The sequence below is a fragment of the Lissotriton vulgaris genome, chromosome 4_1 (assembly GCF_964263255.1).
Source record: "Lissotriton vulgaris chromosome 4_1, aLisVul1.2, whole genome shotgun sequence".
Taxonomy (NCBI): Eukaryota; Metazoa; Chordata; class Amphibia; order Caudata; family Salamandridae; genus Lissotriton; species Lissotriton vulgaris.
Window position 1 is genome coordinate 43,372,299 of NC_141691.1, and position 144,179 is coordinate 43,516,477.

At 42.8% G+C, this 144,179-nt stretch overlaps 1 pseudogene across 1 annotated transcript; it reads right to left on the reverse strand.

The window, feature by feature from the left end:
• Positions 1-50,580: 50,580 nt before the first annotated feature.
• On the reverse strand, positions 50,581-114,682 carry LOC147718318 (nicotinamide N-methyltransferase-like; annotated as a pseudogene). The gene is made up of 3 exons (XR_015309968.1): positions 114,522-114,682; positions 103,886-104,093; positions 50,581-51,293 (listed from the first exon to the last, which is right to left on the reverse strand). The product of XR_015309968.1 is annotated as a nicotinamide N-methyltransferase-like (transcript).
• Positions 114,683-144,179: the final 29,497 nt, after the last annotated feature.

Consider the following 144,179-nt stretch of genomic DNA (forward strand, 5'->3'; position numbering starts at 1 on the left):
CAGTGACACAAGCACACTCTCACCCATGCATATACTCTCACATTCACTCACTCACCCATATATTCACTCATATACCCAGTCACTCACCTATACTGCCTTTCACATTCCCAGTCATTAACTAATATACCACTGACACTTCCACTCTTACTCAAACTGACATACAGTCACCCATGCAGTCCCTCAAAAACACACTGACTAACCCATACAGCCAGTGACTCAGCCACTCACACATCCACAGAGCCAATCACCCACCCCTTTACACATCCACTGAGACACTCAAAGGACCAATCACTCAACAACACAGTAACTCATGTTCCACTCACACACTTTATACAGAAATTCACACAACCAGTCACTTACCCATGCATTCACTGAGATATCCAATCACTCACTTATATAGTCACATACGCTCACTAAATCATACATGCAGGCACTCATACAACCACTGATTCACAAATACACCTTGGTATATATGTTTAACATTCATAAACTTATTTTAAAAAGCTCAAAGCCACTGGATGATGTCATCAGTTATGTCATTGAGGTTGTCATCAATGGTGTCATCAGTGATGTCACTGACTATGTCATAAGTAATGTAATATGTGAGGTCATAAGCAGTGATTTTCAGGGGTCTTGCGTTTTAGTTCACTCAGCTAACAATAAGTGCTGAATTTCACTGTTTTTTAACAAGTGTAATCTGAGCCTAACAATAACATAACGTCCCTGTAACTGTTGTCTTTTTCAGTAAATTACCTACTGGCGGTCGCCAGTAGGTAGTTATAGTTAGAACCTATTTTCCATAGGAAAAGCATTTTTTGATTTGCTAATAACTTTGGTTATCTTTGATTAATCTTTGCGAAATTCTCCAAAGCAAAATGTTATCCAGGTCAGCTCCTATCCTGAAATATTGGGGGAGATTCCTCAAGCGGGGGCTGAGAAAAAATGGGTGTCCCAAAAGGCGTTTTCCCCATGTTAATTTCCATAGGAAATTTTGCGACGAGCTACAGCCTGAACTGTTGAACGGAATTACCCCAAATTTGGCAGAAAGGTAGAGTTTGGTTCAGAAAGCAACCTTTTTTTTTAAATGGTGTAAATCTTGTTCAGTAGTTTTGACAAATTCAAAAAGCAAGAGTCAAAAAATCAATTTCCCATTGAAACTTTGGGCAAGGCTACAGCCGAAACTACTGAATGGAATTACCCCAAATTTGGCAAAAAGGTAGTGATTGGATCAGAAAGTAACCTTTTTTTAAATGGTGTAAATCCATTCATAGTTGCTGAGAAATTAGAAAATAAACTTCGATATCTGGGTGGAGCCTAACTCCCGAGCACGAGCTACACTCTATTTGGCTGCCAACACTCCAAACCAGGAAGTGTTGGCAGCCATCTTGTGACTCGGTAGAAGCAATTCACCAGAAAACAGAGAAACAAAGATATAAAACAAGAGAAGGGGAAAGGTAGAAACACCCTGATCCCCTAGGCCTGCTCAGGGGGTCCCAGAAGGACCACAAGGGCCAAAAAAAGAGTTTAAAAAAATTAGCGTAATTTACACTGGGGTTGCAGGTTCTCACATTTATTTTAATGAGGCCTCCGGGTGGGCTATGTTCCGGGGGCATTTCTTAAAAAATAATAGTGGGGGCTTGCTGGGGTTTGGGGCCTACTGGGGCCTCCGCAGCTCCGGGGCATCACTCATGTTGGAACGGGGGTTGTGCGGCCCCCCTCCTGGAGCTCTCCATGTGCTTATAACTTTGGCGTCATTTGACGAATCTTTACATAATTTACCAAAAAGTTTCTCTTTTTTGATCAGCTCTAAGCTTGAAAGTTTGGGGGTGATTGGTCAAGGGGGGGCTGAGTAAAAAAGGGAGGTCCCAAAACGTGTTTTCTCAATGCATTTTCCATAGGAAACTTTAGACAAGGCAACAGGTCAAACTGCTGAACAGAATTATGCCAAATTTGGCAGGGAGAAAGGTCTTGGTTCAGAAAGCACACTTTTATTTAAATGGTGTAAACCCATTCAGTAGTTTTTGAGAAATATCAAATTTGACACATATCGATATTTGGGAATTCTGGCATCTGATTGGCTGAGGGGTTACTAGCATGAGCTTGCAGCGTATTGGCTGTGAACGGTTGAAGCTAGAAAGTGTTGCAAGCCCTTTTGTGATTCAGTCCGTCAGCTCGCATCTCTCCCTTCTCAAGCCATCGGGTCCGTAGTTCTACCTCTGCGAGGCAACACTGAAAATATACGTCAGCTCTGTCTGTGCGAGATACCCCTTTCACGGTCCCTCTCCCCACATCACCGGATCGCAGCTCGTTCCCCACGTCTCAGGAAACCAGGGCCTCAGTATTTTGTGGTGTACCAAAAACACGCCTCAGTACACAGAAACCCTATCCGGCTAGCTATAGTATATCATTTGTTCTCCATACTATAGCAGAGCTACCAATGATTAGATATCCTAGAACAACGCGACTCAGGTTGTCTCAGAATTTGTGTAAACAAGACACTCTTTCGCTTAGACACTCATACCGGTTCACAATGTGAGCAACCAGAGACTTGGTATAGTTTAAAATGTTTATTTCAACTAACGAGCTCAGTAATGTTGTACACGTGCTAAGGTGAGCAAAGAAATGCATGTAAACAATACAATCAGCATAGTTAGGATCACATAAAGTATGAATAGGGAAAGGATATTATAATGTCAGTGGATTAAGCCAAATGGTGCTTAATACCCTCCCCATGCTATGAGCTATATTTATTATAGCAGTGGAAGACCTCTGGCTCATTCGTTCTCCATTCTACACCGGAGCTACCAATGATTAGATATCCTAGAACAATGAACTCAGGTTCTCTCAGAATTCGATTTGTGGGAACGAGACACTCTTTCCCTTAGACACTCATACCTGTTCACAATGTCAGTAACCAGAGACTTTGTATAGTGTAAGATGTTTAATTCAACTAACAAGCTCTGTAATGTAGTATGTGTGCTAAGGTGAGGAAAGAAATACATGTAAGCAATACAATTAGCATAGTTACAATTGCAGAATGTACTAATTGGGATAGTATATTATAATGTTAGTGGATTAAGCCATGTAGAGGTTACCACCCTCCCGATGCTATGAGCTGTGTTTATTACATTAGTGAAAGACATCTGGGCTTGGACAGCGGAACCCCCTACCTCATGTCTTATATGATAGGATTTACATCTAACACAGGACTTCGTTGGTAAAGATTCTTCTCAAAGTGTGTATAATTTGCATCCTGTGCAATATAAAAAGCACTCGAAATTTCAGAAGCCAAGATCTGTTCCATGTTATGTCTATATGTGCTTGGGAGGGGCCAATGCTGAATAATCAGCAATGTTGTTTTCTGCTCTTGAACATGGCATACAGATGAGTACTCAGCGCACAGCAGAAATAGTGAAAGGCAGACAGATCCCATGTGAAGCACCAAAAAAGGAAGTGTTTATGAGAACCAGTGCATTTCGAAAAGTGTGGAAAAAGCGGCTAAAATGGCTGTGATGAAAGGTATGAACTCAAGCTAACTCAGCAATGTTCATTGACATCTCATACCCCCACAACACCCTCCCCTTTGGGCGGTCCAACGCACAGTGAGCAAAGTAGAACACAGAGTCCAAAAAGTCTGAGCCAAGAAGAAAAGATGTCCAATATAGGAAAAAGAAGTAGGCAAAGAATGTCAACACTGTTGAAAACAGAAATATTTACTAATACCATGGTGAGTGAGAAAAAAAAAACATGTGGTTCAGCCAAATTAATCCGTCAGTGTGTAAGAGCAGTAAGTTGCAACAGCTTCCAATAGGAAATCATTATTTTCTCTGAAAAAGTAGACGCCATCCGATTGAGCAATTCGAAGGAGCAAACGTGCTCATTGATTATCATACCAGGTCAACTTGCGTGGTACTGGATGTAACCCCGTTGCGGGAAATCATGTGCAGTCGTACATACATCCCAATGAGCTAGAACATCAAGTGCAGCAGCATATACCATGAAACCAATACTGGAACATTCATGCTCATGATTCACCAAAGGGTTCATCAGTAAAGTAAAAACTGGGTCAGGGGACACTGTGTTTGTAAGGCATAGATCCAACGCCCATTGGAAGGGACAGGACATGCATGAGAACACTGGCTGGATGTAAGTATACCAGGGATAGCGGAAAGACAAATTGTAAGCCACGCTGAGAGTGACCAGCGGCAAGGTGCCATAACAGTCGGGCATGCAGTTGCAAAGTAGCAGTAGTAGGGTTGGGTTGTGAGCAAGCACAAGTGGAGCAGCCATTTCTGACCATGTAGATCAAGAAGAAAAGTCCGGCAGCCAAAGCTAGTCGAAGTGGCAACCCGCCGAAAACAGAATGAATGAAAGTAGGGATCACACCAAAAGATTTTCTAAAGCACGTTACAAGGCCGGAACTCTTAAGCTAAAAAAAATGCACCAGCCCTGATGCAAAGCATTGAAAATAGAATGAATTAGTTCACCAAAATGTTGTGGGAGATCAGGGTTTAAAATAGTATGATATTATGTTGTTGTGTTAGCCACCTGCAGAACATAAGTCTCAAGGGCAGAATTAAAAAAGAAACTTCTTTCTGGGACAATAAGGCTCTTGTTCAGTTCAGCTTGTCAAACTGTGCCTTGAAGGTCAATAATTGGAAGGCCAAACCCAGGTATCGAAACTCCCCTGTGAGGGAGGAAACAGCAAATTTTTATAGCAAACTATACCTTGTGATACAGTCACAATGTATGGAATACCTTTTAAGATGCTACAGTATTTTTCATTATTCAAGAGTAAATAACTGTCATTACACAACATTGTTTCGTCTGTTGTTGATATTGTACAGGATGATGTATCTGTGTTATATCATGGTCAGAACCAATTGCGGCTCAGGCCTATGCCTTTAGAAACCAGTGCATTGGCTCACAGCTGTGCACCAACAAGCCTTCGGGCCTGCAGCTCTACCTCTGTGAGCCAGCCGGTTAGCTTGTAGGTGTGTCTCTGCTAGAAGGCTCGTCAGCCCGTTGCTCTTCCTTGTGCGAGTCAGCCCGTCGGCTCGCAGCTCAGGCCCGCAGTTCTACCTCTGCGAGTTAGGCCGTCAGCTCGTAGCTGTGTCTCTGCTAGCCGGCCCGTTGGTCCGTTGCTATGACTCTGTGAGTCAGACCACAGCTGTCCCTCTGCGAGCCAGTATGCTGTTGTGGTTTTGTGAGCCGACGGCCCGTAGCTCTCCCTCTGCAAGCCGATATATATATTCACTGAAAAAAACATAGGTTTTACAGAAGTTATAGGTAGAAATTAGCATTCAAAAACCTTTGAAATTCACTGAAAAAAACATATGTTTTCCAGATGTTATAGTTAGAAATTTGCATTTAAAAACCATTGAAATTCACTGAAAAATCATAGGTTTCAGGGGCGTTATAGTTAGCTGGATATTTCACATGTACAACACTATAGAAGTGATTATGCCATGAATGATGCAATATGTGACGTCATGAGCAATGCATTGTGGGGGCACAGGTTATAGTTAGCTGAATTAACTACAGCAGTGGAATTTCTATGGTTTTGTACGTGTGAAATATCCAGCTAACTATAACGCCCCTGAAACCTATGGTTTTTTCAGTGAATAAATGACTATTTTATGCCAGAACCCCTTTGGCTCCTAAGGGACTCCGTTGACCTATGACAATGCCATGCAAGCTTGTTTTAGAATGTTGAGTTCACAGTTACACACATCAGAATATAAACGTCTAATCCGTGTATGATGTGGTCATTGGCAGGTACCCGAATAGGATGACATTACACCGGAGACCTTTGCATAGTGGAGAGCTGGCCATTGCTGGCTCGTGAAAAAGTCACTCCTGAGTGCCAGAAGCGCCAAAAGTTAGGTAAGCAATGCAAATTCCCTGCCTGATAAGAGACCTGAAAGGAACCTAAAAACACAGCCTGATCCATGTGTGTGGGAGAGTGAAGCCACAGATGAGGAGAGGTCTGTCCGCAATGTGCTAGATTGACTTAGGAGCATTTATTGGAACTGGTGTGGGGTTCCTGTTGGAATTAATGTGAATTAAGATTTGAAGGATGGCACTCCTACCAGCCACTTAGGAGTCCCAGCAGGAAGTCTAGAGTGACTGATTGTCTGGTTTTCGGCCCAAGACTCTGTTGAGAGCCTGCGGATTAAACCAGATCAGTGATTAACTAATTCTGGACATCCCCAGGGCAGGGCGCAATGTATTTAAAAAGTTGACATCTACTTCTAAGTTTCACAAGTTCTGGTAGTGAAAAACTCTTGCATTTGTTTTTCAATAATGCAAGACCTATCTCTCCCATAGGTTAACATTGGGATTACTGTACCACACTTTATATGTGTAATTCCCAATTAAGAAAATATGGATTTTTTTAGTTTGGTGTCGCGCTCATTTTGGCTCCAGGCTTGTGGTGGAGGAACCTACCTGTTGTTTCCTGCTTCCGCTGCTGATCTCTGTTCCCGCTGCCATTCTGGTCTCCCTCCCGCCGCCGTAGTCAGTCATTCAAACGGCCGCTGACTGGAGGGAGACTACAGCTCCCAGCCTGCTTTGCTGGACGCAGGAAGCCGCCACTGCTGGTCCCACGTTTGGAGGCGCTTTAAATTTGCGACAGCCCCCACATCGCGAATCACGCGCGGATTGCGCTGGGCAAAGCCTGGGCAAAGGGCGGGCCGTCTGTGGCCGTCTGGGGCAGGAGGCGGCAGGGCTGGGCCACCCCCTTGACATCGGATCCTGACCCAGTAGTGTACGAAACATAAGACCTCAAACTAATGGCATTGACTTATGGTTAATGAACTATTGTGTGGACTTATATTACAATTAATTAACATTGTATCTTTGATATTACATCAGATTTAAATTTGATTGCGATAAAAACCCCCACGAGGGAAATGAATCATCGCTCAAATGCTCATAGAAAATCCCTGGTGGGAGGGTCCGTACAAGGAACCCTAAATCAATTCATAATAAGGGCAGCAAATGTACTGGAACGGGAAATTGCCATCACCGAGAAACACTTATCTACTGAATTATCGCAAAATAAGCGTTTGTCTCTGGGTCCTATCCAATATGTTACCACCCCTGAACCATTAGGCACAGAAAGGGCTCTTAATGTAGAAATTGGTATCCCTTTGCAACTACAAGACAAGTATATACCAACTGACTTAAGCGGGGAGTCCGGAAATGATTATTCCAATACAGAATCCCCAATTGTAATTAGCACTGGGGGGGATAAACCATTCCAAACTCGTCTCCACCAAGAGGGTCGAAAACCCATCAAGACCAGGGCAGGCAAATAAAAGAAAGCGCAGTGGGAATTGTCAAGCGGGTAGGCGCGTTAAAATTACTTAAACCATTCTGAGTGCTAAGAAGGCCTCAAACCCAATTAAAGATGATAAAAAAACACCTCACTGCCCAACCATACCCCCTAACACCCAACCAGATATAATTAGAGCCATTGAACACCTTCTGAAATCTCTCTTACTGCCTCTAGTGGAGAGAGTAAAACGGCTGAGTGACCAATTGGGGTCCCTTAAGGATGCAATTATAACAAAGACTAATCGACCCCACGATAACTACCCAGCCCCTAATTCAATCTCGACCTTACTAGTGACAAAGAGAGAGGGCCAAACTTCAAAATTACAAACCCATAAGGATAGTACCATTAGTAGCTCACAAACGACTAATCCGGCCAATCTGGAAAGAAGTAATGTACCCACTATAGGCAAAGGGAGGTTCTGCTGGCGTACCAGTTTCGAAACCTGTACAGGGGGCTAGGGATTACCTCTCAAACAAAACTGCCTATGGCACCTCGCAATGTATAGATCTTCCACCTGAGGCAGTTCCATATGTCATAGTCCTCACCGGGGTCCCAGAACTGGCAGCTGGGACAAAGGAAGGCTACCAAGAACTTAAAAACAAGGTGGTCTATTGGCTCCGGAATAGTCGACCTCTACCACCCAACCTAGATGGAGAGATCCCGCATGTTAGACGCCTGGGTTGGGTGGGGCCAAGACCCAAGGACAAAGAAGGGGATGCCATTATAATAAACTTCAGGTATCGCAGGGTCATTGCACACATGATGGATTGGTATCTGGAAAGGGGTGGGGAGGGAATATCCACGTACGATCTTAGTTGCTTTTACCCCCCATCTCTGGTGGCAAACCCACAAAGACCCAGGAACACGCACACAAGAAACCTAGCAGGCAGTGGCTTTAACATCCCAACGTACAATCGCTTTTCAATGCTGTCAGGCCTAGAAGGGGTTGATTGACTTGTTAGAGGGCCGACCAGTAAGCACTATGCCCTAACCCAGGTAAAAACACCACTGGCTACCCAGGGGGCAGGTGCAGAGGATAAGGGAGACGATAACAACTCACTCCCCATGCAGGATCAATCTATCCATATGCAGGACACAGAGCTGGGTTGGGGATCATAGGACTGATTCATTCTGCATTGACCAGCCCACTGTATCCGTTGCTGCAATAAGGCATAAAGTGTTGCTAGGCAATACCCCCCCTGGTAAATTCCTGCAGGCTACCAAGTGTACACGCAACACTATGCCAGAACACTTGATAGTTTCCTGGAATATTGCAGGACTCAAGAGTAAATTAATGTCCCTAGACTGGCTAGCGTTTATAGACCTATTCACAGTTATATTACTCCAGGAAACCTGGCAGGTGGACCCCCAGTTTAGGCAGGGATATTTGAACTTTTCTATTCCCGCAACCCAAACTACGAGAGGTAGACCAATGGGAGGTTTGACAACCTGGGTTAAGCAGAACAACAGGTTCAGTGTTGCCCAAATAGATTCTGGCTGTAATGACATACTTATCATAAGGTTACAGTGCCCAAACGTTAGAGGCCTGTATGTTTTTAACGTGTATGCAAGGGGCAAACCTGGAGGTAAACAGTCAGAGGTAGTTTCCAAGTTGTCATCACACCTGGAATATTATAACGGCAAAGCAAACCTGCTTATTGCAGGAGATTTTAAATGTTGCTTTGAGCCTTTGGATCACAATGACATTAATTTAGCAAAGGAGGAAGATCGCACTTGGGATATCCCGCAATTGATCATTCCCCCGATCAAGTGCTGGACTGAGGCTGCACTCCAGCTTAAAGCCCTATGCCTAGGGCAAGGGCTACGTGCAGTAAATGGCAGGACCAGAGCAGATAAAGAGGGAGAACCAACCTTTGATAACGGGGTGCGCAATAGAAGAATAGACTACATACTTTTTAATCTAGAGTTCTGGAAATCAATCCATGATATGTCTATTGTAAAAAGAGTAGAGAGCGATCATAACCCCCTAAGCTTAACTCTGGACCTGTATGGAGCATTGCAGGCAGATTCTAGTCCACTAACTATTGACATATTTCAGACAAATGACACGCGGAGGGTGAAATGGTCCGAATGCCTATTGAAGCACGAACACATCCTAGTGATGGGGGAACTGGCCGGACGGGCCTCTATGGAGCTCCAGGAGTGTATATCTAACCCTGATTTTCTGTCCAAAGTTGTTCCAATTCATTTAACACTTTTTAATGATCTTAAAAACTTCTTTACTAAGAAGGTGACAGGTTTTATACATAGCACTACAAAGAAGCAGGCAGCCTCCTGCAGGGCCGGCTCTAGGCATGTGCAAGCTGTGCACCTGCACAGGGCCACCAAACCCCAGGGGCCACCACGCCAATATATATCCTTAATATATTAATCCTCTGAGGATGGATACATATTTGCGTGGTGGCCCCTGGCAGGGATTTGGCGGCCTCTGGCTCTGTTCCACTTCTAAACTCCCTGACCCCCTCCCCTCTTTACTGGCCTGCGCGCTCCGCCCCGCTCGGACACCCTCATCCGGGCCCCCTACCGACGCTCCCTGCACAGGGCCACCATGAGCCTAGTGCCGGCCCTGCCTCCTGGTATGATACGAGTTGCAGGGATTCCTATAAATCACTTGCTGTAGCAGTGAAATCCAAAAGTAGGTAAGCAATCCAAGTATAAATGTGCCCAGCAGGAAGTGAAAAAATCATGGGACGAAAAATATTGGCAAGAATTATACGATGCCAGTAAATCTAGAAACATGGTAGGTTTTTGGGACTTGGTAAAATGGGGTAAGGGTTGTCCCAGAGCCCAACCTGAAAACAATGTTTCTCCTGAAACTTGGGTGAAGCATTTTAAGAAGCAATTTGCATGCCCGGTATCGGACACGGGGTTAACTACAAATATCTCTTTCGCAAATGCTTCTCTCATCCCATTACAATTTAGTCTAAAAGAAGTAGAGTGCGTTTTAAAATCGGTCCTGAAAGGGAGAGCGCCAGGACTGGACACCATACCAGCGGATCTTTTTATCCATGGAAAAGATGTATGGGCAAAGTACATAATGTTCCTTGCTAATGCAATTGCTAAAGGCTCCCCAATCCCAGATACCTGGAAGGGAGCCGAAATAATTCCTATTTTTAAGAAAGGTGACCGCTCGGATCCCGCTAACTATAGGCCCATCAGCCTAATAGATTGTATTCAGAAGGTGGTTGCCAGACTAGTCTTGTCCAGGATTCAGAACTGGATACACAATGCTGATGTCTTAACACCCCTACAAGCTGGGTTTTGTTCACATACGAGTACGGTGGACCAGATTTTTAGATTCATTGCTATTTATTGGAGGAGGGTGGTCCTTGAAAGTGGCACACTATATGATGCATTCGTTGATTTAAAATCGTCCTTCGACCTGGTCCCACGAATGAAGATGTGGCGAGTCTACCAGGAACAAGGTATGCCACCTCAATTGCTTGTGTATTTAATCAAACTTCATGAAAATAACTTTGCCCAGGTCCGGTGGGGTCAACAAGGCCAGGTAACAGAAAGGTTTCCAATCCTAAAAGGTGTAAGACAAGGATGTGTCTTGGCCCAACATTGTTTTCTCAGTACATCAACAGGGTTATCGACTACTATGAGGATTTTCCAACATGTTGTGTCAATACCCCTGTTGATGTTTGCAGATGACACCCTTTTAATATCTAAGACCCAACAAGGGCTTCAGAGAGCAATTGGGCGTTTCGAGACCTTCTGCAGCGATTATGGTCTTACCATCAATTCGTCTAAAACCAAATTTATGGTAATGCATAGGCACAAGCATGTGAAGGGAAGAGCAATAATGAATGGGGAGTTGCTAGAGCAAACCCAATCGTTCACATACTTGGGTATCACACTGGGTTCAAGGCTCGAATGGAAAGCCCATATAAACCAACTAGTTACCAGACATGCCCAGCTGGCGGGAGTACCCTTAAGAGAGCTGTGCTCTTCGGCCACCCAACCCATAGCTCCGGTACTACAAATTTATGATACAAAAATACGAGCATCCATACTGTATGGCGCCAAACTATGGGGGTCATGTAACATCTCTGATCTGGCAAATGTTCAAAGTAAGTTTGTAAGAGGAATAGCGAGGCTCCTTTCATATACCCCGCTTTTGCCGCTTTATCTTGACTTGGGCTGTCAGAGAATAGAGGACGTAGCGCGTTTTAGACCCATAGCATACTGGTGGAGGATATGGGTCACCCCAGAACTCTCCCACTATGCTCAGGCACTCCTTGAAGTCAGGAACATGGACACAGCTAATAGAATAAAATGGTTCAGTGAATCCAAGGCAATTTATAAAGCTATGGGCTTGGATAAGTTATGGGATAATCCAGCACAAAAAAACGTTCCCTCACGCAAGATTCTTAAGAACTATACTGGTCGATGGTCACCACACAAAATTTCAAAAGATGTACTGCCCCTTCATTACAAAAGGAGGTTCTTGAGCTCAAACACGTACCAGCTTATGAACCATACTGGGATATTGTTGCAATCCCTGAGGACCGGAAACGGTTCCACCAGTATAGGGTGGGTACCCTGCTAATTAATACTTTCACAAGTAAATGGACTATTGGTAGGGGTGTTATGTGTCCTTTTTTTATTACACAATCGGAAAGTTTAGCTCATATCCTTTTTATATGCCCTGTGTATAAACTGCCACGACATAGATGGCTTAGGCCAGTGTGTCTGCAAAAATGCATTAAAAAAGGATTAGAGGCCCTACGGATTTTTAAAACGGACTGCTCGGAAAGTTTAATTATTGCTGTGTCTAAATTTCTTAACTGGATGTGGGCAATTCGAAGGACCAAACTAAAATCAGAAGTTGCCCCAAATGTTTAAATGTCTCCTTTTTTATTATGAAAAATGAACTGTTTTTTTAAAGGCTTTTAGATCAAATTTGTCATATTTATCACTTTTAATCGAATTCTATCTTTTTTAATTAATGATAAGGAATAACCAGAGGACATATTTATTCAGTAGGTTTTGTGAAAAGCCCCTTTTTCCATGTATAATTGTCAATGAACTAATTGTGTATATTCTATTTTTAAAGCATTGATGATGTGTATTGTTTTTTTTTCTCTGCTTTTATTAATATGTTTGTCTTTTATGATATGATGTCGAAATAAAGACTTATCTGATCTGATCTGAGTTTGGTGTCCTGGGTTTACAATTTGAAATTATGGTAAAGTTGTATTGTAAATTGTAAGTCTGAATATGCCACTTTAATAAAGTTGTGTATAGAGAAAACAACAGTTCATGTGGATAAATATGTGTCTAGGTAATAATGAGGAAACATAATAGCATTTAACACTAGAAATAGGGCTATATGTCCAGGCTAGGCCCACGCAGTGAAGATGCTAATGTCTTACATTGTCCTATTTTTCACAGTAACATTTCTGCTGTAATTTTTTGCACATATTTGCTTGCACAAAAGTGTTGCATTAGTTTCTCTGAAACTACGTTGTATACTCATCTATCTTCACACACCATTATCAGCCTGCGTCGGACATCATGTATAAGGCCCTTCTACGCAGTATATTCAAATGTTGTTTCTATCTTCATCCACAGGGTGACAGGGCTATCTACATAATCATAACATCACTAATATATACGCACATTCCAAAGCTGCTTTCTATTAGAAATAAAGAGCATCTCATAAGATTAGTGGAGGAGGCACTTTGTAATGTAGTTCCTGTATCCCTAATAGGCTATGCGCATTGGAATAATATACACTATATAGATTTGACATAGGACTCAGGTCAGTATGTCTCTATCGAGTACATTAAACTTAATTGTGTGTGCCAGCTAACTCAGAGGTCACTAGAATCTTTCTCAAATAAACAATAAGGGATTAGTCACTGACAACAGCATAAACATGACAAGTTTGTTTCCCTTAGAGTCGGAATAGTATCTTCAGAGTTGTGGAAACTATAGATAACTATTACAGAGACGGGCGTTTCAATAAGAAGGGTTTATTGTATAGTCTTCTTTCTCATGCAAGAGATATGAACTGCTACACTCATTAGACAGAATGCGAAGTACAATGCGTACAGCGTAAACAGTAATATAAAATAATACTGTAATAGCATTGTCTTTTGCTATGACATATTTAAAAATACATACATAAATAACACAGGCTAAAATACTCAACTGTTGCTTCTAAAATATGCCTACCCCAGTGTACCTAACCTAGGTCTAGTACGAGGGAAGAAGTAGGTGCTGGTTTAGCATAGGTTTAGTTTTGCCAAGAATTGCCAAAGGTTTTCTAGGTTCTAGTCAGCTCCATACCTTAGAATGAGAGAGGTTGGTATCTCTTTCCCGGGACTCGATTCTCTAACACCCCCCAAGGTGAGTCAGAAACACTGGAGCTGGATTCTCGGCAGGAGGATGACAGCTTCTAGTCAGTGTATTAGCTGGGAAGTTGGCTTCCTTCGGGACTTACTGTAGCGAGGTGCGTCATGCAAGTAGGTAGTCAAACTGCACCGAACCACACCATGCTTTGCCATAGCAAGTGAAGGTATATTTATACCTTGAAGGTGTTTAGGAATGCCAGTATTGACGTAAAAGTGGGGCATATAAACATCATGAATGAACCTCTGAGGAATAGATGTTCATGCATAATAAATGAGTTCTAGGAGAAATCAATATACAAGCAAGGGGAAGTCCCTAACGGCTTAGGAGTCTGCTTTTCCAAGAAGTTGTTGTGACATAGATGAACGAGGGTAAGTAGCCATGCCTGTATTTGGGCAGCATGGGCTATGCCTAAATAAGGACTGGATTTCTATGCCTATATAAGGGCAATGTGAATTATACCTATATAAGGGCATGAATCGGGAAATGCATACGGAATCTAAATTGATACACAACACCTACTCCACTTTCATATGAAAGACATTGCTAAATTCTAAACCTGATAACATATCTAAATTGTATCTACACACAAAGTGCTAAAAGAATGTTTCAAACACATTGTAAATAATGTATCAAAACTATTGCATTGGCGCTGTACACAACAAAGCAAGTATTCAATCATAGGGTAGTTTCAACATTTTTAAATGCAAACATGAATAATTCATAAGAATACACATTTATGAAATGGCTCATAAATACAGAAGAAAAAAGGCCGAAACCATTTCATGTCAGATTACATAAAACTGTTTGTTTGTGCACAAAGTCATATATTGTCTCTGGAAGTATTCAAAGAATTCTTGTTCTCTATGAATAGTTCTACTATAAGCAGATTACTCTGTGCCAAAAAGGAAAAATACAAATTTGGAGAAAAAAAATTATTGTAGGAAAAAGTTCTTTGTTTTGTAAAAAATGAAGTCAAATTCAAAGTCTCTCAGAACACTGTGTGCCAAAATCAAAAGTCAGTGTTAGGACTTGGATAAAACATGAAATCTTCTATGTCTGTTGACAAAAAGTCACCTACCATTGAAGGTGAAAGTGGATTACCTCGTTTAGAAGATTAACCGCATATAGATGTGAAGCATCGCCTTCAGCATTGGCTGCATCATCAATGTTCAAAATGGATGGTACCTGCACGCCTGTTGTTTTCTCTTGTATCTCAGCATCAGCATTTTCCGTCTGTGAGATCTCAATGAATGCCGTCATCAGAATTGGTAGCCGCTGGGGACAACACAGAGCATGGGCCATTACCAGTTCCAGAAAAGTATCAACATCCGTTGGCATGACTGGTGGGAGTGTTAGACAGATGTCTACCACGCATTCCTCTCCGCATAGCAGGCAGAGTAGAACAGTTAAGATGCTATCTTGCCAGATAGGTCTGAATGACAGAAACCATGTGGTATTTAATTCTCATAGACGAGGTAACCCCAAGATTTGGACGATGCGCTCACGACACTTCATCTCCAATAGAGCTCTCTCTATGGTGCTTGGAGTGGCGCTGGTGATTTGGCTTGCCATATCATAGCAGAAGGAGTGCACAAAGTTTGGAAGAATTCTGAGGACTGCTTGAAAAGGTGCTAACAGTCCTGAACATACGCTCTTGAATAGATGAACAATACTGCTCATATCAAACATGTTTAAGGTACGAATTAACATTTCTGAGAAATGTATAGGGCAGTTTGTATTCAAAAGTACTTGCTACTTGTAGATCATAGGTTTCTTTGGCCGAGGTCAGCGGCACCGTTTTTTGCAAAAGAATGGCTTTCATTCTGCTTAGAGTATCAATTCGTATAGAAGAGTTGTTCAGTGAAGGCCATAGAGGCGACTCCCTGACTGTCTTGGTTTGTGGAAATAATACTTGCATACATCAAGTGACCCTGGATGACACAGTTACTAGATACGGTATACCTGGCAACATTCCACAGCAGCTGTAATCGTTTAACATGAAGTAACTCCCATTCGAGAGTTGTTCAAAAATAAGATCAATCACTGCAGCTGGTGACCCTTGCAGGAGACAGGATACGTTGATCGAAGAACCATCACAGGCCCCGTGTACATTAATACCCTGACAAAGGAGAGAACCACTTAGTGCTTTATTGCAGTTTGAACCGCTAAGGAACACCTCACGTCCCCCACTCCAGCACCTGTGTGTGTGTATGGTAATTACCCAGGATGTCTTGATGTATTCTTTACCCAACCTTTCATATGTGCCTGCTGGTATGTGCTTTAGGCAATACTGCAAATGAAAAATTGTAGCATGCAGAGTGATTGTTCCATGTATTATCCATTCAGTAGCTGTTTTTTCTGCTGCCGTAAATGGCAATCTTTCCAGTTTTTCGATGCTCAGATCAGTTGTTCAATGCTGTATAGTCTGCTCCCCTTGTGTCAATTTGATCTGTTTATCAGTGAGATTGAATTCTGAAAACAGCGACGTAGTATGGATTAAACACCAAGGCACATAGCCCGAACTAAGGTTTTGTAACGTCCAGCCTAATAACATGATCGAATGTAGTTGTGGCTGACCATGTTGCAGCATGACCAAGTCCTGTTCCATGATGTCTATGGCAGAAGATACTATGCTGTCCAATGAATATATCCTGGACGACAGAGTCAACTTCAGAGAGACATTTCTCTAAATTAAAACATTCAATTTCTCGTATTTGTTCTGAAGTCTCTGCCTGCATAATCTTCCATATTTTGTTATATGCAGCATATATACCGGCATATATAAAACATTGTTGACAGAGTTTTCTTGATCCTAGCAGGAATTCCCTAAGATCTGCGCCATCTTTAAGTAAAGATAACTGTTGCTTTTCATCCCTAAGTGTAGATCTTTGTAGCCAATCAAGGCAGAGCTACCCTGCACTGTATGTTGCTACTATTCCAGGATGCTGTCTTTGGGTATATCTATTGGTTTTAAACCCTTGTGTTTTGTTCAGGAATCTATCTTGACAGTTGTTTGTGTCTGTGGGCAGGATTAACCATTTTTTCCAATCTGGATATGTTCTGTTGTGATGCAAAATAGTATGTACGTCGACCTCCCCCTCTGAAGTATTATCACTCTCAGGTGTAGGTGTAGGTGTAGGTATGGACGGATTGCTCATGTCTTTGATCTTGGCTAACCCAAGGCAAAACGTCTGTTGGATAGTGTCATTCAAAAACATAATTTGCTCACGGATGAAACAGACTCTAAACAAAGCTTCTACCTTGCATATCTTTTGAACCCCAGACATTTTTTGTTTCAATGTTGTCTTTCCAAAAGTCGAAGCCTAGTCTAGACAGTTGGGCATAAAAGGCTGCAGAATAAATCTGTTTGGTATTGTTCAACATACTTTTCCCTCCTGTTTTGTACATATTTCCTAAAGTAAAATGTTTCTGGATTGGATACATTGAACCCTGAAAAGTATGGAAATTTCATGGCAAATGTTTTTGAGCTACCCTTTTGAGGTGTAGGACAATGTTCCCATTGATTATACGTAAATAAATTTCTAGGGCTTGTAGATTTGTGTAAGAAATGATGACCATAATCATTATAACAATACATTTGTTCATAGTCTGATGAACCTTCCAAATATTCATGATTTGTGAATACTGCAGACAATTCTGAGTCTAGCATCATATTATTAACAGTCTTGAAGTCCCAATCATCAGAAAAGGTACTAGATGAAACAAAGTCACTTACTAAAATCTTGAATTGGTGTAGAATCTTCAACAGCTCCGATGGGCCAAAAATGTCATATTCTGTTTTGTCCCAAGCTATACCATCAGGTATAGAAACAGCTGTGATGTTCACTGCTGACAAGTCTCTTTGTTCACAATGAGATGATTTGTGTGGTTTGAGGAGTAAGTTGATGTTCTTACTTGCTGTGTCCATTTTGACATATCTTCCACTTATCAGCAAATCCAGAGTTACCAGAGCTAAGCAAAGTAGAAGAAAAAATATTACCTACACAATCCAAAGTTCAATCCATGGTGAAACCAGAAAAGTCGTTTCCAGGTGATGAAACAAGTCAGTTGCTTGTTCTTTTTCAGGTTATTTTCTCTGGCATCATTTCAGGTTCACATGGATCCTCAGAAAACTTATCAAAGTTAATGAAATAGCCAGAGGCAGTACTGTCAATAGTTGGGATAGCATCCGGATTTGTTGAAATCGCTGGAACCACTTGATCACTTGTTACTTTGTTGTAGACAGGTGTTTCTTGACGAACTGTTACTTGGATCTCAAGAGGAACAAGTTCCATAGCTTTATTGCTTAGTCCTTCTTTTCTCACTGTAGATTCTTTAATGGTAATGAATCTCTTAGTTTGAACCTCTTGGATTGTAGCTAGAGGAGTGCTTCTGCTACTTGGTCCTGAGTCCACATGGCTTACTGCTTAGTATCGGCCACACAGTGTGGTTTGATCAGGTTTATAGACACAAACTTGTTCTCCTTTTTACCAGCAAGGGGCGGCAGTATCACTGCTCTTGATCCGTGGATTGCTAGGAAAGGTACTGGTTGTCTGTAAGAAGGCCCAAATTCCTTCTTGTCTGCGATCTTCTCTCTGCCTAGATCCCCAAGCTTCGGAATCCAGACAGGCCTTGCTGGGACAGTTGGTGTTTCCCCAGTGGTGGTTGGCTTCAGGAACATGTTGCTTTGTTTTGTTCTTAGTTAGTTTAAGTCCTGTAAAACAGCCAAACAATCTTTGATATCAAAATTATTTTATTCTACCACTGTTGTGTGACAATTAAGGTCCGAGACCAACATTCTTGTACCAAAAAGGATCACATACGGAAGTATACCCCCTGGAGAACTTCTTGGCAAGTTGTTAAGACTACGTTAGACACTTATTAGATGTTTGACCCACCCATCACCCTAACCGAATACCCTAGCTGTTATAGATTGCTTTATGTCCTGTTTTTTTCTCTCCACAACTGAATTTCCCTCAGGATGGAATGGACTAGAATACCGCAATGCAACGCCCAAACCGGCCATGGCTTCTCTGTAAGCTCGAGAGCTAAACACAGGACCCTGGTCAGAATGTAGCATGCCAATTGCGTATGTGCCAATAAAGACTCACAAATCTTTTATAACAGTTCGAGCGTCAGCCGAGTGCTGAGGCCACATCCAAATGAACGTTGAACACAAATCCACTGCAACCATGATTGCAGTGAGCATTAACCGGCTGCAAGGCAGGGCTCATGCTGTGTCCTCCCCCTGACCTTAGCATTAACCCCCTGTAGGGCATGACTCAAGCTATGTCCTCCCCCTGACCTTACCATTAACAGTCTGCAGGGCATGCCTCATGCTGTGTCCTCCCCCTGACCTTAGCATTAACCCTCTCCAGGGCAGGGCTTATGCTGTGCCCTCCCCTTGACCTTAGCATTAACCCTCTGCAGGGCATGCCTCATACTGTGTCCTCCCCCAGGGCAAGCCTCATGCTGTGTCCTCCCCTGACCTTAGCATTAACCCTCTCCAGGGCAGGGCTCATGCTGTGTCCTCCCCCTGAATTTAGCATTAACCCTATGCTGGGTGGGGCTCATGCTGTGTCCTTCCCTTGACCTCAGCATTAACCCTCTGCAGGGCACACCTTATACTGTGTCCTCCCCTGACCTTAACATTAACCCTCTGCAGGGCAGGGCTCATGCTGTGTCCTCCCCCTGACCTTAGCATTAACCTTGTACTGGGAGGGGCTCATGCTGTGTCCTTCCCCTGACCTTAGCATTAACCTTCTACAGGGTACGCCTCATGCTGTGTCCTCCCCCCGACCTTAACATTAACCCTATGCCAGGCAGGGCTCAGGATGTGTCCTCCCCCCTGAACTTAGCATTAACCGTCTGCAGGGAATGCCTCATGCTGTGTCCTCCCCCTGACTTTAGCACTATCCCTCTGCAGGGCACGCCTCATGCTGTGTCCTCCCCCCTGACCTTAGCATTAACCCTATGTTGGGCAGGGCTCATGCTGTGTCCTCCCCCTGACCTTAGCATTAACCCCCTGCAGGGCACGCCTAATGCTGTGTCCTCCCCTGACCTTCGCATTAACCCCTTGCAGGGCAGGGCTCATGCTGTGTCCTCCCTCTGAGCTGATGAAAAACAATCTTTCTTCCCCTTTGCCATGGAGGGAAGAGTGATGCTGTTCGGTCATTTCAAACACGTGAAACACAAGATGTCTGACTTGTGTATTGCCCTCTTGAAGCAATGTTGCAGCCGCTGCTGCTTCACTTTGTAATGTTTAGTTCACTGCAGCCTCTATTGCTGAATGTATACACCGCACATCTTTAAAAACGGCACTGCCCCCAGGGTGGCAATCTCAGCTCTTGAGATGAAAAGGCACTGCTGTTTCTTGGACTATGGAGCGGGCGCTGCACCGAGAGCCTCTCGGGGCCCTACGATGCTCAGCGTGCCCTGGGCACTTGTCTCCGTGACCAGGCATTTGAGAATTTTACAGCAGTGTCTTGGCCTCTATTTCTCCTCAGCCTGGTCTGCGCCATCACCCTTTGTGCTTCCGCCCTCCACTGGAAGGGAGGGGGGTGACACTGCTAGTTTGGCACCTCTTAAGGAAGTTGCAATTGTAGTAAGGTGTGTTGCGTATTTGACACTAAAGTTTTACCTGGCCATTGAGGAAAGTATCACACTAATACCGGTCTCATTTATGTTCATCTAATCTTTATTTTAATCTATGACACCATCTCTGTATGCTGACTTGAACTGTATTACAAACATACTAGATGTATTTTGAAATTCTCTTTACATGCACAGCTGCTGCTTCTAAGCTCTACAAATAAAAATGCTACACAATCATTTAATAAAACTGTTTGCTAACTCTGGTGAGAGCCAAACTTAATTTTATAACACTGCAGATTACATCTAGTGTTAACTTACTGAGCCTCACCACTAGGGTGTGCTATTGTACTCTAGTCTGTTTTGAACCCAGGATTTGTAAATTATGGGTACTCACCAGAGAGGGTTTCAAGGTGCTATGGGGGGACGGGAAAGGACACAGCTGATCAGAGTAAGTGCTGAGTTCATCCAGAGAGCCAGGTCTTGTAGTCCTGCCTGAATTGTGTCATCAAGGGTGACCTACTGAGGTGGATGGGCAGGTTGTTCCATTTCCAGGAGGCGAGGTAGGGGAAGGACATTACTCCAGTTCTGTGCTTGCTGATTCGTGGGACAGTGGAACTGGAAAGATGGGTGCAGCTTGTCTGACACCTAAAAAAACTGAGCAAAACCTACACTCTTACAGTATGGCCAAGATCACTCATTCTTACAGTATGGCCAAGCTCACTATTACAATATGGTCAGCACAAGCTTACAATATGGCCAGCTCACTCTCACAGTATGGCCAAGCTCACTCTTACAGTATGTCCAAACTCACTCTTACAGTATCGCCAAGCCCACTCTCACAGTATGGACAAGCTCACTCTTATAGAAAGGTCAAACTCACTCTTACAATATGGCCATCTCACTCTCACAGTATGGCCAAGCTCAGTCTTACAATATGGCCAGATCACTCGGAGTATAGCCAAACTCACCCTTACAGTATGACCAAACTCTCTCTTACAGTATGGCCAAGCTCACCCTTACCTTATGGCGAAGGTCACTCTTACAGTATGTCCAAGCTTACTCTTACTGTATGGCCAAGCTCAACCTTACAATATGGCCAATACCACTCTTACAGTATGGCTAAGCTCACTCTTACAGTATGGACAAGACCACTCTTACAGTATGGCTAAGCTCACCCATGCAGTATGGCCAAGCTCACCCTTACAATATGGCCAAGTACACCCTTACATTATTGCCAAGATCACTCTTACAGTATGCCCAAGCTCACTCCTACTTAGGGCCAAGCCACTCTTACAGTTTGGCCAAGCTCACTCTTATAGTATTGCTATGCTCACCCTTACAATATGGCCAAAGTCACCCTTACAGTATGGGCAAGCTCACCTTTAGAGTATGGCCAAGCTCCTCTTACAATATGGACAGGCTCCCTCTTACAGTATGGCCAAGTTCACTCTTACAGTATGTCCAAGGCACTCTTACAGTATGGCCAAGCTCACTCTTATAATATAGCCAAGCTAACTCTCACAATATGGCCAAGCTCACTCTTACAGTGTGGCCAAGTTCACCTTTACAGTATGGCCAAGATAATTTTGACAGTGTGGCCAAGCTCACCCTTACAATATGGCCAAGGTCACTCTAACAGTATGGCCAAGCTCACTCTTACAGTATGGCCAAGCTTACCTTACAATATGGCCAAGCTCACCCTTACAGTATGGTCAAGCTTACCATTACAGTATTGCAAAGCTCACTCTTAAAGAATGACCAGGCTCACTCTTACAGTATGACAAAGCTCACTCTGACAATATGGCCAAGGTACTTTTACAGTAAGGCCAAGCTCATTGTTACAGTATGGCTAAGCTAACTCTTACAGTATGGTGATGCTCACCCGTACAGTATGGCCAAGCTCACTCTTACAGTTTGGCCAAGCTGACCCTTACATTATGGCCTAAATCACTCTTACAGAATTGCCAAGCTCACTCTCACAGTATAGTCTACCTCCCTATTAAAGTATGGCCAATCTCATTCTTACAGTATGGCCAAGCTCACTCTTACCGTATGGAAAAGCTCACTCTTAAAACATGGCCAAGTTCACTCTTATAACATGGGCAAACTCATTCTTACAGTATTGCCAAGTTCACTCTTACAGTTTGACTAGGCTCACTCTTTTTTTTTTTTTCCTCCTCGAACAAAAAAGGTTTTAGATTATGGAGGAGTCAGAGGCCCCGTTTCTGGTTTCGACCCATCTTTCTCTCGGGGGGGCAGAACTTTAGCTTATTTTCCGGGGGCCCCTTTTGTCCATATCTAGGCACATGATTGTCGTCGGGGGGAGCTAGTCATTATGACTACTCTGTTCAAGACTCTGCTTGAAATCACTGTTGCCTTTGCCTTAATCATTGGACCCCCTTTTGGTTGCCGAAATGTATGTTTTCCAAATACTCCAGAACTTATTTTTCTTGCTCTGTCTCCCTTGTTTATCCAGTTTGTATACCCTTAAAATTGAGTTTAACCATTCAGAGTGAGAAGGAGGTGTTTGTTTTATCCAATTTATACATATTTCCCTCCTGGCTAAGAGGATAAGTAGGAAAAGGATGTTTTCTTGACCCTTGGACATTGTGATTTTATGTAAGTTTTTTCTGGCCCCAAAGATAATTAAGTCAATGCTTACCTCAATCTGTTGTTTTAGTACCTCTGAAAGAATCTTACCGATCTGGTCCCAGTATTCCTCCAACATCGCGCATTCTTTAAACATATGTAAATCGTCCACTTTCTCTACTCCACATTTTGGACACTTTTTTACTGTACTGTTTTTAAATTTTGACAGTTTTTTTGGGGTCCAATACGCTCTATGTATTGTGAACAGGTGGTTTGTTTTTCAGTGGAGCTGATTTTACCACTCAGCTGGCAATGCTGTTCGAAGATTCCCAAAGATTTGCAATGTCGAGGTCTGGCATTGATTTTTCCCAGATTTCTTGAGGTACTTTATAATCTTCCTCGCCTGATCTTATCAGAGCCCGATACCAGTATGATATTTCTTTTTTGAATGGTTCTGCATTCGAGAGTTTTTGTTCGATGGTTTCATCTCCTTGTAAATCTTCTTTTACTCCTAGCCAGCTGCTTAGTTGGTAGTATTTAAATCTGGATAACTTCCCCTGGGTTTCTCTATCTAGTATCTCCCAGTCTATGATCTCTTTGCCTTTTATCAATTGGCCCCAGAAGTTTATGTTGGCTTCCTTTAGAGGGTTTATTAAGCTATCTTTTAGGCATTCCGGTGTTCCTGGGGATTCCCAGATTGGGGACAATTTACTGTAGTATGGTATTGCCAGGGTGTTTCTTATATCATACCAGGTTCTTGCTGCTGATCTTCGCATTTTTAGTTTTATGTTTTTAAAGTACTTGGGATGTCCAAATTTGTATAGGTAGTGATTGTTTCCACATCCAGTTAAAACTCTCCAATGCATAGGCCATTTTTCTGCTTTGCCTAGCAGAAACCTTATATTTTTGAACTGGAATGCTTTATAATACTCCAATATGTCAGGGCTGGCTATGCCACCTTGCATCTTACTCCTTCTCATTTTTTTCCAGCTAATCCTTACTCCTTTTGATGCCCATATAAACTCAGATATATCCCCATGCTGTTTCTTAATCTCTACCTTGTTAAACTCTAGGGGGAGTGAATTAAACAGGTAGGTGCATTTTGGCAGTACTGTATTTTTTATTAGGTTGGATTTACCTAAGAAAGAGAGGTTAAGGCCTACCCAAGCCTTTAAGAGAGTGCTTATTTCTTTGTGTATTCTCTTAAAGTTTAGACTAGCTATTTCTTCAATGTTTTTAGTATACTCAATTCCCAGGTATTTTATTTTGTTCTTTACAAGAGGGTTCCCAGGCTCGCCATTCCACTCCATTATTTCAGATTTTAATTGATTCAATTGGTAGCCAGAGACCGCCCCATAATTACTTATGATATTTTCTATCTTTGGAAGGGAAGTGGTTTGGTTTCCTGTAAATATCATTAGGTCATCCGCAAACAATGCAACTCTCTTCTCCCAACCTTGATATGTAAAAGGGATAATCTCTTCATTACTTCTTAAAAGACATGCTAAGGGTTCTATGTAGAAATTAAATAATAAAGGGGACAGGGGACATCCCTGTCTGGTTCCTCTTTTTGTTTGGAAGCTTTCTGTAAGTGCCTCATTCACCAATATTCTAGCTGATGGATTTTTATAGATGTTCTTAACCGTATTTTCAAAGTTAGTCCCTAGATCGAACTTGGCCAAAGTGGCACTCAGGAATGGCCAACTAACCCTGTCAAAAGCTTTGGCAGCATCAAATGTTATGACTGCCAAAGATAAATTATGTTGGGTCGCGATATCTATAGTAGCTATAAGTTCATGGGATAGTTCAGATATTTGTCTGCCCTTAATAAACCCCTTTTGGTTTGAATTGATTAGGGACCCTGCCACTGCCCCCAATCTTTTTGCCAAAATCTGTGTATAGATCTTGTAGTCACAGTTCAAGAGTGAAATGGGTCTATATGACTCTCATTTGGGTGGGTCTTTTCCTGTTTTTAGTAGAATGCTGACTGTGGCTTCATTTCAAGATTTAGGGAGATCTTCATTGTTGACAAAAATCTTGTTAAAGAGATCTGTGAGAGGAGTCAGAACACTATCCTGGAGAGCCAGATATACTTCATTTGGTATAGAGTCTGGGCCTGTGGCCTTCCCCCTTTTCAAGGATTTTATTGCATCTAGGACCTCCTTCTCAATTATTTTTTGGTTCAGGCCTGTCTTGTGTTCCTGTGAGGTTTTGGGAATCTCTATTTTATAAAGCAGGCATTGTATTTGAGCACCGGAACAGGTGATTTCTTCCGTATACAGCTTTGAAAAAAATTCTGCGAAAATTGTCCTTATTTCATGATTTTCTGAGAATTGTCCCTGATGACCTTCCTTTTGTATTTTGTTTACCCGGTTTCTGGTCCGCTCCGTTCTTGCCTTCCAAGCGAGGATCTTTCCACATCCTTCGCCGTATTCATAGTGTGAGAGTTTGCTAGCCTTCCATCTTTCCCTAACTATTGTTTCCAGGTAGTCGTTCATTTCCATCTTCTTGTTTTTTATTTTTTTCTCCTGTTTCTTCGCTCTATTGAGTAGTCCTGGTCCTTTTCATTTCTAGACTTAGTTCTTTTAGTTCATTTTCAATATTTTTTATGAAAGCTTTTTTCTCCTTATTTTTATGGGCCATTTTACTCGTAATTGTCCCCCTTATATATGCTTTATATGCGTCCCACGTCGTTTGTTTAGTTGTTCCTTCTTTGTTTAGAACGAAGAAATGCTGGGTTTCTTCCACTAGGTTAGCCACATTAGATTCATCCAGTAGAATCTTCTTATCCACTGTCCACCTTTGTTGAATGGGTAATTCTGGTAGTATTAGGTTTAATTTTACAGCGGAGTGATCTGAGATATGTTCCGGAATGTGTTCCACTTTTATTGTATGTTCAGCTATGCCACTACCTCTAAGAAAGAAATCGATTCTGGAATCATGTCCAAGTCTTTTGTTTTTAAACGTGAATTTGTGCTGTTTATTCCCTTTTTCCTTCCAGATATCTATGATCCCAAGATCCCTCATACAGATTCCGATCCACTCTATCATTTTTGGAGCCGATGGTAGTTTTCCTAACGGGTGTCTATCTTCTTTTGGATTTAATAAGATATTGAAATCACCTCCCATTATTATGGGTGAATCAACTAGCAGTAGATGGGTATACAAGTTTTGAAGCGGTTCAGGGTCGTCCACATTAGGCCCATAATAGCCCACCACTGTGTATAAGTTGTTATGGATTTTTGCCCTTACACATAGCCATCTTCCCTTCTTGTCTACTTGTGATTTCTCAATCTTTGCTTTGAGGGATTTCTTGAATATGATCGCCACTCCTTTGACATTACAGTTCTGGTTTGTACAAATGCAGTGCTCAATCCATTTTTGATTTTTACACACAAGCTCCCATTCTTCTTTAGTTAAGTTGGATTCTTGGATTATAATTATCTCACAGTCACTGTTTTTTAGGTATTCCAGAATTCTTGACCTACGTTTTACAATTCGCAGCCCGTTTACATTCCATGTTAACACGTTAAGCTTTTTTCCTTTCCCTCCTATTTTTGTATTCGACATTCTTGGTCATTTTCTTGGTTCTTGATTAACGGCCACTGAACTCCTCTCAGCTTGCTTTCAGGACTTTGCTGATTTTTTTTGTTTTTTTCCCCAATTTGCTCCCCACCCTGTGCAAAATATATATATTTTTTTTTTCAAGCTTTTTTGTTGAGAAGGTCTGTGGTATGTCCCCCCGCCCCCTGGAGAAGCCTCCCTCTTCTTTTTTCCTTTGGGCACCATTGCCCATTTAGAGCTCCCTGTCTTGTATTGTTAGTTTATCAATCCTTGTGTTCCCACCTTTATAAGACTGCTGAAGGTTATCAGCCCTTTATTGTTAACATGTAAGCTTTGTTATAGGTGAGGGTGTGTATGGGCACGATTTTCCTGCTGGGTCTTGATTTGCTCTATTAGATTTTCCACTTCCTTTGGGTCTCGTATATTGGACATTTTGTTGTTCCACATGATCCTTAGAGAGGCTGGGAAGCGCATTTGGACACTCGCGCCTAGTGACCTTAGCTTTGGCATAAACTGGCCCAGCTCCCACTGCTTATCCTGGGTAGTTCTTGAAATATCCGATCTGATCCTGCATGTCCACCCATCTTTGGAGAAAGACACCGCTTTTAAACCTTTGCTCAGGATCTTTTCCTTTAGTGCGTACGTCATGAAGTTGATCAGTATCTTTCTTGGGTTTTTCCTTTGTTTACCTTTCCTGAATGGGTCACAATGTATCCTTTGGATATCTTCGGCTAGATTCGATGATTTGGTCCAGGGAATTAATTCTTCCAGGAGCTGAATTGTAAAACCCTTTATGTCTTCCCTTCCAAACCTTCAGGAATATTTAAGATTTTGAGACTATTTCTTCTAGCATGGTTCTCTAGGGACTCCATCCTATCACTGATCTCTGCATCTCTGGTTTCAAGTTAGTTAATTTCTTTCCGGTTCGCCTCTGTTTTTCTGTTCAAGCCTACTATTTCTCCTTCTACATGGGTGACCCTGTCTATCAGAGTGTTAATTTTTTGATCTAACGTTTCGCACGTCTCCTGGATCTTGGTCTGATTTCTTTCAGATGTCGCAAATTTGTCTCCTAATTCTTTCATCATCTCTCCCATCTCTCCCAAGATTTTTTCTACTTGAGCTCCTCCCTTGTCCTCTGTATTGTACCTGTTTGTCTGAGTTGCCTCTGGCGCTGCTTTAGAGGGAGATGCTAGACCTTGGATCGCTCTTGCGTTGTTTGCTGCTTCCAAGGGTTCGCCTCCACACTCTATATCTTGGGATTCCGGAGTTTCGAGAACTTGATATTGGTTACTCACTGGTATTCCATAACCTCCTTCTTTTGATTTCTCTGCCATATTTGAACTCCTTTGTATAGCAGCTGATATTTCAGATTCTCTAGTTCTCTCTTTGCTGGTGCTCTTTTTCTCCTGTACCTTAAAAAAAGAACGAAGTGATGGGGGAATTTTTTGAGCACTTGTACCTCCTGGTTTTGTTAGGCTTAGCCTGGTGGCCCGCGATAGGGGTGCAGTACACTTCTTGCTTCTTTAACTGAATTCTCTCGGGGTGACGTAGGTCTTGCCTTTACCTATATCTTTATCTTGTTCTTGGTCCTTGTCTTTATCCTTTTCACTGTCTCCGGATAAGTTTGCAGGAGTAATTTTAACTTTTGTGTTTTTTGAACCCTTGGTTTCCTTGGTTTCCTGCTGACTGTTTTTCAGACTTCTTAGACTGTACCTAGCCCCAGTAGGTCTCCCCTCTCTCAGACACTTATTTTCCGTGGTGGGCACTTTGGGTCTATCCAGTTTCACTAGGTTAGGTGCTTTCTCCCCCACACCTTTACCCTCAGTACTCTCTGCTACAGTCCTTAAATCTCCTCCAGCGCACTCAGCCTCCCAAGTTACAGTATAAGAGCAAATGGGTGCAACACTTACCGGGTATCTCAGTGTCTTATCTGCCTTGCTCCGCCTTTTTTTCCCTGCAGTGCTCCTAATTTTTGCCAACCCACTGCCTTAATTACTGGGAAAGCAGCCTCTTTTTCCTGTTCTGCAATCCGGTGTTGTTTTTCCCCCTCTGGTTGCGACTCGATGGGCAGCTCTTGTGATTTTCCTATGGGCTCGGGATGCTTGTGCCCATACCACCGGCGAGCTCCTCTTTGCTCCGGGGGGCACCGCCGGCTTCTGACACTCTGGTGCCTCCAATGCTCCTCCCGTAAATTCTTCTCCCTGCTGTGGCACTGTGGAGCGTTCTCTTCGCAGCTCCGCTCTGTCCGCCTCCTCCACCTCTTTGTCCCGTCGATATCATGCGGCAGTGGCAGCACCAGCCTCCTGGGCTTCTCCTGTCGCCTCCTCCGTCTCTGTAGAGCGGCGAACCAATGCACCCGCACGAGCACAGAGCACGGAGCCAGCAGCCCCCGGTCAACAACAACCTCCCAAAAGGCGCCGCCTCACCTAGACCTGCCCTCGGCCCGGCTGGGTGATCTGTCCAGGTCAACTGCGGCTCGGATTCAAGTTCAGGGAGCGCCGATTCCAAACCTCCGACGGCTCTTTCCTCAATCCTACAGACCCGCTGACCACCGCCACAACTCCTCCGTAAACCTCAACTTAACACCCTCGATAAGAGCTCCTTCAGATGTGTTGCAGCTTTTATTTCGCCTGCATTTATCGTGGGAAGTCCCGATATTCAGGGTTTCATGACAGGGAGCTCGCGGCTGAGCTTCTTAGTCGGCCGCCATCTTCTCCTCCACCTCACGTCCTAAGCTCACTCTTACAATATGGCCAAGCTCACTCTTAGAGTATGGCAAAGCTCACTCTTACAAAATGGCCAAGCTCACTCATACAGTATTAGCAAGATCACTCTTACAGTATGGCTACATTAACTTTAACAACATGGCCAAGCGTACTCTTTCAGAATGGCCAAGCTCACTCTTATAGTATGCCTAAGATCACCATTACAACCTGGCCAAGATCACTCTTTCAGTATGGCCAAGTTCACTCTTACAATATGACCAAGTTCACTCTTACAGGATGGCCAAAACTACTCTAACAATTTGGCTGAGCTAACTCTTAAAATATTGAGGCTCTAAATAACTCCATATTGTAAAATTCGTACCATGTAACTGTGCCAGAGGCCCCGTGGCTTTGTTCAAGATTTGCTGCTGTGTAGTGATCATTCATTCTCCTATAATTGTATGGCCAACCTCACTCCTTCAATTTGGCCAAGCTCACTCATTCAGTATGGCCAAGCTCACACTCACAATATGGCCAAGTTTGCCCTTACAATACAGCCAAGCTCACTCTTAAAGTATGGTCAAGCTCACTCTTACAATATGGCTGAGCTAACTCTTACAATAATGAGACTCTAAATAGCATCTTAGTGTAAGCTTGTCCCATGTACCTGTGCCCCAGGCCTGTTGTACTTGTGCAAGAGTTTCTGATGTATAGTGATCAATATTTCTCCTATAGTTGATTGGTGAAGCTCACTTTTACAATATGCCGAAGCTCACTGTTACAGTAGGGCAAAGCTCACTCGTACAATATGGCCTAGCTCACCTTAATAGTATGGCCAAGCTAACCATTACAGCATGACCAAGCTCACTCTTACAGTATAACCATGCTAACTCCTACAACATAGCTAAGTTCACTCTAACAGTATGGCCAAGCTCACTCGTACAGTATGTCCAAGCTCACTATTACAATATGGCCAAGCTAACTCTCACAGTATGGCCACGCTCACTAATACAATGTGGCCAAGATCACCTTTACAGTATGGCCAAGCTCATTCTGACAATATGGCCAAACTCACCCTTACAATATGACCATGCTCACCTTACCGTGTGGGCAAGATCACTCTTACAGTATGGCCAAGCTCACTCTTACAGTATCGCCAACCTCACCCTTGCAATATCGACAAGCTCACTGTTACAGTATGGCCAAGCTCACTCTTACAGTATGGCCAGGATAACTCTTTCAGTATGACCATGCTCACCCTTACAATATGGCTAGGCTCACCCTTACATAATGGGCAACCTCACCCTTACAGTATGGCAAAGCTCATCTTACAGCATGGCCATGGTCACCCTTACAATATGGCTAAGCTCACCCTTACATAAGGGGCAACCTCACCCTTACAGTATGGCCATGGTCACCCTTACAATATGGCTAAACTCACCCTTACAGTATAGGCAAGCTCACCCTTATAGTATGGCCAAGCTCACTCTTACAGTATGGCCAAGCTCACTATTACAGTGTGGCCAAGCTCACTCCTAAAATATGGCCAAGGCACTCTTACAGTATCCCCAAACCCGAGCCATGTCCCGGGTCTAGAGATTGGGGGAATAACAAGTATCTACTTGCACCTACATAGGTGAACCACTTACAAACTTTGAGTAATTCTTCGAACTTCAGGCACTTCACATACCAGAGTGCTTAGGCCCGACCCGGATGAGGGGCTATCGGTGTGCAGTCCATTGCTGTTTTTTTGACATAAGGGCTCCCATAAGCCTCCCAAGCTGACGAGCTTCTGGACGACGCACCTGCGTGCTGGGCAACAAGGCCCGTGACGGTTACGAGGCGGCCTTCTCTTCCACCCCTATTGACTTTCTCTACTGATGAGGGAAGAAATCCCGAAACCCGAGCCATTACCCGGGTCTAGAGATCGGGGGAATAACAAGTATTTACTTGCACCTACATAGGTGAACCACTTACGAACTTTCAGTAATTATTCGAACTTCAGGCACTTCACATACCAGAGTGCTTAGGGGCGACCCGGAGGAGGGGCTAGCGGTGTGCGGTCCATTGCTGTTTTTTCCGCACTCTCACAGTATGGCCAAGCTCACTCTTACAGTATGGCCAAGCTCACTCGTACGATAGGGCCAAGCTCACCCTCACAGTATGGCCACGCTCACCCTTACAGTACGGCCAAGCTCTCTCTTACAGTATGGCCTAGCTCACTCTTACAGTATGGCCAAGCTCACCCTTACAATATGGTCAAGCTCACCCTTACAGTATGGCCAGGCTCACCCTTACAGTATGGACAACCTCACCCTTACAGTATTGCCAAACTCACTCTTACAGTGTGGCCAAACTCACTCTTCCAGTATAGCAAAGCTCACTCCTACAATTTGGCCAATCTCACCCTTACAATATGTCCAAGCTCACATTTACAATATGGCCAAGATCACTCTTACAGTATGACCAAGCTCACTCTTACAGTATGGCCAAGCTCACTCTTACAATATGGCCAAGCTTTCTCTCACAGTATGGCCAACTCACTCTTACAGTGCGGCCAAGTTCATCTTTATAATATGGCCAAGCTCATTCTGACAATATGGCCAAGCTCACCCTTACAACATGGCCATGCTCACCATTACCGTATGGGCAAGACCACTCTTACAGTATGGCCAAGCTCACTCTTACAGTATGGCCAAGCTAAGTCTTACAGTATGGACATGCTCACACTTACTATATGGCCAAGCAGTATGCAACCATTTCAATGCAACTTTTACAACAGATTACTTTTACATCGCAACTACTACAACGCAGTATCCTTTACAACGAATGCCATTACAACGCATGACATTACATAGCAGATGCTATTACAACACATGCCTTTACATCGTAAGTATTGGTAAGTATATCATTTTATTTATACATTTATTTATTTCCAAATAATTTTTTAATTAATTTCATGAATATTAAAAATGTATTTAATACATTATTTTAAGTAATTTAATATATATAGTTTTGGGTTATGGGGTACAGGGGTATTTTTAGGGTTCAGGGCTGGGTTTGGGTTTTGGGGTACTGGGGTCTTTTTAGGGTTCAGGGCTAGGTTCAGGTTTTGGGGTACAGGGGTATTTTTAGGGTTCAGGGCTAGGTTTGGGTTTTGGGGTACAGGGGTATTTTTAGGTTTCAGGGCTGGGTTTGGGTTTTGGGGTACTGGGGTATTTTTAGGGTTCAGGGCTAGGTTTGGGTTTTGGGGAACTGGGGTATTTTTAGGGTTCAGTTTAAATTTTTATTTAAATAAATTTAAATTTTTTTTAAATAATTTTATTATTTATTAATAATAGTTCTTTAAAAATTAAAATTAAAGTAATTTTTACCCCTACACTATACAGCACTTACCCTACTATTACACTCCCCTGGAGTTAGAATAATATTTATAAACACCTAAAATATTTTTTTTAATATATTTATATATTTACAAATAAATTAATTAAAATATAAATGAATAAATAAAATTAATTACATATTTATTAATTACATTTTTTAATAAAATAATATACTTACCTATACTTACGTTGTAATGGCATACGTTGTAATAGCATCTGCTATGTAATGTCAAGCGTTGTAAATGCATTCGTTGTAAAGGATTCTGCGTTGTAAAAACTGTGTTGTAATGGTGTGCGATGTAAATGTATGCGTACATCCGGCCAAGCTCCCCCTTACAGTATGGGCAAACTCACCCTTACAGTGTTGCCAAGCTTACTCTAACAGTATGGCCACACTCCCTCTAACAGTATGGCCATGCTCACCCTTACAATATGGCTATGCTCACCCTTACAGTACGGCAAATCTCACTCTTATAGTATGGCCAAGCTCACTCTTACAGTATGGCCAAGCTTACTCTTACAGTATGGCCAAGTTTACACTTACAGTATGGCCAAGCTCTCTCTTACAGTATGCCCTTGCTCGCTATAACAGTATGGCCAAGCTCACACTTACAATATGGCCAAGCGCAATCTTACAGTATGGGCAAGCTCACTCTTCCAGTATAGCCAACCTCACCCTTACAATATATCCAAGCTCACATTTACCATATGGCCAAGATCACTCTTACTGTATGGCCAAGCTAACTCTTACAGTATGGCTAGGCTCACTGTTACAGTATAACCAAGCTCACCCTTACATTAAGGGCAAGCTCACCCTTACAGTATGGCCAAGCTCACTCTTACAATATGGCCAAGCACACTATTACAGTGTGGCCAAGCGCACTCTTACAATATTGTCAAGGCATTTTCACAGTATTGACAAGCTCACCCTTCCATATGGCCAAGCTCACTTTTACAATATGGACAAGCTAACTCTTACAGTATGGGCTAAATCACTCTTACATATTGCTAGGCTCATTCTTACAATATGACCAAGCTCATTTTTATAATATGGCCAAGGCACTCTTACAGTATGGGCAAGCTCACCCTTACAGTATGGCCAAGCTCACTCTTACAGTGTGGCCATGCTCACCCTTGCAATATGGCTGAGCTCACTCTTACAATATGTAGTGGTGGGTGGAATTTGCTTAATGGCGTTACGCAAATCTCTGCGAAATGGTAAAAAATCTCTGCGAACACTCAGAAATTCCACGGACAAGCGGAATTTCTTGTTTGCGATGCTTTTTTTTTATTCGCAATCACTGTTTGCGTGTTCGGGGGGAAATATCTTGCGAACACTTATTTTGAGATTCCGAACAAGCAAAAAATATTGCAAAGTTGTGGAACGTAGAATTTTGGGCAATTTTGCGTACTCTCCGGAACGCGAAATTACCCAAATTCCACCAATTCAGCGAGCAGAACAGAATTTACCGGCCAGGCCTAACAATATTGCCTAGCTTACCCTTACTGTATGGCCAAGATCACCCTTACAGTATGCCCAAGCTCTCTATTACAGTATGGCCTAGCTCACTCTTACAGTATGGCCAAGCTCACCCTTACAATATGGCCAAGCTCATCCTATCAGTATGGCCAAGCTCTCCCTTACAGTAGGGCCCTCCTCACTCCTACAGTATTGCCAAACTTACTCTTACAGTATGGCCAAGCTCACTCTTACAGTTTGGCCAAGCTCACTCTTACAATATGGCCAAGCTCACCCTTACAGTATGGGCAAATCACCCTCACAGTATGGCCAAGCTAACTCTAACAGTATGGCCATGCTCACCCTTACAATATGGCTATGCTCACCCTTACAGTATGGCCAAGATCACCCTTATAGTATGTTCAAGCTCACTCTTACAGTATGACCAAGCTCACTCTTATAGTATGGCCTAGCTCACTATTACAGTGTGGCCAAGCTCACTCTTACAATATGGCCAAGACACTCTTACAGTATGGCCAAGCTCACTCTTACACTATGGCCAAGCTCACTCTTCCAATATGGCCTAGCTGACCCTCACAGTATGGCCAAGCTCACCCTTACAGTATGGCCAAGCTCTCTCTCACAGTATGGCCTTGCTCACTATTACAATATGGCCAAGCTCACACTTACAATATGGCCAAGCTCACCCTTACAGTATGGCCAAGCTCACTCTGACAGATTGCAGGCCAATTTATAGATACATCTCCCTTCCATAGGAAGCCAATTGAGGCAGTTGAGGCATGGAGTGATGTGTTTAAATCTTGTAACTCCAGATATGAGTCGAGCAAGCATGTTCAGCACTGCTCTTAGAGGGGCTAGGTGAGCTTTTGGAGTCCCTGTAAATATGGCGTTCCCGTGGTCGATCTTAGAGAGAACTAGGAATTGGACTTCTGTCTTGAGGTCATCGTGTGGTAAAAAAGGTTTCAGTTTCTTGAGGTGTTTTAGAGAGAAAAGAGCACTTTTTGCAGAGTTTATGATGTGGGCCTCCATAGATAAGTTCTTGTCAAGGGTGATGCCCAGAGATTTAACTGAGCCGGCTAGGGTAAGGGGGCAGTTTAGGGCAACCAGATTCTTATTTATTTTATTTTGGAACTTATAGAGTGCACAAATGCCCATGGATTGGATTGGATTGGACGATGTTTACTTTTAGGAGAGAATAGGATTAGTTCCGTTTTGTCTGGGTTGAGCTTTATGTGGTTAACGTAGAACCAAGTTTGGATCTCGGTCAGGGTGGTATTGAGGAGTTGGATGTCGCTGGGAGACTTGATCCTTAAATAGATTTGGGTGTCGTCCACGTAAAGGTGGTAATTCTCTCCAGGGACGGGGAGAGGATCGAGCCTTGCGGGACCCCAAGTTTGACTTTAGTTGGCTTTGAGAGACAGGAGTTAATTTTAATTTGTTGCGAGCGGTGTTGAAGGAAGGAGGTGAAACATTTTAGTACTGTGAAATGAATGCCATACCGTTTCGAAAGGGTCTCCAAAAGGGCTGGATGGTTTACTGTGTTGAATGCCACAGATAGGTCAATAAGGATGAGTAGGCAGGCATCACCTTCATCTAGGGCCTTGTGAATGTCAACAGAGACGTTGAGCATAGCTGCTTCCCTACTACAGCCTTTTTTGAAAGGCGTCGAGGAAGTTGAACTCATCAATGTGTTTATTGAGGTGGAGGAGAACACATTTCTCTAATGTTTTTGCAAGGAATGAGAGGTTAGAGATAGGTCTGAGGTTGTTAAGATCATTAGGGTCAGACCCAGGTTTCTTGAGAAGGATGTATGATGTTACCACGCGATCAAAATGATTGTAGTACATCACAACGCAGCTTTTACAACGCAAGTTGTTACCACGACTTGCGCTGTAGGGTGCTGGACTTAGGAATAGTATAATTTACTATTCCAACTCCAGCCTACGTACAGTAGGGAAGAGGTTGGAATAGTAAATCTACTATTCCTTATTCTACAGCGCCCCCCAGTGCAAGTCGTGGTAACAACTTGCTTTTTAAAATCTGCGTTGTGATGGCACTGCGGTGTTTTGACCGCGTTGTAAAGGTTGTTTACCCTTGAGAATGGGTGTGATTTGTCCTAGTTGAAGGGAGTGTGGGACACAGCCTGAGGTGAGAGAGGCGTTGACCATTTTTGTCCAGAAAGGGGAAATGGTGTGGTTGAGTTCTTTTATGATTACGGAAGGGAGGGGGTCCATGGTGTGGGAGGAAGGTTTTAGATCGGAAATTATATTGAAGCCCTCGTTTACCGACATTAGCTCAAAGTCGGACCAATACTCATTATTTTTTAGCTGGAGGAAGGTCTGATTGTCCTTGTTAAGAGCTCTTTCCGAGTGGTCCAGGAAGGCTGAAAGGGGGCAGATTAAGGGGGAATGGGGTTAGCAGTTTGTAAGAAGTATTGATACATTTTAGAGACTTTATTGGTGAAGAAGGTCGCAATTTCTTCACATCGCTCCTTGGTGGCTTCGATTTCTTGAGAGGGAGTGCAGTTAGTTTGGCTTTTAACAATGTTGAAGAGCTCTCTTGATCTGTGTTTCACTAGCTCTAGTTGGCTGTGGAAAAAAGATGCCTTTTCACTGAAGATGTGTTTTTTGTATGACCGTCGAGCAGATCTAAGATGTGTTAGTGCAGGGACGAGGGGTTTTGTCTCCAGGACCTTTCAGTTTGTCTGAGGTGGCCCCATTCATCATTCAGCTCCACGTTAAACCAGGATTTTGATTTGGTTCTCCTCAGTTGTTTGAGTTTGAGAGGAGCTACTTGGTCTAAGACCTCTGTCCTTCTTGAGTTGAAGTGAGAAGTGAGGTAATCAGCCGTCAATGATGAGGGATAGAGTTGAAGATGGAGATGAATCTTGGCTTCAAGTTTGGATAAAGGTATTTCTTTGATGTTTCTGGTTAAGAGTTTAGGTTTGACAACACAAATAGGTTGGAGGTTGTCAAGTGTGTCAATCTTGAACAGAATGAGGTGGTGGTCGGACACAGTCAATGGGAGTAATCTCTCTCAAGGAGATCAGATCGTTGTTTGTTGTGATCACATCTAGTGTTGCACCTTTGATGTGAGTTGGTTTATTGCAGAGTTGCTTGAGGTTATAAATTTCCAGAAGGTTGGAAAGGTTCAGGACAGTGGAGTCTTCTGGGTCGTTCCAGTGGATATTGAGGTCACCCAAGAACACGTCTTTGGTGTCTGTCAAGGAGAATCATGTTATTAGGTCTGTTAGTTCTTCGGGGAAAAGGGTACACTCTCCAGGAGGATGGTAGATGGTGTGGAATTTGATGGGTAGGGTGCCCTTGGTAGTGAGTTTGACGCCTAGGTATTCAAACGATAGGTATTTTTAGGTTTGAGGTTGGTAATCTGTATTCGATCTCTATGAATGATGGCTAGTCCCCCCCCAGTTTTGATTGGCCTGTCTTGTCTGATGAGGTTGTACCCTGGAGGGGTGAGAATGTCAAGAATGGGGGTGGAGTGGGCATTAACCCAGGATTCTGTGAGGAAGGCGATGTCAATTTCTTCAGTGAGAAGAGCTTCAGCAATGTCAGTAGCGTGTTGTACTGCTGATCTGCAGTTTAGGAGCATGCAAGAGAGAGGGTGGGGAGCCTTGTTGATGGGGGAGTTAGGAGGATAGAGGTATATTGAGCCAGGGATCTAGGCAAGTGGACAGTATTTGCGATTCTGTTAGTGCTGATAATAACAGAGATGTGGACAGGGTCTGACTTCTGGTCCAACGCGAGGTGAGAGTCATAGAGTTCAACAGGTTTGGGTACCAAAAAGGGTTGGCTATCCCTATTGGGACTAAGGGCCTGGCTTGATGATGGGCTGGAGGGTCGAGGGGTGCTCTGTGGGGCTATGTGAGATGTATTGAGTGAAGTAGAAGCACAACAACTCGGGGGAAGGGAGCACAGTGGCTTGGCCCTGGTGAGAAGTTCTTGTTGTAAAGTGAAGGAAATCAGCAGCAAGGGAGTTCATTTTCTGGTCCATTCTGTTCAGTTGCTGTGCTATAGAGCTGAGGAAGTTTAAGGTTTTAGGCAGGGGTCGAGGATGACTGGGGTCTATGGAGGGAGGTTGAGCAGGGGTGCGGGTTGGATGGAGTCCATGGGATTAGGAGAGGGGGAGGTTGTATGCGGGGAGTCGGTATTGTAATGTACCCATTCAAGGTTTTCAGTGTAGGTGAGGTGGGACTGGTGTTCAAGTGAGGAGGGAGAGAAATTCTGTGACGAACGTCCGGGTTCCGGGCATTGTCAATGCGATTGGTGGTGGAGGCAGGTTGAGAATGTGGGAGTGCGACATCGGAGGGGGAGAATGCAGTGGTAGGAGGGGGAGAGAGAGCACATGATTGGAAATTACATTTGACAGGTGGGAAGTAAGGGTCAGGGGAACAGGGACAGTATAGGTGGTAGGGGAGGATTTTGAGGGAGGGTTAAGATTATCAGGGAATAGAGAGGGGAGAGTCTGTGAAGTCCTTGGGATTAGGAGAGGGGAGAGGTTGGACGCAGGGTGCTGGATTAGTAATGTTCCCAATCGAGGAGTTCAGAGGAGGAGAAGTGGAACTAGAGTCCAGGTGAGGAGGAGAAATTAAAGAAAGGCTATCGGAGTTCCGGGGTGTGTCCGAGAGGATAGAGGTGGGTTGTGTATGGGGGTGGTGCAGTTGTAGAAGGGAGCATAGAGACCACTGGATTGGAAATGACATTTAGACCAGGAGGAAGTAAGGGTCGTGGGAACAGGGTCTGTGTAGGTGGTAGGGGAAGGTTGCGGGGGAGGGCTCGGATTCTCAGGGGTGGAGAGGGGAGTGTTTGTGGGGATAACACTCACAGGCAGGCTGAGGTTAGAGACCAAGCTGTTAAGATAGGCCTTGGGTGGATTGTTGGTTGTGAGTTTATTGCTCCTGGAGCGATCTGTAGATGTGAGGATTGTGGGTGTTTGGCGACGGAGGGTGAGAATAGGGGTAGTGTGATTGTAGTGAGTGATGGTGGAAGTCCAAGAGTTGAGGAGAGGGTCGTCAAGGCAGGGAGATTGGACCGATTCTACGATATTAGTGAGGGTGGTGGGGGATAAGGGAGAAAGGGTTTGATAGCTCAGTTGAGTTAGCGAGGAGAGACGAGTGGGGAAGTGGCAGTCAAAAAGAGGTGATGTGAGGGTCGGTGGCTTGTATGAGAATGGTTCCAGTTCTGTAAATGGAAATGGTGATATCCCTTTTGAAGGTCGAGGAGATGGTAGTGGAGATTGTTTCACCATAGGGAATTATTACTGACTTGGCGACTTGAAGGTGGAGAGAGAAGCTGTTTTTCCAATGAGCCGGGCGATTAGTGTAGAAAATGAAGTTTGCTTTTGTGCTGCCGTTGGTCGCTGAGTGATAATTATCTACAATGAGTGTTACAGGGTGTTGTTTTAGAATGCTGTGCTTTAAGTTCTTTTTTGCATTACTGGTCATTTTGTTAGGGTAATTAATGTACCAGGAGTTGGGTCAATATCGCACAAGATTAGATGGGCGCATGATTGAATGGTAAGAATGTTGAGACATAAATAGCAATTAAGTAGTAGGCTGGACGCACTCTTGAGGAGCCACGAAGGTAGGCTGGAGGAGGGCACACTAGAGATTATAAATTTTACACAGACTAGAGAGTAACAGCATGCAAAGTAGAGGGTCAACGCAAAGCACGCAAGTTATGTTAGGAAAAAGAATGCACATCATCAATAACAAAATCAAATTATACAATACAATAAATAAGAAAAAAATAAAAATAGAAATCAAACTATGAAATATACAGACACTATGGGTCTTTTAATTTTCAGATAGTGATTAAGGAATGTTTGCTTGTCCATTGTCCTCAGTGGGAGGACCAAAAGAAAGCATAACATCAATTGCAAAGTCAATTTTACAATATAATACAATAAAATAAAGAAACAGACACACCGTGTCTAATGGTTTCAGAAAGTGTTCAAGAATGACTGCTTGTCACTATCAAAGCACATCCTCACTTAAATACTGCAATGAAATTGTCTCAAACAGACTATTAAGGCTATTAAGATGGCCACTGTAAAGGTCTTCTTTTTGTTATTGAAGGTAGCTTCAGGCCTAGTCCTCTTTCAATAGTTGTGAAAGTGTGGCGTGGCCCACTTTCAGTATGGCCAAGCTCACACTTACAATATTTCCAGGGCACCTTTATATGGCCAAGCTCCTTCTTAAAGTATGGCCAAGCTCACTCTTACAGTATGGTCATGCCCACCCCTGCAATATGACCAAGCTCTCCCTTACAGTATGGCCATGCTCACCCTTACAATATGGCCAAGCTCACCCTTACATTATGGGAAAACTCACCCTTACAGTATGGCAAAGCTCACTCTTATAGTATGGCCAAGCTCACTATTACATTGTAGCCAAACTCACTCTTACACTATAGCCAATGCACTCTCACAGTATTGCCAAGCTCACCCTTACAGTATGGCCAAGCTCACTCTTACAATATGGACACGCATATCCCCACAGTATTGCCAAGCTCACCATTACAGTATGGCCAAGCTCACTCTTACAGTATGGCCATGCTCACCCTTACAATATGGCCAAGCTCACCCTTACAATATGGGAAAACTCACCCTTACAGTATGGCAAAGCTCACTCTTATAGTATGGCCAAGCTCACTATTACATTGTAGCCAAACTCACTCTTACACTATGGCCAAGGCACTCTCACAGTATTGCCAAGCTCACCCTTACAGTATGGCCAAGCTCACTCTTACAATATGGACACGCATATCCCCACAGTATTGCCAAGCTCACCATTACAGTATGGCCAAGCTCACTCTTACAGTATGGCCAAGCTCACTCTTACAGTATGGCCAAGATAACTCTAAAAGTATGGCCAAGCTCACTATTACAGTGTGGACAAGCTCACTCTTACAATATGGCCAAGGCACTCTCACAGTATTGTCAAGCTCACCCTTACAGTATGTCCAAGTTTATATTTACCATATGGCCAAGATCACTCTTACAGTATGGCCATGCTCACTCTTCCCACTCCTACAGTTTAGCTAGGCTCACTGTTACAGTATGACCAAGCTCACTCTTACAATATTTCCTTTTTTATTTTTATTTTTTAAACATTTTTATTATTCATCATCAGAAAAACAAAGTATAAACAATTAATTACTTTAACATATATATCTAATACAACAGAAATCATTCAATTAAAGCTTAGTCACTTAAAGTAACAAACGAGATGCAAAACATAATTTGAATACAATTTCTGAGAAAGAAGAATTGAAAGGTCTGAATCATTTTAACACCCCCAACCATAATCCTATCAAAGACGAGCATGAGTCTATCCCCTTTTATTTTTACTTTTTTTAGATTTACCCGTCTAATTTAAGTTTCCATTTTTCAACTGGGGCCCATATCCGTTTCCCGAGCTGCTTTGCATTCACATCTTTTTTTTTATATAAAGCTTTCTCTAGAGTATAGATAGATAATAATTTTGAGAGCCATTACTGAAACGAAAGAGGATTAGAGTCTTTCCATACCGTTGCAATACAAAGCCGGCTCAGCGTCATTGCAATAAACAAAAATTGTTGATGGGGTACATCCTGCCCCTCCTTTGCCACCCCAAGAACCATAATCTCATTAGTTAATTGAATAGAAATCTCCAATTCCTCTTTAAAGAATTCTTCCATAGCTTGTTTAAAGGGATCTAGTTTAGCACAAGCTGCAAACATGTGTATCGTATCTGCCTCCATACTCTGACATCTTGGGCAGAAGATTCCACTCGTACCCCCCAGCGTGCTATTCTATGCGGTGTATAATATAGTTCATATAAAGTCTTGTAGTATTGTGCCTGCAGATTTGCAACCTTTAAAATAGTGTTTCCTAACCTATGCGATTTTTCACCCTCATTCCCGACTAGATTTATTTAGTTCTCCATTTATCAAATACCTTTCCTCTATCATCCTCATTGTACTTGCATAATGCACCATAAAGTTGAGAGATTGAACATCCCTCCTCATCTCGAACAAATTCCATCAAGTCTACCCTACTAAACCTACAATTACCAGCTTGTTTTCTCTGCAGGACTGATCTTATCTGTAAGTATTTAAAAAAATCTCTCCGATCCAAATTGTATAGCTGTTGCGCCCTTTCAAATGTTATTAACCCTGATTGATCTATGATATCTCCAATTGTACCAACCCCAAGATTATCCCACCGCCTCATCACTTGATCATGGAATACATCTGGGAGAAGTTCATTCATATATAAAGGGGTATAGAAGTTCATTCTCCCTAATTTAATTTTCTTCCGGATAGTTGACCAAACTGAAATGGCCGCACCTAACAGCTTGAACTTCGTTCTTTTATAATAGTTTAACTCCTTGAATATAAGAAGTCCCTTATTAGAGTCCAAAACCAGCAGATCATATATATCTGGAATGTCAGCGTTACCCCTCCAGATATCTTTTATATTCCCACCGAGGAGTCCTTTACAATACTGAAGGACTGAAGCAAAATAATATGTCTTAAAGTCAAGTACTGCTAGGCCCCCCCGTTCTTTAGATAGTGCCAGCATCTTTATGGATCCTCGGGTTCTGCCCTTAGCCCATATGAAGCGATTACAAATCCCCTCTATTTCCTCAAACCACTTATTAGTAAATAATAGAGGAATCGTTCAGACGAAATATAATATCTTGGGCAGAAAATGCATCTTTATAACATTACAGCGGCCTATAACTGTTAAGTTTAAATTGTTCAGCCTCTCTAAATCTAGTATTGCCTTTTTAATTACTGGGGTCAAATTTTCCTCCACAACCTTAGATAAATCGGATGTTATACTGACGCCCAAATAGACCGCGGACTCTATACCTCTCTCATCATGAATAGTAACAAATTGATTTACGACTATTTGTGTTTTCCCTTGGTTCAATTTGTACCCTGATAGAAAAGCATATTTTTTCGCCTCATTCTCAATTTCCCCAATAGCTATTATTGGTGTTGATGATGTGATTGCTAAATCATCTGCGTATCCCAATATTTTGGTCTCCTATCCATTCAATACAATTGGGCTGATATTTTTATTTTTTTCTATATGTCTAATAAATGAATCAATATAACAAGCAAAGAGTAGAGGGGAGCATGGACATCCTTGCCTAGTCCCACGTTCGATTTTTATTGCCTCGCTCAGTTCTCCCCCCACTCTCAGTCTGATGTTCGGATTTTTGTAAAGGGCCTTTAATGCTCCTATACATATTTTCCCAAAATTACATTTGTTCATTGTTGCCCATAGAAAACCCCACGAGACCCTTTCGAAAGCCTTTTCGGCGTCCAGCACTATTAAAGACATAGGGTCTCATGAGGCATTTGCACCGTCCAGCAGCGCAAACACCCTTCTAATATGATCAGCAGTGCCCCTCCCCGGTATGAGCCCGTGCTGCCAGGGTGAAACTATCTTCCCAATTGCCAAGCTCAGCCTGTTTGCCAAAATTTTAAATAGGCTTTAGTATCACAATTCATTAAGCTGATTGGTCTGTATGACCCAGGGTCCGTAGAGCTTTTATTCTTTTTTAGAAACACCACCATTGAAGCTTCTCCCCAAGACCCCGGAGGGGCGGCGCCGTTTTGTATGAGGACCATAAGTCTAGAAATGTCTGCTTCTAAAACTTCTTATAAAACTCTATTGGTATTAAATCAGGTCCAACTGCTTTCCCTGATGGAAGATCGTTAAAAGATCTTTGTACTTCTTCTAAGGTAAAGTTAATCTCCAGGGAGTTGTTGTCCTCCTTTGTTAGTTTATCTAATGAGGCAGACTCTAGATATTCCTCAATTTCCGCTATATCTGCTTCCCCGTTGTCCTGGCTATATAATTTCTTATAAAAGTTCTGGAATACAAAACAAATTTCCTTTGGTGTTTTTACTATTGCCCCTGCCTCCGTAGTCATTTCTGTTATCTGCCCCTGAGTAGCCGCCTGCCGAGTTCTAATAGCTAGGATTCGTCCTACCTGTTCGCTATATTCATGTTGCTCATCCCTCCTCGCTAGGTATTTACCAGCTGATTTTGCAGCATATGCTTCACCCACTACTGCTTTAGCCATAGCTAGTTTTTGTGTTACTTTTGTCACATCCTCTTTCTCTCTTATGCTTCCTATCAGTTCTTCCTCTAGCTTTGCTACTAGACTTATCTTTTTCTCGAGATCTTCTTTTTCCTGCTTGCTCCGTCTAAGAGAGTAGCTTAGCGTTTCCCCCCTAATACCTGCCATCATAGCATCCCATACTATTTGGGGTGGCGCTGTACCCCTATTGTTTTCCAGGAATTCTTTTAACCAAATTTCCATGTGAGTAACAATATTTGTATCCTGCAGCAGAGCTCTCTCGAAAGTCCAACTAGTTATGCTTTTTCTGTGATTATGGTATAGAGATCTCCATGGAAAGCGGATTATGATCTGACATCAATCTGGGCATTTTTTTAACTTTCACCATCGGTATCAACGAGGGAGAGATCAAGAAGTAATCTAACCGAGCTAGAGTTTTATGGGGGAGAGGATAATATGTACTGCTTCCCCCTCCGTTTATGTGTTCCCAAATATCGATCAACCCATTATCCTGCATGAGCTGTATCAGCGCTCTGAGGGTTTTTTCTTTTTACCAGTGAACCTTGCAGGATCATCTTTCCACAGCCCATTAAGGCCATTTATATTTAAGTCGCCACAAAGTATAATGGGGAGATGGGGAGAGGCCAGTTGGGTAATTGAGAATTTATATGAATCAAGGTTTCCGGATCATCATCTGTTGGTGCATAAATAGAACATTAAGTAAAATAAAGCTTTGAGTTAGGCACTCCGTTAAGACCCACCGCCCGTTTCTATCTACCTGTTGTTTTTTTAGTGTAATCCTATTATCCCGTGCTAATATTGCAACCCCACATGTTCTGAGTGCCCTGGGTCATGCAGGTCAAAACTTTATACCCCAATTGTTCCAGTAGAGTGTTCTGTGAGATCTCTATATGCGTCTCCTGAACACAGATTAAGTCTGCTTGCAGTGTTCTAAAATATTCTTTCAAATCCCTTCTTTTTCTTGCATCGTTTAGTCCACACACATTAATTGTGACTATGCGCATCATTTTTCTTTTTTCTTTTTTCCTTTCTCCCCCTCTATTCTGATTCCTTTCCTTTTCTGATGATGATTTTTCCCCTCACCTTTACTCCCCCAAAGGCCCCCCACCCCCTCCTCCCCTTACCTCCCTTCCACCCCCCCACCACTAAAGACCCCCCCCACCACCCGCCGCCATATCTTGAGGCTTCCTGGGTCATCCTTAAAGTATGGGTAAGCCCACCCTTACAGTATGGCCAAGCTCACTCTTACAGTATGGGAATGCTCACCCTTACAATATGGCCAAGCTCACCCTTACATTATGGGGCAAGCTAACCCTTACAGTATGGCAATGTTCACTCTTACAGTATGGCCAAGCTCACTCTTACAGTATGGGCAAACTCACCCTTACAGTGTGGCCAAACTCACTCTTACAATATGGCCAAGGCACTCTCACAGTATGGCCAAGCTCACTCTTACAGTATGGGCAAACTCACCCTTACAGTGTTGCCAATCTCACCCTTACAGTATGGCAAAGTTCACTCTTACAGTATGGCCAAGCTCACTCTTACAGTATGGGAATGCTCACCCTTACAATATGGCCAAGCTCACCCTTACATTATGGGGCAAGCTAACCCTTACAGTATGGCAAAGTTCACTCTTACAGTATGGCCAAGCTCACTCTTACAGTATGGGCAAACTCACCCTTACAGTGTGGCCAAACTCACTCTTACAATATGGCCAAGGCACTCTCACAGTATGGCCAAGCTCACTCTTACAGTGTGGACAATCTCACCCTTACAGTATGGCAAAGTTCACTCTTACAGTATGGCCAAGCTCACTCTTACAGTATGGGCAAACTCACTCTTGCAATATGGACTAGCACACCCTTACAGTATTTACAAGCTCACCAATCCAGTGTTGCAACGCTCACTCTTACAGTATGGCTGGACTCACTCTTACAGTATGACCAAGCTAACTCTTACAATATTTCCAAGGCACTCTGATATGGCCAAGCTCCTTCTTACAGTATGGCCATGCTAACTCCTACAGTATGGCCATGCTCACCCTTACAATATGACCAAGCTCACCCTTACAGTATGGGTAAGCTCACCCTTACTGTATATCCAAGCTCACTCTTACAGTATGGCAAAGCTCACTATTACAGTATTGCCAAGCTCACTATTACAGTATTGCCAAGCTCACCCTTACTGAATGGCCAAACTCACTTTTACATTATGGACAAGCTCACCCTTACAGTATTGCCAAGCTCACCATTACAGTATTGCTAAGCTCACTCTTGCAGTATGGCCAGGCTCACTCTTACAGTATGGCCAAGATCACTCTTACAGTATGGCCAAGGTAACTCTTACAGTATGGCCAAGCTCAACCTTACAATATGGCCAGGCTCACCCTTACAGTATGGGCAAGCTCACTCTTATAGTATGGCCAAGCCCACTCTACATAACATAACATGTGTATTTGTAAAGTGCACGTTCACACAGAGGTCTCTTGGCGCTGAATAACATATGTTTATTGTTACCCAACTCAAAGGTACTCATTTTATTGACCTCAGATGGATGAAAGGCTGAGTGAACCTGCTGGGATTTGAACCTGTGCCCATGAGGTAGAACACAAGCCCCTGCAATGGAAACATTAATCCACTGAGCCACCAGACTCGGTGGCCCGACTCTTCCAGTATGGTCAAGCTCACTCTTACAATATGGCCTAGCTCACCCTTACAGAATGGCCAAGCTTACCCTTATGGTATGGGCAAGCTCACCCTTACAGTATGGCCAAGCTCTCTCTTACAGTATAGGCTAGCTCACTCTTACAGTACGGCCAAGCTCAACCTTACAATATGGCCAAGCTCACCCTTAAAGTATGGGCAAATCACCCTTACAGTATGGCCAAGCTCACTCTAACACTATGGCCATGCTCATCCTTACAATATGGCTATGCTCACCCTTACAGTATGGCCAAGCTCACCCCTATGGTATGGCCAAGCTCACTCTTACAGTATGACCAAGCTCACTCTTATAGTATGGCCAAGCTCACTATTACAGTGTGGCCAAGCTCACTCTTACAATATGGCCAAGCCACTCTTACTGTATGGCCAAGCTCACTCCTACAATATGGCCTAGCTGACTCTTACAGTATGTCCAAGCTCACCCTTACAGTATGCCAAGCTCTCTCTTACAGTATGGCCTTGCTCACTATTACACTATGGCCAAGCCCCCACTTACAATTTGGCCAAGCTCACCCTTACAGTATGGCCAAGCTCACCCTTACAATACCCAGAATCTGTATTTGATGTTTTCTTTATGGGAAGGGTTTTGTATTTTTGCCTTTGGGGACTCACTTCTGCAAGCTTCATTAAGCTAACGTACACCATTGCAAGCTACCCAACAGTGGCCCCAAGTCAACGAGCTTCTAAATGTTCCTCCCTTCTGCAAGCTTCCCTTGGCTGCCTTTACACCACTGCATGCTATCCTACACTGATTCCAATGCTGCAAGCTTCCACAAGTTCCAATTTCAGCTAGATATAACCTTTATAACCTTACACAAATTCAGAAATTAAGCTATTATTAAACATCCCAGGATAACGATACATGGTTCTCCAAGGTGAGACCTAATGGCTATCCCAGTGCTTGTTTATTAATGTCTGCAACTTAAATCTCAGAAGACCTTCAAGAGCCAATCATAAAACAGTAGTTGGTTCCAATATCTAAAATGGTTGTGTGCAAACTCTCAAATCTCTTGTGACTCAAGATTTTAAGGCATTTTTTAATTTATTTTATAGACATTGGGTTTTACATGCCTCTGTGTACCTATTTGGACTCCTGGGGTTGTTTAAACTGGGCTCACAGGTATGCAGCTAGCACAAATTTTCACAACCTTGATTTATCAACTGTGGAAATCAAGTGGATTGGCCAGAGAGGATTGAGATGTCACCAATTAATACCATTGGTAAAAACCTTTTTGCATCTGCCAAACCCTGACCTCTTAATAGTGCACTGTGGTGGAAATGACTTGGGCACTATGACTGGGGTTGGTCTGGAAATGCTTTTAAAGGACACCTTTGATCATTTGTAAATAGCAGAAGAAACAATCAAGCCAGTTATAGTGCTTACAAATTTCTAAATGCGACTGCCAAGATTAGTAAGCCATAACTCATGACGCCAATATACAAAAGTATTAGCCCCTTCAAGTCTGATGTGCAACTTTTTAAACCACTAACATCTCAAAGACTACTAACCAGATTACATCAAACCAAATGGAAACAGCCTCTACCACGCAGTCATTAACACAACATGAATTTACAACAAAGGGCCTCATTACATTGTCAGTGTGTAAGCAATCTGACCCACTTCTTTTCAGAATCACAACAATTGTCGTTATAATACTACCTATTGTGTTGTAGGTTTCCTGTGGATGATACAACAGCAAAACCTTAGCTATAAAAGATTTCTAACATTTAACCCCTGAAGAAGGGTTCAGTGTGGAACCCGAAATGCATTGGGACCTTTCATGTATACTTTGTTGATTTGTATCACATGTTTTGGATTTTGTGATATTGTACACAGAATGCTTGTTGTAGATTGAAACATGCATTGTAATTAAGTGCATAACAGTTTTCTGTTTGAAGAATGTTAACTGATCTCATACATTGCTTATGATAAATAGCAAGTATTAGGGCATGATAAATTGATATGCCTCAGAGTGTTTTGATTCTTGTTCGATTATTTGGATGAACTGATTGAGACAACTTTGTGTCTAATGCTGTGCTCCTCTTAGGTTGTGGTTATGCCCCAGCCCCCTTTTGATTCTTTATTACATTGAGAGATTGGTGGGTCTCATCTCTCCTTCAAGCGGTAGCACGCATATTAAGTTAAACAGAGTAAACTTTTAATACATTCAGAATTGCAGTAATTAAAGTAAGGTGTGCGGGGTCACATTCTACTTATGTATAATGTCATGACATGCCACTCACTGCAGTAGGATATACTAACCTCCTCCTTTCAGAAATAAGTATAAAGAAAGATGAGTGCCTACTTAGCCTGCTCCAATGGAATGTTCGGAGATAAAATGGAATTGATATGGACTTCTAACTCATCTATCCTGTAAATTGGCAATAGTCAAGGCAGGTCTCTGGGTCATGGGTACAGTTGCCTGAATGAGGATCTATATTGTGTCTTTATAATTGAAAACAGATTGTATCAAGTGTGGTTTGACAAACCACGAACAATGCCCTCCTTTTTGAATGAAACTTCGGGGTTTCTTTACTCACTTATTTGTGTATAACATCAATTTTCATACCAATCCTTTAAATGATAACATTACTAGTTTACTAGTTACAAGTTTATCAATTTCATAGTTGTATTTGATTGTTCATTTTTTCAGATTTTTAGACATTTTCACTTCATGAGAGAAAGTTCATTGTATTCATGAAAATTCACTATTTTATATTATGCCCAATGCATTTCGGGTTAAAGGAAAATAACCCTTCGTCAGGGGCATTCGGCCGATCTCGATCCTCCCACTTTAGTCAACACGTGACCCTTCCCTTTCCATTAATACCCTTCCCATAGGCTCAGACCACACTCACGTGACCCGGAACACGGATGTGAGCGTATAGTTTGAAGAAGCACGTAAGTTGTATCCTCATGCTCGTTATGAGGCAAAATCTGTATATAACCTCAGCTTTCATTTCGAAATAGGATTGCATTTTATTACCACCATAATTCTCAGAACGATGTCATCACATGCAACAACTGTTTTTTTATTTACGAATGAAGCGAGTGAAGATGCATGCTTTTTGTTTAAACAGAACACTGACAGTTTATAACTCACTTCGTAAGAACTCTTTCCTAGTAAAGTATACTTGTTTTATTTGAGTAATTTTTCTCTGTTACTGAATGCTAAGGTCCTGAATGTGTTCTCATTATTATTTCTTCAACAGGCCCCTGACGAAGGGTTATTTTCCTAAAACCCGAAATGCATTGGGCATAATATAAAATAGTGAATTTTCATGAATACAATGAACTTTCTCTCATGAAGTGAAAATGTCTAAAAATCTGAAAAAATGAACAATTAAATACAACTATGAAATTGATGAACTTGACAGTAGTAATGTTATCATTTAAAGGATTGGTATGAAAATTGATGTTATACACAAATAAGTGAGTGAAGAAACCCAGAAGTTTCATTCAAAAAGGAGCGCATTCTTCGTGGTTTGTCAAACCATACTTGATACAATCTGTTTTAAGGCACTGTGGACTCAGTGTGACAAGAATAGCGCCAACACGAATATCTTGAAATGGTTATAATTTAGGTGTGCACGAAGATAACATTGTTTTGATTTATAATTGAAAACAAAATATTCAAATTCAGGAATTAACAACAAAAAAGTCATGTACAGGTGGTAGGATGATATCACTATTTATTAACTGGATTTATGAATCAACTACTCACTACTACTACAACTACTCACATTTATGCAACAACTGCTCACTACTACTCACATGTATGCATCAACTACTTGTTATTGCTACTGGACATGGTATGTTCAGTTTGATGGAACACTTTTTGCCAACATCTGATTATAATTTTAAGAAAGGACCAAAGACATCATGGAAAAAGGGCAACAGAAGGAATTTGATGTTCCCTTTTCTACCAGTTTGTGTCCTGGCACTTTTCTCTTTTTTATTTGAAGACTACATTTCTCTTTCTTTAAGTGCTTTTATAATGATAATATATTTATAATCTGTTATATCGTATAAACTTTCTGTTTTCCGAAGATAAATGTAATCTTCCTGAATTACATAACCAGTCCCAATGACAGCATCCTTTAGAAAACCCTCATCCATGTAGAGAATAGGAAACTTGGAATCGCCGCACATGAAAAATGTTGCTTCGAGGAGAGCACTCATTATTAGATGTCCTCCGGTCTTTAACAGTGAGGACACATTTTTCAGAGCTTTTCAGTAGGACTCCTTGTCCGTCACAAAGTGCTCCAAACACTGTGCTAAGATCAGACAATCAGCCTGGGGTTGTATGACAGGAGACAGTGGGTTACAGTTCATCACATCATGTTTGAGAACTCTTTTGAATTTTCTTTGTAAGTTGTGTTCCTTCTCAGTCCATGTGTCACTGAAAGCAAAGAGATACAACATGGTTAACATGTTTTTATTTGTTGACTGACACGTTTTGCAAAGTGACGATGAGCATATTCAAGACAGTTTATAAAAAATGTATAAATGTTTTTAATATGGCCGCCCCCTCGGCCTGCGCTCCTCACTTTGTTTCACACATTTCTCTGCAGAAAATCTCTGGTTATGAACTATAAGGCAATACAGTTGTCATTACATTTCTACCATTAACATCCTGACATCTCTTTTGTTTTCTGGAATTAGTTGTTTGCTAGACAAACAAGAGCTTTGTGAACATTTAGGAGTAGGATTTCTTAGAGATTCCAAAACTTTGGCAATGTTAATAGAATTACTATTTTGTGAAATGTGCTCATTGCGAGATACATTTACTATCTGTGCTTCTTTCCCCCACATCACACATAACTAAAGGCACAGGTCCCGATTCACAAAGGTAAACTTAAACTTTTGTGTAAGTTTACTACTTTTCGGCATTCAGAAAATAAACTTAGACCAAAGTGTAACTTTTCAGTATTCACAAAGGTATGTTACTACTAGTAAAGTTGAACTTTTGGTCTGCTTTTACCTTTGTGAAAATCAAAAAGCAGTAAAGTTAGACTTTTGGTCCAAGTTTCCTTTATGAATACCACAAAGTAGCACAGTTAGAGTTTTGGTCTAAGTAGTAAAGTTATAAAAAAGTGTAAGTTTAACTTTTTTAATCCGGCACATGGTGTCGGAACACTTCCTCCCTAACCATCAATCGTCACTTGATGTGACTTACCTGTGCTCCTCTCCAACTTCTATAAAAACTTGATCTGATATTTGCTGACGAAGGTATCCTGAAAACCGAGTCCCAGATTCCAATAAATTGGTCAGAACAACATTTAATTCCTTCCTCCTTTCTAAAATGGTGACAACCAAAACAAACAAAATGATGGGTCAGAGCAATCCATAACCTTGCTTCTCCTGCCTCTTCCAACCACAGCAGGACACCAGTGAACTTGAGATAAACATTCACATAGCTGAATCAATAAACAATGCCAGAGATGGTAAAATAAATGAAGACCTCTAAATTAAAGAGACCTAAACATCAAGAACAAGTACATTGGAAAACAGTACAGCTGGAGGGTGGCAGCCTCTACACTGTATTTGTGGACCTGAGGGCAGCGTTCGACCTGGTCCCGAGGAACAAGCTGTGGGAGGTCCTTGATAAACTGGGGGTCCCCGAAGGTCTCTTGAATATGATAATACGTCTCCACACCAGTAATTATGCCCAAGTTAGATGCGGTAGGATGGGAGAATTGTCTGAGAAGTTCCCCGTTGGCAGGGGGGTAAGGCAGGGTTGTGTGCTTGCACCAACACTGTTCTGCCTCTATGTCAACGGGGTAATCTCCCACTTAGCGGGCGTATCCAACTCTGACGCCCCGAAATTGGCCGCTGAGAGGGTATCAGCCATCATGTTTGCCGACGACACACTGCTTTTATCCAAGTCGGCAAATGGCATTCAGCGTACCCTGGATGGCTTTGTGGACTTCTGTGAGGCCCATGGATTGGAAATCAACGCCACCAAGACGAAATTCATGGTCCTTAACCCCCCACAGAAATTTCACTTCAGTCCAAGTATCACACATACCAATTGGAAAGGGTAAAAACATTTGAATACCTGGGAATTGTACTAAATGATAAATTTACCTGGATCTCCCACCTGGAGAAAGCTGCATTGAAATTGACTCAGCACTCAGAAGGAATACTGAAGCTCTTGGCAAACAACAAATCCTCAATCAGGCCGATCGGCCCCCCAATACAGATTTACAAATCTCAGGCCAAGGGGGCTGTAATCTATGCATCTGAACTTTGGGGCCATGAAAATACATCAAAACTGCTGAAGGTGGAAAATAAATTTATTCGCAATCTTGTTGGGCTACCACCAAGCACCCCCATTATCCCCCTGAGGATGGACCTTGGCCTATGCCCGCTTGATGAGGACTTGGCTCTACGCCCACTGGCCTTCTGGCGTAGAATATGGACAACTCCAGAATTGGCCAGTTACAGGGAAGGACTACGGGAGATTCTTGCCACTCCAGGTGCGGGAAAAATCAAATGGCTTAAATCTATTAAATTAGAACTGGAGGCTTTAGGTCTCTCAACTATGTGGTCTGACCCTCAGAACATGTGCCACACCCTCTCTAAAAAGGATCTAGCCATGGCATACCGAGAATCCAAACTTTCTTTGATACTCAACCACCAACATCCCGGGTCCCTGACAGCTTCCTTTTTCTCTCACAAGGTTAATTACAACATGGAACCTACTCTAGATAAAATTTATCCTACTGTACTGAGAAAATTATATCTCCAGTGGAGACATGGCACTCTTCCCATCAGAACTTTCACAGCCAAATGGAGCCATGATCCGAGTAGTACCTGTCCAGCATGCAGAAATTCGGAGGAAAGTGAGCTCCACATTCTTTTTTTCTGCCCAGTTTATTGTGGGATTCATAGGCACTGGATTCTCCCCCTATGTAGGAATCTGGGATTCAAGAAGTGCCTACCTGCTTTTAGAGTCCTAAAAACTGACTTGTCAGACCTTATTGTGTTCACCATGGCCAAGTACTTGGGCGCCTTCTGGTCCATCAGAAGGAAATACCTCAAAATATAGACTGAGTATGGACCTGTTTTTATTATATAAAGATTCCTTCCAGTATAGTTTTTATGAATTTTACAAATTCACTGTACAAATCATTTAAATGAATTGTTTTATATGATTGTCTTTTATGGTAAACTTTTACCGAAATAAAGGTTTTTGAACTGAACTGTATTCACAAAGGTATGTTACTACTAGTAAAGTTGAACTTTTGGTCTGCTTTTACCTTTGTGAAAATCAAAAAGCAGTAAAGTTAAACTTTTGGTCCAAGTTTCCTTTATGAATACCACAAAGTAGCACAGTTAGACTTTTGGTCTAAGTAGTAAAGTTATAAAAAAGTGTAAGTTTAACTTTTTTAATCCGGCACATGGTGTCGGAACACTTCCTCCCTAACCATCAATCGTCACTTGATGTGACTTACCTGTGCTCCTCTCCAACTTCTATAAAAACTTGATCTGATATTTGCTGAGGAAGGTATCCTGAAAACCGAGTCCCAGATTCCAATAAATTGGTCAGAACAACATTTAATTCCTTCCTCCTTTCTAAAATGGTGACAACCAAAACAAACAAAATGATGGGTCAGACCAATCCATAACCTTGCTTCTCCTGCCTCTTCCAACCACAGCAGGACACCAGTGAACTTGAGATAAACATTCACATAGCTGAATCAATAAACAATGCCAGAGATGGTAAAATAAATGAAGACCTCTAAATTAAAGAGACCTAAACATCAAGAACAAGTATTCTCAAATGATCTAAGTAAAATAAAACAAAGCCCTTTAAAAGCTAAACTTTAAGCATTAGAAAGTAGGAAACATGATTGTGTAGAAAAATATCATAAAATATTATTTTCAAAGTGCCAAGAAAAAGATAACCATGTCAGAGCCACAAAACTAATCAACAGTTCTGAAAATGGCTTCAGATGCTTTAAGGAAAATGTATAATAGGTTTAATTCTTACTTACCCTTTAACAATATGGCACACTATTGAATTCAGGAGTGACCTGACAATCTTTTAAAGCAGTCCCCTATTCAGAACGTATGCAGATCACTGTGAAGCTGTAAACCTCTTTCCACTCCCGAACACTATAAAAGGTATGTTTCCTTTCTCAGCGCGACCTAAAAAATGGTCAGATCTTACCTCTACAAAATCAATTAATCAATCAATCAAAAAATCAAAAGAATTCAGAAGCATATTTTTAAGATGGGCACAAATCCATCTCTATGTCCAGCCTCCTTTTTAAAGATGGTATTTAGACAAAATAGGGATTTTTAAATATCGAGTTACAGAAATATCCGAAAAAATATTGTTATACAAAAACAGTGTGATGTCAAGAATAGCAACTTTTTAGGTAACTAGTATTGTTGACAAGGAAATCATTCTTGTTAATATTGCTTCCAATAAATTTTTTATAAAAACTATAATTCTTGTTAATATCATTAATATATATTAATATCGCTTTCACTCAAATATTTGTAAAAAATATTTTTTTCTAATTATCTTTATTTTTTATAGTTCATTTATTCATTTTATACAGTGCTATTATTTATTATAATTGTTAACTTTTAATAATGTTTTTCAAATATAGTTTGCCATTTAAGAGATTTATAATTTAATTAGTAACAGTAATTTATAGTGTCAAAGCAGGTTGCTAGTTTTGTAGAGGTTATGGCTGCTGGGTTTGTAGGTGCCCACGAACTTCTAAAGTGAAAGGTCTGGGTGGTGGAAAGGGGCATTGTAATCCCTACGGTGGGGTCTGGCAAGCAGCACCAACATGGTTGGGACTACAAGCCCCTATACCGCACCAGTGTGCTTAAGGATCCCATTGGATGCTTGGCAGTTGGACTTTTCGACCGCCATCACCCCGCCCTCCATTGTAATATGGCAGTCAGGTAACAAGTCTCAGATGGAGGGGAGACTGCTACCGACAGCCTGTCTGTGGCAGCATCCCCACCATCATACTCAACCCCTATATTTTGTAGTTATTAATTAGTTCTGAATGTATTAATAATTATGTCAAAGATGTTATACTTATTTATTTAGTTATACTTAAGTGTGAGCTTTTAGGTTTGTGGGGGTATGGTGATGTCCCTGACCGTGTCATGAGTGATGTAATATGTTACGTCATCAGCAGTGCATTGCGGGCGCGCAAGTTATAGTTAGCTGAACTACCTATAACGGGGGAATTTCAATGGTTTTGTATGAGTGAAATGTCCAGCTAAATATAACATGTGTCAAACCTATGTTTTTTTCAGTGAATTTGCAAGGTTTTTTAAATGCTAATTCCTAACTATAACGTGGCTGAAACCTATGGTTTTTTCAGTGAATTTCAAAGGTTTTGTAAATCCTAATTCCTAACTATAACATGGCTGAAACCTATGGTTTTTTCAGTGAATATGTATAAATATATATATATATATATATATATATATTCACTGAAAAAACCATAGGTTATAGACCATTTATAGTTAGGAATTCGCATTTACAAAACCTTATTTTACTCACACAAAACCATTGAAATTCCATATATAGTTAGTTGCACTAACTATATATCGCGCACCCGCAATCCACTGCTGATGATGTCACATATTACATCATTCATGACATGGTCAGTGACATCACTGATGACATCACTGATGACATCTCAAATGACATCACTGATGACATCTCAAATGACATCACTGATGACATCTCATTTGACATTACTGATCACATCACTGATGATATCATTCATGTGATAATACGATGAACCTCTTCAGACTCTAATATAACCTTAGATACAATCAGTGTAAACAGACACTCACAGACTGTCACTCATCCATGGAGTTACTCACACACCTAGTCAGTCATGCAAAGAATCAATCACACCTCCATTTCCTCAACTATACAGTTATACAAACTTTACTTATTCAAACATATACTAGCACATATTTACTCTCTTATACAATCCCTGATACAAGTTCACAATGATCCATACAGCCACTCACACATTCACTGGCTCTTATGCACAGTTATTTATATATGTCAACTCTCACATGTACTGTGTTTTACATATGTACTTACTTTGACATGTAGCACTGAGATATCCATTCACTCACCAATACACTCATGCACACAGTCAACCGCCCATACAGCTGTTTCCACATGCACTTTTGAAACCATACATCTAGTGAATCAACTGCTCACACATCTATGCACAGAGTCATACACCTCCCAGCCACCCACACACACACTCAGTCTCCCATACAAATACTTGGGCAACCAATCAATAACCCATATAGTTACTCATATAGCTACTTATCAACACATGCAACAGTTTACAGAACAACAGACATAATGATGCACAAATTAAGACAGTTTAGTCACTAACCCATGCACTCAGTGAGACACATTTAATCACTCACTCATACAGTCAGTCATGCACCTACTAAATCCTTCATCCAGACACTTATACATCCACTCATTCTTCAATATGTAAGACATATTTTAACTTTACAGAAACATACAGTCACTGGATGTTGTCATCAGTGATGTCATCAGTGATGTCATTTGAGATGTCATCAGTGATGTCATCAGTGATGTCACTGACCATGTCATGAATGATGTAATATGTGACATCATCAGCAGTGGATTGCGGGTGCGCGATATATAGTTAGTGCAACTAACTATATATGGAATTCAATGGTTTTGTGTGAGTAAAATAAGGTTTTGTAAATGCGAATTCCTAACTATATATGGTCTATAACCTATGGTTTTTTCAGTGAATTTTCAAGGTTTTGTAAATGCTAATTCCTAACTATATATGGTCTATAACCTATGGTTTTTTCAGTGAATTTTCAAGGTTTTGTAAATGCTAATTCCTAACTATATATGGTCTATAGCCTATGGTTTTTTCAGTGAATATATATATATACATAAATATATAAACATATATCATCTGTATATCTATATAAATACAAACATAAATGCATGCATACATATACTTATATGCATACAGATGCATGTTATTTACATGAAAGTTGAAAAAACACTAATAAAAGCAAAGCTAAAAAGCCACCTCATTACAAACAGAATGGCTTTAACTTAAACGAGGGCGAGATCTATTGCATTTTCAATGCTTGTTTACTTTGGTTCCATCAAGAAGGCATTCAGATGTGTCACACATTTGCCATAAATTCTGAATGTTAGCACTCTAGTTGCACATTAGATCACTGTAGTAAAGCTACTGCTCACCAGGGACGTCTGCTGCTGGTATTCAAAGTGCATGTTTCAGTCTGCATGTCACAATTTTTTTAATGAAATAGAAGAGGATTTGAGAAGTCACTCAAAATGATCCCTAATTTTTCTTTCTGAAGCACTAATCATACTTTCTATGGCAAAATTAACCCCCTCATGTTGTTCCTTTTTAAATTGAGTGTTTTCAGACTTACCACTTCATTCCAATCAAGATGGCTTCTGGTGTGCCATACTTTTGTCATAAGTAAGACTGTTAGCGCTCTAGTTGTTCTTTAGAACACTCTGGGACATTCTGTCATTGGGCTATACTTGGGGTACATCTGGGTGATATTTGGGCTACATTTAGGCTCTTTTGTCTCTGGTGGCCATCTTGGGAGACTGTATGTCAGAATTTTTTAATGAAATTGAAGAGGGTTTGAGAAGTCACTCAAAATGTGCCCTAATTTTTCTTTCTGCAGCACTAATCATAATTCATATGGCAAAATATACCCCCTCATTTTGTTCCTTTTTAAATTAAATGTTTTAAGAGTTACCACTTTATTCCAATCAAGATGGCTTCAGGTGTGCCATACCTTTGTAATAAGTAGGACTGTTAGCGCTCTAGTTGTTCTTTAGAACACACTGGGACATTCTGTCATTGGGCTATACTTGGGCTACATCTGGGTGATATTTGGGCTACATTTGGGCTCTTTTGTCTCTGGTGGCCATTTTGGGAGACTGCATGTCAGAATGTTTTAATGAAATAGAAAAGGATTTGAGAAGTCACTCAAAATGTGCCCTAATTTTTCATTCTGCAGCACTAATCATACTTTCTATGGCAAAATATACCCCCTCATGTTGTTTCTTTTTAAATTAAATGTTTTAAGAGTTACCACTTTATTCCAATCAAGATGGCTTCAGGTGTGCCATACCTTTGTAATAAGTAGGACTGTTAGCGCTCTAGTTGTTCTTTAGAACACTCTGGGACATTCTGTCATTGGGCTATACTTGGGCTACATCTGGGTGATATTTGGGCTACATTTGGGCTCTTTTGTCTCTGGTGGCCATTTTGGGAGACTGCGTGTCAGAATGTTTTAATGAAATAGAAAAGGATTTGAGAAGTCACTCAAAATGTGCCCTAATTTTTCATTCTGCAGCACTAATCATACTTTCTATGGCAAAATATACCCCCTCATGTTGTTTCTTTTTAAATTAAATGTTTTAAGAGTTACCACTTTATTCCAATCAAGATGGCTTCAGGTGTGCCATACCTTTGTAATAAGTAGGACTGTTAGCGCTCTAGTTGTTCTTTAGAACACTCTAGGAGGCTGCAGTAGAACACAAAGGAATCAACTGACAGTCTCTGTCCTTGTTGGATGTACATGTTTTACTGAGAATGTCAGACTTCATTTTCACATGACTGAGAAAGATAATGTGAATTTACAGAAAATATGCTTTCAGTTTAGCTTATAGATCCCCTTCCAAACCACTGTGGGAAAATCATGAGATATTAGTTTTCTTTCAAACAATATTCATGATATCACAGCAGAAGGTTTTTTCACATGGTAAAATCACCTTAGAACCCACCACAATTCCTAAAACGAGTATGGTACCATCAACAAATGATTTATAATGTAACTAAAGTCCTAAAACCCTCTATTAACTACAATGCTTTTTAATGAGGTGCTATCATGTATATTGGTCCCAAGATGGCTGCCAACACTTCTTGGATGAAGTGCTGACAGCCAATCAGATCAGATGTGTGGTTAGGCTCCGCCCAGATATATATCTTTTTTTTAACCTAAATTACTCAAAATCCACTGGAGCACAAATATTGAGACCTAGCAAAGGCACATCGGGCTAACAGTCCCTACAATTTTGCCAAGTTTCGTGCAAATCCATTCAGCCGTTCGAGCTAAAAGTGAGGCCAACCGCCCTATGGAAATTAACATGGGAAAAACGCGTTTTGGGACCCCCCTTTTTTCTCGGCCCCCCCTTGATGAAACCCCCCCAAATTGTCAGGGGCTGCTCAGAAACAAAATGTTCCATTTTCCTGAAAATTTCAGCCAATTACGTCCACAAACGCCAAAGTTATTAGACATAGAATTTTCAAAAATCCCATAGAGAAAAAATCCTAACTATATATACCTACTGGCGATATATATATATATATATATATCTAAATATATATATTACCTACTGGCGGTCGCCAGTAGGTAGTTATAGTTAGGATTGTTTTCCATAGGGAATCTGCAACATTCTATTGGGAATAACTTTTGCGCTGGTTGAGGAATCTGCCTGAAATTTTTTTCAAATTTGCCTCGCTGCGCTCCGCTCCTTCCCTGAAAGTTTGGAGGGGATTCGTCAAGCGGGAGCCGAGATAAAAGGGGGGTCCCAAAACATGTTTTCCCCATGTTAATTTCCATAGGGCGGTTGGACTCACTTTTAGCCCGAACGGCTGAATGGTTTTCCACCAAACTTGGCAAAATTGTAGGGACTGGTAGCCCGATGTGCCTTTACTATGTCTCAAGATATGTGCTCCAGTGGATTTTGAGTAATTTAGGTTCAAAAAAATATATATATCTATAAGGGCGCCCCGGTACGCGCACCGGGGCGCGCACCAGCGCGCTACGCGAGTTCGCGAGCGGAAAGCTGATTGGCTCTCGGGTGTCTGTCAACATTCCAAACAGTCCGGAACAGCCGCCATCTTGTGTCTCGGTAGGATCAAAACACAAGAGGTGGCAAAAACAAAGGGGGAAATGACCAAAAGGGGGCAGGATAGACCCCCCTGACCCCTAGGTTTGATGTGGGGGCCATAAAAGGGCCCAGCGGGGCAAAAAAATATATATATTTTATTCAATTTGCGCCGGGGGAGCGCCCGGTTCGCGCACCGGGGAGCGTACCGGGGAGCGTACCATGGGGGGAAAAAAGTGACAGATTTTTTCGAAAAAGTAGCATTTTTTTATTAATTGGAGGTACTTCTAAAAAGAACTGGTTTTTTTCTTCTTTTTGTTGTTTTATATTTTTTTATTGTTTATTTGAACATTTTGTTTTTTGACTTTTATGAACAATTTTATATGTTTTTTGTTATTTTTATGGGGAAAAACAAAAAACAGGGAATTGTAAACGGCTCAACTGGAGCAAAAAAAAAATCAGGGAAAAATTAAGGTTTTTTTGGGCAATTGTGGTTGTCACCAGCACGGTTGATGAGTTTAATACTTTGCTCACCATAGGTAATTGTTTTTCCACAAAATATACAAATGATTTTGTATTGTCCAAACTGGGTTTGTATGTTTGGGACCATCTCCCTTGTCTCTGGACCCGATGGAGTGGGTTGCTTACTTTCGGAGGTGTTGGGAGAAGATTGGGGAGGGTTTCTGGTCAGTTCTCTGACCTCTGCCGCAGCATAATTGTTAGGGTGCCGGCTTTGCATGTGGCGAATCATGGTGTGATTGCCAAAAGAGTACTTTTTGATAGGGTTCCCCCTGGAAAGTTCAGTGCCACAGATTAGACAAGTAACCCTTGGCGCATTGACTTTCTTGAGGTCCTTTGGGATTGAAAAAAACTCCCAGATAATGTGCTCCTTTGGCTTATATGGGGTAGTATCTTCAGGCAGGAACCTCCTCCTCTCCTCCTCCTCCTCCTCTTCCTCCTCTTCTTCATCTCCACCACTGTGGTGTTGTGGTGGTCCTCTTGGTGGTGGTGGTGGTGGTGGTGGTGGTGGTGGCTGAGATGCTCCTGCTGCTGCTGCTACTGTAGCCATTTCTCTTTTTCTTTTTTTTTTGTAGCAACATTCAGTCAAACAATATAGTAATACATAATTAACAAATGTATTTAACATATTTCAGAAATATTAAGACTCAAGGCAGAATAATTAGGCCTATTAATAACTAAATCAGCTGTTATCACGAGGATAGAATAAATCGGGAATAAAGGAAAGAAAAGAGACAAACAGGAAAAATCAACATATCCAACATTATATACTCAGTACAGTACTTTAGACAATATAATCTTAGCAAATCAAGATATAATAGTCAGAGTAGGCAACTTCACATTGGAATACCAGTTAGAAATTGGGGCCCAAATCTGATTTCCAAGAAGTCTAGTTTTTTTACCCCTAGTGCCATAAATTGAAATCTCTTGTTTATACGTGGCCAGGAAACGACCAAGCCACTTCTGAAATGTTGGTGGCTCCAGGTCTTTCCACCGAGCAGCAAGAATGATACGTAAAATTGCGGTTGCTAAAAACATGGATCTTTGCTTCTTGATGCTATGCCCCAAAGAATCGTCATGGCCCATCACATAAAGGGGTACTGAGTCTTTTATATTCCGTCCAAAAACCTGGGCCCAGAATCTCATTATCATCGTTTTTAATAGGTCTAATTTGGGGCATTCGGCGAACATGTGCATTAAGTTTGCTTGAGGTTGTTTACATCTTGGACAGTTGTCATCAGCCCGCAAGCCCCATGAAAAAAATGTTGCTGGTGTATAATACAGGTCATATATAACTCAATAATATTGAGCTTTAAGGTTGGAAGCGATAAACAGCTTTGATGATAGAGCTAAAGAAAGATCAATGTCTACATTTGGATTAGTCAACCTTAGAGCCCAAGCTTGCTCTACCCGCTTCAAGTCAACCTTAGCATTTTCCATCAACAATTGATACAGGCTAACTATACTGATAGATTGTTTCCCAATAATTGAAAACAAATGAATGTGGTTTAATTCAATTCTGGGAACACAATTACGAATATATGTAGATATTTGAAAGTATTTAAGAAAATCAGTAGCAGGAATGGTATATGTCTGTTGAAGCCATTCAAAGGTGGTAATACCACTTGGATTTAAAAAATCTGCTACTGTCTTAATACCTATATTTGTCCATCTCCGAGAGGTACTATCATTAAGGCAAGCCGGAAGAATTGAGCTGTTCCACAAGGGAGTGTATTTCGTGAACTTAGGGATCTTTAGTTGTTTTGATATAGATTTCCAAACCTTCGAGGCATCAACAATAACTTTAAACTTAATTTTTTTTTAAATAGGGTGGTTCAACCTGCCTCAGGAATAGCCCCTGACATTTGGTTCCCAGGCTAAGCTCATAGATAGAAGGGATATAATGTTCACTATTACGTAGAGTAAATGAATTTAACAGAGGGCCCATGTGTTGGATAAGTGTTGCCCATAAATATAAGGTTAAATTAGGGACAGCTAAGCCCCCCCTTCCTAACAGTAGAGTTAGATATGGTAGGGCCCTTCTAATCTTACCAAAACTCCAAATAAATTTAGACATGGAGGAGTCAAGTGTCTTTATATAACTACCCCCGGCCAACAGCGGTATTGTTCGAAATAGATAAAGTATTTTTGGGAAGATGTTCATTTTTAGGTAGTTGGCCCTTCCAATAATAGACAAATGTAAATTGTCCACTCTTCTAAGATCTTCTTTTATCTTCTTAATCAAGGGGGTATAGTTAAGATGGTTAATTTCATTCACGTTGGGGGATATACATACCCCTAAATATGTTGCCTGTTTAACTTTATAGGAGCTTTCAAATATCGTATTATTTGTGCATAGGGCCATTGTTTTATCTCTGTTAAGGGAATAGCCTGAGTAGATACCAAAAGTATAAGTAATTAATTCAATTTCGCTAATTGCCTCAGTTGGGTTTGTTGTTAATACGGCCACGTCATCGGCATAAGCCAAAATTTTTGTTGAAAACCGATCAACCGTAACAGGTTTAATAAGAGGTGAGGAAAGAAATTTTAAAATAAGAGGATTTATATAAAGGGCAAATAATATCGGAGAACAGGGACAGCCCTGTCTTGTGCCTCTTTGTATCTCAATAAACTCTGACTCAGAACCACAGATGTCAAGTTTAGCCTTTGGACCTACATATAGGGCCTTTACAGCATTGATAAATTTATACCCGATGTTATTCAGCTCCAGTATGTTCCACAAAAATTGCCAGGAAACACGGTCGAATGCCTTTTCGGCAATGAGTAGGATCATCGACATCCTACCCCCCGTGGCGCCCATGATGTCAAAAAGGGCAATGGCTCTGCGGGTATGATCTGTGGTACCCTTCCCCGGGATAAAGCCATGTTGCCACGGGGAGACAAGACACTCGATGACCCGACTCAACCGATTAGCTAGAACCTTGGCATATAGTTTTGAGTCGGAGTTTATAAGAGAAATGGGCCTGTATGATGATGTGAGATGGGGGGGTTTGCCTTTTTTAGCGAAGATCGCTATATTGGTATGTTTCCAAGATTCCGGTGGTATTGCATTAAATTGGACCCCTAGAAAAAGATCCAATATGTAGGGGAGTATTTGTTTGCCTAATATTTTGTAAAGGTCCAAGGGAATTTTGTCAGGACCTGCGCCTTTGCTATTTGCGAGCTCAGCTAATGCCCGTTCCAGTTCTGTAATCGAAATGTCCCTTTCCAATTTTTCTTTAATTGATTCATCAATCAGTGGGGTGAGGCCTATCTCTGACAACCAGTTGTTAAGAAAAGTTTTTAAATCTCTGCTAGAGTATTGATCTTCATTTTGATATAATTGTTGATAGTACCTCTGGAATGCTCCTATTATATCCTGTGTGGAAGTGAATTGATGACCCTCGTACTCAATCATTTTTATGTTATTATAGGATTGTTTTTGATGTGTACGTAGGGCTAACTGCCTGCCAACATTTTCCCCAGATTCATATAAATTTCTTTTGTTTGATTCATATGTTTCTGCGGCTTTCCTAATTAATGAGCTGTTAATTTCAGTTTTCAGTACTAGTATTTTATGAAGAGTATCATGGGCTAAGTCTCCTTGATGGATCTGGGTTGCATGTTGAGCTTCAAGATTGGACAACTCACGATTAAGCCCCAGGTTGTTGTTATCTTCTATCTTTTCCTTTTGGCAACAAATGAAATAATTTCACCCCTTAGTGCTGCTTTAAAACAATCCCAAACAATCAATCTGGGTGCACTATATCTATTACAGTCAAAAAACCCCTGGGCCCAAGATGTTATATGGGTTATATATTCCACGTTGACAAGTAACTTTCTGTCAAAGGACCAATGTGATTTGGGTCTGTTATGACTAGGTAGGTTGAAAATAAGAGTGAGTGCGTTATGGTCCGATATTGTTTTTGGGGATTTAATTATATCTAATATTTCCAGATCCTTCAAGGAGGTCATGATGTAATCGATTCAAACGTATTTATTATGTGGGTATGAAAATAAAGTAAAACCGGAATCGTGATGTTTTTTCAAATCCCAGACATTTTGCAAATTGTGGTTATCCATTAATTGGCGTATGGCCCTATACACCTTAGGCTTACGACCATTATGGTTCAGAGGCAATTGATTAAATACAGAAGCCCCCAATGAAATGTTAAAGTCTCCACAGAGAATAAGAAGAGAGGGCCAAGAGGCTAGTTCTAAATCTAGACCCCTGAATGTTGAAGGGTCGTCTAAATTAGATCCGTAAACTACACAAATCGTGGGACCCAATTCTAGCTGTACTATAGCCCATCTTCCGTGTTTGTCAGCTAACTTACGTCTGGGATTACCAAGAAATGGTTTGGCCAGAATTGCAACCCCCTGGTTTTAGATGTTTGGGAAGTGGACACGGTCACATTATACCCTGGGATCTTCAACAGATCTTTATCGGAATCTGCTATGTGAGTTTCTTGTAGGCACAGTATGTCAACAGGGTCTTGTTTCAATAGTGGATATAGCTGTGCCCTTTTATTTCTGTCATTAAGACCTGCAATATTCCAATTACAAAGTTTTATTCTCCCCATTTAAGATGACAATACCAGACTTGGTCGTGACCGCAAGGTAAAGTATGTATATATATACATATTTCAATCCATAGGTTCTTAATCTGATTTGTCTCTTTCATCCTTTTTGCTGTCAGTTGATCCTGTATTCTAGACAAAAAGATTGCTTGACGTTGATTTATTTGTCTGAAGTTGCTTATTTTTTTGATTTTTGCCCCCCCTGCCCCAACCCTCCACCCCCCTCCCCCAACTCACCAATCTACGAGGCATTTAGACTCTAATAGAGTCTATAGTGATGGTGAGGTGATCCCTGACCAGTATCATAAGCACCATAAGCATTACATGTGTAAAAAACCAATAAATTTGAAGAACAAATACAAAAAGAGAGTGCTCATATAATGTATCAAAAAGATAGAGAAATAAAGTTATTTTAGAATCTACAGTCCTTTGACATAGCTAACAAGAAGTTATTTAGATATACTGCTATTATAAGCGAGATATCTAAAAAAAAAAACTACATTATATAGGTTTTCTGAGCTTATGTTAGACTGTCTAGGAACTCTTTGGCTATTATCTCCGAGGTGAAGAATTTAACCTGGCCTTTGTAGATGACTTTCAATTTAGCAGGGTTGTTAAGATACACTTGAGCATTTTTATCCATAAATGGTTTAATCATTTGGCGAAGACGCCATCTTCTCTCCACGGTAGTGTGGCAAAAGTCAGGCCTGACAAAAAAAGAGATATTGTTTCTAGTACGCCGGGCTTCAGGTTTTGCTTTGTCAGCGATGGCCTGACGGAGGAGAAAGTTTCCAAAGTAAACTCTGTGGACTCGTTGCACTTCCAAGTCCCAGTTCCATGAGGCAAGTTCCGGGAAAGTGTCTTTAAATAGTTGAATAATGAAAGAGCTTATATCCTCTCCCTCGCTTTTTTCCGGAATCCCAAGGACGCGGAGATTATTGCGTCGAAGACGATTTTCCATGTCCTCCAGCTTCCATCTAATATCTTTCAATTCTTCCTCATGGGATTCAACTCGCTCTTGAGTGGCTGTGGCATCTGCTTCATTGACTACTATCCGATCCTCCATCTCCGTCATCCTTGCATTTGACGCTGCAACAGATTTTGATAGTTTACGCACTACACCTCGTAACTTATGTAGCGCTAATTGTGCCCTTCGACCATCCCTAGAGATTTGTTCACGGTCGGAAGCGATTGCCTGTAGGACTGTATCCATTACTGTAGTCAATGTGGCATTTTGTTGATCAACAGGTATACTTGGCTCGGGTAAAGATGTAGTAGCATGCTCCTGTGAGTTAAGAGCTGGCGCTGTTGTTGGAGAGTAGTCCCACTGTAAATCTGAAGCGCCATGGTGGGTCCTTTTTTTCCTCCGTACAGTCCTCTTACCCCCCCTGGAGTCATTTCGAGCTGGGTCGTGGTCACTCTCTATCGCACTAGTATCAGAACCGGTGCCAGTGCCAGTATTGACCTCTGATTCCAACTCTGATTCATGTGACCATCTAAGATCATCGGCCCCTTCAGATATGGAATAGAAGTCTGAGGGGTCTCTATCTGTGTCCAGTGAATCGGATAAAGTATAGTCCTTACATTCCTTATGTGGTTTTGATGGTTTTGATGCCTTCCCCTTAGATTTATTATTTTTCCCTGCATTTTGCACCTGGGGTATAGGTAGATTCCCAGTGCTAGCCTCAGTTTCAGTTTCTAGCCCGTGTTCGTACTCAGGCTCCGGCTCATTAGTCAAAGTCAAAGTCATAGTGTCTATTAGATACGGAGACCCATTAATATCTTCAGTAGCCGAGTTCTGTACAGATATGGAACTGGGAAAAACATCCACAGGGGAGGTTATAGGAGCAGAGATGGCACAGGGAGATGTATGTGGATCATTATCTTCAAAGAGCTTCGGTTGGTTATTTACAGGCACAAAATTCATCTTCTTTGACCTCTCCCCCTCCCGACTAGGCTCGTGAACACAACCTCCTGACCCACTCCCTGTCTCACCTGTAGCTTCCAGTCCTGGAGAGGAGGGATCAGCCATCACTGTAGTCGTAGAAAGGTGAGGGGAGGTCGGAGCAGGCACTTTTCTTAGGAGATCGACCACTGAGGGGCCGGGTCGGGGTATAGATGGAAGTTGCTTTGAGGACTTAACTTGCTTTGATGGTGTCGAATTTTGAATATTTTCAGGGCCAGAACCGGAGCCAGGAGTCCCACCTGAACCTAGTGTGCCGGTTCGTTTCATTGCCAGCTCCCGATCACGGAGAGCCTGCTTTGCTGCCCGGGTTTTAGAGGCTGCAGCAGCAGCTACAGAAGCCGCGTTCTTTGGAGCCATTTCTTTTGTGTGAACCCACGGGCTCACTTGGTAGGAAGAGCTGTTCTCACGGAGGCAAGGAAGATCGATTAATGCCACAGGACTGTCCGGTAAACTGCCCACACCGTGCTGAGTTGTAGCGTTTCCAGCGCTTCCAGCACTTCGGGTGTGTCCGACAAAGCGTAGCACCACGAAACCAATCAATGAGGAAAAGAAAAGTAAGGCGGGAACGGAGCTCCGAGGCTGTAGTCGAGTCTGCCAAGCTCTGCAGATTTCCCACGCAGAGCCCCTCCATCCAGTTTTCAGCGCAGCTGCTGAGAGCAGAGAGTGAGTTTTGAACGCTACTTTGTTGCAACTGTGGTTACAGTATTACGATGTAGCCGGATTATTAGAGACTCTTATTCCTCTTAATTCTATTTAGCTCTGCATTAAATTACGTTGCGCCGCCTGATATTCTTCATAAAAAAAAGCATATCCAGCACTTTTTTTTAGATCCGCGAGGTACTGGTCAGTGGAGCCTCTCGCAGCGGTCTACGACGCCGCTGCCATCTTGCCCATGTTGTCATGTCTGCATTACACAAACAGTTACATGCACAAACCCATTAAGGTTTTTTTGGGCAATTGTGGTTGTCACCAGCACGGTTGATGAGTTTAATGCTTTGCTCACCATAGGTAATTGTTTTTCCACAAAATATACAAACGATTTTGTATTGTCCAAACTGGGTTTGTATTTTTGGGACCATCTCCCTTGTCTCTGGACCCGATGGAGTGGGTTGCTTACTTTCGGAGGTGCTGGGAGAAGATTGGGGAGGGTTTCTGGTCAGTTCTCTGACCTCTGCCGCAGCATAATTGTTAGGGTGCCGGCGTTGCATGTGGCGAATCATGGTGTGATTGCCAAAAGAGTACTTTTTGATAGGGTTCCCCCTGGAAAGTTCAGTGCCACAGATTAGACAAGTAACCCTTGGCGCATTGACTTTCTTGAGGTCCTTTGGGATTGAAAAAAACTCCCAGATAATGTGCTCTTTTGGCTTATATGGGGTAGTATCTTCAGGCAGGAACCTCCTCCTCTCCTCCTCCTCCTCCTCTTCCTCCTCTTCTTCATCTCCACCACTGTGGTGTTGTGGTGGTCCTCTTGGTGGTGGTGGTGGTGGCTGAGATGCTCCTGCTGCTGCTGCTACTGTAGCCATTTCTCAGTACAAATAGCTACTAATAGGTTTGGAAACAGGTCTCCCTCACTCGAAGTACAAAGTGAGAATGAGGAAAAAAGGTGGGGGCTTTCATCATTAGGAAAACAAAATTGTCCTGAACCAATGAAAAGTGTTATTTTCAGGTCACATGACCAGGGCTTTCATCATTTGGAAACCAAAACTGTCCTGAACCAATGAAAAGTGTTATTGTCAGGTCACATGACCCGACACGCTTACGCTATGCGCCCCGGGGCGCTTGAGTGCTTCCGGGTGCGCTTACACTGTGCGTACCACGCGGACGCTACTACGCAATACGTCACGATGATGTTTTCGTTTGCGGCATTAGCGCTACCAGTACGCGCACCGGGGCGCGCCCCAAGACTGCGCTGACCGGCGCGCTCACCGGTACACGCACCGGGAGCGCCCCAGGGAAAAAAAATGAAAAATATACATATAAAAAATAGTAGTACATAAATATACAATATAGGATTCATTAAAAAAATATTATATTTGATAGCAACCTATGGTTTTTTCAGTGAATATATTACCTACTGGCGATAGCCAGTAGGTATATATAGTTAGGATTTTTTTCCTATGGGATTTTTGAAAATTCTATGTCGAATAACTTTGGCGTTTGAGGACAGAATTGGCTGAAATTGTCAGGAAAATGGAACATTTTGTTTCTGAGCAGCCCCTGAAAATTTGGGGGGGTTTCGTCAAGGGGAGGCCGAGAAAAAAGGGGGGTCCCAAAACGTGTTTTTCCCATGCAATTTTCCATAGGGCGGTTGGCCTCACTTTTAGCCTGAACGGCTGAATGGATTTACACCAAACTTGGCAAAATTGTAGGGACTGGTAGCCCGATGTGCCTTTGCTATGTCTCAAGATATAGGATCCAGTGGTTTTTACAAAAATTAACTTTGAAAAATATATATTGGGCTACATTGGGCTATATATATGTTGGAGCCCAAATGTAGCCCAATGTAGCCCAATGTAGCCCAATGTAGCCCAAAGATGGCCACCAGAGACAAAAAAACAAATGTAGCCCAAATATCAGCCAGATGTAGCCCAACTATAGCCCAATGACAGAATGTCCCAGAGTGTTCTAAAGAACAACTAGAGTGCTAACAGTCCTACTTATTACAAAGGTATGGCACACCTGAAGCCATCTTGATTGGAATAAAGTGGTAACTCTTAAAACATTTAATTTAAAAAGGAACAAAATGAGGGGGTTCATTTTGCCATAGAAAGTATGATTAGCGAATATATGACGAAATCCCGCATACCAGTGTCCGCAAAAACAATCCCGCATGTACTATTAGGCCGCAAATTAAAATAACGAAAACTTTTAGAACGAATATGCCTTTAGCATACACTAAACAACTAAACTACCCTAAACCCTAAAACACTACCCCCAGCATGACCCTACACTGCACAAACAGTACAACACTACCCTAAACCCTAAAACACTACCCCCAGCATGACCCTACACTACACAAACACTACAACACTACCCTAAACCCTAAAACACTACCCCCAGCATGACCCTACACTACGCAAACACTACAACACTACCCAAAACCCTAAAACACTACACCCCAGCATGACCCTACACTACGCAAACACTACAACACTACCCTAAACCCTAAAACACTACCCCCAGCATGACCCTACACTACACAAACACTACAACACAACCCTAAACCCTAAAACACTACCCCCAGCATGACCCTACACTACGCAAACACTACAACACAACCCTAAACCCTAAAACACTACCCCTAGCATGACCCTACACTACGCAAACACTACAACACTACCCTAAACCCTAAAACACTACCCCCAGCATGACCCTACACTACTCAAACACTACAACACTACCCAAAACCCTAAAACACTACACCCCAGCATGACCTTACACTACGCAAACACTACAACACTACCCTAAACCCTAAAACACTACCACCAGCATGACCCTACACTACGCAAACACTACAACACTACCCAAAACCCTAAAACACTACCCCCAGCATGACCCTACACTACGCAAACACTACAACACTACCCAAAACCCTAAAACACTACACCCCAGCATGACCCTACACTACGCAAACACTACAACACTACCCAAAACCCTAAAACACTACACCCCAGCATGACCCTACACTACGCAAACACTACAACACTACCCAAAACCCTAAAATACTACCCCCAGCATGACCCTACACTACGCAAACACTACAACACTACCCAAAACCCTAAAACACTACACCCCAGCATGACCTTACACTACGCAAACACTACAACACTACCCTAAACCCTAAAACACTACCACCAGCATGACCCTACACTACGCAAACACTACAACACTACCCAAAACCCTAAAACACTACACCCCAGCATGACCCTACACTACGCAAACACTACAACACTACCCTAAACCCTAAAACACTACCCCCAGCATGACCCTACACTACGCAAACACTACAACACTACCCTAAACCCTAAAACACTACCCCCAGCATGACCCTACACTACGCAAACACTACAACACTACCCAAAACACTACCCCCAGCATGACCCTACACTACGCAAACACTACAACACTACCCAAAACCCTAAAACACTACCCCCCAGCATGACCCTACACTACGCAAACACTACAACACTACCCAAAACCCTAAAACACTACCCCCAGCATGACCCTACACTACGCAAACACTACAACACTACCCAAAACCCTAAAACACTACACCCCAGCATGACCCTACACTACGCAAACACTACAACACTACCCAAAACCCTAAAACACTACACCCCAGCATGACCCTACACTACGCAAACACTACAACACTACCCAAAACCCTAAAATACTACCCCCAGCATGACCCTACACTACGCAAACACTACAACACTACCCAAAACCCTAAAACACTACCCCCAGCATGACCCTACACTAAGCAAACACTACAACACTACCCTAAACCCTAAAACACTACACCCCAGCATGACCCTACACTACGCAAACACTACAACACTACCCAAAACCCTAAAACACTACCCCCAGCATGACCCTACACTACGCAAACACTACAACACTATCCTAAACCCTAAAACACTACACCCAGCATGACCCTACACTACGCAAACACTACAACACTACCCTAAACCCTAAAACACTAGCCCCAGCATGACCCTACACTACGCAAACACTACAACACAACCCTAAACCCTAAAACACTACCCCCAGCATGACCCTACACTACGCAAACACTACAACACTACCCTAAACCCTAAAACACTACCCCCAGCATGACCCTACACTACAACACAACCCTAAACCCTATAACACTACCCCCAGCATGACCCTACACTAAACAACCACCACAACTCTACACTACACTAACACAACACTACACTACACAACACTACACTACACTACACAATCACTAACCCACGAAAAAATTAACACAAACCCACTTACCTCTCTCGTCATCGTGGTTTTCACAACGCAAATGCATTTACCATACATGCCTTTAAAACGTAATTCTTTGTAAAGGCATGCGCGATAAATGCACATGCGTTTTGAAAAAATGCGGGATAATGGTATGCGAGGTCAATGACCTTGCGGGATAATGGTATGCGGACTGAAAGTCTGCGGGATAAAAAATGCGGGAAAAGGGCTGCAAACCATGATTAGCAGCAGACTTCCCTGGTGAGCACTAGCTTTACTACAGTGATCTAATGAGCAACTAGAGTGCTAACATTCAGAATTTATGGCAAATGTGTGACACATCTGAATGCCTTCTTGATAGAACCAAAGTAAACAAGCATTGAAAATGCAATAGATCCCGCCCTCGTTTAAGTCAAAGCCATTCTGTTTGTAATGAGGTGGCTTTTTAGCTTTGCTTTTATTAGTGTTTTTAAAACTTTCATGTAAATAACATGCATATGTATGCATATATGTATATGTATGCATGCATTTATATTTATATAGATATGCAGATTATATATGTTTATATATGTATATTACCTACTGGCGATAGCCAGTGGGTATATATAGTTAGGATTTGTTCTCTATGGGGTTTCTGAAAATTCTATGTCTAATAACTTTGGCGTTTGTGGACGGAATTGGCTGAAATTTTCAGGAAAATGGCACATTTTGTTTCTGAGCAGCCCCTGAAAATTTGGGGGGGTTTCGCCAAGGGGGGGCCGAGAAAAAAGGGGGGTCCCAAAACACGTTTTTCCCATTCATTTTTCCATGGGGCGGTTGGACTCACTTTTAGCTCGAACGGCTGAATAGATTTACATGAAACTTGGCAAAATTGTAGATATGGTTTGCCCGACGTGCCTTTGCTATGTCTCAATATATGTGCTCCAGTGGATTTTGAGAAATTAACGTTTAAAAAAATATATATATCTGCGACAGCGCTCCGGTTAGCGCCCCGGTTCGCGTACCTGACGCGTAACGGAACTTCGCGAAGCGAAGCTGATTGGCTCTCCGGTGTCTGTCAACATTCTAAACAGTCCGGAGCGGCCGCCATCTTGTCTCTCGGTACGATCGAGAGACAAGATGTGGTGAAAAACGAAGGGGGAAATGAAGGAAAGGGGGCAAGGTAGACCACTCCTGACCCCCTAGGATTGATGAGGAGGATATTAAAGTGCCCAGCGGGGCAAAAAAAAAAAAAAATTTTTTGTTGCGATTTTACGCCGTAGAGGCGCGTCCTGGTACGTGAACCGGGCAGCTCACCGGGCAGCTAACCGGGCAGCTAACCGGCAGCGTAGTTGTCAACATTGTAAACAGTCCGGAGCGGCCGCCATCTTGTCTCTCGGTAGGTTCGAGAGACAAGATGTGGTGAAAAAAGAAGGGGGAAATGAAGGAAAGGGGGCAAGGTAAACCCCTCCTGACCCCCTAGGATTGATGAGGGGGATATTAAAGTCCCCCGCGATTTTTCGCGGTAGAGGTGCTTCCCGGTACGCGAACCGGGCAGCTAACCGGCAGCGTAACGGGAGTCCGCCATCTTGTGTTTTTGGAGCGTCCGGTTCGCGTACCGGGTAGCGTCCCGGTAAGCGTAACAAGGGGAAAACCAAAAGAAACAGTAAAAAAAAAAGTAAGGGAATAGATTTCCAGCAAACTTGGCAAAATTGTAGGGACTGTTTGTTTGATGTGCCTTTGCAAGGCCTCAAGATATGTGCACGTGTGGATTTTGTCTAATTAAGGTTAAAAAAAAATATATATCTGTAAGCGTGCTCCGGCACGCTTACGTTACGGGTTTTGTTTGCGCTGCAGAGCCGATACGTCACGGTTATGCGACGCGTCATGAGGCGTCTCACGTGGCTACGTGATACGTCACGTAATAAAGAATATATTTTACAGCTATAGATATTAGCTTTTAAAAAAAACAATGAAATTCACTGAAAAAACCATAGGTTATAGACCATATATAGTTAGGAATTTGCATTTACAAAACCTTGAAAATTCACGGAAAAAACCATAGGTTAGAGACCATATATAGTTAGCTGGACATTTTATTGACATAAAACCAATGAAATTCCATATATAGTTAGTTGCACTAACTATATATCGCGCACCCGCAATCCACTGCTGATGATGTCACATATTACATCATTCATGACATGGTCAGTGACATCACTGATGACATCTCAAATGACATCACTGATGACATCTCAAATGACATCACTGATGACATCATGACACACCAATACCAGTTACTACATACGCACTCACTGATTCCTACGTCTACACACACATTCACTCATTCACCCATACAATCACTCATACATACAGTCACTCATTATTACAACACTATCATATGCACTCATACACCTATGCAGACTCTCACACACTGCCACTCATCCATGGAGTTACTCACACACCTAGTCAGTCCTGTAAAGAATCAATCACACTTCCATTTCCTCATCTATACAGTTAAACACAGAACACCATACTTCAGTGACATCACTGATGACATCACTGATGACATCACTGATGACATCTCAAATGACATCACTGATGACATCATGACACACCAATACCAGTTACTACATACGCACTCACTGATTCCTACGTCTACACACACATTCACTCATTCACCCATACAATCACTCATACATACAGTTACTCATTATTACAACACTATCATATGCACTCATACACCTAGTCAGTCCTGTGAAGAATCAATCACACTTCGATTTCCTCATCTATACAGTTAAACACAGAACACCATACTTTTCACACATATACTAACACATACTTACTCTCTTATACAATCACTGATACAAGTACACATTGATATGCACAGTCACACACCTCCCAGCCAGCCACACACACACTCAGTCTTCCATACATCCACTCATTCTTCAATATGTAAAACATATTTAAACTTTACAAAAACACACAGACACTAGATGATGTCATCAGTGATGTCATTTGAGATGTCATCAGTGATGTCATCAGTGATGTCATTTGAGATGTCATCAGTGATGTCATCAGTGATGTCACTGACCATGTCATGAATGATGTAATATGTGACATCATCAGCAGTGGATTGCGGGTGCGCGATATATAGTTAGTGCAACTAACTATATATGGAATTTCATTGGTTTTATGTCAATAAAATGTCCAGCTAACTATATATGGTCTCTAACCTATGGTTTTTTCCGTGAATTTTCAAGGTTTTGTAAATGCAAATTCCTAACTATATATGGTCTATAACCTATGGTTTTTTCAGTGAATATATATATATATATTACCTACTGGCGGTCGTCAGTAGGTAGTTATAGTTAGGACCTAGTTTCCATAAGAAATCCACAACATTCTATTTAGAATAACTTTGGCACGGTGGATGAATCTTCGCGAGTTTCTCCAAGAAAATGGCCTGCTCCGCTCCGCTCCTTCCCTGAAAGTTTGGGGGTGATTCATCAAGTAGGGGCCGAGGAAAAAGGGGGGTCCCAAAACGTGTTTTCCCCATGCAATTTTCCATAGGGACCTTTAGCCAGGGCTACAGCCCACGGCTGAACGGAATTAAACCAAATTTGGCAGAGAGGTAGAGTTTGGTTCACAGATTGTTCTTTTTGTTAAATGGTGTGAATCCGTTCAGTAGTTCCTGAGAAAATCAAAAGTAAAATCATAGTGATATCTAGAAACAAAAGTACTGTACGCTTACCGAAATCCGTACCATTACAAGCATGATCTGCATGTTGATTGGATGTCAACTGTCTGTCAACATTCCAAACCAGTGATATATGGATAGATGTGGCCTGATTACTGTGTTAGGTTAGCATGAGATTTTTATGTGTTTAAACGCCATTTTTCCTTTCTGCTGCTTTCTGCACACGACACGCATCTGCTGCTTTACCTTTGAGCCTAGTAAAATGTTTTCGGTTCATACGAGAATAATATGTTGTTACACTGCACAAGAGCATACAAACACACTTCATGGTGCTTCGCATGCAGAGAGCTGGTTGCTAATGATGTGATCAATAACCACAAGGACCTTGAGGTATGGGGCCGCTCTGCTAAAACCCACAAGAGACCTTCTTAGATATAATATAATATACTAGCTAGGGAGGGTGAGAATTAGGTTTTGTTAAACCCTATTCATTTAGCATAATACTATGCTTGCACCATTTGTGTTCTATGGACAAGTGACTATGCTGATTACCTTGTTTCTTATAATAATCACTTACCAACAGACCAGACGACCGCACACGTACGAGACGGCGACGCCGGATACATGGCATATACTCTATTCTTCTCTTTTCTGACTGAAATATAACGAACGGATGGTACAAGATTTGCATGACCCGCCAATTATACAATTAAAAACCCCATTGGACATACAACTATCAAGACGGATGGGACGCGTTGTATAAAGATACACTGTGTTAAGCCCTGAAGAAGTCCAGTTTCGGACGAAACGCGTTGGCTATTGTTTTTATCTGCAAATTTTGAACAATAAAAGAAAGAATAAAAAGAAGAAAATTGACTTGGAATTTTCTTGGGAGAACTATTGGATTCCATCTTTGTCACAAGACAAATGTCTACTAAGCACTAATATTGTGTTTATCATATTGTTTTTGGTGTGCGAGGTCAACTTGTGAATTTTGATGTATAAAACAAATGCCTGTTTGTTTTATGTTGGGATCTAGGGGGTTGTATCCCAGACCATTTGCACCCATATTATAAAAACAGTAGGAACTTGACCCTCTGTGCGGCCCTTGCAGCCTCATCCCCTTTTCTGCTTGACTATTTCTTATAATATGTTTGCTTGTATTAGCTAAGATACTGCGCTTGAAAGCACTGCATTAGTGAATAAACATTTCAAATATGCACGTGTCCTCTTTTACTCCTCGTTCTGGACTGAAATGATTGTATACCGAAAGAGTGTTCATGTGATCCACGTAACCTGAGGTGTACTAAGTTCATGTTCTGGTTTGTCTAAGCATTGGGAGTTTATGATAACCAATGAGACACTGATTGCTAGTCTGGTAGGGGATTTTTGGGTACTAAGGTGAGTTTTGGGACATCCTAATCCACTGAGGTTCCAAGCCTCTATGCACAGTTCTGTCTGAGCACGGAATCCCTGTGACACCAGGAAGTGTTGTCAGCCATCTTGTGCCTCGGTAGAACCGAGTCAAAAGAAAATAGTAAAACAAAGTTGAAAAATAAGGAAAGGGGGCAGGGTAGAAAGATCCTGACCCTCTAGGCCTGCTTAGGGGGTCCCACATGGATCTTCAGGCCCAATTTCTTTTTATTTTTAATAAAAAATCGTGGGGTACGCGTAAGGTACTCGTACGCGGTGGAAATGGGAAAAAAACGAGAAGTCTGTCTTATTCTTAATTAGCTCCCAGGGGGTCCAAATACCAGGGGCAATTTTTTCCATAATGGGGGGCTTGTAAGTTCCCCTGAGCCATGGGAAATGCCACCCCCGGGGTTTTATTTTGAAGAATGCGGGGGGTCTTATGCCCCCCCGCAGCCCCAGGGACCGCCACCCCCTAGGGGCTTTTTTAATTTTATTCTTTTTTTAAAAAGTATGTTTTCAGCCCCCCTACGCGTACAGTAAATGTACCGAAAACTGTACAATTACGAGCTCGAGCTACATGTTGATTGGATGTCAACTGTCTGTTAACACTCCAAACCAGGAAGTGTTGTCACAAGAAAACAGTAAAACAAAGTTGAAAAATAAGGAAAGGGGGCAGGGTAGAAACATCTTGACCCTCTAGACCTGCTCAGGGGGTCCCACATGGATCTTTAGGGATTTGTTTTCCATAATGGGGGGCTTGTAAGGCCCTCCGAGCCCTGGGGTTTTATTTTGTAGCATGCGAGGGGCTCACAGGCCCCCGTAGCCCCAGGGACCGCAGCCCCCCCATAGCCCCAGGGACCGCCACCCCCTTGGGGCTTTTTAATTTTTTTTTAAAGTATGTTTTCAGCCCCCCCACACACACCCCAGGGACCGCTACCTCCCTGGGGCAATAATATTTAAAATAGGGGGTCAAGGGGCTTTTTAATGATGGGAGGGGTTCGCGCAGCCTCCATCCTGGAGCCTTTGGTGGCTCTGGGGACCACCACCTCCCAGAGCCGGCTCCTGTAGTGTTCTGGGGTGCCTACCCCTGGGACACTGCTGTTTGCTTTGGTAGGGCGGGAGCGTTGCGACTCCCTCTTCACCACAGCAAACCGCTTTACTATTTGAAAGAGAGAGCAAGTTAATCTGCTCTCTCTTTCAAGTAGGAAAGCAGATTGCTTTTCGTTAGAGAGTGCAGCATATAAGCTGCTCTCTCTGACAGAGCAATGCCGACTCTCAAAGGATGCGGGGAGCCGGCTGGGACCGTGGCGGTATTGGGGTCCCCCCCACGGTCCCCAATGTTATTTTATGAGTCCCAGGGGATGGGGTCCCTAGGGATTATAAAAAATTAGTGATAGAGGCTATTTGTTTTTTTTACTATATATGTTGAATCTATGAATGTATGTTGGCAGTGTGTGTTGACTGGTGTTCGGCTGCCGTTGATGGGGAACAGATAGTATTTCTTCTCCCCGTGGTTTTGTGTACCCCCTAAGTCTAAAGGGAGCTTATACAGGCTGATTCTAGGTTGGCAGTGTGTGTTCACTAGGGTAATGGTGTTTGTGTACCCCCTTTGCAGCTCTTTAAACATTTGAACATATAATTTCAGCATTTTGTTTTGTGTTGGGCAACAGAGTATTAACCCAGTGACTTTGTCATCCATGTATCTTTTAAACTTTTTTTTAATTTGAATTCCGCTTTATTTACAGTATCTTTCTACTTCTCATCACAATGAGTTTTACAGCGTAGCGTCCGTTGCAGTGTTGTTAGTTTTCTTGTTCTTTTGCTGACTTACCAGTTTGTGTTGAAGATTCGCTGTCCTATTTGTGTAGCTTTCCTTTGTGTATCTTTCTTGCTCCCTTGTTTTGTGTATGTTCTTTTGTATCTGACTTTGTTTATTTAGTGCTTGATCTAGTGTTCTGAACATAGCAGTACATCTGTAGACATGAAGTTTAGTCCTTTCCTTTCCATCCCTCCATCCTAATTGAGAACGTAAAAGGGGGGGAGTCAAAGTAAGGCACTCCTGTAGTCACTTTTTTAAGCTTGCAACGCAATTGGTAGGACACGGGTTAAGAAACCCAGGCTGTACCACTCTTAGACCCTCCTGGCACTTGTTGCCCCCTCATTTGCTATGTCTTAAGTGTTTAATCTCTGCACTTGACCATGGTCCTCCAACAGTGTATTCTCATTATAGTCCACGCACATACAATCCATCATTTTATCTGCTCTTGTCCATTCTGTGTGGTGGTACCGCCACCACATATTGCACATTATAGAACACCTTGAGTGTACCCACCCTCTAAACGTCTCCACTGGCGATTGTACATGCAGACCTTGGACCACTCTTTTAATCCATTCTTGCATGCTGAGATGTACCTTCTTACCTCTGTTCTTTACTTCTTAGTTTACCCTTTTAAATATTCAAATCTTTTCGGAAATATATTAGTAATCCTTATCATCGAAAAAGTAGCAAGTTTCTGAAATCATTTTATATGTGAGTTGTGTATGTTATCCTAATACCCAACATTCCAATGACATGCTTTGTATCATTGTGTAATGTGCTTTAGTTGCAGTGTTCTATCTTGTTTTGGTTTATATGTCATTACAATCAAAGGTAACATATTCCTGTATATCCTAAATAAAGCACTTGACACAATGCATAGTGACAATATTTATTGTACTTATTTTTCGAATGTTTTCAAAATAATATACACTCAAGTACAAAATATTGATGCTTTACTTCCAAGATAAATATTTAATTTGTTTTATGAGAATTACCACATATGCTGATATTACATTAAGGATAAAATGAAGTGTTTTTGTTTTTGTACAAGTACCTACAACATAAGAAATTCAGTATGGAAAATCCACAACACAATTTGGAAGACGGTTTCGAAATTAGTAACAGTGTCACAGAAGAGCTGAACATACTTTTTTGTAATCAGCAAAAATGAAGAGGAACAAAATAATGCTGCAGGTATCATTTGTGATTTCCTAGACAAAACCTTGGATGCTGATTTTGTGGCAGCATTAGATGACATCGAGTATGATCATATGACTTTTGAAATTGATAATCAGGAAAATGAAATACATGATGAAATTATATTAGAAGCTCTATTAAATTATGAGATGTTACAAGAATAAATGTATTATTATATAATAATAATGGTTTGCGACTGTCTTCTTGCAGAATTGTAATCATTCAGCTAGTACTGAAGTACTCATGATGGAAAGTTGCCCTTAGGGCACGGACTGCTTCAAACCCCTATAGACTATGCATGCGCTCTTCCATGCACCGTCAAACTTGTGTTTTATACGTCCAATAGCCCAGTCTGTATCTTTACACTTCCAGCAAACACTATCACACTTCTGTTTTAATATTGTAGTGAGACACACAGCACAATGTATCACATTTATTTTTTGTAACCACCTCAAACACTGATATTAAAGTAAAGATTTGTTTTGAATATTTCAAATGTATTCAAAAATGTTTTATGGAAGCAGTTGAAACACTGATATTATAGTAATCATGTTTTAAAAATAGTTTCAAGGTATCACAAAATATTTTATGTGAGCACCACAAACCTCGATATTACAGTAATGAACTTGTGAAAATAGTTGCAGTGTAGCTTAAAATATTGAACGTGAGGAGCAAAAAAACACTGTAACAACAAACAACAGAAAATAAGTTGTAAAAATAGTTTTAATATATCACAAAAACTCATTTTGCTTCACTGAGAATATGTTTATTTTCTATTGACAGATCCTATATCTTACAGATGGAAAATGACACTTACACAGTAAACATTTCTTTTTTGGCATGTAGTGCTGTAGATGTAGATGCTTTTCATAGTCCTGCCATGTCTTGTTGTGTTTGGCCGAGGTAGTAGCTATAACAAAAAGGATCAATAAAGGGCCTTGACTTTGAATTAGAATATGAAATTCAAGAATAATTGATAACTCCAGTCAAAAAAGGCAGCAAGTAGGTGTGTATATGTGTGAATTATGTGTTGATAGAGTGGAAGATGAAAAAGGTGAAAATTAAGAAAGGCAGCAGATGGGTAAACTACCCACTGCCTTGTAATGGAAGTGGGTGTTTGGTTTTCCATGCCATTATAGACTGCGAGTCGGATTCCGTAGTGGGAGCCTGAGAAACTGGCACTACATCTAACGAGGCAAGCAAGTGCACAAAGTACATACACTGTGCAGTAGAAAGTACTCAAGAAAGGACTCAAGTGTGCAAATTACCCACTGCCATTCACGGGTATTAGTTACCAAGAAGGCTCAATAAAGGGCCTGCACTTTTAATTTGAATTACTTTTAGAATAATTGATAACCCCAGCTAAGAACGGCAGCAAGTGTGCAAATTTCCTACTGCCTTCGGCTGGGGTAGTTGTTACAACAAAAATGCTCGATAAAGTGTCTGTACTTTGAATACGGATATGAAATAAAAAAAAATAGTTGATAATCATAACCAAGAAAGGCAGCAAGTAGGTGTTTGTATGTGTAGATGATGTGTTGATTGAGTGGAAGATGAATAATGTAAAAAATAAGAAAGGCTGCAAGTGTGCAAATTACCCACTGCCTTTAGCCGGGGAAGTAGTTGCAACAAAAAGGTTTGATAAAGGGCCTTGACTTTGAATCAGAATATGAAATTGAACAATAATTGATAACCCCACCCAAGAAAGGCAGCAAGTGCGCAAATTTCTCACTGCCTTCGGCTGGGGTAGTAGCTACAACAAAAAGGCTCCATAAAGGGCCATGACTTTGAATCAGAATATGAAATTGAACAATAATTGATAACCTCTGCAAAGAAAGGCAGCAAGTGTGCAAATTTCCCACTGCCTTCTGCCGGGGTAGTATCTACATGAAAAAGGCTCGATAAAGGGCCTTGACTTTGAATCAGAATATGAAATTGAAGAGTAATTGATAACCCCAGCCAGGAAAGGCATCAAGAAAGTGTGTGTATGTGTGGATGATGTGTTCATTGAATGGAAGATGAATAAGGTAAAAAGTAAGAAAGGCTGCAGATGCGCAAAGTAACCACTGCCTTATCAGGGAAGTAGATCTTTGGATACCTAGCTCATTACACGGATTGTGCGTCGCAAGAATGAATGCAAGTGTGGAAATTACCCACTGCCATTCACGGGAAGTAGTTACCAAGAAGGCTGAATAAAGGGCCTGCACTTTGAATTTATATTACAAGAAGAATAATTGATAACCCCAGCCAAGAAAGGCAGCAAGTGTGCACATTTCCGACTGCCTTCGGCCGGGGTAGTAGCTACAACAAAAAGGCTCGATAAAGGGCCTTGACTTTGAATCAGAATATGAAATTCAAGAATAATTGATAACTCCAGCCAAGAAAGGCAACAAGTGTGCACATTTCTTACTGCCTTCGGCTGGAGTAGTTGTTACAACAAAAATGCTTGATAAAGTGTCTGTACTTTGAATACGGATATGAAATAAAAGAATAGTTGATAACCATAACCAAGAAAGGCAGCAAGTAAGTGTGTGTATGTGTAGATGATGTGTTGATTGAGTGGAAGATGAATAATGTAAAAAATAAGAAAGGCTGCAAGTGCGCAAATTTCCCACTGCCTTCGGCTGGGGTAGTAGCAACAACAAAAAGGCTCCATAAAGGGCCATGACTTTGAGTCAGAATATGAAATTGGCAATAATTGATAACCTCTGCGAAGAAAGGCAGCAAGTGCGCACATTTCCCACTGCCTTCTGCCGGGGTAGTATCTAGATGAAAAAGGCTCAATAAAGGGCCATGACTTTGAATCAGAATATGAAATTGAAGAGTAATTGATAACCCCAGCCAAGGAAGACATTAAGTAAGTGTGTGTATGTGTGCATGATGTGTTCATTGAATGGAAGATGAATAAGATAAAAGTAAGAAAGGCTGCAGATACGCAAAGTAACCTGCCTTACTAGGGAAGTAGATCTTTGGATACCTAGCTCATTACACAGACTGTGTGTCGCAAGAAAGGATTCAAGTGTGGAAATACCCACTGCAATTCACTGGAAGTAGTTACCAAGAAGGCTGAATAAAGGGCCTGCATTTTTAATTTGACTTGATTGAATAATAATTGATAACCCCAGCCAAGAAATGCAGCAAGTGTGCAAATTTCCCACTGCCTTCGGCCGGGGTAGTTGTTACAACAAAAAAGCTCGATAAATGTGTAATGCCTAATGTTGAGGACAGCAATGCTCCTGTTTCCTGTTTTTTATGAGGTTTCTTGTAACACAAAAGTTTATCACAAGAAATGCATAGAAATTTAAGTTTACCAAAATCAAGATCAATATGTGAGTACGGAGTGCTTGCCGAAGATGCTGTTGCAACAGTTGATGGGCTTGGTGCAGCAGCAAGTGGGTTGTCCTGCAATCTCTGTGTTGCAGCTCAAGCAAAGTTGTTATGGTGCAAGTTCTTCATGTGTCGCACTATATTTGCTCTGCCAAAGGAGTATTTTTTGGATGGATCACCCCTTGAAAGAGTTGTTTGGTAAATTTTACAGGTTACTTTTGGAGCATTAACCTTCGGCTGGCGTAGTAACTACAACAAAAAGGCTCGATAAAGGGCCTTGACTTTGAATCAGAATATGAAATTGAACAATAATTGATAACCCCAGCCAAGAAAGGCAGCAAGTGTGCAAATTTCCCACTGCTTTCTGCTGGGGTAGTTGATACCAATTACAAGATAATGTTAAAAAAACTAATGTTGAGGATAGCGAAGCTCCTGCTTCCTGCATTATATCATGTCGATAGACTGTTCCCTTAAACACAAAAGTGCATCACAATAATTGCATAGAATGTTAACTTCACCGAAATTAGGATCAATCTGTGGGTGTGGATTGGTTGCTGAAGATGCTGCTGTGGCAGTCGATGTGCTTGGTGTAGCAGCAGGTGGGTTCTCCTGTAACCTCCGTGTTGCAGCTCGAGCAAAGTTATTGGGGTGCAAGTTCTTGACATGTCGCACCATACTCGCTGTGCCAAAGGAATATTTTTTGGATGGATCACCCTTTGAAAGAATTATTTGGCAAATTTTACAGGTTACTAACGGAGCATTAACCTTTTTTTGCCCTTCAGGGAAAGTAAAAAACTTCCAAATTGGAGCTTCTTTCTTCTTCTTTGGAGGCTCTTCAGAAATGAAATCTCCTTCTGAAGAATAGCTGGAAGAAGAGTCCATTGCTGGTATTATGGTGATCTTCCTTCTATTTGACAGGATTCTCAGAAGAGATGGTTCTTCTTAGAAAGTCAAAGTAGAATGATTAAAATGGGAGGGATCTTTCAACAGTTGGAATAGGAAGTGTTATGAACCTATCAAATCTCTTCTTTTAAAGTCACATTGCTCGATAAACGGCCTTGACTTTTAATCAGAATATGAAATTGAACAATAATTGATAACCCCAGCCAAGAAAGGCAGCAAGTGTGCAAATTTTCCACTACCTTCGGCCGGGGTAGTTGATACAACAAAAAAATTGGTCGATAACGGGCCTGCACTTTGAATAGGAATATGAAATTGAACAATAGTTGATAACCCCAGTGAAGAAAGGCAGCAAGTGCGCAAATTTTCCACTGCCTTCTGCCGGGGTAGTATCTACATGAAAAAGGCTCAATAAAGGGCCTTGACTTTGAATCAGAATATGAAATTGAAGATTAGATAACCACAGCCAAAAGAGGCAGCAAGAAGGTGTGTGTATATGTGGATGATATGTTGATTGACTGGAAGATGAATAAGGTGAAAAATAAGAAAGGCTGTAGGTGCGCAAAGTACCCACTGCCTTATAAGAGAAGTGGATCTTTGGATACCCAGCTCATTACACAGACTGCGCATCGGATTCCGCTGTGGGAGCCTGAGAAACGGCTACCACATTGAAGCAACCAATGCAAGTACACTAATTACTCACACTGTGCGGTAGAAAGGACGCAAGAAAGGATGCAAGAGTGCAAATTACCCACTGACTTTGACGGGTAGTAGTTACCAAGAAGGCTCAATAAAGGACCTACACTTTGAATTTGAATTACAAGAAGAATAATTAATAACTCCAGCCAAGAAACGCAGCAAGTGTGCAAATTTCCCACTGCCTTTGGCCGGGGTAGTAGCTACAACAAAAAGGCTCCATAAAGGGCCTTGACTTTAAATCAGAATATAAAAAGTGAATAATAATTGATAACCCCAGCCAAAAAAGGCAGCAAGTAGGTGTGTGTATGTGTGGATGATGTGTTGATTGAGTGGAAGATAAAAAAGGTGAAAACTAAGAAAGGCTGCAGACGCGCAAAGTATCCACTGACTTGTAAGGGAAGTGGATCTTTGGATACCCAGCTCATTACACAGACTGTGTGTCGGATTCCGCAGTGGGAGCCTGAGAAACAGCTAACACATCTAAGCAAGCAATGCAAGTGCACTAAGTACACACACTGTGCGGTAGAAAGGACCTAACAAAGGACGTAAGTGTGTAAATTACCCACTGCCATTAACGGGTAGTAGTTACCAAGAAGACTCAATAAAGGGCCTGCACTTTCAATTTGAATTACTTGAAGAATAATTGCTAACCCCAGTCAATAAAGGCAGCAAGTGTGTAAATTTCCCACTGCCTTTGGCTGGGGTAGTACCTACAACAAAAAGGCTTGTTAAAGGGCCTTGACTATGAATCAGAATATGAAATTGAAGAATAATTGATAACCCCAGCCAAAAAAGGCAGCAAGTAGGTGTGTGTATGTGTGGATGATGTGTTGATTGAGTGGAATATAAAAAAGGTGAAAAATGAGAAAGGCTGCAGACGCGCAAAGTACCCACTGCGTTATAAGGGAAGTGGATCTTTGGATACCCAGCTCATTACACAGACTGTGCACCGGATTCCGCAGTGGGAGCCTGAGAAACGGCTACCACATCGAAGCAAGCAATGCAAGTGCACTAAGATCCCACTGTGGGCGGTAGGGTTAAAAAATTACAACACCTGGCCCATTTCAGGGCCTCTACTTTGAATTAGAATTCAAAGTGCGGTAGAAAGGACGCAAGTGTGCAAATTACCCACTGCCATTTACGGGTAGTACTTACCAAGAAGGCTCAATAAAGGGCCTGGACTTCTGAATTTGAATTACTTGAAGAATAATTGATAACCCCAGCCAAGAAAGGCAGCAAAAGTTCAAATTTCCCACTGCCTTCGGCTGGGGTAATTGTTACAACAAAAAGGCTTAATAAAGGGCCTGCACTTTGAATACGAATATGAAATAGAAGAATAGTTGATTACCATAGCCCAGAAAGGCAGCAAGTAGGTGTGTGAACGTGTAGATGATGTGTTGATTGAGTGGAAGATGAATAAGGTAAAAAATAAGAAAGGCTGCAAGTGTGCAAATTACCCACTGCCTTTAGCTGGGGTAGTAGTTACAACAAAAAAGCTCGATAAAGGGCCTTGACTTTGAATCAGAATATGACATTGAACAATAATTGATAATCCCAGCCAGGAGAGGCAGCAAGTGTGAACATTTCCCACTGCCTTTGTCCGGGGTAGTAGCTACAACAAAAAGGCTCGATAAAGGGCCATGTGTTTGAATCAGAATATGAAATTTAAGAATAATTGATAACCCCAGCCAAGAAAGGCAGCAAGTGTGCAAATTTCCCACTGCCTTCGGCCGGGGTAGTAGCTAAAACAAATAGGCTCGATAAAGGGCCATGACTTTGAATCAGAACATGAAATTGGACAATAATTGATAATCCCAGCCAGGAGAGGCAGCAAGTGTGAAAATTTCCCACTGCCTTTGTCCGGGGTAGTAGCTACAACAAAAAGGCTCGATAAAGGGCCATGTGTTTGAATCAGAATATGAAATTTAAGAATAATTGATAACCCCAGCCAAGAAAGGCAGCAAGTGTGCAAATTTCCCACTGCCTTCGGCCGGGGTAGTTGATACAACAAAAAGGCTTGATAAAGGGCCTGCACTTTGAATAGGAATATGAAATTGAACAATAGTTGATAACCCCAGCGAAGAAAGGCAGCAAGTACGCAAATTTCCCACTGCCTTCTGCCGGGGTAGTATCTACATGAAAAAGGCTTGATAAAGGGCCTTGACTTTGAATCAGAATATGAAATTGAAGAATTGATAACCCCAGCCAAAAGAGGCAGCAAGTAGGTGTGTGTATGTGTGGATGATGTGTTGATTGAGTGGAAGATAAAAAAGGTGAAAAATTAGAAAGGCTGCAGGTGCGCAAAGTAGCCACTGCCTTGTAAGGGAAGTAGATCTTTAGATACCCAGCTCATTACACAGACTGTGCGTCGGATTCTGCAGTGGAAGCCTCAGAAACGGCTACCACTTCTAAGCATGCAATGCAAGTGCACTAAGTACATTCACTGTGCGGTACAAAGGACGGAAGAATGGACGCAAGTGTGCAAATTACCCACTGCCATTCACGGGTAGTAGTTACCAAGAAGGCTTAATAAAGGGCCTACACTTTGAATTTGAATTACAAGAAGAATAATTGACAACTCCAGCCAAGAAAGGCAGCAAGTGCGCAAATTTCCCACTACCTTTGGCCGGGGTAGTAGCTACAACAAAAAGGCCCCATAAAGGGCCTTGACTTTGAATCAGAATATGAAATTGAAGAATAATTGATAACCCCAGCCAAGAAAGGCAGCAAGTGTTCAAATTTCCCACTGCCTTCGGCCGGGGTAGTTGCTACAACAAAAAGGCTCTATAAAGGGCCTTGAGTTTGAATCAGAATATGAAGTAGGTGTTATACTTAGTTTGGTTTCCACTGAGTTAGTGGTACCTGAAACAACAAGGTTTTCTGGAGCTTGTGAAGATGTGTCGTCCGAGCAGGACGTACTGGTAGTAATGTTTTTGTGTTGTGATTCTGTCTTACTAAGGGCAATAGGCAATTTTGTGTAGGTTTGAGGGAGGGTACTTTATTTGGAAATGCACTTTATACGTAATGAATGAAGAATCAGGTAAATTCTGCCTGAATACGGCCATGTGGTGATGGCAGGAGGCAGCGGTTAGCAATAGCCCATGACTACGTGACATTGATTACAGCTGCACAATATTGGTAATTTAGTGGGTGTGAACGCAGCGATGATAAGTGGTGGAACGAGTTAGTGGCATCTGAAGCAACAAAGTTCTGTGGCGCCTGCGATGATGCATGGTCCAAGCAGGATGCATTGGTAGCAATTCACAGAAGTAAGTTGAAGTATATCTCTAAAAAGTATGATATATTTTTTTATAAATAAGTCATCTCATTCAATACGGTCACGTGGTGATGATTTCTGGTGCACTGAGTTAGTAATACCTTTGGCACTGAGCTTGAATGTACCCTGTGATGATGCATGGTCGGGGGGAGGCACAGTAGTTGAAGTAATGTCTTTTGTCAATTGAATTCTGCATCAATTCCATTTAAAAGGGACAGTATGTCTCACTGCGACATAAAACTGTTCACTCTTCTTTGTGATGATTTATGGTGCACTAAGTAAGTAGTATCTTTGGCGCTGAGCTTGTACGTTCCCTGCACAGTGTAGATTGAAGGCAGTTGTTAACAGACATAGATGAATGCTTTTTTTCACTTATTTAAACAAAATTTGAAGACATATAGTAGAATTGTCTCTGCATTAAATACATGAAGGCTGAATTTCCTACTGTTCAAACTTTAGGTAAATCTGAGGACATTATGCAATTGTCTCTGTTTTAAATAAATCAAGATTGTATTGAATGATTTCTGTATTGCAGAAGCTCTTGGTATCTAGTTGTCAACTCTACTGACCGCAGAATTGATTGAAGGCAGTTCTCAGCACAGATACTGAAGAGACATTTACATCCAAAGCTGAATTAAAGTTGTGAACCCTGCTCTCCGCAATGTAGATCGAAGGTACTACTCGACACAAACATCGATGAATGCTATTTTGTACAGTTAACAGAATCTGAGGACATAGTACAATTGTCTCTGCATTAAATAAATCGAGACTAAATTCCATGTTATTTATTTATTTTATTTATTCATTTATTTAAAAGGTTTTATATTGCGCTGGATAGACCCGGAGGTATCAGAGAGCTTTACATGAACATCAGATCAATGGTTACAGGTTACATTGTTACAAAGGTTACACAGTTATTAGAGCATGGCAACATAGTTACTTGTAAGGTTGAGATAAACAATAAGCACAAATATATAAGGGAAAAGCAAGCAAGGGGAAAGATTATGGGGAGGGGGTAGGCGATTGGGAAGTAAACAGGTAATGAAGGCTGGAAGGAGAAGGGGAGGGTGAAGAACACAGCATGGAAGGAGGAGGGGAAGGGCGACTGGGACACAAACCGGTAGATCAGTCAAAGCAACGTCCAAAGTCCAGTAAGCTGTGATCCCAGGGTAAGTGGTATCACTTCTCTATCTCTGTTGCGTAGGCTCCCTTTACTCAGTGGACTCTCTCAGAGGAGTCTCTGTGACTACAAGTCATATATACTGGATCCTTCCCCAAAAAGGGAAGAGGGAGTGCTTTGGCAAGGGGTGCCATACCGTACCTCAGCTGTGAGTGGCTCACCTTGGGGCAGTGGACTCTCTCAGCGGGTTTGCTGAGACTCCAGAGTATAAATATTGGATCTTTCCACAACAAGGGGAGAAGGAGTGCTTAGTCAAAGGGCACAAAGGACAGGGGGCTAGTCAAAGTAGCAAGCAAGGGGAGAGATTCAGGGGAGAGTTAATAGGAGCTCGGGAAGTAGACAAACAGAGAAAGAGTACTAAATGGGAACATATTTAATTAATTGGTTATTATATAGCGCTGGCTAGACCCAAAGGAAACAGAGCGCTTTACATACGGATCAATAATGTTGCACTTTATATCAGTTAAAAGTTACATAAGTATCAAGAAAAGCATTTAAAGTGGTAAACTCTGTTGTTCGCCGTGTACATTTGAAGGCAGTACTTAGTACAGATATTGAGGAAGATTTCTTGTGGCATCCATTTACAAAATTGTCTCTGCCTTACATAAATCAAGTTGTGTCCAGTTTTCTCTGCCTTAAATAAATCAAGACTGAATTCAATGTTGTCTGTAGTGATGATGCGCTCCTGGTATCAAGCGGTAGACTCTGTTGATCACAGTACACATTTGAAGGCAGTACTTAGTAGAGCCATTGATGAACATTTTTTGTGGCATCCATTAACAAAATTGTCGCTGCCTTACATAAATCAAGGCTAACTTGAATGCTGTCCTTAGTGTAGATGTAAAGCTGAATTCAAATTGTGAACCCTGCTGTCTGCAGTGGAGATCTAAGGTACTACTTGACACAAACATCGATTAATGCTTTTTTGTCACAGTTAACAAAATCTGAGGACACAGTACAATTGTCTCTGCCTTAAATAAATCGAGACTGAATTCAATGTTGTCTGTAGTGCTGATGCGCTCCTGGTACCAAGTAATAAACTCTGTGGATCGTAGTGTACATTTGAAGGCAGTACTTAGTACAGACATTGAGGAACGTTTTTTGTGGCATCCGTTAACAAAATTGTCTCTGCCATACATAAATCAAGTCATGTCCAATTGTCTCTGCCTTAAATAAATTGAGACTGAATTCAATGTTGTTTGTGGTGCTACTCCACTTCTGGTACCAAGTTGTGAACTCTGTTGATCACAGTGTACATTTGAAGGCAGTACTTATTACAGACATTGAGGAACGTTTTTTGTGGCATCCATTAACAAAATTGTCTCTGCCTTACATAAATCAAGGCTAACTTGAATGCTGTTCATAGTGTAAATGTAAAACTGAATTCAAGTTGTGAACCTTGCTGTCTGCAGTGTAGATTGAAGGCAGTTGTTGACACAGACATAGCCAAATGCTTTTTGTCACTTATTTAAACAAAATGTGAAGACATATAATAGAATTGTCTCTGCATTAAATACATGAAGGCTGAATTTCCTACTGTTCAAACTTTAAGGAAATCTGAGGACATTGTGCAATTGTTTCTGTTTTCAAATAAATCAAGATTGTATTGAATGTTTTCTTTAGTGCTGACACTCTTGGTATGTAGTTGTCAACTCTACTGAGTGCAGAATTGATTGAAGGCAGTTCTCAGCACAAATACTGAAGACAAATTTACATCCAAAGCTGAATTGAAGTTGTGAACCCTGCTGTCTGCAATGTAGATCGAAGGTACTACTCGACACAAACATCGATGAATGCTACTTTGTACAGTTAACAGAATCTGAGGACATAGTACAAATGTCTCTGCCTTAAATAAATCGAGACTAATACGCCATACTCTGTTTTAAGAATGTTCTGCATTCTTAAATGCACAAAGGCAAGCATTAAGTTTGATACCATGCTTATCTCATCAATAATGAGAAGTTTAATTTTCCTCAAGACTCTTGAAATGTCACAACAAGCTTCTCCAGATAGCTTGTGGTGTTCCAATTAGTTGTCATGCTCCACAGGTAGCATCAGTAAACGATGTAATGTAATTCTTTTGATGTTGTATGCTGCCAACCCAGATGGGGCAGTGACAACACAAGACAAATGCGACTCAGTTGTTTTCTGTAGATAACTTGTAATTACTTCAATTAAAAAACATTTTCCTGTTCCAGCTTGTCCGCTCACGTACATTCAGATAGGTTGAAATGATAAACAAGAGCACTCTTTCTTTTCATGAAGTAATCCATGGTCAATCTGTTTTCTCACTTGGTCATATATTTGTTTCTGCTCAACATTTAGTTGTTCTTCCAAGTTTCCTAATTTTGTTACATCTTCTTGAGCTTGATACATTGCTCTTTCCACCTTATCCATGTCAATTGCTGCTTAATTTTGACAATTGGTTTTCCTAGTGGATCCTGACTCAACGGAGCAGAAGTTTGACTATCTTAAGAACTGTCCCCAGCAATCTCAGCTGCAATTGTAGCTTCTTGCTCAATTTTGTCGTTCAGCATTCTGAACTCACGGCTTGAAGAGTTGCAAAAGACATAAATAGTAAAATTCCTTTTTGTCAGGAGTATCGCAACTCAGTTTTCGGTGATTAATCAAATGACCCCCTTGACCCCCAGCCACATGGCCAGGCCCTGCCTGGACCAGGCCTCAAAATGGCCCCCACCCACATGGCCAGGCCCAAACAACACCCCAAAAAGTCGAAAAACACACTAAAATCACCACAATCCAATGCCATCCATGCCCTCAATGATGTTTAAATTTAAGACACCCCACAAAAAGACTTGGTACATGTACCACTGAGTACCCCTGGGCCTAATGGAAGAAAGCAAGGCAATCTGGGTGCAGGCCTGAGCACACTGCCTAGTAGTGTGGCTCACTGGTTAGAGGCGGCAGACCCGAGAGCAGAGGACGGCCCGGGACCAGGGTTCGATTCCCGACGCGGCAGGTTTCTGGACCAGGGTCAGCGGACTCGATAATTCTCTCGCCTCGGTGCCCACTCTGATCAGCGATCGCACTCGGCAACTCTGGGCACTAGCTTGCCTCATCTTCACTAACGGCCCCACCAGACCGCCGGGGATGCCTGGTCTCACCCTGGAGATACCCATTAAGGGACCATCTCTCAGGGAAGCCAGGAAGGGTTTCGCAGCGGTCGAAGCGCGGAGATACTCCTCCGGGAGTCGATCCTAGTGCTATATAAAACTTGCAATTAACTGCCTGGCTTCAAAATGGGCCCTTGACCCCTAGCCACATGGCCAGGCCCTGCCTGGACCAGGCCTCAAAATGGGCCCCAGCCACATGGCCAGGACCCAACAACACCCCCAAAAGTAGGAAAACACACAAAAATCACCACAATCCAATGCCATCCATGCCCTCAATTATGTCTAAATTAAAGACACTCCACAGAAAGACTTGGTCCATGCACCACTCACCACCCCTGGGTCTACTGGCTAGTGGGGCTTTTCAGGCACCCCAAAATTAAAAGAAAATCAACATATAACTATGAGCTAAAATTCCATGACATAAATGAGAATTAAGTTAAAAAAAATCACAGAAACAGTTGTATCATGCACCCATGACTAACCCTGGGCCTACTGGATACTGTGGCTACCCACAATATATATTTGTTTAAAGTTGTGAAAAAAGTTTTAAAACTGTAGTTGCCGCAATTGCAATGCCCCAAACAAACAACACCAACTTACTTGTAAAATCTCAAGTCCAAAAGTGATCCAAACTCCAAAGTCCAAAAAGTCCTCAAATACAAATATCCAGCAGCAGCCACAAAAAGTAATCCTTCCAGCTCCAGATCCAAATCAAAAGTGACCAGGACATGGACAAAGCACTTGGAGGAGCCTGCTGGACAGGAACAGGAAGTTGGAGACTCTGGGGCACTTCCTTCCTCCCACCCTTCCCTCCCCAAGAAAAGTGCAGCCAAATGTCAATCTGAAGGTTTATACTTCCTGTGGTGGATTTCTTGTGCAGAATTGCAATTTTTGCAATTTCGGGAAAGCCAGCTGTTCAAATCTCCCCTTGGAAGGCAGCTGTGCGCCGCATCTATGTGTTCGGCATTGTTTACTCCCGCAATGCGTGATCGTGGGCCCTTATGACGTACTCCCGTTGTCAAACTCTCGCTGTGGAAGATGGCAAGCAGCGATGACGTAACTGCGTTCGAAAACCTCTGGCGCGATCACGCAGCAAGATCCAAAATGGCACAGCACATGCAAACCGGGAGAAAAACAACTCGGCGGACTCAGAATCACGGTAAGTCAACGCCGTGCACGCGATATTGTATTTTTCAAGCGCGACCAAGCAAAATAATTCGCAGCTTGCAAATGTGCGGATTTTTGGGCAAATTTGCGCGATTCGCGGACTGTGAATTTGCCATAAATCGCAAATTCCGTGAACAAAATGGATTTTACGCCCACGCTTAATTCTGGAGTTCTGTAGTTAGTGGCATAAAAAAACTTTGACCTCTAACAATACTGTTTGTACAAAATTTTACTCACTCTCCTAGCCACAAACCGAGTTTATAATCCCTAGAAAATACAACTTAAACAAATAACAGCAGGTTACTGCTGTCTCAGAGCACGCTCTGTTCAGTCTCTGATGTACAATATATCTGTTGTTAAGGAGGAAATGGGGGTTAATCTGGTTTCACTCACTTTCTAAGACAAAATGGGAGCTGGGGTGAAATGCTTAACACATAGGCATGAGCACTGATCAAGGGAGAACCTAGGAGGGAAAATCAGGTAGTCACAGGCAGTTTAAAATGCAACAGGTTTTGGACAGCAAAGCCCACAATTCAACAGGTAAAATGAAACAGTTACGGGCAAGTAAAAACTGCAAATTTCTAAACAGAACAGGTGAAAAATGAAGCACTCACAAGCAGGAAAAACTTCAATTTTTAAACTGTAACAACCACAAGCAAAACAGGTGAAAATGATGCAAACACAGGTAGAGGCAAATAGCATTTTACATTTCAGTAAAGAGACAGCACAATTCTGCCTTCTATCCACCTCATGGTCCTTGATTCACTGCAATCTTGAGCACAGGGAAAGTCCAGCTCACAAAATGGAGGTGATTATTTTAGTGTTCACCCAATAAGCCCTTAAGAGGTCTGATCTGGTTTGAGAGGAGGGCTCAGGGTTTCCTGAGAGCTAGGGAGCCAATCAGCAAGCTTGGGCTGCTGTTCTCTGAGGCTGGAAAGCTTTTCCTCAATTCAGAAAGTCCTAGGTGCCAGAAAGGCTCACGCCACACTTTGGAGTTCTGCAGGTAGGGGCTTAACAAAATTTGCCCTCAAACAATACTGTTTGTACAAAACTTTACTCATACTCATAGCCACAAAATAAGTCTACAATTCCTAAACAACAGGGCACTGATGCTTTATTTAGGGCTTGTCTGATCTTGCACCAAATGATCTTTTTGTGCAGATCAATAGAACAGACGACATGTCTTGACACGGGCAACGTTAAACATTTAAATACACCAAGCATTCCCATTGTAGTGAAATTTGATAACTGGCAAGAGTTCATTCATTTCCAAGAAGTGCAGCTTAATGAAATGGTGCAGAATGGAACATATAATTCTCCTCCTTCTGGTTCAGATGGGTGGTTACTATGACCAGTAGATACCACTGGGTATACTGCTGGTTTTATTTAACTCTTCCACAGAGTTTAGGCCAAACATTTGGTATATTCAGTCACAACACTCGGGGGGGTTACTACCTATAGTGTGGGAAGATTATGCCAGTAATGCTTAGAACATTCCACCGTGTCAGAAACTAAAAACCATGTACTCCTCCTTTCAGATAATATGGATTTACAGGATGTTGTGTTGGGTCCCAGATCTTCTCATTTTAAATATTTTATGTATGCCTCATATAGTTAAATTTGGAAACTGTCATGACCAAAAGCTGCTGAATGGTTGAATTGATAAGGAAAACTCAGACAAGGCTTTTGCTTTTCTCAATAATTGGCATGACTACTCCATCAATCCATATTTATTCATTGAATAATGTTGTTTCATCTGCATTTGAGATCTTACAATATAACATATCGATGCTTCAACATGGCCATGGTCAGTTAAGATTGAGTTTGCAATTAAGTTGGACGAATCAAATAAAGTGTCATGGAAGTATTTGAATGCAACTGAATTGTTTTTGTCATATGATTTGGCACACATGCTAAAAATAATAGCTAAGAAAGAAGCAACCTACACTATGCTTAATACTGAATATTAAGAAAAGTAGACTTTTACTGTAGCTGAAGCCCTATCTGCCATCTGGCTCATTCATGGTTTCATGTATCTTCCTATTTCAAGGTTTCATTTTACGTCTTGTCTTAGGTAATCCCAAATAGGCAGATATGAAGGGATGGGTGCACATATTTTACACAAGGCTTGGTTTCTCCCTTTTTGGTACAGATGCATGCACAAGAGTGAGTGTGGAACTACTTTGGGTCACTCCTTGGTCTTTAAAGAAATAGCACTTCATGGAGCTCTTAATGTGTCCATGGCTAACCTTGAGTGTTATTTGATGGGAATTCCTGCACCATGTATAAGTCTCAATTTGTTGTTGCTTTCTAATGGGAGCTACTCAATTTTAAATAACCAGAGTTGCTGTGGGATAAATCACAAGTCCCTTATGCAGTTATTTTTTTCAAAGGTCATGACGTGCTGCATGAATATAATATATCCTCCCATACATTCTACGGGAAAAGTTGCCTTGTTGTCGGAGGACCCTGATGCTCAAATTAACTTTGACTGAATAAGCAGGCTGAAAGCCTTTTTGTTTCAAAAAGATGCAGCTCTTACATCTGCCGAGAACCTTTTGATCTCCAAGAGAGATGAAATCGCTTTTGTGAACTCCATTGCCACAGCATTTTGATGAGATTGAACATCATATTTTCAATGCTCCTAACACCGCTGGGGTGGCACACTTTTTCAAAGTGATTTCGTCTAGATTTGTTTTTATATTTCAGGATTTGCTTGGAGGTATCCCCTCTTTTTTACATTTTCTGTTTTGAAGCATTTTTGGTGGCATTCCAATTCTTTTATTCATTCTGGTTGCCATTTTGGTTCTATTTGTGTTGCTCCAGAAAGGTTGTCCCACAAGAAGGCCAAATGGTAGTAGAAGTAGCACACATACTTATTTGAAGTGAACCAATGATACAGTATTTTGAAGAGTATTTGGAACTAAACAAGAACTTCTTTGGTTTCATAGAGTGCAGCCTGTATTTAGCTGACTGTGTTGCTCTTTTGAATGAGAACCCAACTAGTGATTGCTACACAATTCTAGCAGTCTCCAGGTATAAATCCACTTGTGCATCACATTAGCTGTGCTGCCATGTGATGCTGCTCCCTTTGCTGCAAGATGCCTACTATAAGCGGCCTTCACCAATGCCAGATGCTCCTTCGACTTCTGGATACTCTTCTGAGGCTGCCCTCCTGGTGCTGTTGCCTTTGGCTCCTGCTGAATGGGCTGGTGATGATTCTCTTTGTCCTCTGGATCTTGCTTTTCAGGCCTCTTTTGATGTGTTACCTGTGGTTGCAGGTTCCTTCATGGGCCTGATAACACTCTTGAACTGGATATGGTGGACAATTCAGAGATGCCGTCCTTTGCTTCAGATGCCTCCTAGACTCTTTAATTGGTTTGTTGTCGTTTTTTTAATTCTTCTCTTCATGTTTTTTTTTGTTATTTTTATGTTTTTTAATGTGGAATTTTATATGGCTATTGGCGTGTGCTTATGCAAAGTGTTGACATATAACACAAGGATTTTTACGGATATTCATTTGCATATGTTTTTTCCTAATACGCGGAAGTGCTACACAAGCATTTAGTTTAGGTAGACATTGTTGCCGTGTAGTCTGTACAATAATTTCCAGGATCACACAGATTAGAACACAATGCCCTTGTTGTATTTTGTTTGCTCTTAGGAGACAACTCTTTCTCTCCAGACTAACTAAAGACATTGTTCTTCAACTCTGGCACAGTACAATGAGGCAGGTGTTTTAATATTTAAGCTGCATCCTTGCTGAATTCGGTGTGAGGCACTTCTGCCAGACTTATCATGGAATCTGCTGTGAGATGTGCTGTAAGGAAGCTCTGCTGGCCACGACCTTCATCCTGAGAAGGAAGATAACCATGCAAGGGAAGTGTGCAGGCCTGCACACTAAGGCAGGGTGCATGCATTATATTAAAGCACTGAGGCTGGCTTCCTGACATGTTAAGCAAAGGCATGGGATTAGATCATTTCAACAGGTCTGGTAGAAGGATACTCACAATATGCTCTCACAAGTATGGAGATATTATTGATAGATAGGACTAGCATTTGGAACAATTAACATAATTGAATTGTTTGTGTTTTTGTCATTCTAATAACACATATAACAGTGATGCGTTTTTATTTTTTTAATAACCAAAGATCAGGTTTTATTTTCAAGGATTACATTTTTTTCAATAAACATTTGAACATGTTTTCTTATTTCTTTTCTTTGTGACACCCTGGGCATGCAAAAGTGACAAACGAACAAGTTTGATCTGTTTCCTCAAATCCCTTGGGAATGGGTGTGCTCATGTTCATGATTACTGACAACATCTATAAGTCTGGAAGTTCAGGGTTTTAGATGCGGTACAGTGAGCTAGTCAAAACCAATATTTAGTGACTATATGAGTAGAATCAGTCTCTATATTGTGAAGTTCTGTTGAATTAATGCCCAGTCTAACTAAATTTGTAGGGGCCATATAAAAGTGCTTGACACCGTTAATTGTGAAGCCATATTTCTGCAGGCTAAGATACAGGAGATGATTTTGTTGCTATAGGAAGCGGCAAAAGCCCTGAAGTTGGCACTGTAGTAGGTACTAAATTTGCTGGGGCATTTGAACTTCGCATGCAGAGTGGTAAGATCAGTCAAATCCATTTTATTGAAATAAGGCTTTATGATATTAGGAGTTACACTACCTTATCATAGGATCAGGATTTCCGCTGCAGTGAGAGCAGATCTTGAAGCTTGGTTGTTCTTTCTACGGAATTTCAATTGTGCGATAATGTGGTCACTGGATCCAAAAAGTTCAGATGCAGCGGTGCAAATAGGTTGGCATGTTTTGTGATTGACTTTGCTGCTCTAAGAGGTGGCCTCAGAAGTAGAAGTAGATGGAAGAGGATAGGAGCATTGCATTTTTTGAATTTCTTTCCCTTTTGATGGCTCTTGCTCTGTGGGGCAATGGCTTAGTGAATGAGATAGTGACTTTTAATGTGGTAAAAGGTCAGAATGCAAGAGACAAGAAGCTGTTGCAATGTTTTATGCTTGGTTGCCTCATCCATAGCATTATATTTACAACTTAAAAATATACCAGGTGTAAATAATAACATTGCAGGTGCATTGTTTTGTTTACAATGACAGAGATTTTGTGGTAAGGCACCTGGATTAGATTCAATGAAGAACATAGTACCAGTCTAACTTTGGGAGTCTCAGGATTCTAAGTCTGGTAGAAAATTAACTTGTACAGAATACCAGGTCAGCTTACAGACAAGCTTGGGATGAGCCTCTATGCTGTGGTGCAGTAAAATGAAGTTTGGATGACAAGAATGTTGAAAAGAGGATGTTATCCTTGTCTCTATGTCTAACATTGAGAAGGAAAGGTCAGCAGCTGCAATAGGGGACACATTGTCATGTATTGCCTTTTATGGCAAATTTCTGGTAGTTATGAACCCAATGCAGGAAAAAAGGTAGGAGGATTGTGTAGGACTTGGCTAACGAGCAGAGGAGAAGGTGTAGGCAAGGAGAACCTATTTCTATATCCATGTTTCTGTTGGTGGTACGGCGTTTCTCAGTAATATGTTTCAGTAGTTTTGAAGTTTTAATTTGTGTATGTTATGGTTGCTTTCTGGAGCTTTTAGAAATTCTGAGGTTTTGGGTGTTAGCAGGTAAAATTGGAAGGAAAACAAGTGACGTGGAATGGCAAGGAACACATTGTTTTTAACCGAGTGCAAATCTAAGATGAATCAGATGGGGAGAGGTGTCTGTGTTGTGTTGCTTGCAATAGGAGGTAAATCATGCTCAATGGGAGCCTGGGAGGATTTCAAATTGGCAGGTGGGGAAAAAATTAGCTCCAGAAGGTGAACAAGTAGAATGTTTTGTTATGCACTTCATTAAATTAGGGACCGCATCAGAAGTTAACAAATTGAGTTTCTCTCTAGAAGAGGATATGCGATTAGGGAGAGGATATTCAGACTGTTGTCTACAATACATTATGCACAAAAAGAGCATTCAGGGAAACTCTAATTGATATGTTACTCCCTTTTGTTTCAGGTTGTGCTGCTAGACCAATTATGTATTACCACAACAAGGGAACCCAATTAAGTCAACTATGGACCTTGGGATAAGTACTCTATAAACAACAGCGGTCCATAGAAAGGTAAAGTAAAGGTAAATTGATGAAAAATAGACACAATTGTACTATATTTTGAAAAAGTCTTGCCCATCCGGGCAAGGCTTAGATGTTTATATATATAGATATTATACAAGGTGGGACACAAGCCTGTGGCCCACAGAACACACAGTGAGATACACAAAGAAACCTGGCCAATGTCATCAAGGCACATGGGATGAGCCTAACCTCCTACGCGGACGACACACAATTAGTGCTGGCTATAAGGGGTGATGGCGAGGAAGTAGCCAAAACATTCCAGAGAGGACTGACAGAACTAGGGGAATGGATGGCAGCAAATTGCCTAAAACTAAACTCGGAAAAAACCGAAGTTATGATTTTTGGGCAACTCTCACCAGAATGGCCTACCTCGTGGTGGCCCCAAACCTTTGGTGCCCCCCCTAATCCAGTGACCAAAGTAAGGAACTTAGGAATAATTTTTGACAACCATCTTAATTTTATGGACCATGCCAGCAAAGTGGCCTCAGCTGCCCACCATAAACTGCGCATGATCCGAAAGATAAGTCCCTATCTTCCTACCACCGCCATTAAAACTCTGGTGAGCTCATTAGTCCTGACATCCTTAGACTATTGCAATGGGCTCTTTATCAACGCCCAAGTAAGAGTCCTAAAAAAACTGCAGACTATACAGAACGCAGCAGCACGTCTCATTCTGGGAATTCCAAAATTTGCTCCTCTATCCAATGCCATTTCCAAACTACACTGGTTGACGATTCAGAATAGAGCCAGATTCAAATCCCAGTGCATTGTGTACAAAGTCCTAAACAAACAGGGCCCACAGTTCCTTAAAGACCACCTACGACCGTACCAACCCACACGCCAACTGCGCTCTACCAACAGTAACCAACTTATGGTACCTCGAACCAAAACTGTGATGTGGGGAGACCGACGGTTTGTAGTGGCGGCTTCCAAACTTTGGAATACTTTACCCCAGGACATTAGGGCATGTCCCACGCTACTCCAATTTCGCAAAAAATTAAAAACTTGGCTGTTTAATAAATAAATTACTAAATGACTCCAGGTATAGAATAATCATCAGAGCAAGGCAGTTTCAACCAGCCGGCAAATTATTCAGCGCCAAGACACCCCAGGGTAAATGCTGCACTTTACAAATGCCAATAAATAAATAAATAAATAAATAAATAAATAAATAAACAAAGGGGCTTTTTTAGGCAAAAAAGCAGGTTCGCAGTACTTCCAATCTAATCGTGGCAAAGTACCGCAAGGGAATAAAACATAACACCTTTACAATTATTTCAAATGTCTATTTAGCATAAGGTGTTCATTAGTGTCGACGGTGTTTCGATTCGCTTCTTAAATCATGCGAATCATCATCAGGACTAGAATTTAAGCCTAAAGATAGCCTTAATCGCCGGGTGTTCTTGATATAACATGGCAAGGCGATGTGTTATCCAAGCGGAAATAACAGATGCCCCAATTGGCAATTAGTTCCGTATGAAGCTGTCCCTCCTAGATGATAGGTCGATATTCAGGATCAGCGGTCCGTGGAGTGTCCTTAGTGCCGATGCATTTATGGCATTCTTTTCCATATGGATCATGGGGCATTCATCTGTAAAATGGGGCCAACTACTTTCATCTGAGTTGGTGGGAGTGAGAACCTGTTTAGTTATGTTGAGTATTCATCTAGGTGAGAATAATTTAGCAAAGCTGTCAGGTTTAGGTTTGATTAAGTTGATGAGAGTAGGTCTGGCGATGATTGCACAGTCCTGGTCCTGTTCGGGAAGGGTGTGGGGTGAAATGGTGAAATAGATTGCAATTGAGAAAGACAGACAGAAGGTTAATGGGGAGATGAGTCATTTGTATCAAAATATATGCATAGGTGTCTTGGAGCATGGAGATATCACAAAAGAGGTTTTTGCAATGTTCAACCATGATGAGGTCCTTTTATCCTTTTTAGGGAATCCATTTTATTTACTAGAGATATGTGATCAACTGGCAAAAAAGCTGGTGGTAAAATGATGGGGAGTGAAGATTGGCTTTTAGGTGACAATAACAAAGCTTATTTTAGAAAGAAAGGAAAGTAATGGCTGTTTGAGCGATGTCCAATGAGGCAAAGAATATGGACTCGTGGGAGCAGGGGACAGTAAAAACACCTGTGTAGGGTTTTCCTGTGTGGCAGTCAAGAGGGAGGATCACACACTAATCTGGAAAGGTTGGGGCCTTGCCAGTGGGTCCTTGGCAGCAAGGGGCTTGCAGAGGGATGCTGGGATCAGGCATGAAAGGCGGTAATTGGAGTGAAAGGGAGAGTGGGATCTTGGTTGGGAGTGTGTACACATCAGAAAGGAGGTTTAAAGATGGGAGGAGCTAGATTGACTCATTATATTAGTGAGGTGGGTTTTTGTTGATGTTACAATATTGTTTATAAAGTTCAGCTGCAACCTGTCCTTATGAAGTGGCCTTTTGCTCTTAACTAGGTCTGTATATTCTGTGCTGCCTCACCTGCTGACAGTAGTAGTCACAATGTGGAACGCATGGATTTGCATTCCACTGTGGTCGCATTAACCAGTACAATAACAACAGCATGATAAGACTGACTAAATGACCAACTTGATCAGACAACTTGAAATTGAAAATAGTCACTGGAAAGCTGATTGACTTGCTCACACAAAATGTTCAATTTGTCAGTCCGCAACATGGAGAGCATCAGAACAGACCTCTGGAGACATCTGAAATCAATGTTGCCCACTTGTTGCCTCGAAAAGATGAAGCCACAGGTCAGCATCCTTCAGTAGCTTTATTGTATTTCTTATAGCCAGATTCCATGTCCTGGCAGCAACTTCCAGAACATAGAATTGTGAGTAGTAGAGTCGGGGTATCATGAAAGACCAGAAATTATTTCTACTTCTTTCAAACTTCTATCTGAGCAGTAACATCTGCACTTACATATTCTTAAGCTATCCCTTGGCATGTTTATTTCACTTTATAATCCTCAATTTTTTTATGAAGGGTTAGAAGATGAGAGTCTGAAGAGGAAAAGAAAGTAGGAAAGTGTTTAATAGAAAGTTGCATCCTTACCCACTACCCTGAAGCTCACAAATCTTCTTTATTATATGACTCCAGTTCAAGGCATCAGGTTTGTTCTTCAGCCATTTCTGTATCTCCTGGATGGAGTTATCATCTGAACAAGCAAAGGTGATCTCATTGAAATAATCACAGGCTGGAAGAGTGTAATAGATGTAAGGGCCATAGGAAAGTCCAATCAGGGAGTCTCCTTTAACACCACCTGTTTAGAAAAACATTCATACTTGAGTAAATAGAAATTGCTAATGAGCTCCATGTAAGTTCCTTATCAGCTAGTGAGAATAAATGAACATGCTCATTTTACTCATCAATAATATTAACATGTTGCATGTTGTTGTCTACTTAGGAAGCATCAGTTTACCATTTTCCCTCTTCAGCTTTGCTTTGACCCTCATAACTCCTCGGATCTACCTTAGGGTCAAGACTCTACAGCCTCCCATTTGAGATATGGCTGCAGTGTCTGGGTGGTGGGAAGGTATGAAAGGTGTCATTTTCTTGCATACTTTTCATTAACGATCTTCGGTCAGGATGGGTAAGTTTTGGGTCCTATTGGAAGGTGCCTCTTTTGCATGAGTAGTCCCCAGGTTTTGCCTGATGTTGATGTGACTTCAAGCTGTACGTGCACTGAAGTCCTGCCAACCAGGACATGCCACTGGATCTCTTTCCCCAAAAATGTACCATGATTGACATAGATTCTGTCTCCCCTGTAAGTCCCTAGAAAATGATGCCCCTGGTACCTAGGGCCTGAGGCCAGAAGGTCACCTAGGGACTCCTCACCTAGACCAGGTGACACTGTTATTGCAGGTTGCGTGTCCATGTGCAGGACTAACTGAAGAGTCAATATGGCATACCGCCTTGTGTGCCATTTCTCCCCGCACTGCTTGAGGTATAGGTAAGTCACCCCTCTTGAAGTCCTTAATAGTGCTAAGGCAGGGTACACTATATCACAAGCACTATATCTCATGCATGGGCACACCTAAAATGTCCAATCGATACTGGAGCATTGTAGGGCACAGAGAAGCCATTACGCGCACATGGGCTGGATACTTGTCACTACAAGTTTCCTAGTCTCATGATGGCTCCACTGTAGCAAGTGATGTTTGGCACAAAATCTCTCCCCTTAAAAATCCTAGCTGATCACAGTGATTCATTTATTATTATCCTCCTAGTGGATACCCTGAAACCTATTGACCACTGGTCTGGTTCCTGTTAAGTTGAAGCCATTCTGCCATGTTTCTAGACCCCTGAATAGAGAGCCAGAGCTCTCTGGATTCGGAGACAATGCCTGCTCTGGGCAGAGGAGGTCACACCTTCCCCCGTTCTAGATCTGCTACAGCAGAAAATGGAGCTTCAAAGGCCCTGCCGCCTTTGAACCCTGTTCCTTAGTCCCTGCTGTTAGAAGCAGATGGTGACCCACCAATCCTGCTGCATCTTTTTGCAGGAGGACTGGTGGGAAAATTAGGTAAATTAAGAGGTGCATCTACCCCCCGTTCCATCTTTCAGGTGGGACAGCCGAGGTAGACCCTACTTTTGACTCTCTGCCATATCGAAGATGGGTTAGTAGCCTATTTGAAATCAGGCTATGACCGCCCTTCCATATGGGTGAGTATAAAGAGAGCATAGGTACTACACCAGTTAGTAGCCCTCTGGCAACTACCTAGCCTCCCTAAAAACGCCCCTAACTTTGGTTGTGTAGCGGGGAGTCCCTACCTACACTGGAAGACACACGTAACAAGGATTGGTGGGCTTGTGATGTCGGTGACCCTCCCTCTTGTTCCCCACACCAGGATACGGACTCGCGGAGTTTCTGGCCAGACGACAGCTCCAAGAACGGCTCCTTTAACTGGGAGACATTTACGGAAGAGGCCACACCCCAGGCTGACGTGTTTGCCATAGGATTGGTAAATACTGAGGAAATACCGAACTCGGCGTGTGACGTCACCGAATGCCGGTCGGAAAGAGGAGGACAGCCCGGTGTGAAATGTACAGCAAGTAGGAGCGGAGAAAAAGCGGAAGAGAGCAGCGGTGCACTCGGCACCGGAGAAGAAGACGGAGAGAATGTCCGGCCCGTGTCCAGGATGGGAGAGACGCCAGGAGGCCAACGATACCGTGAGCCGCCCAGCCACACTCACCAGGGAGTGTGGCTACACCAGGTACAGCAGCGCGTTACTGGGTGGTTCGGGAGGAGGGGAGACAACGCCTAGACAGAACAAATTTATAACGTTAACATCCCGGCACCCTGCACGTTAGAGAGAGAATTGCTACACGGTGATCCCTGCACTCCCCGGTTACCCCATGGGAAAAATGTATTAAATCCCCTTCCTAACGTCAGTCCTCGTTTCTTTTCTTTAGGGTTCAGCATGAACTTCAGTGGAGCAACCGATGAAGTCCTGGACTCTGACGAAGACAGAAGTACGCCCAGACCCAGAGCAGGAACCCAAAGAGTTAACCCTGCAATATTGGCACGAGAAAGAACCTCGTTGAGAAGGAAGAAAACCTTTATAAAAATAAAACCCTATATTCCACGATCTGGTCTCCGTGCCCCTCTTTCTCCCCCTTCAACCCTGCCACAGGTATTTAGGTGGCTCCCTGAGAACCTAACCTCATATTCGAAGGACCAAAAGAAGATGATGGAAAACCTCTGACTGACTAGGAACTGGTCCCTGCTGCAGCAAGAAACTGGCAAAATCCTGAAAGCTGGAACATTGACTGGCTGTGCTTCCCGAGAACTGCAAGACCTCCAAGAAACTCCGGTGCCCTTCCAATCCTTGCCAGTTGCCAAAGAACCTCCCTTTGGGCTAAAGGCTTTAGTCCCCTGCGACTGCTGGTAAAGAGCTATCGTGCTTGAGGAACCGCACTTGTGTCGACATAACTTATCACTGTAAAGGAATTGCAGCATTACTCACCACCTCGAGGGATACTCTCATCACAGTGATAGATGCTGACAACAGCCCTGCTCCTGAGAGCCCACACATACTTGCTGGTGGGTTCGATGACAAAAGCAGCAACCTTGGTAATATGTCTGCAACCCACTTGTGGCCTGAATTCTGTAAGTGAACTTTGACCTCCAAAAGCCAAATCGTGGGCTGAGTGTGTAGATACTTAAAGTACTGCATACGTTGAACTGCAGATTTATACAGAAGTACACAGTTTACAATGTATTTATTTAAGTATATTACACCTCTACAAAGTATATCTCCAATTTAAAGTCTTTCTTCTAAAAAAATATATAAAGATTGTGTGATTCTTATGCAACATTGTTCTCAGATTTATTCTTGATTGTAGTCCTTGCTTCATGACTCTGTGTGACAAAAAAATGCTTAGCATGACCCCAAGATAAGCCTAAATGCTTTCCACACTACCACAAATAGAGCATTAGAACTATCTATTGGGTAACTATACCGTTTCTTGTGGATTCTTGGGCTTTCTACATAGTGTACCTCATTTTAGTACACTCTACAGAGAGCCAGCCTCCTACAAGTCCCCTATCATTGACCCTTTCAGGTCTCTAGTAGATGGAGTTGGCTCTTTTGTCAAGGAGAAACATCAGCAACACTACATAATCCCAATTCTTAACTAGTCTTTCAGTGATAACATACTTATCTACAGAGTGGTGATGCTGTTATTAAATTACTCAGAACACATTATTTCCCTTTGAGATAGCTTTCCTTTTTCATCTTACTCTCTACTCTATCTCATATTAATATTTCCCTCTTTCCTGTCTCTTTCATTCCTTCTTCACTTGTTTTTTTACCTTTCATTTTATACAATTGTGTTGCTTCGCATTCTTCCTCTCTGTATTATGTATTCACAAACTATCACTATGACAGTGTTACATATTGCTTCTTGTGTCCTTCACACTAACAGACTCAACCCATCCAAAAATACATAAAACTCTGAGTGTAAACATACTTCAAAAGTGTAATCTATATGTCTCTACCCCCAAAAAAGGCAATTGCCCTAGTCTTGTGAGGGTGGGTGAAGTCCCTCCCTAAATCCCTTTCTGATCTTCCCTAAACCCCTCTTACATCTCACTAATCCCATTAATTTTATTGGTCAATCTGCCTCCTTTCCCTCCTCACTCCCTTGTGACCCAACTACATTTACAACTAAAATCTATATTTACATGTTTAGAAACACCTAAATCGGGACAGAGAATTCTGCAATGCAAGTGTAGGCAAAATGTACACTGTTTAGTACCTATTATAGTACGTTTTGAAGTGCTACAATACTACAGAGGGTAGTTTGTGAATCAGGCCTTCTGAATGTATATATTTTTCTTTAACATGCTGCCAACTCTGAGACCAAGCAGGGACAGAAAGACTACAGGTTTTTAGGAACATAGGGCAGTTATAGAAATATTGGCTACATTATTGTCTGTATTTATTATTTAATGACAGCAGCTCATGCTGTTCAGTTACCTGTGGTAGAGCTACACTACCAGTCAGGTGGCAACCTACTTGTAGACTATGAGATGAAGAGACAGTTACATCTAAGACTGTAATTAAGATGGCGCTTCCCAGTGGTTGGGATAAAAAACAAAATGACTTTTGAATCTAGCTCACACTGTACTTGCACCAGCTCCTGGTCGCTTACTCTCACAGTGAATATAGACTGCAATTCACACGGCCCCATTTCTCCATACTGACACCACAAGACATGGCTGCCTGCCTCTCAAAGGAGACAATAGGCAATGCTCTTTAGGCTGTCAGTGCTCATCAGGAGATTACTTACTTAAGTGTGAAGTTCTTCTAAGATCTCCTCCAGTCTAGATTCCTGCCAGAAGGTTCACCTGGTAGCCCATTTTTCCTAATTCTTGGCTATCAACCTACATCCAGTTTGTGGTGCAAATGGGACTGAAATCCAAGGGTGATCCCATAAAGCTATAGATTTCTGAAAAGTAAGCAACATTTTGAATTCAAAAAGGAGTCATTGTGTACATCCCTAAAGGGTTTCCCAAAGAAACCAAAGGCCTTATTACATTTCAGGAGTGGAACTATCCTACTAATAGTCGGTGGCTCCACTGTCAATAATATGATGTGACTACCGTCATGGATGACAGATATATATAGACTTTACCATTGCCGATTGTGCTGTGGCCAGAAAAGGGCTGCAGCATAAGCTGCAATGGTAAAGGGTATGTTTCAAGACATCTATGCATCGTGTGTCAGGCACCATGTGGTGTTTGGGGGTACCACATGTGTCCCCAGACCACACAGCGGAAGTCTAGGGGGAAGTGGGCCCTGCTAGGAGCCCCCAAAGTCTCTTTCAGATAACTTTCCATGTCAGAAATGCCTTAGATGTGGTACAGATGGCTACCGGCAGCCTGCCGGTTGCGGTCCGTCAGACATCTTACTAAGGTCATAACTGTTAAAATAAACAATAGTGAAAATAAGTAGGAAAAAATAGCCGTTTGTGGCCATGTTTTCATCTGTATCTTCTTTTCAAGATAAACTGTTACGACTGCTAGATGCTTTTGGTTTTAGGGATATACAGGGTCTGAAGGTTGTAAAGGAGCCTGAGCCAAAAACTGAGCTGCACATTTCAATGTTTTTTCTTGTGTTCCGAGCAATTCATGTGATAAAATATAAAGAGTGAAAAATGTGTACCAAGGAAACCTATGCATTTCTGACATAAATACCTTTAGTAGGGTTTAGGAACAGTGGGTATATGTACATCTCTGAGTTTGTGGGTACCCATGTGATTCAGTGGACATTTTTCAAAATGTTTTCTTTCTTACACACTGGCTTGCATTTTGAAGGCACAAATGCATAGAAAGCAAACTGGTAGTAACACATGTTGTACATTTGTGTGTTCCCACATGTCTACTGATACAAATAGCACCTCAGTTGTGTGCATTGACCTAGTGCCCATGACAGGAAAGGGCCCAGACCTCAGCATGGGCACATCACATATTTCCAGTAAAACTGATCACTGTTTTGGAAAGTGGATAGCTGTGAATTGTGAGCCCTAGCTCAGCCAGCACCTAGAGTAACTTAGCAAACATGCACATGTTTGAAAACTAGATACCCAGGGGGATCTAGGATGGGGTGATGAGAGTGACTCGCACCAGCTATTCTTACCCAGAACCCTTACAAACCTCAAACTTTGACTAAAAGCACAGGTTTTCCCCATATTACAGTAAGAAAAATATCTGGAATCTGCGGGAGCGACATAATCCCATCATTAATCCAAGTCTCCCAATAAAAATTGTACCTCACTTGTATGAGTGAGCTCAGTACCCGTGACAGGAAAGGACCAAAAGCACAACATGTACACATCACATTTTTCCACTTATAACTAACACTAATTTTGCACTGCGGGTAGCTGTGTATTTTGGACCCTAGCTCATCCTGCACCTAGGAAAACAAAGTAAACCTGTACATTTCTTTAAATATACACCTAGGGCAGTGGTTCCCAAACTTTTTTGACCCGTGGCTCCCTTGACCTAATTGGTAGTTGGCCGTGGCTCCCCACCATTTTTTTTACCAGTGGGCTGGGGGGGATGGAAGCACAACCTCGGGAGTACTTACTGTCACCTACCTAAAGGAATTGGGATGCAATGAAGGTATTATAATCATTCATTTTTTAACAGCACTGGTGAGATTAAGTGATTTGCCTAGATTAGAATCTGTGCTGGCATTTGCAGAAAGTGTTTACTTTACTAATTGTCCCTCTTCTGCAAAAGTACAATTTGTGCTTTTAAACTTTTACTCGCTCCCTGGAGCCTGCCTTTTCACAGTCAAATCATTAATCAAGTACCATGCTGATCTTCAGCACAACCTCCGTTTTACACTCGTATCACCAGCATTATTTTTCCTGTAAAATTTACAGTAAAAATAATGCTGGTGATACGAGTGTAAAACAGACTACACAGCCTTTCTATTTGGAACCCTGACTTTCAGTAGCACCAGCCATGGACTTCTAAGCACATGGGCCCCGGCACTGCATATTTTACAAATTAAGCACAGGATGGTTCCTTGCATTAGCATAGCTTATCTGGTTAGGGGTGGACGCTGGGTTTCCATATTGCCTGAACTAGATCCAGAAACAAGAACGGTTGCCTTTCTAAATTGTGGTGGGGGGGGGGGTGCTCTTGACTGCAATTATACGTTTACTCATCAGAAGCATGCTCCCCTTCCGCACATACGAAGAACGTGGTTTTCTTTAACCACTAGCAATAATAATCGGTAAGGAAGTGTACATCCTGCGGTGATAATATATTCCTGTGTCTTCCTAACAAAACAAAAGGAGCGCTTATAAAGAGTGAGTGCATTAAAAAAGAAACTTTGAACTTTCTAAAGCGACCGGTAATCTAAAATGCAAGAGACACTGGCGGGTCCCGAGATGATGGTCTCCCAAGATAACCTGACACTTTGTTCTCAGCAGTGAGTGCCATTGGTAGGCCTTCCTACCTCAGGGCAACTGCATTTCATTTAACATTTTTTTTAACCACTTCCCTTGTTCGACAATCATTTGATGCAAACTCAATCACCGTCTATCAGGCAGACCTGTTCTCTGCATTTCTGGTGCGTAGCTGTGGTGGTCTGAGCACGCCCTCGTTACAGGAGACTCTTTAATCAGGAGGCGCGTGGGAGCCATTCCAAGGCTCATCAAGGCGTCCGATTAGACGCGCCAGTACTCTCGGGCCAAACTATCTACTCAGATTATGCAGGGGGTGCAGGGGGCACGTAATTTGCGCTACAGCTGACACTAAGGGCTCGATTCCGATCCGGTAAAAAAATCCACCGTACGATTCGTATTCGTAGCCCTTTCCCTACGAATCGTACCCGTCCGTCCGAGTTGCGTAGTACGATCCGCATTCCGTGAATCCGTCCGAATCGTCGCGATCCGTACGTATTGCAAGGCTGAGACTGTGAACCGTACGACTCGTACACACGCCGTACGACCCAACGAGTACGATCCGGACCGGGGCATCAGGACGCGATTTGTACGGTCCACTTCAGGTAAGGGTGGTTCGTACGGAAAAGCGCACGATTACATACACCCCGTACAGCGCGTACCCCCCATGATTGCAGGGATACGGCACGTACCCCTGCGATCATGAGGTGTACGAGCCGTACCCCCATTGTGCGATCGGTGTACGATCGGTGTACGAGCCGTACCCCCATTGTACGATCTGTGTACGAGCCGTACCCCATGTACGATCGGTGTACGAGCCGTACCCCATGTACGATCGGTGTACGAGCCGTACCCCCATTGTACGATCTGTGTACGAGCCGTACCCCATGTACGATCGGTGTACGAGCTGTACCCCATGTACGATCGGTGTACAAGCCGTACCCCATGTACGATCGGTGTACGAGCCGTACCCCCATTGTACGATCGGTGTACGAGCCGTACCCCATGTACGATCGGTGTACGAGCCGTACCCCCATTGTACGATCGGTGTACGAGCCGTACCCCATGTACGATCGGTGTACGAGCCGTACCCCATGTACGATCGGTGTACGAGCAGTACCCCCATCGTACATGGGGTACGGCTCGTACACCGATCGTACATGGGGTACGGCTCGTACACCGATCGTACACCGATCGTACAATGGGGGTACGGCTCGTACACCGATCGTACAATGGGGGTACGGCTCGTACACCCCATGATCGCAGGGATACGGTGTGTACCCCTGCGATCATGGGGGATACGCACCGTACCGGGGGGCGTTCCGTACCTGTTTCGGCACGAACTCTGCTTTTACGGCTGTTTTCAGCTCCCGTAGAAAAAGGGTTGTACGGTGCGTACCCAACACGTATCGTACTTGCTGGGTCGTAAAAACCAGCCGCGAACCGTACAGATGTCGCGTACAGCAGGTTCCGAGGGAGAATCGTACGGAGATTAGAGTCGTACGGTGTCTTGTACAACTCGTACGGAGTACGGCTCCTGGTACGAATCGTACTTCGTCGTACGTACGGGGGACGTTGCAGGGTACGATTCGTACGGGAAAAACGCTCCGAACAGCTATTCGGAGCGGTTTTTCCCGAATCGGAATCGACCCCTAAGTGCACTTTCCCAAATTGTGAGCGTGATGCCCCTGTCACCTCATAGCGGCGTGCCGGGGTGCCGCGGCGCACAGTTTGGGAACTACGGACCTAGGGGAATCCATGGAGGTGCTGGCTTGCATTGCTCTCCCCATATTTTGTTACCCAGAAGAGATTGCAAACCTCAAACTTTGACTAAAAACACATTTTCCTCACATTTCCGTGGGGACAACTTCTGGACTATTTGGAGAGGCACACATTTCCTACCTCCCAGCAATCCACCAGGTCTTCCAGTAAAAATGTTACCTCATTTCTGTTGGTAGGCCTAGTGTCCACCATAGAAAAGGATCCAAAATATAAAATATACACATCACATTTTTCCACTGAAAGCCAATCCTTTTTTTGCACTGTAGGCAGCTGAAGATGTTGGGCCCCAGCTCTGCTGACACCTCCATGAAGAGATCAGTTATAAGGGTAGTTGTGGTATTGTGAGACCTGCTTAGCCCCCACCAACAGAATGCTACCAACCATACACATTTCTGAAAAGTAAACTTCCAGGGGATTCTCAGGTGGTGTGTATGGATCCTATGAGGTTTTCCTACCCACAACACCATGAAAACCACAAAATCAATGTACAATCACACATTTTCATTACATTTCTGTGATGGAAATGCCCATAATGTGCAAAAATCCATTTGTGTCAATAACAGTCAATAAAATTCTGCCCCACTTTTACAGCTATGCCTTGTGTCCGTGTCAGGAATGGACTGGGCCTTAGAGGGTGTGTGAAAGGACTAGATCAGTTACGTATATGTATTATGTAAGGAAACTGCTTCTTGTTCAATTGATTTAATTATTTTTTGCTATTATTGTATTAAATATAGAAATGTTATTACATCGTAACCTGACTACTTGATTTATGAGTTTCTAAATTTCTTTTTTAGGGCAGTGACATATAAGAATTGATTTGCACTTTTACCTATTATGCTTTGGTTTTGTAATGATTTTCATGAACTAACGAAATGTATTTAATCTATATGTCTTTCTAGTCAAACTGCTTTAAATTATAACTAGCCCTAATAGTAGCTACCGTAGGAGGTCATTAACATTTGAAAATGCAATTCAGGAGAATAGTTTTTTTAGAAGAATTGGCAGATATATGACATTCATAAATAATGTAGATAACATGCATTTTAAGTCCTTCAGACATCAAAAAAGCCATCTTTTAACAATCCACATGCACATTTGTGCACAATACACCTGGATGCTTCCTAATAGCAGGTAAGTAGACATTGTACACAGTCCTATGCCATAATTCAGTATTATGAACATGGGTCAATAAATACAGAGGAGAGCAGGAGGATGAAGAGCATGTAGGGAACTATTTACTGTTCCTCTGTGGTGGTTGCAACATGTTATTAAAATAGAGACATTCTAATAATAATTTAAGATGTTTTCTAATTCAATTTCAATCATAACTGATGCATCACAATCCATAACAAGTATAACTAGCAAGTGGTTGGGACATAATATCTATGTCAGATAAAATGAACACCCCTGATTGTATCTCCTGCCAACAGAATTACACAATTGCAGCTGTCTATGGATGAGCATGGACATGGGAAGTACATACCTGATGAGAAGATTTTGATTAAATTAGAAAACAGCTGAATAACTGAATCATCAAAAAAGTCAGATTCTTCTACCAAATATCTCCCCTTCATTTTGTGTGTATCAAGAAATCTTTCATGGAGTTCCTTCAGGCTACTATTGGAGGCCATGTTCTCTGGAGTAACTTCCTCCTGCCTTCCTCCTGCCTTCATTCTGTGTTACTTGTACTCGTGCTATATAGCTTGAAATTTTACTTTTAAATGATCTTCAAACAGAGGGAAATATGTTTATATAAGCAACTATTCAAATTCAATTTCACTGTTACCTTTGAGTCAATAGTCCTAGACTACAGTCATTTTTTATCATGTGGCTGCCTTTGAGTGTTTAATTTTTTCCAAGTGCAACACTTTCAACCATGACAAAACACCTTACACAGCAGAATTTTCCCACATTTCTGGAAAGGAATGACCATGGCATCAAATGTAAGCCCTTGACAAATACATGCTCTTTGCCTGGTTGTAAGGGAATATTATGAACGCTCTAATGGTTCAGGTTCCTAGTTTAAAGGAAAAACATTTATGACTTTAAATCATTCATTTAAAGAATCAAATAACACTGTGCCCTCAAACAGTTATCAAAAATCTTTTTTCATTAATGAAGAATTCAGATATACACTGTTACAAAAGGTGCTCACAGGGTTACACAAACAAATATCACTAACAAAGGACAAACTATAGTGTAAACACAAATAATAATGATGGCAAAAAAGTAAACATTATATACAACAGGTATGGTAGGATCACAGAAACAGAATACACTTAATGCTTTCTTTTATTTTTTGCCAAGGAAGGCTTTGACGGTGTTTCGACCATATCGCTTTCACAGGTTATCATCAGGACAGAACATATCGAGAGCAACCATCAATTGTTCAGGCTGAAAAATGGAATTTGTTTCTTAAGTGAGGGTACCAAAAAACTATATTTTGGTTATAATCAATACATAAAATATGATTCCTGTTAGTCTTACTAAAAAAGCAGAACTCAAGAGTAAAGGGGAGAATCCTGCACCCATGTTAATTAGACAAAAATAAAGTATTTCAAAACATGTATTTAAAATAAAATGAAAATACATAACAGTGCACTAAAAAGAAATAGAAACACACCCATGAGAGTGAATCTCCGTTCTTAGTTCATTGAAAAAAGAGTTACCGTAACTAATTCAATCCCAAACATCAAATAGATGTAAATCATGCACTTTGCTCAATTTCAAAGTATCTGCAACAGGATACCAGAATTAGATAATTCTGTCTTATTACATACGTAGAATCTATTAACATTTTTAAAAATCCTTAGCCAATTGCAATATACACGAAACCAAGAAGGGTTTAATGTGGCTTGAGGACTGTCAAAGTCTTAATTTGATTGATGCCGCCCGAATCTAATCCGTATATATAATTGAAAGTACTGTCAGAAAAGAAATTCCCAATCTCAGCTGAACCCAAGATTATAATGTAGCCGAACTGTAACGATGAAAAATGTTCAAGAGTACCTGTGTCACAGTCCACTCCTCTCATCAGTGCATTCCGAAATGCATAAATGCCGACATTGAATAGGGCACATTTTAATCAGCACTCCTCACCAATAGAAATAAAGGAAAGACCTAAAGTGCGGCAAGAAACTACAACTCAAATTCCTGTATTTGAAAACAACGGAGCAATAATAATACTGTTAGGTTTGAAAAACCCCATTTGTGCTATGCATCCATTCCATCCTACATTAGGTTAGCATTGTGTGGCTAAATAGAGGCCATTTGTTTTCACAATATGTAACTCACTGAGTTATCCCCGTGATGTGCAGGCTTTAGTTAGGGAGTGTGACTCCATTTTGTATTTTGTAATCCCAATTAGGCTGCTTAGGCTGTGCAAGAACTAGGCCTCAATATTCGTATTGCTTGCTTCAGCAGAACACTATATTTCATTATTATTTTCTCTTCTGTTCAAGGCTGCTTCCCAACTTACTAATAAATAGGCCATTCGATCCTCGCATACCTACCCAGGTATGTAGATCTGCTCCCATGTTAGGGGTTGCTGAGACTCAGCGTGGTAACCTTGAGTTGCAGATAGCATGTACCCATCTGGCAAGTTGTAGCCCACCCTTCTGTGCCTCCTTTGTTCATGTTCTGCCCATGCCGGTAACTTTCCACTCTGGGCATGGTTGAAAGCTCTTGGGAAGAATCATTACAAGTTGCAGACTGCTGGGGATCAGTCCCTCTGCAGACATCTTAGGGTGCAGGTCAGATTGGACTCCTCTGCAGAGTATTGCTAATAAAAGTTCCCATGTGATCGGGAGACTCTTCATCTCGTGGTCAGCGGCTGGAGTCCTGAGAAGGTGAAACCTTGGAGTTGACCGTTTGGTCTGAAGTGTCGGCAGTGGAGAATAACTTGATATTACCAGTGTGCATCAGGTGAGTGATTTGATTCTTGGAAAAATTGTGCCATTCTTGAATGGCACAAGCCTACAGGCTGTCTCTTGGTAGTCTCCGGACTGTCTTGGTGTGTTGCAGGGATTCTACACATCCACAGAACTATGCACAGGAAACCAGGACCTCGGTATACTGTGGTGTACCAAAAACCCACCTCAGTGCCCGGAACCCAATCCGACTAGCTATAGTGTCTCATTCCTTCTCCATGCTACAGCAGAGCTAACAATGATTAGACTTCCTAGAACATGATACTAGGTCCTCTCAGAATTCTGGGGAACAAGAACACTCTTTTGAAAAATCACTCATACCTGTCCACAATGTGAGTAATCAGAGCCACTGTATAGCTTAAAATGTTTATTTCAACTAGCGTGCTCAGTAGTGCAGTACACAGACTAATACTAGCTGCAAAATGCACAAAAACAAGATAATCAGCATTGTTACAAGTCCATATAATATGAACGGGGATAACATATCATAATGACAGTGGATGAAGCCATATAGCTCTTACCAACCTCCTCGTGCTAGGAGCAATGTTTATTATATAAATGGATGACCCCTGGGCTTGGACAGTGGAACCCCCTACCTAAAGTCTAGAAGATAGGGTTTACATCTCCAGACAAGCACAGCTCTTCAATCTGGAAAGGTTCTCTCCAACTGTGTTAACTTGCATCCTGTACAACCTCAAAAGCACTTGAAAATTCAGTAGCGCAGCTGCATTCCCTCTTATATCTGTATGTGCGTGGGACTGACCAAAGCAGATTAACCAGTGGTGTTGTTTTCTGGCCTTGAACACGATGTACAGAAGAGAACTCAGAGCACAGCAGAATTAGTGAAAGGCTAACAGTTCTCTTGTGAAGCAGCGCAAAAAAGGGTTTTTGAGAACGAAGGCATGTAGTGTTGTGTATAAAAGCGGCAAAAAGGCAGTGAAGGAAACACGAACTGATGCTAACTTTGCAATGTCCACTGGCACCCTTATTTCCTCAGGACAGGTGCAGTTTTCGGACTGCGTTGCTTCAACAGCACAAGCCAATGGGCTGTGTCCTGGAACAGTCTCCAGACTGTCTTCTTGAACTCTGTACAGTTTTCGGACTGTAGGGAGCGGTTTTCAACTGTTTTGGTTTGGTTCTTGAACAATTTTTATTATTGATCTTTTCATTTATTACTGTTGTTGGTGTTATACTTGTCTGTTGGGGATGGTAAATGGACATAATATAGAAAACAAATTTTAGAATGGACCGAATATCGAATTCAAAATATAGAATGGACATAATATCGAATGGACATAATATAGATGTTAATATTATCGACATGCAGGTAAGTAATATTGATTGGCAAAATATAGAAGCACATAATATAGGCAATAAAAATATAGAATTTTTAATAATATCCATTTTTTGTAAGTGTTTTGTATGTTAGTATATGTGTTAAAAATGTATATTGTTTTTGTAATGTATGCTTAATTTTTTTTAAAGTTACGAAATTAATGTAAAATAATTTTTTGCGTATTTTACTTACGTAGCAGGTAGTGGGTTTATAGGGGAATTGGGTAGGAACTAATTTAATTATAATATATATTTTTATAAATTAATCAAAATTAATTAATGAAATGTGAATTTTTTTTGTAATTTAAATCTGCAGTGGGTTGTTGGTTTACAGGGGAATAGAGTGGGAAGTAATTTCATTTCAATTAATTATTTAAATATGTTATTTATTACTAATTTCATATTTAATAATTTATATTGTTATTTGGGTTAATTAATTTATTATTGAATATTTATAATGTGATGATTAATAAATCATTGATTGGTGATAATGTTAATTATGATTAAAAAATGAATTAATTAGTAATGAAAAAGATATTATTATTAAAAATTATTTTGTAAATATGTTAATTGGGTAAGTTTTTTAGGAGCAAGTTGATGATTGATGGGTGAGTAGGGTGGGAAGTAATTTAATTGTAATGACTTTTTAAAAAAAAATTAAAATAATATTTAATAAAAGTTATTTTATCATGTTAATTGTGTTACTTAATTTAGATTTATTAATTAATAATGTAATTGTTAATTGCTATTAGTTAATTAATTAATTGGTAATTAATTATGTTAAATAATTAATCATTTAGTAAATTGGAGGTGATGTTTATAGGGGAAAATGGTGAGAGGTCAATTATTTTACAAAAATAATATCGACATGCAGGTGAGTAATATTAATTGTCAAAATATAGAAGTACATAATATAGGCATTAGAAAATATTGAATTTTGAATAATATCAAATTTTTTGTAAGTGTTTTGTATGTTAGTATATGAGTTAAAATGTATATTGTTTTTGTAATGTATGTTTAATTTTTAAGTTACTAAATTAATGTAAAATATTTTTGCGTATTTTACTTCCGTAGCAGGTTGTGGGCTGATAGGGGAATTGGGTGGGAAGTAATTTAATTATAATATATATTTTTATAAATTAATCAAAATTAATGAATGAAATGTTAATTAATTTTTTTGTCATTTAAATAAGTAGCCGGTTGTTGGTTTACAGGGGAGTAAAGTGGGAAGTAATTTCATTTCAATTAATTATTTAATTATGTTATTAATTACTAATTTAATATTTAATAATTTATATTGTTAATTGGGTTAATTAATTAATTATCATTAATTATAATGTGACTAATAATAAATAATTAATTGGTGATAATGTTAATTATGTTTAAAAATGAATTAATTAGTAATGAAAAATATATTATTATTAAAAATTATTTTGTAAACATGTTGATTGTGTAAGTTTTTTAGGAGCGGGTTGAGGGTTGATAGGTGAGTAGGGTGTAAGTAATTTAATTTTTATGAAATGTTATAATAATTTTGAAATAATATTTAATAAAAGTTTTTTTATCATGTTAATTGTTTTAATTAATTTAGTTTTAATAATTAATAATGTAATTGTTAATTGATATTAGATAATAATTAATTGTTAATTAATTATGGTAAATGATTAATAATTTAGGTAATTGGAGGTGACGTTTATAGGGGAAAATGGTGGGAGCTAAATTATTTTACAAACATGAATTAATTGTTAATTAAAGTTGATTAAATTGCTGAAGTGGGAATATTAAATTATTCCTATCCGATATCCAACACTTTCCCTACTGTTCCACTCGGTGGAGTGAGAATAGTAAATTTTACCCTCACGCAATCCAAAGCTTTCCCTACTATTCCACTCGCTGGAGTGGGAATAGTTAATGTTACCCTCCTGCTATCTAACACTGATGTAAAAAAAAATAAGAGACTATATATATTATATATTAATTTGATCATTATTAAATTAATTTTAAGAATGTTATACTTAATTATATTGATTATTTAAGTTAATATTACTTTATACTAGATAGGGAGATGATATTTTGTCCATCGATATTTTGGCGACGAGATTCTGTCCAGCCTACATTTTGGTTGTCGATATTATGTCAGTAATCCGTTGGGGACAGTGCATGTGTCTTATATTAAGATGCCTTCTCCAAGTAAACTGGGGTGTTTTGGATGTCGGTGTGGTTCAACTCAGGCTCGATTGTAAGAGAGCCTGCCTGCGCTTCGGGAGGGTACCCCAACTTTTTATGTATACGTCAAACATGTGATTGGCCCTTTTCTGTTTAGCACATTGTGGAATAAATATACGAGGGACAATGCTGAGTTACAAAGGCCACTTACTGTCTTGTTTGATGAACAAAAATGTAATTTCTTGCAGGACAAATTGTTTGCCAAAAAGAGCAGGCAGTCAATGTTTGACTTTCTAAGAGTAGGGCAGAAGGAAGCGAAGCAAACGCGTATGCGAGCAGAGACAGAGGCCCAAAAGAGACAGGCCCAAACGATAACGCAGAAAGCAATGGCCTATACAAGGGAAAAGATAGAGAAAGGCATAGAATGTGCACATAGAAAGTGTCAATTGCAGACTGATAAAGTTTCTGTTACTAGAGAGGAAGGTGATGTTTTTGTTGAGGAGCTATTGGATTCTCGACGTCCTCCACCTTATGCACCTGAGCGAATATACCCACAGGTTCTAACATCTCAGAATATTGGTGCTGCTCTCTCTAGTATTTCTGCTTCTAGCCAAACTGCTTTGTCACCAGCCCCGCCTGCTTACTCTTTGCTCACGCAAGTAACAAGGGAGAGAGTCGTTAGCTTTCGTATTCTGTCTACTGACTCCACATCTGCAGCTACACCTTTCGCTCCAACAGCACTGTCTCCTTTCCTGGTTATACCTGTCTCTTCGTCTGCTCTTTCTCCCTGGGTATGACACCCCAATCATTGCGGAATGGCGAGACCCCTGTACGAGGGATACATGAAGGGAATCGGGCAGCAGCACAAGACTGCATGGAAAAAGTGTTGGTGCATTCTGATGTGGGTGATGAGGAAAAGGAAATGGTGGTGAATAAAGCAGCTCAGTGTGCCCAGAATGCGTTCTATAGTGTGGAAGATGTGTGGAGTTTGATGAAAGATTATAAGCCCTTCATACTGCAGCATGCTTTGAGGCACGTCAGCCACGCCAGTAAGACTATAGGAGCAGTGTTTTCAGGGTGTTGCACCGCGGATCATCTATGGCATACGGGACAGGGTATATGCTGCAGGTATGGCTCTGACTGAGGTTTTTAGCAATTTAACAACATTGGTGGGTTACCAAGGCAGATTGCTCCAAAAGGTTCTGACAACGGTGACCAGTGCCTCATGAGGGAGTTTAATCCCATCTACCATCCTGAAATACCTGAACTGCGCAACTCCACGGACACTGTAATTAGGCCACAAATCGATGCTCAGTTTCAGGAGTAGCGGATCTATACTCCTTGGAAGAGGAGTGAGATAATATCCATAAAGGTCAATTGCTGGACCCTCGGAGTTCCCGACAACATACTACAAAGAGTTGACAGAGGCCATCTCCTCCACGGTGATGTCCCACTTGTGGGACACCCCCGCGCCGCACGTCCACCAGCTGCTGCGTGTGCCCCCTGCCGCCCTCCGCCTCGCTGCTGCCTCGTTTGCCGGCTGCGGCCGCTGCGAGTGGTTTTTCTTGTTTTGACGGTTATTTGTGCTTGTCTGTGATAAACTTGCTTTTTCCCTGTTTTTGACGTTCATTTTTGCCTGTTTGTACTGTATTGTAATTTTTCTTCCGTGTTGCCCTCCTTCCTTGTTGTCCGCCTACCTCGACGCCCCCCGCCCTCCCTTCCCGCCACCGCCGCTTGTCCCCGCCCCTTTTTGCCTTCTGTAACCCTCCCCGCTCCCGCCTCCCAGCTGCTCCGCCCACCCGCGCACTTGGCCTTAAATGGCGACCGTGCGACGCAGGTGAGTGTGACCCACTTGTGGGACACCCCCGCGCCGCACGGCCACCAGCTGCTGCGTGTGCCCCCTGCCGCCCTCCGCCTCGCTGCTGCCTCGTTTGCCGGCTGCCGCCGCTGCGAGTGGTTTTTCTTGTTTTGACGGTTATTTGTGCTTGTCTGTGATAAACTTGCTTTTCCCCTGTTTTTGACGTTCATTTTTGCCTGTTTGTACTGTATTGTAATTTTTCTTCCGTGTTGCCCTCCTTCCTTGTTGTCCGCCTACCTCGACGCCCCCCGCCCTCCCTTCCCGCCACCGCCGCTTGTCCCCGCCCCTTTTTGCCTTCTGTAACCCTCCCCGCTCCCGCCTCCCAGCTGCTCCGCCCACCCGCGCACTTGGCCTTAAATGGCGACCGTGCGACGCAGGTGAGTGTGACCCACTTGTGGGACACCCCCGCGCCGCACGGCCACCAGCTGCTGCGTGTGCCCCCTGCCGCCCTCCGCCTCGCTGCTGCCTCGTTTGCCGGCTGCCGCCGCTGCGAGTGGTTTTTCTTGTTTTGACGGTTATTTGTGCTTGTCTGTGATAAACTTGCTTTTCCCCTGTTTTTGACGTTCATTTTTGCCTGTTTGTACTGTATTGTAATTTTTCTTCCGTGTTGCCCTCCTTCCTTGTTGTCCGCCTACCTCGACGCCCCCCGCCCTCCCTTCCCGCCACCGCCGCTTGTCCCCGCCCCTTTTTGCCTTCTGTAACCCTCCCCGCTCCCGCCTCCCAGCTGCTCCGCCCACCGGCGCACTTCGCCTTAAATGGCGACCGTGCGAACGCGCAGCGGTCACGCGCAGCGGGCGCGCCGATTGTGCACCGAAGGCGCGCCAAAGGTAAGCCCGTCTACGCCCGTCCGCGCCTGGACCGCGCCCAGTGCCAGGACCCCTGGCCCACGAAGACCCCGACCGACCCGCCTGACGTACTCAGCCGCCACCCTCATCGCGCTCAACACCGGCCGACTCCCAGAATGCCACCAAGCCACTCCAAGACGCACCCACGGACCTTTCAGCTGCCACGCCTGCAAGTTCTCCTGCAACCGGACCAGCCCCGCACCAGCACCCGCCAAGTCGAACTCCAGCAGCACCCACCTCAAGTGCATCCTGCTCAACACCCGCTCCGTCCACAGACACGCCATCGAACTCTGGAACCTCCTAGACGCCACAGCCCCTGACTTTGCCTTCCTCACGGAGACCTGGATGAACGCCTCTTCAGCTCCCGACATCGCCATCGCTATCCCAGAGGGCTACAAGCTCGTCCGGAGGGACCGAAACGCCAACCAGATGGGAGGAGGCATCGCCATCATCCACAGGAACACCATCCGTCTCACGACCAGCACCGACAACACCCTGACCAGCGCCGAACACCTGCATTTCCAGATCCACACCAACCCGAACACCACCCTCAGAGGCACCCTGATCTACCGACCCCCTGGACCACGCACGCAATTCAGCGAGGACATCGCCGACTTCGTCAGCCCGCATGCCCTCCCCTCCGCTGACTACATCCTCCTGGGAGACCTCAACTTCCATCTGGAGAACAACAACGACCACAACACCAGCACCCTGCTCGACAACCTCGCCAACCTGGGACTCAAGCAACTGGTGTCCACCCCCACCCACCTCGCCGGACACACACTCGACGCCGTCTTCTCATCCAGCACAGACATCGACTTCAGCCACGCCACAGAGCTTCAATGGACGGACCACAGCTGCGTCCACTTCACCTTCAAGAGAACGACGACCCACCAACACCAGCAACAGACCGCGCGCAGAAGCTGGAACAAGATCACAGCAGACCAGCTCGCCACCTCCCTGAGCCATCACCCTCCTGCCAGCTCAGCGAACCCCAGCCAGGCCGCCGACAACCTCACGAAGTGGATCAGCAACTGCGCGGACGAACTCGCCCCGCTGAGGACCCCGCCTAGCAGACCCGGCAGCAAGAAGGCCCCATGGTTCACCGACGAACTCAAGAGCTCCAAGAAGAACTGCCGAGCCCTCGAGAAAGTCTGGAAAAGGGAACCGACACCGGACAACAGGACCTCCTACAAACTTGCCACCCGGAAACACCACCAGCTGATCCGCGCCGCCAAGAAAACAGCATTCAAGGACCGGTTGGACAACAACGCACACAACTGCAAAGAACTCTTCAACATCGTGAAAGAGCTTTCCAACCCCAGCGCAGGAAACAACGACATCACCCCATCGCAAGACCTCTGCAACTCCCTCGCCTCATACTTCCACAACAAGATCACGGACATACACAGCAGCTTCAACAACCAACCAACGCACACCACGACCGACCAGCCACCCCCCCCCACCACCACCCTCCACGCCTGGACCCCGATCAGCACCGAAGACACCATCCGCACGATGAACTCCATCCACTCCGGTTCACCGAATGACCCCTGCCCTCACCACGTCTTCAACAAGGCCGACGTTGTCATCGCACCCCACCTGCGAGACATCATCAACACCTCCTTCTACACCGCCATCTTCCCTGAAAGCTGGAAACACGCCGAGCTCAGCGCTCTTCTCAAGAAACCAACAGCGGACCCCACCGACCTCAAGAATTACCGCCCCATCTCGCTTCTCCCGTTTCCAGCCAAAGTCATCGAGAAGACCGTCAACAAGCAGATGGCCGCCTTCCTCGAGACGAACAGATCCCTCGACCCCTCACAGTCCGGATTCCGAGCCAAACACAGCACCGAGACCGCCCTCATCGCCGCCACCGATGACATCCGAGCCCTGATGGACAATGGAGAAACAGCGGCCCTCATCCTCCTAGACCTCTCCGCGGCATTCGACACGGTCTGCCACCGCACTCTAGTACGGCGCCTCAGCAACATCGGAATCCAGGACAAGGCGCTAGAATGGATCATCTCCTTCCTCGACGGAAGAACACAGAGAGTCCGCCTACCACCGTACAAGTCAGAGGCCTCCGAAGTCATCTGCGGCGTCCCCCAAGGATCATCCCTGAGCCCCACCCTCTTCAACGTCTACATGAGCCCCCTCGCGGCCATCGTACGCAAACACCACCTCAGCATAATCTCCTACGCCGACGACACCCAGCTGATCCTCTCCCTGACCAACGACCCCGCCGCCGCCAGAGCCAACCTGCACGAAGGGATGAAAGAGGTAGCCGAGTGGATGACGACCAGCCGCCTGAAACTGAACTCGGACAAGACGGAGGTCCTCATCCTGGGCTCCGCACCCTCCGCCTGGGACGACTCCTGGTGGCCTCCCGCCCTGGGCACCGCACCCAAACCGACAGACCATGCACGAAACCTGGGCTTCATCCTGGACTCCTCCCTCTCCATGACCAGGCAAGTCAACAGCGTCTCCTCGGCGTGCTTCAACATCCTACGCATGCCACGGAAGATCTTCTGGTGGATCCCCACAGAGACCAGGAAGACCGTCACCCAGGCCCTCGTCACCAGCCGACTGGACTACGGCAACGCCCTCTACGCCGGGACCACCGTCAAGCTCCAGAAGAGACTCCAGCGGATCCAAAACGCCTCAGCCAGACTCATCCTCGACATCCCACGATCCAGCCACATCTCCGGACATCTAGGAGACCTTCACTGGCTCCCCGTCAACAAGAGAATCACCTTCCGCCTCCTCACCCACGCACACAAAGCCCTACACGACCAAGGCCCGAGCTACCTCAACAGCCGTGTCAACTTCTACGCTCCCAAACGCCACCTCCGATCAGCCAACCACGCCCTCGCCGCCGTCCCCCGCATCCGAAGAGCGACTACAGGAGGAAGGTCCTTCTCCTACCTGGCCGCCAAGACCTGGAACTCCCTCCCGTCCGACCTGCGCCTGACCCAAGACCACCTCTCCTTCAGGAAGAAGCTGAAGACCTGGCTGTTCGAGCAGTAGCGGCACCCCCCCCCCCCCCCAAGCGCCTTGAGACCCTACGGGTATGTAGCGCGCTTTATAAGTGTCACTGATTGATTGATTGATTGATGAGGTTAGCTGATATTGAGTTGTTCTTTGACCTGTTGGTACTGGTGGATATATGGAGGCAACTGCATACACAGGATCATGTAGTGGAATTTGGAGGAACATGGGATCAGATCACAGCGTGGAATAAGAAACGCAAGCCAGGCAACAAGCCGAAGGCAGAGTTGTTGGCTCTACCTGGTCGCATTTTCACATATATGCATTCCCTTATCTCACCAAGACTGGTGATTGGGACAAGTTGACTGCATGTCATCAAAAAAAAGAGGAGAATTTGTCTGATTTCATTACTAGGTTTGAAGGGGTGTTTCTCAACCTTAGTGGTCAGGACCTGTCTATGGAAGGTGGTGTCCGGTTGTTTGTCAGCAGGTTCATTAATAACTTGCTTTCTGAGATTGCAATTAGGTTTCAGGCTTCAGTACTTAGAGCACCTCCGCCCCATCGGTTAAACTGAGTATGGAGCAGTACTACGAGCATAGAGTGAAAGAAGAGAAGGAGAAAGTGGATGAAAATTCAAAACAGTTTAAAACAAGGGTGTTGATGCAGCAAGTTGCAAGGGGAAATGGAAGAAGAGGTTCTGGTTCGGCCCAGTGGCTACTCCAGTCTAACAGGGGTGGTACTTCAAGTACACCCTGTGGGCTCAACCAAAGTGCATATGGCAAACTAGAGGGACATTGGTGGAATGAGTGCCCGAAGTTATTGCAGCAAGGTTGTGGTGTAGAGGATGTGGAAGGGGAGGAGGAGGCCATGGAAGATGCAATCAGAGAATACATTGTCTAATAGACAGAGCGGGAACTATTTCGATGACTCAGAGGGAAGCAGTACTATCATTATGACTATGACATGAATGAAGAAAAGGAGATGTCTCACAGCTAGGATAGCCAGGGACACTGCAAGGGATCAGTTCCGGTGCCTGTAGATCAACGCGGACCCTATGCCACTAGAGATTTACAAGGTACGACTGAGAAATGTTTTGTTGATTCAAGGGCTATGAATAGCTCTGTTTCCTATTCACTTGTCCCTGGGACAGCTCTGGTATGCCAGTTGTTAGCTCCATTTCCAAGCCCCTTGCTCTCACTATACGGTTGATTCACCATTTTTATTAACATCAAATTGTGGGGAAAATTTGTTGTGATTGGATTTGTTAAAAAGGTTATATTCGACAATTTTTTGTTCTCCAGATGGTGTTTACATGACTATTGAACCGCAAGTGGCCCGTGCCAAACAATGCCTTGCAAAGGATGCCCCCCCTCCCTGCTGAGTTTAAAGATGTACCACATATACTGTAGACTACAGGAGACACAGATGTGGGGTTACTTCAGATCCCACTGTTCTCTATACAGATTAAGGACAGTTCTGTATTGCCACATATTCCCCTGTACAAGATATTCCAAGCAGGAGAAAAAGCCTTATTGCAAATAATACAGGATTTGATTAAATCTGATGTGGATGAGGAGACAGTGGTGAATGTGTGTAATAGCCCTATTCTGCCCATTCTTAAAAAGACACCCTTGGATTCTTTCGATGCCCACCCTGATGTTTAGCACTTTGTAGTTGACCTTATAGAGGTGAACAAAATGGTGGTTCCCCATTACCTTGGGTTCCAGACATTACCAAGATCTTGACAATGATGCCACCATCAGCAAAATTATTTTCTGTGATCGATTTGAAGAATGCTTTCTTCAGCATTCCAGTCCATGCAGATAGTAGATTTCTGTTTGGATTTGCAATAGCCAGAAGGAGCTTTAGATTATGCTGTGCTCCACATGGCTATACAGAAAGTCCTAGTATCTATATCCAAACTTCAAAAGCTCAACTGTATTCTCTGGAGCTCCCCATGGTAATGTGCTATTGCAGAACGTTAAAGACCTCCTTGTGGCTTTGGACACTGAAGACAGTTGTAAAGAGGCCACTGTGGACACAAGGAGTCACTTTCAAAGTTTCAATATTGTCGACAGGAGTTCACCTATTTAGGTCAACTACTGTCGAAGGAGGATCACTAACTAACACCTGAAAGCATAGCTGCTATAACTAATATGCCTGTTCCTGAGACCCAGTGCGCGGTGCGCGCATTAATTGGTATAACTTTGTATTGTCGTCACTGGATCCCTAATTATTCCTTACTAACAAAACCCTCCTTTACATGACCAGCAAAAAAGCGCATGAACCCTTGCCTTGGACGACCGCATGCCAGCAAGCTTTTGAGAAATTAATGGTTGCGCTTTGCTCTGCTCTTGTGCTTGGTACTTCTGATTACCAGAAGCCATGTGTGCTCTATGTAGACAAGGGGGATAGTTGCGCGCTTTCTGTTGTAACACAGGTTTTCTGTGGTAAGTAGAGACCCTGCGCTTATTGCTCTGCTATTCTTGATAACGTCACCAGAGCTCTCCCGAGCTGCCTGGAAGCTGCCGCCGTGGTGGCGGTTTCTATCAGACAATTGGCAGGGCTCGTCCTTGACACTGATCTCACAGTAATGGTACCTCACCACTATTGAATAAGACAAAGACGCAGCACCTTACTAGTGCGCATCTGACTGGAAATGAATTAAAATTGTTTGCACTTCACATTACCATTAAACAATGTGCTACTCTGATCCCAGTCATGTTACTACCCTTCCTTCGGAAAAAAAGGGCAACGATGTCCACAATTGTTTATTTTGGACTGAAGAATGAAATTAATCGATGGGTACACCTGACTGCTGTTCCCTTATCTGACCCCCAAGGGGAACTATATGTAGATGGCTCTTGTTTCAAACTACCAGATGGCACTACCACTGCAACTTATGCAATCACGCATCAGACATCACGTATCCCATACCAATCGGCACAAGCTGCAGAGCTGGTTGCCCTCCTTAGGGCTTGTGAGTTGAGTGAGGGATTAACTGTGAGGGACAGACTGTCAATGTCTAGACTAACAGCCAGTACGCCTTTGGGGTGGCACATAATATCGGGTGTCTCTAGGCAGAGAGAGGGTTCCTGACCTCGCTTGGATTACGAATACAACATGGTCCATTGATACATAAACTGTTGTTAGCATTGACACTTCCTTATAAGTTGGCAATACTGAAATGTAGCACTCATAAAGCAGTGACAGATGACGTTGGAAGGGAAAATGCGTTTGCAGATCAGACAGCTAAGGAGACATTTAGATCGAAGATGAAAAAGATATTCGAGGCAGGTCCCACTAGATGGGCCCAAGACAATGGAATGTTTGAGGATACATTAGAGAATTTCAGGGAGTGAGGTGACCCCAGATGAACTGGTAATATGGGAAGAAAGTACAGAGCATTTGGAGAAAGATGGGTGCTGTACTGACTTGTCTGGGAAACTGAAATGGTTTCTGCCCAATTCTTGCATGCTCCCTGTTGTTACCATGGCCCGTGGCCCAGCACACATTAGTGCCAAAGGAATATGCAAGCTCAGTATGGCTGAATAATATTATCTCTAAGGAGCCATACACCTAGTAAAACACTTTATTATTTGTTTTGAAACATAATCCTGGGAAAGTTACTCCTTCACCCACAGGTAGCTTTGCACTGCCTTCCTTCCCTTTCGAGGTTCTCCAGATGGATTTCATCGAAATGGAATGAGTAAACAAATTGAAGTATGTGCTAGTAGTGATTTGTTCATTCAGTAAATGAATTGAGGCTTACCCCACTAAGGAGAATACGTCCATGGTGACGGCGAAGGCACTCTTAAAAGAGTTTTTCCACCGCTATGGATTGCCATGTGTGATCAGGAGTGACAACGGAAGTCACTTCAATTCAAAAGTAATTGAATTATTGTGTAAAGGCTTGCATATTAAGCAGAATTTCATGCAGCGAACCACCCCAGTCAGCAGGCCTGGTTGAGAAGTACAATGGTACTCTCAAACAGTAGTTAGCAAAGATACAAGAAAGCACAGGAATGCGATGGCCAGACGCGTTAGCTTTGGCATTGTTATCTTCCAAGGCAACAGTGCATTCTAGAACAGGGTTTTCCCAGTATGACGTGGTCTTTGGATGCCCCACCAATGTCAGGGGTGTCCCAAGACCCAAGCACTTCTCTGAGATAGAGTGCCTCCTACTTGTGGACTATCTGTATGAGATAACTAAAGATCTCCATTCTATCCACCTACAGATTCCCACCATACTGCAACCAGTACCAGTGCTGCCCAGGCATCAGCTACAGCCCAGGGAATTCACTTTGGTGAAGAATTGTCAATGGAAGAACTGCCTGGAGACGAGGTAGAACGGGCCACTGCTTATCCTGCTCGCCACCCGCACTGCAGTGAAGCTTGAAGGCCGGAAGCACTGGGTCCATGGATCGCACATCAAAAGGATCCCTCTCCCACTTCTGTATGATCGGTGGGTCCTCAAAGACATTGATAACCAGGAAGGGGAGTGAGTGCCCCACGTTGTTCCCTTCTCTGATGCCCGATTGAGGTGGGCTCAGACAGATGAAGAAAGCTACACGGCCTTGCTTAATGTGGTTCCCCCAGAAATAAGGGCCGCCTCGGATACTCCTGCATCTGGTGTACAAGAGTCTGAGTCTCAATGCCCACCTGACCCTGAGTTTCATCTACTTTTTGTTGATGAGACAGTGCCTTGAGTCACCAGGTATAACCTGTGGCCTGGAAAGAAGGATGGTGCATCAGTAGGACATTCCAGTAGTTAGGGAAGGACTCAGCCTTAGGGTGTAGGTGCTATGAACTAAGGTGCAGGCATTCATTTAGAATGAGCTGCACTGGTGCACTGCCCTGCCAATGGACCAGATCATTGAAGGCACTTAACCAGGAGGGAGTGTGCCCTATCCTGAAAGAAGGGGATTTGCTTTCCAGCAAGGGCTACGATCGGGCAACTTCCCGGTGGGAGCGCCTCATAGCATTGTTGATGAACAATAGGAATCTACCAGTGAAGCTCTGAAGGACACCAGCTGACTTGTGCCCCTATGGTTGGTTGTATTTTAGTGGCTCCAGTTCCTAAGGATTCTTTCTATGTACCAATTTGACCGTGCAATCCTGAAGGAGGATGAACCCCTGGTGGCACCTCCATTGCAGCAGAATGGTCCTGTGTGTTCTAGTTTGTCTCTGGGTAGTGGTGGTAGTCGTTCTTCTAATAGTAACAATAACACTATTTGGGGTGGTGTGGTATTTAGAAGAACAGCATCCTGTGCCGGCTCCACCTGAGCACTTGTTTGCTACTTCGGCTACCATAAAGAGTGACATAGACAGACATATCGAGAATGCTTTCGTGAAGATGCTTCATCAGGTACACAGTACCACTAATGCCAAAAATTGTTGGGTGTGTGGGTTACTTCCCTCACTCATGCACAGGAATGATTTGCTGGGGTAATTTCCCCTGTCATACTTGGGTAGCTGTGGGGCATAGTTTCAGTTGCCTTCTATGGTGTACATGTACTATCATGCTGACGCTATGAACATGGTACAGTCTGATTACAAAGCAGTGTTGAAGTGTATAGTGGTACACCAGGGATATACACCTGGGGCAGATGGCTAGGAGGGTACCCTACACCCAGAAGCCTGCATGAATGCTTTTGAAGCTAAAGAGAATGTCACTTGGTTACAAAATAAAATGCTGGATTTCTAAGGATTTAATGTTTCTGAATACTTTAAATGTTTCCTGGAATGAAATATCACTGAAGACAAAGCCATGCCCGTCCCTGTGATCAGTACAGCAGTGAGTTTCTGCGTGGAAGGTTCAGGGAACATTCCAGTAGGACAGAGCAGTTGTAATTACACATACCGATTGAACACTACATGTAGCCCACCATTGCTTACAGCTCCAAATGTATATTTAATTTGTGGGGACCAGGCCTATACCTGGCTTCTTTGGGAATGGTCTGGCCAGTGTTATGTGTCCTTTCTTTTAACCCCCATTTACATTGCACCGTCTAATTATCACAAGGATCATAGGCTACAATGTAGGGATCTATATTTGCACCGGCTCAGACGAGTAGTCAATCCAGAGGACATAGATCAAACAGATACTTCCCTGCAGAATTTACTGACATAATAAAGGGCATTCTGCTGTTCTTGGACCCCATGTTTAATAGTCGTAATATTTGTTGCCTTGCCTGAATAGTTGAGGGAGTTATTAATACTACTGCATGTATACTGACTAATCTTACAGTCATGCTTCAGGCTACGAGGCTCGTTGCTCTTTCAAATTGAATGGTTTTAGAAGACATTCTTGCTGATAGGGGTGGAGCCTGCTGCATCATTGTCAGCAGCTGTTGTGTGTACATCCCTGATCATGCCCCTCCGCAATACAGAAATTACACAGGCTTGCTTCAGATATCCATCAGGATCATGGTTCCTGGTCACTCACAGGATAGTTCTGGGGTCTGCTGACATCATGGGGTTGTAAGATACTGCTTTTCTTAGAAGCTATCGCAGGTATCATCTTTACATGTTGCTTATGTATTAATTGCCTTCCAGCCTGTTGCACCTACTGTGTGAGGAAGCTCACCCCTACCCCTAAAATGCCTGGATGTGATAACAAGGTCTCTACTATGGTGATACAGAATATCCAGGGCATGATGCTCTTTGATGAAGAAATTTTCAAATATTAAGAGGATTTTGATACTCATGTGCTGCCTTAATTTCCCGTATAAGTTGAGTGACTATGCGTTTTCTTTCTCCCCACTTAGAATTGTAAAGACCCTACAGGATAGCCTCAATAAAGTATTTAACCACCCATGCTAAAAGAAGGGTCTGTTAGGTTTGAAAACCCTATTCCTGCTATGCACTTGTTTCATACTATATTAGGTTAGCAATGTGTGGCTAAAAAGACCCCATTTGTATTCACGTTATGTAACCAACTGAGTTATCCCCATAATGTGCAGGCTTTAGCTAGCGAGTGTGACTCCATTTTGTATTTCGTAATCCCTATTAGGCTGCTTAGGCTGTGCATGAACTAGGCCTCATTATTCGTATTGCTTCCCTCAGCAGAACACTATTTTGTTATTATTTTCTCTTCTGTTCAAGACTGCTTCCCAAATTACTAATGAATAGGCCATTCCGTCCTTGCATACCTACCCGAGTGTGTAGATTTGCTTCCATGTTAGGAGACGCTGAGACTCAGAGTGGTAACCTTGAGTTGCAGATAACATGTACCCATTTGGCAGGTGGTAGCCCATCCTTCTGTGTCTACTACGGTCATGTTCTGCCTAGGCCGGTAACTTTCCCTTGAGGGTTTGGTTGGAGAAGAATCATTACGTGTTGTAGCCTGTTTTAGGGGCTTAGTCCCTCGGCAGACATCTTGGGGTGCAGGTCAGATTGGACTCCTCTGCAGAGTATTGCTAATAAAAGCGTGTTTGTATTCTCTACTGTCTGACCGACTCTTCATTCTTGGGAAGGCATAGCGGGTGGTTATAAGTAAACCGGGTGGCCCTAAAGGGCCGCTACCTTCAATACAGCCACTTAAATTAGGATTCCAAAAGCAAAAAAAAGGAATTGAGCTCAAATCCGTTATTTTAATACTGAGGAAAGCTCTCTAGTGCGCGTTGTCTCCGAAAATAGCATTAAGTCTGCAATTTCCAATATGCTTATGTACTTCCATAAGGCAACAAACAATACCAGGTAGTGAAAAGATGAACTGTCACAAACTCAAGGATGGACAAGGACTGATGTCAAACTCACACTAGGGGGTCGATTCCAATTCGGGAAACAAATCCGTATGACGATTGGAATTTGTAACCATTTCCGTAAGAATCGTACGAATCTGTCTGAATCGCGTAGTACGATGCGTTCCGAGAAAATATGTCTGAATCATTGAGAACCATATGAAAATTAAGGGTATATTCGTACGACATCGACACGCACAGTGAACCGTACGATTAGTAAAAATGCCATACGACCCGCTAAGTACGATCCGGACCTGGGAATGAGTACGCGGTTCGTACGGTAAACGTCGCGTATGAGCAAATTGTACGGAGGGCAACACTATCACATACGCACCGTGCATGCACCAAGGGATGTATGCACGGGGTGTACATCTACGACACTGGGATGTATGAACCGTACCCCTGCGGTCCGTACACATACGATCATGGGGTGTACGCACGGGGACATACACCCCTGAAATCCAGGGGTGTGCGCACCGTACCCCGATGCACCGTGCCCCTGCAATCATGGGGTGTATGAACCGTACCCGGGGTGTGGGGTCCGTTTCGTATGCATTTCGAGGCCAAATCTGCTTTTACGGATGTTTTAAGCTCCCATAGAAAAAGAGTCGTACTGAGTGTTGTCGATGCGATTCATACTTGCTGGGTCCGAAAAGGCAGCTTCAATCTGTACGGACATCACGTACTGTGCATTCCAAATGTGATTCGTACGGATTGGTGAGTTGTACGGTCTTCAGTACGATTCGTATGGAGAACTGCTTTGGGTGCACATCGTACTACATTGTACGTACGGGTACGGTTCTGCATACTATTTGTACGGGAAAAACGCTCCCTACGAGTATTCGGAGGGCAATTTACTGAATCTGAATCAGCCCCTAGGTATTCACAAATTATAGAGGCATCCATTTCATAAAGTCATGGTAGTGTGGTTAAAAGAAAGACTTTACCTTTAGAAAAGTGCTCAAAATGCATTATTATCAAAAATAAAAAGTAAAGTAAAAATAATGAATCAAGGAAGTAATGAGTCATAAAGAATTTTTTTTATCCTGTGGCTGCTTTTGAGTTTTTACTGTTCCCAGAGCAACATTTCCAACCATGACAGGACACCTTACCTAGCATAAATGTGCACATGTCTAGAAGGGAATGACCATGACATAAAATGTATGCCCTTGACAAACGCATGCTCTTTGCCTGGTTCTAAGGGAAAGTATCTAATGGCTCTAAAAATGCTTACAGTTGTACACTTAGAAATATAATTTGAAAAGGCAAATGCTTCCTGGTCCCAAGAATGTTCATCCCTCATTAGGAGAGGATTCTTAAATCCCTTGGGACCTCCAACTGCAAAAGTAATATCCACTGGAACACTGGAGATCTTTTTATGTTCCCATGGAGATTTATGTTGCTCTGAGCCTCCAATATCTTTGCCTGAAACCTGCTGAGAAATTAGGAACTACCAGGGGTATGGGATGTAGAATTACCAAATCACCAATAATTTCCCAGTTATAAGTGCCCTCTCTGCACCCCACTTATATTCCTGAAGTAATTCTGACCTCTAGCATTACCGGTACTTCTGGTAAAGGTAATTCTGTGGGCAGGTTTACCACGAAGATTACCTTTAATTCAGAATGGGTGTTACTAGGTTGCATCTGCTTTGCTGGTGTGTCCACAAAGGCACAACCTCAAGACACCCTCCTCTTCAAGATACTGTCACACACGTGCATTTGCATCCCTACATAGGCATCACCAGGTCAAGTGACCCTGCTAAGAAAAGGGAATTGGTCTCTCGTACCCTCACTTCATGTACCAAACTAAGGGCCTGATTTAGATCTTGACGGATGAGTTACTCTGTCACAACTCATTTGATTTTGATTTTATTGTATTTTTGTAGAGCACTTGAATGCCCTGAGGTGGTTTGTAATGCTTCTTATATCAGGATAATACATGATGCTAAAAATGGGCCAGATGCACAACTGGGGTATTTATCAACTCACAAATTGCGCTCAATTGCGAGTCACTAAATGCCATGTACAACAGTGGCAGAGACACTGCTTTCGATTCCCAATGATGTCGCAAATTGCATGCCTCATCACTATTCATGAAGCACTCGTAATTTGTGACCCTCCTAAGGATGGCGGACCTTCCAGGTATGGTGGCTTTAAAGGAAAACAGGATGCATAAAAAAAAAGTTTTTGTTTCATTTTTTAAAGACAGGTAGTGTTTCCTGGGACCACTGCCTGCCCCTAAAAAAAATTCCTTTGCACTTGCAAAGGGAAATTGCAGGGTAAATTGCAAGTGTTTTTCGACCGCAATTGCGGTCACAAAACATTCTTACTTAGGGTACAGACTTGCAATTAGGAAGGTATGTCCTTGGAACGCCCTTCCAAATTGTGAGTCGCGAAAAAATGGCGACTCACTAAATAGGATTTGAACATGGCCCTATTCGTTTTTGGATGCGCAAACGGGTCACTAACCAGTTTGCGCAAGCAAAAATGGGTAGTACATCTGGCCCCAGGTTTTTCAATATTTTACAGAGGACCATAGATTGGGACGGTCTTTTAGTGTTAAGGGGAGTGACTTCTACAGCTTAGCTGTTCCTACGATTAAGCTTTTCCTGTCTCAATAAGCTTTTCTTGTTCTGGAAGCCATTTTGTAGCATCTGTAGTTTCTCATCAAAATATTTTCATGATGTTTGAAAATAATGCATTCCTATATTCCAGTCTGGATAGAGCTAGAGCAATCACAACTGTCTTCTGGAGGTCAGATGAAATGAAGAGACAGATCTTCCTAATCATCTTTAGGATGAAAAAGACTGTTTAAACTAGTGCATTTGAAAGTCAGTCTATCATCAAAGATAATCCCTAGATTTCTCATGTTTCTAAAGGGCGATGGTAAGGACCCATGTCCATGGGCCACTTAAAGGATAACCAGAAAAACGTGTCATTACCCAGTAGAACCTCCAATTTTCCAGAGTAAATTTTTAGATAATTAGTGTTCATCCAGTCATAAATGTGGGCCATGCAGGTGTTGAAAGTTCAGCTATTTCTTCTGTGTTGCTAGAAACCAAGATTATTATCTGGATAGGATCGGCGTAGAAAATAACTGGAAGCCAACAGATCTAATAAGCCTTGCCAATGGGGTAACATATAGATTGAGATGGGTTGGGCTCAACAAGAGGCTCTGCTTTACCCCATATAGCAGCCTGAACTGGTCTGAAGTGTATTCTCCCATCGCCATGTGTTGTTCCCTATCTGAGAGCAAGATTGAATTACTTTGAGAGCAGCACCTTTGTTTCCAAGCTAAAAGAGTCGTCAATTAGAACATTTTGATTGACTGTGTTGAAGGCCACAGAGAGAGGGAAACAGCATTTACAATACTGTTGGTACAAAGTGGTGCTTTGCAACACGGTCAGTACAACGACCGTGTTGTTACCACAAGTATCATTACAACACAAGTCATTACAATAACTTACTGTAGGGGGCGCAACGACTCGCTGTAGGGGGCTTTAGGTGTTGGATTTGCAATACAACACCTTCCCTACCATTGCACAGATTGAAGTTGGAATAGTAAATTATACTATGTCAACATAGAGCGCCCCCTACAGCAAGTCGGTGAAATGACTTGCGTTGTAATGGTACGCACGGTAACAATGTGTTCATTGTAATGACTGCATTGTAAAGGTATGCGTTGTAAGCGCATGCATTGCAACATCATATATCCCCTGAGAGATCCAATGGGATCAAGGTGGCCTTCCCACCTTCATCCAGTATAAATCTCAAATCTTCAGATACCACAATCAGGTTAATCTCTGTTGTATATGTATCGCTAACAAGACTTTTTAGCCTCCAGAATCAAATCAGCCAGCAATGGCTCCAGGGAAATGTTTAGTATTGTGAAATCCTTCACCAACCCCAATGCGTTGACCCGCACTCAGCCCGCCACTCAATCGCTATGCGACAAACTCTCCCAATTCTTCGAGGATAAAATTGAGGCTATCTACTCCTCCTTCCCCACTGCCAATATTGTAGGGCAAAAAGAGGAACTCACCACTCCCCCTCCTCAGCAGCCCACCCTACTTGAATTTGCAACTATATCAGAAACTGACTCTATTGCTGAACCTCTTAAATGCAAATCGGGCTCTCCGAAAGACCCTTGGCCAGCCAAGCAGTATAAAAATCTTGCCCCCGTTCTTAACCCCCATCTCAACCTCATTTGGAACGTCTCCCTCAGAACAGGCTGTTTCCCGGCCAAATGGAAATTTCACCCCCCTGGCCAAACTAATCGCCCAGACGGGGATCAAATCGACTTCCTACACTGACGACATCCAGTTTCTCTTCACCTTTGACTCCCCTTCCGCCTCCATCTTTGACCCATTGAAATCCTGTCTCAGAGATATCTCGAGCTGGATGGATGCCAACTCCCTCCGTCTCAATGCTGGAAAAACAGAGATCCTGTTTTTCAATTCACCATCCCCTCTGGATTCTAGCATCTGGTGGCCAGAAGACCTGAGACTAGCCCCCACCCCCAAAGACTCGGTAAGAAACCTGGGAGTACGCTGGGACTCCCAACTTAGCTTTAACTCCCAGGTACAAACCGTAGCTGCCTCCTGCTTTGCAAAGATCAAGAGCATAAAACGTCTTATCAATTACTTGCCGGCGGACTGCCGTAAGACTGTGATCCAGGCACTGATAACATCCCATCTTGATTACGCCAATGCCCTCTACCTTGGTATCACAGCAGGCCTCTGCCACAAACTTCAGACAGTCCAGAATGCTGCTGCTCGTCTGGTTGAGAGAATCCCTGTCAGACACCACATCTCCCCTCATCTCCGCAAACTGCATTGGCTGCCCATAACCAAAAGATGTGTGTTTAAGGCCTTGACACTGGCCTTCCAAGCATTCAAAGGCAGTGGATGGGCACACCTGAAAAACATTCTGCGACCCTATGCCAAATCAAGGACTCTACGCTCCAATACTCTTCATTTTCTGGCAACTCCCCGATTTAAACGCACCCGCGCAGGTGGAAAAACCTTTGAGGTCTGTACCACTGAGCACTGGAACAAGCTTCCCCTTGCCCTACGTACTTGCCCAACAGAATCAGCTTTTCGTAAATCTCTGAAAACACTTCTATTCTCCTCTTAATTCCCGATATCGGACCCTCTAGCCTCAACTTTCAGAGTTGTCAGCGCCGGGACGCCCCGTTGGGGCCGCTGTGCGCTCTACAAAATATTCAAATAAGTAAATAAATAAATAAAGCTAAATTGGGCTAGATCCAGGAGTTTACTGACATTTATAAAGGATGTATGTTCTATGTTTAGGGCCTTTTCTGAGACATTGAATGGAAATGGCAAACTGAAAATGGGGTACAATGAGCCCAAGTTAGGTTTTTGATTAAAGAGAAAAGAGAGAGCATCTATCATTCAGCTGGAAAATATCAGTTTTTAATGATTGCGCCAGCACCCTTGCCCCACTCAAGACCTATGCCACCAATCATGCCAACAAGAAAGCCGTCTAGATCACGGAAGACCTCTGAACCTCCAAGCGCACCCGTCGGAAGCTGGAGAAGAACTGGCTCCGCGACCGAACACCAGGCAGCTACACCGCCCACAAGGACACCACCCGCAGACACCATCAACTCATCAGGACCGCCAAGAGGACTGCCTTCAAGAACCGCCTGGACAACAACGCACACAACAGCAAAGAGCTCTTCAACATCGTGAAAGAACTCTCCAACCCTAGCCCCAACACCAATGACATATCACCATCACAAGACCTGCGCGTCTCACTGTCCACCTTCTTTCACCGCAAGATCACCAACATCCACGACAGCTTCAACACCACCACCCCCACCTCCACCCCCGAGACCACCACCCCTGCAACCACCACGTGCACCAGCCACCTGACCACCTGGTCCAACATCAGCAACAATGACACCGTCAAGACCATGAACTCCATCCACTCTGTGTCCCCATCTGACCCATGCCCTCATCACGTTTTCAAAAAAGCCAGCACAGCCATCGCACCCCACCTCCGGAAAACAATCAACATCTCCTTCGAGACAGCAACCTTCCCAGAGAGCTGGAAGCACGCCGAGATCAAGCCCTACTGAAAAAACCAAAGGCGGACCCCAACAAACTCAAGAAGTTCCGGCCCATCTCCCTGCTCCCTTTCCTGGCGAAGGTCACAGAGAAGATCATCAACAGGCAGTTGACCCGCTACCTCGAAAACAACAATATCCTGGACCCATCCCAGTCCGGCTTCCGCAGCAACCACAGCACCGAGACCGCCCTCATCACTGCCACCGACGACATCAGGATTCTCATGGACAAAGGAGAAACAGCCGCCCTCATCCTTCTGGACCTATCAGCAGCCTTCGACATGGTCTGCCACCGCACCCTAACAGCACGCTTCCATGATGCCGGAATCCAAGAGAAGGCCCTGGACTGGATCACATCCTTCCTGTCTGGCAGAACCCAGAGCTTCCGCCTCCCACCCTTCTGCTCCGCGACCACTGAGATCATCTGCGGCGTTCCTCAGGGATCATCCCTCTGCCCGACGCAGTTCAATATCTACAGGGCACCACTCGCCCACGTCACACGACAACATAGCCTCAACATCATCTCCTACACCCTTATCTTTTCTTTTTCTAATGTGGAAGATGGCAACATCTCAGTTCTTAAACAAGGACTGATCAAGGTCTCAGAGTGGATGCGTAGTAACTTTTTAAAACTCAATGGAGACAAGACATAGGTTGTCATCCTGGGCAAAGGGAGTAACTCATGGGGCCCTCAACATTAGCTTACAGAAATGGGTTATATTCCCTTGGATTTCTCATTGATGAGAATCTCTACATGTGGCAGCAAGTAGTAAGGGTGGCTTCCACATGTTTTACTATTTTAAGATGGCTCTACATAATTCTTTGGATGCTCCCTGTTTCAACACAAAGGACGGTGGTTCAGGCTCTAGTTGTTTCCCGCCTGGACTACCGTAACATTCTTTATTTAGGAGCCGATCAAGGAACCCTAAAAAAACTTCAGGTTGTGCAGAATGCGGCTGAACGACTCCTATGCCATGTTCCGCGGAGAGCCTCTATCTCTCAATCACTTCATGACCTTCACTGGCTTAGGATTGCCAGTCGAATTAAGTTCAAGGCTCTCTACTATATATTTAAGATCAAACTAGGTACGGCCCCCACATACTTACAGGCACTCATTCAAGCCTACCACCCTACTCGTTCTCTTAGATCTTCCGGTAAAGGTGATTTTGTGATTTCGAGATTTAGGTTGATGAAAATGGGAGGCCGCTCATTTTCCCACATAGGTCCTAAGCTTTGGAACGCCCTACCCGCTGTATTGAAAACTGAAACCAATCTTTTCCGTGTACGCAAAGGACTCAAGACAAAGCTCTTTTGGCAATGATTCACGGTTGCTCTCCTTTCCCTCTTTTAATCTGTCCCTTAGCGCCGGGAAACCCATTACGGGTAGCTGTGCGCCTTACAAGTTAAATAAAATAAATAAATAAATACGCAGACGACACCCATCTGATCATCTCCCTCACTGAAGACCCCCACACTGCCAAAGCCAACCTCCACAGAGGAATGAAGGCCATCGCCGAATAGATGAAGAACAGCAGGTTGAAGCTGAATTCAGACAAGACGGAGGTCCTCATCCTCAGCTCAACGCCCTCAGCCTGGGACAACTCCTGGTGGCCAACATTGCTAGGAACTGCCCCAGAACCCACCAACCATGTACGCAACCTAGGGGTCATCCTCGACTCCGCCCTCACCTTGACCAAGCAGGTCAACGCCATCTCCGCCTCCTGCTTCAACACCCTCCAAATGCTCCACAGGATCTTCAAATGGATACCCTACTGTGAGAAGTTGGCCTGGTATATAATGCTCACTAGTTCTAGTGATCACTTTGTACCATGCCAAGCAACCCTTATGATGATGGTTGTAATTCAACCTTGTAGACCAGTTATCCTAGTGGTAACGTGGACAAAGCAGTCTTAGGCTAAACTCTGAAAGGCATGTGAAGCCAGCTGTTATACCATACACAACCCCCTTGAATACCAAATGAAAGGGACACCACACAGATATATATTGAAAATATATATTGATTTATTAACTATTAAAATCCCCTGGACTCTTTATGAGCACAGAAGCACAAGCGTTAAATCACAAGACAGTTTAAAATACACAAAAGTTGCACAATATGGGTGAGCCCTAGGGGCCACCTAAACCATATACTAAATAAGTGGTATAAGGGATACCAGGAGGAAAGTGAAGAGGCCTAGGGCCTGGGGAATCGCTGGAACTATTCGAGACTGGAGTTAACTAAGTCGGGAAAGGCCCACGGGACTCGGGTGCAGTGTCCAAAGTGCACGCACTTCTCAATACAAAGTCTATGGTGCGTAAAAAGCACAAAGTTAGAAAGTTAGGAACCTTCCGAGTGACCTACGGAGCTGAAACTTAAAACACAGGCCCTTGGGATGTGTACCAGTGCAGAGGCACCGGCGGAGCTGAGTTACCTCACCCACAGGAAGCGGGTGCACAGGGTCGAAGATGTGTCGGGTTTCGTCACGCTGGTCGATGGTGCTTGGAGCAGGAGATGCTGCAGGCGGCTTGATGAGAAGAGTTCCGGTGGATCCAAGGGTGGATCTGTAGATGTGAAGACCTGAAAGCAGAGGGGACAGTGTTCAAAGTCACTAGCCAGTGACTGCCGTGGAACCAGAGTGGAACCAGGTGATGTCGGGTGCAAACAGGCGTTGTCGGGTAGCTTCTTTCTGCAGCCACGTGGATACCCGGGGTCGAGGACGTCCAGGAGTCGGTCACGAGCTGTCCCACGTAGGCTTCTCGCTGTTGGCGGTGTCGGCGACCTGATCGGAGCAAACAGGCCTTGGCAAATGCAAGCCACGCAGAAGTTGAAAGATGCTGTTCACTCGGACCAGCAAGGTCAGAGCGGGTGCTCCTTTTCACGGGAGCTTGGGTAGGTCTGGAGCAACCAGACCTGCTGTTTAAATCTTCGGGTTCGTCGCCAAGATGGCCGCTGGCCGCGTGGCTAGTGGCCGGGATGGCGCGTCGAGTGGCACAATGCAAAAGGGCCCCACGCAGATCGTGGAGATGCTGGAGGGCTGATCTTCGGTGCAAGGGCTGCTCGGTGGTGGGGGTTCTCAATCCCCAAAGCACAACGTCGAGGATGCCTCAGAAGCTGCGCAGTCAGCTTTTCGGGTGTCTTTCAAGAGGTCCGGTCCCACGTCACTCGGTGCCTCCACGGGTCCCTTCTTTGCAGGGACTGTGGATCGGGCTCTGAGAGGTCTGGGAATCTGGTTCTTGTCGGGCTCTGGGCTCGGGCTCCGGCGGGAGGCGGCGGCAAAGCAGACGTCGAGTTGCTGGTTGGTACCTGTGTTCACAGGGTGGTCACTCCTTGGCCACAAGGGAGATTCTTCTTCAGTCTTCTGTGCAGCAGAATGTCGAAGTCCAGTCTTCTTCTTAGTTTTAAGTTGATTTCGGGATGATCTGCTGTGCAATGGCACTGCTCCCCCTCTTATTCCAATCTAGGGGGTGGATCACCTACTAGGTCCCTCCTCTGGGAGGAACCAGGAAGGGGGGCGGTTACACCCCCTTTCCTTTGTCCAGCTCCGCGCCAGGACTGGGGCTGGAAGGCCCCAGAACCGGTTTGGGCTGGCCTATGCACGGGGACACCTTGTGTGCCCCGGGCATGTCTGATTCTATTCAGCCCTGTCCTACCCAATACACAAAATCCTGTCTGGGGTGGTGCTCGCACCTCCCAAGGCAGGAAACCCTTTGTCCAGGCCACCATCTGCCGAGTTTCGGTCAGCAGCAGGAGGCCAGACTTGTGTCTGTGGTGGCAGCGTCCATTTTGTGAAGCTGAGGCTCTGTTTAACTTTAACCGGGGTTAAGGCTACACACATGTCGTGTCCCTCTAGAAGGGTGGAATGCTATCCCCGTCGCCAGAATTGGCGAGGGGATAGTATTCCAATTCGTATGACACCTTACTCGACATGTTTTGATAAAGCCAAACCAAAGATAGCATTTAACCGCGAGGATTATAATGCACTTAAGAGTATATGGTATGGCAATATCCCGGAACAGCTTAGGGAGTTGTTCCCGACAGCTGCAGACAGGCTCAGCTCATGCTAGAGCACCATCTCACATATTTCCAAGCACTCTGCCTCCAGGATTGATGAGGCCTTCCATAGGAGTGGCTGATAGGAACATATGTGTCCAGTTTAGGGTTAGGCACAGACATACTGT